The sequence below is a fragment of the Nomascus leucogenys genome, chromosome 4, assembly GCF_006542625.1.
Source record: "Nomascus leucogenys isolate Asia chromosome 4, Asia_NLE_v1, whole genome shotgun sequence".
Lineage (NCBI taxonomy): Eukaryota > Metazoa > Chordata > Mammalia > Primates > Hylobatidae > Nomascus > Nomascus leucogenys.
In genome coordinates this window covers 46,989,835-47,134,013 of record NC_044384.1, presented here as the reverse complement: position 1 = coordinate 47,134,013, position 144,179 = coordinate 46,989,835, and the positions used below count along the sequence as shown (strand labels likewise).

The following is a 144,179-nucleotide window of genomic DNA, read 5'->3' as shown; positions in this document are numbered from 1 at the left end:
TGCCTTGGACAGAGAAACGTACCTCTTTTTGTGGTGGTAGAAAGGAGACCAAGGAGGACTGTGGGGACATTGATAGCTTTTTTTATTACAAAAACATGAATTTGTGTACCTGATTTTTTGTTGTAGACACATTAACAACTAATTTTTCAATAACTTTTTACTACAAAATACATTTTTATAGGAAAAAATACAAATAAGCATTTCTCTGATGGCCAGTGATGATGAGCATTTCTTCATGTGTTTTTTGGCTGCATAAATGTCTTCTTTTGAGAAGTGTCTGTTCATGTCCTTTGCCTACCTTTTGATGGGGTTGTTTGTTTTTTTCTTGTAAATTTGTTTGAGTTCACTGTAGATTCTGGATATTAGCCCTTTGTCAGATGAGTAGGTTGCAAAAATTTTCTCCCATTCTGTAGGTTGCCTGTTCACTCTGATGGTAGTTTCTTTTGCTGTGCAGAAGCTCTTTAGTTTAATTAGATCCCATTTGTCAATTTTGGCTTTTGTTGCCATTGCTTTTGGTGTTTTAGACATGAAGTCCTTGCCCACGCCTATCAGAGAAATGCAAATCAAAACCACAGTGAGATATCATCTCACACCAGTTAGAATGGCCTTCATTAAAAAAACAGGAAACAACAGGTGCTGGAGAGGATGTGGAGAAATAGGAACACTTTTACACTGTTGGTGGGACTGTAAACTAGTTCAACCATTGTGGAAGTCAGTGTGGCCATTCCTCAGGGATCTACAACTAGAAATACCATTTGACCCAGCCATCCCATTACTGGGTATATACCCAAAGGACTATAAATCATGCTGCTATAAAGACACATGCACACGTATGTTTATTGCGGCACTATTCACAATAGCAAAGAGTTGGAACCAACCCAAATGTCCAACACCGATAGACTGGATTAAGAAAATGTGGCACATATACACCATGGAATACTATGCAGCCATAAAAAATGATGAGTTCGTGTCCTTTGTAGGGACATGGATGAAACTGGAAAACATCATTCTCAGTAAACTATCGCAAGGACAAAAAACCAAACACTGCATGTTCTCACTCATAGGTGGGAATTGAACAATGAGAACTCATGGACACAGGAAGGGGAGCATCACATTCCAGGGACTGTTGTGGGGTGGGGGGAGGGGGGAGGGACAGCATTAGGAGATACACCTAATGCTAAATGACGAGTTAATGGGTGCAGGAAATCAACATGGCACATGGATACATATGTAACAAACCTGCACATTGTGCACATGTACCCTAAAACCTAAAGTATAATAAAATAAATAAATAAATAAATAAATAAATAAATAAATAAATTCATTCATCAGATTGGCAAGCAATGTAAGAAAAAAAAATACAAATAAGCACAACTAAAAATTCACTTCCATTTAAAAATACATGGGACTCGATCTGCACTAAAGGATCCACATATTAAGTGTAGTTATCCCTGGAGGAGGGATTACTAGTGCAGTTATTTTATTTTTATGGTTCCTTTGGAGAGAACCAGAGAGCTGCTTTTAAAAAGTGCCGTTGAATTAGACCTGTGTGAGAAATCACTGTAAAATACTTGAAAACGAAACAAAACAAAAAACCCCCCTGAAAAATCTAGGAATGAAACACCCTGATTGTATCCCAAATTCTTTAAACTTTTTGTATTTTCCTTTAAAGAACCAAACTGGAAAAATGGTTGACAGCACAGTCCAGGTGTGTGCGACCACACATAGTTCTAGCAGCAATTGAGAATCAAAGATCAGTCTGTGGCTCTATAGCAACAAATTATCGTCAGATAAATGTACATTTGTATGTTTTAAGTTACAATAAAATGCTTAAGGTCTTTTGTGTCTCTTTAAAAATTTTTTTTTTTTTTTTACTGTAATTGACTGTTTTTGACAACTCATCCTGATCTTTCTTTCCAACTCTCATTTCCTATAGTGGTAGATAACATAATCTAGTCATTTCCAATTAAATTAAATCACTCTGGAACTTTTCTTACACTTTCAGTCTTTTTAAAATTAAATGTTTTCTTGCGAGGTAATGGGAAAGTCACAGAGTTGTAAGAAATAATAGAGGGAGATCTTGTGTACTATATATCTAGTTTCCCACAAGAGTAATATCTTGTACAACTGTAGTTAAATATCACAACCAGGATACTAACAATGATAAAGTTAAGAGATACAGACATTTTCTTCACCACAAGATTGCTCATGCTGCCCTCTTATAATTATATCCACTTTTTCCTGCCTCTATCTCCTCCTGAGCACCTGACAACCACTCATCTGTTCTCCATTCTTTAGTTATGCCATTTAAAAAATGTTCTATAAATGGAATCATATAGCATGTAAACTTTTGAGATTGGCTTCTTTCACTCAGCATAATTCTCTAGAGATTCATCTAGGTTATTTGTTGCTGAGCATCGTGCCATGGTATCGATGTACCAGTATGTTCAACATTCACCTATTGAGAGAAACTTTCACTGTTTCCAGGATGGGGCTATTATGAATAAATCTGCTCTAAACCTTTGTATGCAGGTTTTTCTGCAAACATAAGTTTTTATTTCTCTGGGATAAATGGCCAAGAGTGTAATTACTGTATCATATGGTAGCGGCATAGTTAGAATTTTAGAAACTGTTACACTTTTCCACAGTGGCTGTATAACATTCCCACTAGATTTGTTTGAATAATCCTCATTCTTGCCAGCATTTAGTGATATCACTACTTTTTATTTTAGCCATTCTGATGGGTGTGTAGTGCTATCTCATGGTGATTTAAATTTTCATTTCTCCAACAGCTAGTGATGTTGAGTATCTTTTCATCTGCTTATTGCCATCTGTACATTCTCTTTGGTGAAATATCTGTTTTTGTCTTTTGCCCATTTTCTAATTGGATTGTCTGTGTTTTTACCATTGAGTTTTGAAAGTTATTATTACTTTTTCTAGATACCAGTCCTTTGTCAGATATGGGGTTTGTAAATATTTTCTCTCAGTCTGTGGCTGTCTTGTCATTCCCTTAACAGGGTCTCTCACAAGGCAGAAGTTTTTAACTTTTATGAAGCCCAAATTATCAATATTTTCATTTATGTGTCATGCTTTTGGTGTCAAATTTACAAGCAATTTTCCTAATTCCGTATCCTGAAAATTTTCTCCTTTTTGTTCCTAAAAGTTTTAGTTTTATATTTTACATTTAAGGCCATGATTCAACCTTAGTTAATCTTTACAGAAGCTGTGGGGACTTATGTCAAAATTTCTTCCCCCATCACTTACTGATGTCAGATAGCTCCAGCACCATTTGTTGAAAAGGCTGTCTTTTGTCTATAGAATTGCTTTTGCACTTTGTAAAAAATCAGCTTAGGATATTTGTGTGGGTCTACTTCTGAGTCCTTTATTCTGTTCCACTGGTTTATCTGTTTATTTCTCTGCTAAAGCTTCATAGTCTTTTTTACCATAGCTATTGCCTTGAAATTGGGTAGATTGGTTCCTCCCACTGTATTCCTTTTTTTTTTTTTTTACAAGCTTAATGTTCTATTTATTCAAAATACAAATCCTCAACATAATTTGCCACTAAAATCTCATGTAGTCCCTTCACAGGACACATGATCCACTGGGAGTTAATAAATTAGCAGCTGGCAGGCAGTGACACACAGCAAAAATGAAAACTAAGAGGTGAAATAGTTCTGAAAGAAAGAAGGTTTTACAGCTAAGAGAAATCATTGAATTACTAAGTCATTAGCACTAATTTTGAGCCAACTAACTAATTAATATGAGATGATACAATGTCCTATGCTTTGGTAAATTCAAACTGTGTTTAAACACTCTTCTTTTCAAAATAGTTTAGTTATGCTAGTTTCTTTGCCTTTCGATATAAACTTTGGAATAATCTTGTCTATATCTGTAAACAAGCTAGGATTTTCATAGGAATTGTGATAAATCAGTACATCAATTTGGGGAAATTGATGTTTTTACTATCCTGAGTCTACAGATCCATTAACACAGTGTGTCTTTCCACGTATTTAGATCTTCGATTATTTTCATCAGCATTTTGTAGTTTTCAGCAAAAGTTTTTCAGACCTACACATGTTTCGTCAGATTTACACGAAAGTATTTTATTTTTTGAGTAATTACAAATAGTATTATAATTTTAATTTCATGTGTTCATTGATAGCATGGAGAAAAACAGTTGAATGTTTATCTTGTATCCTGCAACCTTGCTGAACACACTTGTTAGTTCTAGGATTATATTTGGTAGATTTTTGAAATTTCTATACAGGCATTATGCCATGTGCAAATAAGAACAGTTTTGTTTCTTTCCTTCTGATCTACATGCCTTGCATTTTCTTTTCTTGCCTTATTGACCTGGTTAGAACTTTCAGCATTCTGTTGAATAAAATACGAGTAGTGAGAATAGACATTCTTGCATTCTTCCTAATCTTAGCAGGAAACTATTGTGTTTCCTATAATCTTAACTGTAGGTTTTATTTTGTTTTTGTTTTTTTACTCCTAGATGTTCTTTCTTAAATTGAATAAGTTCTGCTATTTCCATTTTTCCAAGAGGTTTCATTATTAAAGGGTATGAAATTTTGTCAGATGCTTTTTCAGTCTCAGTTGATATGATCATGTCATTTATCTTCTTAAGTGGATTACATTGATTAATTTTCAAATACTGAATAAGGCTTGTGTCCCTAGAATAAGCCACATTTGGTTGTGATGAATATTTTTATATATTGCTGAATTCTATTTGCTAATGTTTTAAGGATTTTGTGTCCATACTCATGAGGGATTATTTGCATGAAGTTTTCTTACTTTGTAATTTATTTGTCTGGTTTTGGTATTGGGGCAATACCAGTTTTGGTATCAGGACAATAAAATGACTTGGTAATTGTTCCTTCCTCTTTAATTTTTCTGGAATTGATTGTGTAAAACTGGTGACTCTCTTGTTTAATTATTTGATAAAATTCTTCAGTGAAACTATCTGGGCTTGGAGATTTCTTTTTGGGGAGGTTTTAAATTATGAATTTAATTTTCTTAATAGTTATGGGGCTATTCAATTTATCTATTTCATATTGGCTTATTTTTGGCATTTCACATTTTTTGAATAGCCCATTTTGAATAGTCCATTTCATGTAAGATGTCAAATTTATTTGTACAGAGTTTATAGTATTCCCTTATTATTTTTTGGATGTCTGCAGGTGTATAGTGATATCCCTTGTTTAATTCCTGATATTGGTAAATTGTCTCCTCTCTTTTTCTCTTTGTCAGTATTGCTAGAGGTTTGTCCATTTTATTAATCTTTTTGAAGAAAAAACTTTTTTGTTTAATTGATTTTCTCTATTGTTTTCAATTTTGCTATTTTTTGCATTTTATTTTTTCTTTTCTTATGATTCTATGGGTTTATTTTGTTCTTTTTTTAATCTTTAGATGAGAACTTAAGTTACTGATCTGAGACATTTCCTCTTTTCTGATCTAAGCATTTGGTGCTATAAATTTCCCTTGCCACATTGCTTTAGCTGTATCCTATAAATGTTGTGTTGTATTTTCCTTTTCTTTCAGTTCAATATATTTTTATTTCTCTTGAGACTTCCTCTTTTTTATGCTAAACATTTAAGGTATACATCAATGGACGAATGAGTTAAAAAATCATGAAACATATACAACAGAATATTATTCAGCCTTAAAAAAGGAGATTCTGCCATTTACAGGAAAATGGATGAAACTGGAGGACATCATGTCAAAAGAAGTAAGTCAGACACACACACAAAATAATGCAAGATCTCACTTATACGTGGAATCTAGAAAAATGTCAAGACTTCCTTTTTGATCATGAATTATTTTGGAGTGTTATTTGTTAAATGTTTGTAAATTTTTCTTTTACCTCTGTTATTGATTTCTAGTTTGATTATGTGTGTTGGAGAGTATATTCTGTATGATTTCAAAATATACTCTGTAGGATTTGTTGAGGTTTGTGTTATAGAACAGAATATGTTATATCTTGATATAGGATGTGGGTACTTTAAAAGAATGTGTAAAAGAATGTGCTTTTATGTAGTATGGTGGTGGAGTATTCCGTGCATGTTAATTAGATCCTGCTAGTTGATGGTATTTTTTATTTCTTCTATATATTTGCTGATTTTCCTTCTGATTGTTCTGTCAGTTATTGAGAGAAAGATATTAACATCTCCACTGTAATTGTGGGTTTACCTTTTCCTCCTTTCAGTTTTATCAGTTTTTGCTTCATATATTTTGCAGCTCTGTTTTTAGTTACATACACATTTAGGATTGCCATGTCTTCTTGGTAGATTGACTTTTTGTTATTATAAAATGTCTGTCTCTAGTAATTATCTTTGCTGTGAAGTCTATATTATCAAATATTAATATAGCCTCTCCTGCTTTCTTTTGATTGATGTTTGAAGGGTATATTTTGAAGTCTAGCCTTGTCTCTTGGCCCTTGCTGGTGGGGTTGGGGTGGTATTTGACTGAAGTAGAGCACCTACTGTCCAAGCTTTTTCTGTCTTCCTCTGCTGTGCTTTTCTTGGGCCTTTAGTTACTGAGAGGGAATTTCTGTTGGGGATTGGTGTGTGTGGGTATCTGTGTTCCCATTGGTGTTTTACAGTTGCTGGTTCCTTCAGCTCCAAATCTTGAATGGATGAGGCAAAAAGAAAACCCAAGAAAGTCATCACCATGTTGTTCCTTGGGTCCTGAGGTCCCTAGTGGACCTGCCCTTTCCCCCACATCTTTTAGAGTCTTCTTATGTTTGTTTTACGTATAACATCCAGGGCTTTTAGTTGTATTATGCAGGAGGAATAAGGAAAAGTACTTCTATTCCATCTTCCCTGAGGCAGAAATCAGGATGCCAAGTTCTTTGGGTTTTCCACCTCAGATTTTAATATGTAGTAATTTCAAAGATTTTTTTCTCTAACTCTTCATTCCAAGATGGTGTCTACAGAGCTTCAGAGTATCAGGGTTGAGGGTAGGTATGTGGGCTGTTCTTCACACTCTGCTGCTGAAGAGAGAATTTATTCTTTAGGACAATGATATATATGGCAACTGCCATATTCACTGAAGCCCATGATCCTGCAATAACCTCTGGTCACCAGGTCCATTCAGGTCAGTCTGTCTTTCTTATAGCCCTTGCCATTCAGTTCTACTTGCATTTTTTCCAACTCTGTTTATTTTTTAACCTTTAGGTAATATAGAAAAATTCATACTACTTTTTTTTTTTTGAGATGGAGTCTTGCTCTGTCGCCTAGGCTGGAGTGCGGTGGCATGATCTTGGCTCACTGCAACCTCCACCTCCCGGGTTCAAGCAATTCTCCTGCCTCAGCCTCCCAAGTAGCTGGGATTACAGGCATGAATCACCACACCTGACTAATTTTTGTATTTTTGGTAGAGACAAAGTTTCACCATGTTGGCCAGGCTGGTCTCGAACTCCTGACCTCAAGTGATCCTCCTGCCTCAGCCTCCCAGACTTCTGGGATTACAGGCGTGAGCCACTGCGCCCTGCCCTACTTTTGATAATATAGAAAAATTATACTGTTATGGGGCCAGGAAACTTGGGAATTTAATTGGATAGCATGGTAAGGGTGGAGAAAACAAAATTATATAAAGAAGCCTAAATTTCAGGCCTGCTCATAGTATATGTGGGATATAAAGCCCTACATATTGAATACACTTTCTTTTACTGAGACAATAATAGCAACTGGAATTACCAATCAAGATTTAAAACAACACATCAGGAAATAAACACAAATTTTATCTATCACCTTTAAACACTACAATGGTTTTGCATATGCAGTGTGTCAGTTAGGGGTCCATTAAAAAAGCAAAACCAGCACGAGATCTATCTCTGTGTGTGTGTGTGCGTGTATGTGTGTGTGTTTGTGTGTGTGTATGTATGTACGTATATGGACCTATCTGTATCTCTATCTGTGGATTGGTTTATAAGATTGTGGGGACTGGTTAGGCAAGACTGAAATCCACATAGTAGGCTGTCGAGAAGGGCAGGATGGAACCCTCAGGCACAAGCTGAAGGTGCAGTTCACAGAGAGAATTTCTTCTTCTTTCTCCTTTTCTTCTTTTTCTCCCATTCCCTTCCTGTTCCTTGGCATCCTTCTTCTTCTTTTCCTTCTTTAAAAATTATTTTTATGGATACATAATAGTTGTATGTATTTATAGGGTCCATATGATACTTTGATATAAGAATTCAATGTGTATTGATCAAATCAGGGTAATTGGGATGTTGATCACCTTAAACATTTATCATTTCTTTGTGTTGGGAACATTCCAATTCCATCCTTTTAGTTATTTTGAAATATACAATAAATAAGACCGCTCAACTGATGGAATGAAGCCCACCCTGATATCTAGGATAATTTTTCTTACTGAAAGTAAACTGATGATAAGTCTTAATCACATCAACAAAGTACTTTCATGGCAAAACCCAGATTTGTGTTTGATTGAATAACTGGGGAGTGTAGCCCAGACAACTTCACACATAAAACTGATCATTACATGCAGCAAGTATTAAACATATTTTAATTGAATGACACACAGCACTGTCCCTTATATTGCAATTGTCACCATCTCTCAAAGCAACAGCTAGAGTGTATATTAGGGTAAAGAGTTAGTATAAATTAATGCATGTACTCTTTGTTGTGAGAGCTGTTCTGTGCCTTATAGGATATTTAGCAGCATCCCTGGCCTCTATACAGTAGTTGCTAGTAGCATCCCCCACCAGTTGTGACAACAAAAATGTTGAAAGTTCTTTAAGCGGTAAAATCACTGCTGGTTTATAACCACTGAGCTAGATACACACGTGTGTGTGTGTGTGTATATATATATATATATTTCAAGAATAATACAAGTTGTTTAATGTTGTAAAACATCTCTCTGCCACTAGAAATACCACGAATTGGAACATGAAGAGAAATAAGAAAATGTTCACTTTGCAAAAGCAGGAAGCAATATTTTGTCCTGAAAAATAAATCTATTGCCATTGGTGAAGAAGAGTAAAACAAGATGATTAATCTGCCTTTTTTCCTAAGTGCTTTGCTGCTCAAAGCCTCCTAGCACATAGAAGATTTAAAGCTACCTTTTTTACTTTTGTCTTATAGCATGAACACTGTTTTTATTTATTCAATAGTTTGTTTTCTTGACCTCAATTTAGTAAGCCGATAAATTGAAGATTTTACAGTTATCAAAGAATCACAACAACTACAAAAAATTTGCCTCTTATTTAAATGTGGTACTCAATTGATTTTGTGCAGTCAGGTGTCCTTGATAGTAGAAAAGATTCTGAAATGCTAGCTTTTAGATGGATGTGACATGCCAAAATCACAAATGAACAATGAAGATAGGTTACTGTATTAGTCTGAGTTCTCCAGAAAAACAGATCCAGTAGGATGTGTATATATATATGAAGAGATTTATTTTATGGAATTGTCTCATATGATTATGGAAGCTAGTAAATCCAAAATCTGCAGAGTGGACTGGCAGGCCAAAGACCTGGAAAAGGCCCATGCTGCAGGTCCAGTCTGAAGGCTGCTTGCAGAATTCTGTCTTGCTAGGATAAGGTCAATCTTGTTCTATTCAGGCCTTCAGCTGATTGGATTAAGTCCACCCACATTATGGAGGACAATCTGTTTTACTCAGTCTACCAATTCAATTGTTAATCTCATCCAAAAACACTCTCATAGAAATATCCAGAATAATGTTTTACCACATATCTAGGGACCAAGATCCAATCAAGTTGACACATAACATTATCCATCACAATTGCCCCGTCATTATTTTTATTCTTTGTTAATGTAAAGAACATCGCATTATGGACAAACGTAAACTATGGAGTCAGAGACAGACTTCATTTTGCTCTGCTGCTTTTTAGTTATGGGATATTGAGCAATTTACTTGATCTCTCTGAACCTCAGTTTATTGCTCTGTATAATAATATTCCCTTTTTAGGGTTGTTATGGAGAACTGCATATGATAATGCATATAAAGCATGCACATCCCTGTTGGACTTTGGGACACACACACACACACACACACACACACACATACATACATATATATGTTTTAAAATAATTTTTAATTTTTGTGGATACCTAATTGGTGTATGTATTTATGAAGTACATGTAATGTTTTAATACAAGAATGCAATGTTTAATCCTCACATCATGGAAAATAATGTATCCACCTCATCAAGCATTTATCCTTTGTTTTACAATCCAATTATACTCGTATTTTGCAATGTACAATTAAATTATTATTGACTATAGTCACCCTATTGTGCCATCATATACTAAGTATTATTCATTCATTCTAGTTTTTTAACCCATTAACCATCCTCGCCCCTCCCTATTCTCCCCACTACCCTTCCCAGCCTCTGGTGACCATCCTTCTACTGTCTCCATGGGTCCAATTGTTTCAAATTTTAGATTCCCACCAATAGGTGAGAACTTGTGATTTTTGTCTTTCACTTAAGATACTGATCACCAGTTCTAACCATATTGTTGCAAATGACTGAATCTCATTTTTTTAATGGCTGAATAGTACTCAATTGTGTATATGTACCATATTTTCTTTATCCATTCATCTGTTGGTGGACTCTTAGGTTGCTTCCAAATCTTGGCCATTGTGAACAGAGCTGCAATGAACATGGCAGTGCAAATATCTCGATATATTGATTTCCTTTCTTTTGGGTATACCCTGCTCCGAGATTGCTGGATCATATGGTAGTTCTAATTTTTAGTTTTCTGAGGAACCTCCAAACTGTTGTCCATAGCGGTTTTACTAATTTACATTCTCACCAGCAGTATGTGAGAGTTTTCTTTTCTCCACATCCTCACCAGCGTTTGTTATTGCCTGTCTTTTGGATATAAGCTGTGTTAACTGGGGTGATTTTATATCTCATTGTAGGTTTGATTTGCATTTCTCTGACAATCAGTGATGTTGACCACATTTTCTTGTAACTATTGCCATTTGTATGTCTTCTTTTGAGAAATATCTATTTACATCTTTTGCCCAGTTTTACATTGAATCATTCAATTTTTTTTCATATAGAGTTGTTTGAGCTTGTATATTCTGGTTATTAAATCCTTTTCAGATGAGTAGTTTGCAAATATTTTCTCTCATTCTGTGGGTTGTCTCTTGACTTTGTTGATTGTTCCCTTTGCTGTGCAGAAGCTTTTTAACGTGATGTGTTATCATTTGTCCATTTTCGCTTTTGTTGCCTGTGCTTGTGGGATATTACTCAAGAAATTTTTGCCCAGACCAATGTTCTGGAGAGGTTCCCTGGTGTTTTCTTGTAGTAGTTTCAGAGTTTGAGGTCTTAGATTTCAGTCTTTAATCTATTTTGATTTGATTTTTGTATACAGCAAGAGATAGTGGTCTAGTTTTATTATTTTGCATATGAATATCCAGTTTTTCCAGCATCATTTATTGAAGAAACTGTCTTTTCCTCTATGTAAGTTCTTGGCACCTTTGTTGAAAGTGAGTTTACTATTGATATATGGATTTTTTCCTGGGTTCTCTATTCTGTTCCATTGGTCTATATGTCTGTTTTTATGCCAGTACCATGCTATGTTGGTTACTAAAGCTCTGTAGTATAATTTGAAGTCAGGTAATGTGATTCCACCAGTTTAGTTCTTTTGTTCAGGATTGGCTATTCTAGGTCTTTTGTGGTTCCATATAAATTTTTGCATTTTTTTCTAATTCTGTGAAGAATGTAATTGGTATTTTAATATGGATTGCATTGAATCTATAGATTGCTTTGGGTAGTGTGGACATTTTAACAATATTGATTCTTAAAATTCATAAATGTGAAATATCTTTTCATTTTTTGTCTCCTCTTCAATGTCTTTCATTAATGTCTTATAGTTTTCGAAGTAGAGCTCTCTCACTTTTTGGTTAATTCCTAGATATTTAATTTTATGTGTGGCTATTGTAAATGAGATTACTTTTAAAATTTTTTTCAACTTGTTCATTGTTGGTAAATAGAAATACTACTGATTTTTGTATGTTGATTTTGTATCCTGAAAATTTACTGAATTTGTTTATCAGTTCTAATATTTTTTTTGTTGAGTCTTTAGGTTTTTCCAAATATGAGATTGTATCATCTGCAAACAAAGATAATTTGACTTCTTTTTTTCCAGTTTGGATGCCCTTAATTTCTTTCTCTTGTCTGATTGCTCTAGCTAGGACTTCAGTACTACATTGAATAACCGTGGTGAAAGGGAGCATCCTTGTTGTATTCTAGATCTTAGAGGAAAGGCTTTCATTTTTTCCCCATTCAGTATAGTACTAGCTGTAGGTCTGTTACATATGGCTTTTATTATGTTCCTTCTAAAACTCTTCTTTTTGTTTTTTTGTTTATCATGAAGGGATGTTCAATTTTATGAAATGCTTTTTCAGCCTCAATTGAAATGATCATATGGTGTTTGTCCTTCATTCTGTTGATATGATGCATCATATTGATTGATTCACGTTGAACCATCCTTGCATCCCTGGGATAAATCCTACTTGGTCATGATGAATGATCTTTTTAATGTATTGTTGAATTCAGTTTGCTAGTATTTTGTTAAGGATTTTTGCGTCAATATTTATCAGAAATACTAACCTATAGTTTTTTTTTTTTTTTTTTTTTGCTATGTCTTTTTCTGGTTTTGGTATCAGGGTAATATTGGGCTCATAGAATCAGTTTGGAAGTATTCCCTCCTTTTCTAGTTTTCAAAGAAGTTTGAGTAGGATTGGTATTTAATTCTTTCTTAAATGTTTGTTAGAATTCACCAGTGAAGCCATTGAGTCCTGGGCATTTTTTTGTTTTTTTTAACTGAGAGACTTTTATTACAGTCTCAATCTCTTTACATTATTGGTCTGTTCAGGTTTTGGATTTCTTTCTTGTTCAACCTTGGTAGGTTGTATGTGTTTAGAAATTTGTCCATTTATTCTAGATTTTCCAATTTATTGGCATATAGTTGCTCATAGTAGCCACTAACAATCCTTTGAATTACTGTGGTATCAATTTTATGTTTCCTTTTTCATCTCTGATTTTTCTTATTTGGATCTTCTCCCTTTTTTTCTTTGTCTGGTTAAAGTTTATCAATTTTGATCGGGTGCTCACGCCTGTAATCCCAGCACTTTGAGAGGCTGAGGCAGGTGGATCATGAGGTCAGGAGATTGAGACCATCCTGGTTAACACGGTGAAACCCCATCTCTACTAAAAATACAAAAAAATTAGCCAGGCGTGGTGGCAGGTGCCTGTAGTCCCAGCTACTCAGGAGGCTGAGGCAGGAGAATGGCATGAACCTGGGAGGCAGAGCTTGCACCGAGCCGAGATCGCGCCAATGCACTCCAGCCTGGGTGAGACTCTGTCTCAAAAGAAAAAAAACAAGTTTATCAATTTTGTTTGACTTTTCAAAAAAAACCAACTTTTTGTTTCATTGATTTTTTTGTATTGTTATTTTCATTTCAATTTCATTTATTTCTGCTCTGATCTGTAGTAATTTTTTTAATACTAATTTTTGGTTTGGTTTGCTCTTGCTTTTCTAGTTTTTAAAGGTGCATTGTTAGGTTGTTTATTTGAAATGTTTCTTCTTTTTTGATGTAATCACTTATAGCTATAATCTTCCCTCTGAATACTACTTTTGCTGCATCCCAAAGGTTTTGGTATGTTGTGTTTCCATTATCATTTGTTTTAAGACATTTTTCAATTTCCTTCTTAATTTCTTCATTGACCCACTGGTCATTCAGGAGCTTATTGTTTAATTTCCATGTATTTGTATAGTTTCCAAAATTCCTCTTTTTGATTTTAATTTTTCCTCCATTGTGATCAGTGAACATGCTTGATATTATTTCAAATTTTTAGAATGTTTTAAGACTTGTTTTGTGATTTAACATATGGTCTATACTTGAGAATGATCCACGTGCTGAGGAAAAGAATGTTTATTCTGCAACCTTGGATGAAATGTTCTGTAAACATCTATTATGTCCATTTGGTCTACAGTGCGGATTAAGTCCAATGTTTCTTTGTGGATTTTCTGTAGGGAAGATCTGTCTAATGCTGAAAGTGGGGTGTTGAAGTCTCCAGCTAGTATTGTACTGGGGCTATTTCTCTCTTTAGCTCTAATAACATTTCCTTAATATATCTGGGTGCTGCATTGTTGGGTGTATATATATTTAAATTTTTTTTTTTTTTTCCTGAGACAGAGTCTCGCTCTGTCACCCAGGGTGGAGTGCAGTGTCACGATTCTGGCTCACTGCAACTTCTGCCTCCTGGGTTCAAGTGATTTTCCTGCCTCAGACTCCTGAGTAGCTGGCAATACAGGCGTGTGCCACCACACCCAGCTAATTTTGTATTTTTAGTAGAGATGGGGTTTCGCCATGTTAGCCAGGCTGATCTCAAACTCCCTACCTCAGGTGATCCTCCTGTCTCAGCCTCCCAAAGTGCTGGGATTACAGGCATGAGCCACTGCGCCCAGCCAATTGTTACATCTTCTTGCAGAATTGACCCCTTTATCACTATATAGTGACCTTCTTTGTCTCTTTTTATAGTTTTTGTCTTAAAATATATTTTGTCTGATGTAAGTATAGCCACTCCTGCTGTTTTTTGGTTTCTGTTGGCATGTAATATCTTTTTTATTCCTTTATTTTCAGTCTATGTATATCTTTATAAATATGTGAAGTGTGTTTCTTGTGGGAAACAGATGAACGGGTCTTGTTTTTTTCATCTATTCAGCTACTCTATGTCTTTTGAGTGGCGAGTTTAGTCCATTTACATTCAGTGTTATTATTGATAAGTAAGAACTTAATCCTGCCATTTTGTTATTTGTTTTCTGGTTGTTTTGTGGCGTTTCTTTCTTCTTTCCTTCCTTCCTGTCTTCCTTTTAGTGAAGGTGGTTTTTTCTGGTGATATGATTTAGTTTCTTGCTTTCAATTTTTTGTGTATCTGTTGTATGTTTTTTAGTCTGAGGTTAACACGCTTGCAAATATTATCTTATAACCCATGATTTTAAGCTGATAACAACTTTAAGCTGATAACATAGCACTTTTTACCTAAAGAAACAGACAAATAAGCAAAAAGAAAACAATAAAAACTTGCCTAAACTTTGTCTCTTCACTTTTTAACTTTTTGCTGTTTCTATTTATATCTTATTGTAATGTCTATGGCTTAAAAAGTTGTTGTAGTTATTATTTTTATTGCTTCATCAGTTAATCTTTCTACTTAAGGGTATTTTACACACCACAGTTATAGCATGATTGTATTCTGTGTTTTTCTGTGTACTTACTATTATCAGTGAGTTTTTTTTTTTACCTTCAGATGATTTCTTATTTCTCATTAACATATTTTTTTTCTGATTGAAGTACTCATGTTAACATTTCTTACAGGACAGAACTGATGTTGATGAAATCCCTCAGCTTCTGTTTGTCTAGGAAAGTCTTTGTTTCTCTTTCATGTTTGAAGGCTATTTTCACCAGATATACTATTCTAGGGTAAAAGATTTTTTCCTTCAGCACTTTAAATATGTCATGCCACTGTTTCCTGGTCTATAAGCTTTCCACTGAAAAGTCTGTTGCCAGACGTATTGGAGCTCCATTGTATGTTATTTGTTTCTTTTCTCTTGCTGCTTTTAGAATCCTTTCTTTTTTTTTTTTTTTTTTTTTGAGATGGAGTCTCGCTCTGTCGCCCAGGCTGGAGTGCAGTGGCGCAATCTCGGCTCACTGCAAGCTCCGCCTCCCGGGTTCACGCCATTCTCCTGCCTCAGCCTCTCCGAGTAGCTGGGACTACAGGCGCCCGCCACCACGCCCGGCTAATTTTTTTTTTGTTTGTATTTTTAGTAGAGACGGGGTTTCACCGTGGTCTCGATCTCCTGACCTCGTGATCCGCCCGCCTCGGCCTCCCAAAGTGCTGGGATTACAAGCGTGAGCCACCGCGCCCGGCCTAGAATCCTTTCTTTATCCTTGGCCTTTGGGAGTTTGATTATTAAATGCCTTGAGGTAGCCTTCTTTGGGTTAAATCTGCTTGGTGTTCTACAACCTTCTTGTACTTTGATATTGATATATTTCTCTAGGTTTGGGAAGCTCTGTTATTATCCCTTCGAATAATCTTTCTATCCCATCTCTTTCTCTACCTCCCCTTTAATGCCAATAACTCTTGCATTTGCTATTTTGTGGCTATTTTCTAGATCCTGTAGACAAACTTCGTTATTTTTTATTCTTTTTTCTCCTCTAACTGTGTATTTTCAAGTAGCCTGTCTTCAAATGCACTAATTCTTTCTTCTGCTTGATAAATTCTGCTATTAAAAGACTCTGATGTGTTTTTCAGTATGCCAATTGCATTTATCAGCTCCAGAATTTCTGCTTGATTCTTTTTTAACTTAACAATCTCTTTGTTAAGTTTATCTGATAGGATTCCAAATTCCTTTTCCATGTTATTTTGAATTTCTTTGAGTTTCCTCAAAACAGCTGTTTTTTTTTTTTAATTATACTTTAAGTTCTAGGGCACATGTGTACAACGTGCGGGTTTGTTACATATGTATATGTGCGCCATGTTGGTGTGCTGCACCCATTAACTCGTCATTTACATTAGGTATATCTCCTAATGCTATCCCTCCCAGCAAACTATCGCAAGGACAAAATACCAAACACCGCATGTTCTCACTCATAGGTGGGAATTGAACAATGAGAACACTTGGAAACAGGAAGGGGAAAACAGCTGTTTTGAATTCTCTGTCTGAAATGTCATATATCTGTTTCTCCAGAATGACACCTGGTCACTTATGTATTTCATTTGATGATGTCATGTTTTCCTGAATTGTCTTGATACTTGTAGCATCTGTGTCTGGGCATTGAAGAGTTAGGTGTTTATTGTAGTCTTTGCAGTCTGAGCTTGTTTGTAACCATTCGTTTTGAGACGGCTTTCCAAATATTCAGAAGGACTTGGGTGTTGTGATCTAAGCTGTATCTGCTTTAGGGGGGATTTCAAGCCTGGTAATGCTGTGGTTCTTGCAGACTCATAAAGGTACTGTCTTGATGGTGTTAGACAAGATCTGGAAGAATTCTCTGGATTGCCAGGCAGAGATTCTTGTTTTCTTACCTTATTTTCTCCCAAACAAACAGTCTCTGTCTGTTCTGAGCTACTTGGAGCTGGAGGTGGACTGACACAAACATCTCTGTGGCCACCATCCTAGGACTGCCCTGGGTCAGACCTGAAGCTAGCACAGCATAGGGTCTTGCCCAGGGCCTGCTGTAACTACTCCCTGACTATCTACTGCCTATATTTGCTCAAGGATCTGGGACTCTACAATCAGCAGATGGCAAAGTCAGCCAGGCCTGTGTCCTTCCCTTCAGGGCAGCAAGTTCCCCCAGGCCCTGGGTGGGTTCAGTGTGCCATCCAGAAGCCAGGGACTAGATTCGAAAACTTTAGAAGTCTACCTGGTGTTCTCTTCTACTGCGGCTGAGCTGGGACTCAAACCACAAGACAGTTTTTCCCATCCTTCCTTCCCCTTTCAAAAGGCAAAGAAACCTCACTTGATGGCCACTGATACCTCAGGCCCACAGGGAGTACTCCCAGACTACCAGTAATGTTCCCTTAAGGCCCAAGGGCTCTTCATTCAGCTTGTGGTGATGCTTACTTGCCTGAGACTCACCCTTTGGGTGAGCGGGCTTAGCTGTGGCCCAGGGCAAGTCCAGAAATGCCATCCATGAGCCAAGTCCTGGAATTGGGGACCCAAAGAACCTGCTTGGTACTCTACCCTGCTGTAGCCAAGCTAATACCTAAGGTACAAGACAAAGTCTCCTTTACTTTTCTCTCTGCTTTTCTCAAGCAGGAGTCCTACCCTGCAGCCACCACAGCTGGGAATGTGCTGAGTCTCACCTGAAGCCAGCAAGTCTTAGAGTCTCACTCAAGATCCTTGACGTATTACCTAGGAAGCATTGCTGGTTATTTAGGGCCCAAGGGCTCTTTAGTTAGCAGGTGACAAATGCTGCCAGGACTGGTTCCTTCTCTTCAAGGCAGGGGGTTCTGTTCAGGTTCAGGGTATGCCTAGAAATGTCATCTGGGAGCTAGGACCTGGAAAGGTGCTCTCATGACTCTGATTGGTGCCCTATCTTGCTGTGGCTGAGTTGGTCTCCAAGATGCAAGACAAAATCCTCCCCACTTTTTTGTCTTCTCATGTGGAAGAAAGGGGTCTCTTTTGGAGCTATAAGCTGTGCAGCCTGGGGTTAGGAAAGGGGTAATGCTAGCACTCCTTTAACTGTCCAAACTAATGTCCCAGTAGTCCCAGTAATTTACGTTTCCACCTTCCTCCCAAGTCCACTGGCTCTGGGCCCGGGTCAGACTGATGAACACAAGGACTCATCTAGGTGTTGCAGTCTTTGTGGCCTAGATTGCCTTTCAAGTTTATTTCAGGCCCCAGAGCCCTTTAGCCTGCAGTGACGAGGCTTGCAGGAACTCAAGTTCCCAATGAGATTGGCGCTTTCCATCTAGCTAGAGCTGGTTTAAATGCTTCCTCTGTGGGCAGGAATCAGCTGAGTTCGGTTCAGTTTTGCTTTCTGCTATAACAAAGGCAGCAGTGAGTTCAATGCCTCACAATTGCTGGCTCTCCCTCTCCGCAGTGCATGTAAATGCTGTCCACACTGTGCTGCCACTGCTGAGGGGTAAGGGTAAGAGAGGGGTGGTGTCGGTAATTCAGTATGGTTTTTAATACATCTTCAGTGCCTCTTTCAATGAGGTGAAGTTAAAACCTGATTTTTGGTTCTTATAAAAGTGCTTTTTTTGGTGTGTGTAGATAGTTGTTAAATAGGTGTCCCTGAGGGGTGGGGGATGATCAGCGGAGACTTCTATGTCACCATCTTGCTCTGCCTACCTCTGAGCTATATTTTTTTACGGTTAGTAGTTACCTTTCCTTTCTTGAAGGTTGAGTCAAGTCCCTTCATGCATGCAAGAATCCCCTCAGTTTTAAGTCTCAGAAAATTTACAAGATGTGCTTTCGTTTTAATGCTGGTCATAGGCCCATCGTATGCATGAAGTACAAGCTGGATTTTTGAATGATGGGTAATGTAGAACTGGGTGTCAATGCTCTTTTTTTTGGCTATATCTAAATTGGTCAAATGAAACATTATGGATCTTAATGGTGATCTTTTAAGAATTGCAGATTTACCATATTGATTTGTCATTAGTTTCAATTCATCAAATTCATTTGACTTGTAAAGTTCAATGAAAATGCGTTGAAGAGAAACAGTTTGATAGGACAATTAGACTTGCCTCCAGTTTGTAGGAAGCTCAAGAAATTCAGTAAATTTTGTGAAGAGCCCATTTCAAGACAATATTTCAGCAAGGAAACTGCTTAACAATTTCTGACAATAGGTTTTATCTTTGTTTTTATCGCTGTTATTCCCATCCTTTATGCTTTTTAGAAAGTATGTATATTATATTTACCCTGTAAAGGTTCTATGGAGATGAAAAGGGTGCATTGTATCAAAAAAAATTTTGAGAGTCAATATGATGTCTATTCTCCTATTTACTAGGCTAACCCTGGAGCTCCACTCAGGGTGGATGTACTGAGCCTTATTCACCTTTGTACTCAAAAGCGCAACACAGTCTTGCTAATAAAGGACAGATTAAAATGTCAATAAACTAAAGTAATAATACTAATAGTTAATATTTACTGAATGCCTAAAATATTCTAGGCAATGTTCTAGGAGCTTCACATGCAATTGACTCAATGTTCTGGTTTGCTTTGGACTGAGGGGTTCTCTGAGATGCAACACTTTCCATGGTAAACTCAGGTAAACTCTGACGGTTGGTTATTCTATCACATATCACGTGTGTTGACACCAAGCAATCTGTAGAATAATTAGGGCTACTAAATAATCAAACATATTGTCCTCAAATAATAGGGTGCTGGAAACATTCATTAACTTTCCCCAGTACCACTGAGTCCCCAGGTCTTCAATAAATTACTTACAGCTCAGCAGCACATCTCACTTATTCTAAAATTGACCACATAATTGGAAGTAAAACACTCCTCTGCAAATGCAAAAGAATGGAAACAGAAACAAAGAGCCTCTCCAGCCACAGTGCAATCAAATTAGAACTCAGGATTAAGAAACTCACTCAAAAACACACAACTATGTGGAAACTGAACAACCTGCCCCTGAATGACTACTGGGTAAATAACGAAATTAAGGCAGAAATAAATAAGTTCTTTGAAACCAATGAGAACGAAGACACAACGTACCAGAATCTCTGGGACACATTTAAAGTAGTGTGTAGAGGGAAACTGATAGCACTAAATGCCCACAAGAGAAAGCAGGAAATATCTAAAATTGACACCTTAACATCACAATGAAAAGAACCAGAGAAGCAACAGCAAGCAAATTCAAAAGCTAGCAGAAGACAAGAAATAAGTAATATCAGAGCAGAACTGAAGGAGACAGAGACGTGAAAAACCCTTCAAAAAATCAATGAATCCAGTAGATGGTTTTTTGAAAAGATCAACAAAATAGATAGACCGCTAGCCAGACTAATAAAGACAAGAGAGACGAGTCAAATAGATGCAATAAAAAATGATAAAGGGGATATCACCACTGATCCCACAGAAATACAAACTACCATCAGAGAATACTATAGAGACCTCTATGCAAATAAACTAGTAAATCTAGAAGAAATGGATAAATTCCTGGACACATACACCCTCCCAAGTCGAAACCAGGAAGAAGTCAAATCCCTGAATAGGCCAATAACAAGTTTTGAAATTGAGGCAGTAATTAATAGCCTACCAACCAAAAAAAGTCCAGGACCAGACGGATCCACAGCCGAATTCTACCAGAGGTACAAAGAGGAGCTAGTACCATTTCTTCTGAAACAATTCCAAACAATAGAAAAAGAGGGAATCCTCCCTAAATCATTTTATGAGGCCAGCATCATCCTGATACCAAAAGCTGACAGAGACACAGCAACAACAACAACAACAAAAAAAAACAAAAGAAAAATTCAGGCCAATATCCCTGGTGAACATTGATGCAAAAATCCTCAATAAAATACTGGCAAACTGAATCCAGCAGCACGTCAAAAAGCTTATCCACCACGATCAAGTTGGCTTCATACCTGGGATGTAAGGCTGGTTCAACATACACAAATCAATAAACATAATCCATCACATAAACAGAACCAATGACAAAAACAACATGATCATCTCGATAGATTCAGGAAAGGCCTTCGACAAAATTCAACACCCCTTCATGCTAAAAGTTCTCAATGAACTAGGTATTTGTGGAACGTATCTCAAAATAGTAGGAGCTATTTATGACAAACCCACAGCTAATATCATACTGAATGGGCAAAAACTGGAAGCATTCCGTTTGAAAACTGGCACAAGACGATGATGCCCTCTCTCACCACTCCTGTTCAACATAGTGTTGGAAGTTCTGGCCAGGGCAATCAGGCAAGAAAAAGAAATGAAGGGCATTCAAATAGGAAAAGAGGAAGTCAAATTGTCTCTGTTTGCAGATAACATGATTTTATATTTAGAAAACCCCATCGTCTCAGCCCAAATCTCCTTAAGTTGATAAACAACTTCAGCAAAGTCTCAGGATACAAAATCAATGTGCAAAAATCACAAGCTTTCCTATACACCAATAATAGACAAACAGAGGGCCAAAACATGAGTGAACTCCCATTAACAATTGCTACAAAGAGAATTAAATACCTAGGAATCCAACTTACAAGGGAAGTGAAGGACCTCTTCAAGAAGAACTACAAACCACCGCTCAAGGAAATAAGAGAGGACACAAACAAATGGAAAAACATTCCGTGCTCTTGGATAGGAAGAATCAATATCATGAAAATGGCCATACTTCCCAAAGTAATTTATAGACTCAATGCCGTCCCCATCAAGGTACCATTGACTTTCTTCACAGAATTAGAAAATCTACTTTAAATTTCATATGGAACCAAAAAGAGCCTGCGTAGCCAAGACAATCCTAAGCAAAAAGAAGGAAGCTGGAGGCATCACGCTACTTGACTTCAACCTATACTACAAGGCTACAAGTAACCAAAACAGCATGGTACTGGTACCAAAGCAGATATATAGACCAATGAAACAGAACAGAGGCCTCAGAAATAACACCACACATCTACAACCATCTGATCTTTGACAAACCTGACAAAAACAAGCAATGGAGAAAGGATTCCCTATTTAATAAATGGTGTTGGGAAAACTGGCTACCAATATGCAGAAAACTGAAACCCTTCCTTACACCTTATGCAAAAATTAACTCAAGATGGATTAAAGACTTAAATGTAAGACCTAAAACCATAACCTTGGGAGAAAACCTAGGCAATACCATTCAGGACAGGCATGGGCAAAGACTTCATGACTAAAACACCAAAGCAATGGCAACAAAAGCCAAAACTGACAAATGGGATCTAATTAAACTAAAGAACTTCTGCACAGTGAAAGAAACTATCATCAGAGTGAACAGGCAACCTACAGAATGGGAGAAAATTTTTGTAATCTATCCATCTGACAAAGGGCTGATATCCAGAATCTACAAAGAACTTAAACAAATTTACAAGAAAAAAACAAACAACCCCATCAAAAAGTGGACGAAGGATATGAACAGACACTTCTCAAAAGAAGATATTTATGCAGCCAGCAAACATATGAAAAAAAGCTCATCATCACTGTTCATTAGAGAAATGCAAATCAAAACCATAATGGGATACCATCTCACGCTAGTTAGAATGGTGATTATTAAAATGTCAAGAAACAACAGATGTTGGAGAGGATGTGGAGAAATAGGAACACTTTTACACTGTTGGTGGGAGTGTAAATTAGTTCAACCATTGTGGAAGACAGTGTGGTAATTCCTCAAGGATCTAGAACCAGAAATACCATTTGACCCAGCAATCCCATTACTGGGTATATACCCAAAGGATTATAAATCATTCTACTATAAAGACACATGCTCATGTATGTTTATTGTGGCACTGTTCACAATAGTAGACTTGGAACCAACCTAAATACCCATCAATGATAGACTTGGATAAAGAAAATGTGGCACATATACACCATGAAATACTATGCAGCCATAAAAAAGGATGAGTTCATGTAGTTTGCAGGGACATGGATGAAGCTGGAAACCATCATTCTCAGCAAACTATCACAGGAACATAAAACCAAACACCGCATGTTCTCACTCATAAATGGGAGTTGAACAATGAGAACACATGGACATAGGGAGGGGAATATCACACACTGGGGCCTGTCAGGAGGTGGGGGACTAGGGGAGGCATAACGTTAGGAGAAATGCCTAACATAGATGAAGGGTTGAAGGGTGCAGCAAACCACCATGGCATGTGTATACATATGTAACAAACCTGCATGTTCTGCACATGTACCCCAGAACTTAAAGTATAATAATAAAAAAAAGAAAATAAAAAATTACTCAAAGGCAGCAAATTCTTTAAAAGTGATTTTTAAATTACAAAATTGTCTTGTTTCCTCAAAATATAAATAGGATTACAGAGCACTGAATTTACTTTTTTACTTGGGAATATAGTTACTATTTGTTGAGGTTTCTGAGGTCTTTACATATATTGTTTCATTTAATTCTGAAAACAAGCTTTTGGCGTAGAAGTTACTATTCTCATTTATAGAGGAGTTAATTGTGACTCAGAGAAGTCAAATAATCTACTTCAAGTCACAGATAAGTGGCAAGGCAAAGAACACTGTCATTGCACCACCTTTGGCCTTTGTGGGTTTACACATCTGCCTCCCAAATAACAGTGATGTGAAGAGGGTATGTTTAACATGCACGTACCAGAAGTTCTTCAACCAGAATCCCACTCCCAGGCTTCTCCAGATTAAAGGAAGGCACAGTTCCTTGGTGTTAGGTTCTCCCAAGGATAGTCTTGCTTTCTGCTCTGGAAACAGGACTGGGCATGCTCTGTGTTCTGTATCTTAGCCGGCAAGTAGCTGGGGGTAAGAAGGAGGTGAGGATCTCAGCTTCTACCCAATCAGATGGCTTCAATTTCTGAGTGTTTGGGAGGATGTGAAATGTCTCAGCACTCTTCACTCCCACAGATGCTCTTTGGAGATCTCCCTCTAATTAATTTACAGTCTTTGCTTTTAGAAGTGCTTGAAGGATACAGTCACTGTATCCATTTGCCTACTTCTTAGCAAGTCTTCTGAGTATGTGACTCATATGTGGAAAATGTGGTGTGGTAGCTGTGCGAATGTGCCACTCAAATCTCCTGCAGAAGGCATAATTGACTGACAATCCCAGCTACTTGTTCTGAATCCATCACTGCATTTGTGTCAAAGCCACACTTCCCACAGACTACTCCCAGCCAAGCCAGTGATTGAATGTGTCAGGGATACTAAGACAGGCCTATTTCTACGTTGAGAATTTTTGGAAGCATAACTTTGGTTTAAGGACTTCCCATTGGTCTGCTCCAAAACTTATAGTTTTGCTGTAAGTTGAGTAACTTCTTATCCAACCCTTTCTTCCATTTCTCCTTCACAGGGGTGAGAGCAGAATGGCATTTTCAAGTTTCTCTCTGTTGCCACTGGTGCCCTTCCTTTTTCCCTAGTAGGCATTTCCCCCAATACATCTATTGCACATCTACAGTTTTCTCAGAGAACCCAAAATAACACATTGGTAATTAATGCTCTCTGTCCTTTGTTTTGAAGACTTAGCTAAAATTCTAACTTGAGGCAATAGAAAAAATCCCATTTAATGTCTTGCTATATATGCTGTAGTTTCAAATTTTGGAACATTTGATTTAATGCCAGATGTTTAAAACGAAAACATTTTTGGGTGGTTGAATGGGGGAGTAAACTTGAATCAATAGAACATTTGAGACAAATTATTTTAGTATAGATTCCTGAGATAATTCTCCAGGTTTTTAGTTCAGTTTACTTGTATAAATGGAAACTCAACTATAAAGGAAATGGCACAATAACAGAAGAGGGTTGATTTGGGACTGAGACCAGCCACTTGGCTCCTGGATTTATCTCTTTCCCTTACTAACTATGGTTGTGAGTGCATCCCTCCATCTCTCTGCATTATGCCTTCTTGATCTGGAAAATATGAAATTATTTCATTATACCCAAGAGGAAAGTATTATTACTCCCATTTTGCAGATGACGAAACTAAGGCTGAGAGAGAAGAATTTAACTTGCCCAAGCTAACCTAGCTAGGACACAATAGGATAAAAATTTGGATAGAAGGGTAGGTGGCTATATGGTGTTTGTTCTTTTTGTCTATTTCAAACTGCATCCAGTAATCCTTAAGGTGTTTCCAATTATTAATTTTATGGATTTATACACTTGGAATTAAAAAATAACACTTTGTCTAAATGCATATTTTACCTGTGCATGGATTTTCTGTTATGAAGGGAACCACCTTATTGGACAATTTTAGTTTATTTTTTATTGGCTGCTTTACTGAGCCTCATCAAATGTATTTGCTTTGCAGAGCTACAGTGGATTAATCCTGAATAAGTAATTTGGAAATGTTTTTATTCATTTCTATGGAAACCATCTATTTGGATTTTCATATATCAAGATCATAGAGATTTGTCCCAGTCCAATTGCAATCTTAGTTACAGCAGTGTTGGCTTACATATTAAAGGCATAGTTTTGCTCTGATGGCCCTTCAGAAATCTGTAATTGATGTGGAACACTGACACTAACAGAATGTGTCCTATGAAGTCCTACGAGTTAGACTTCTGCAGATTAGTGGAAGCTTTCTTGATGGAACAAGCCCTTTGGAATTTATTAACATCATTTTCCTCTCCTATTAACTATTCCCTTCTCACACAATCCATTTGATGTGCCTTTGCTGGCATTTTAAAGAATCAAACCTCAATCTGAGAGTCAAACTGATATCTGAGGTCATATATATCAGAAACATAGTTCTTGACTTTTGTATTAGTCCATTCTTGCATTGCTATATAGAAATATCCGAGACTAGGTGACTTAGAAAGAAAAGAGCATGGTTCTGCAGGCTGTACAGGAAGCATGACTGGGGAGGCATCAGGGAGCTTCTATTCATGGCACCAGGCAAAGCCAGAGCAGGCATCTTCACACGGGTGGAGCAGAGAACCCTCTCTTCTCTCCTGGAAGATAGAATGGGGAGGTACCACACACTTTTAAAGAACAAGATCTTGTGAGAACTCACTATCAGGAGAACAGTAGCAAAGGGATGGTGCTAAACCATTCATGAGAAACCCACCCCCATGATCCAATTACCTCCCACCAGGCGCCTCCTCCAACACTGGGGATTACAATTCGATAAGAGATTTGACCGGGTAAACAGATCCAAACCATATCAACTTTTTACTGTCAAATAGAACTTTTCTTTTGAAATTTTGGGATGAACAATATTTCCTTTATATATTTCTTTTCTGCAGAATGAACCCCTATCTTTTGATTCTCAGAGTATGTCATACTGCCTCCAACATGACTTTACACCCCTGCCCCACCAGCTTTAGGGCTCTTCGTGCCAGGGTCTCCTTTGCTGAGGGGGCTGTTTGTGGAAAGGTAGGTGTTGGGCTCATGCCATTCAGACCTCCTGGAGGGTGTGCACTGTGTTTAAAGAAAGCATACTGTAGGGGATGGCCTCGATATCTAAGACTCATGTTAGAAATTTAAGCTGGCCAGGTGCGATGGCTCACGCTTGTAATCCCAGCACTTTGGGAGGCCGAGGTGGGTGGATCATGAGGTCGGGAGTTTGAGACCAGCCTGGCCAATGTGGTGAAACCCCGTCTCTACTCAAAATACAAAAATTAGCTGAGCATGGTGGTGCACGCCTGTAGTCCCAGCTACTTGGGAGGCTAAGGCAGGAGAATCACTTGAACCCAGGAGGTGGAGGTTGCAGTGAGCCGAGATCATGCCAGTGCACTCCAGCCTGGCTGACAGAGCAAGACTCCATCTCAAAAAAAAAAAAAAAAAAAAAAAAAAAAAAAGAAATTTAAGCCTAAATTTTCCAGATATAAATCCTGGAGAGTTTATAATAAATATTCAAGATTATCTATGTGTCCATCTCTCTCTCTCTCTCATCTATCTTTCTTTTCTGGTTTCTTTCAAGTCAAATAATTATACAAAATTATTTCTTAAAACATTGATTACCTACAACTGATTTATCATCCATAAAACAACATCTAATTTGCCAAAATATTACATTACATCTGTATCAATTCAGTGTCATGAGCTATTTAAAAAGTCAACCCAGATATCCTAGGCTTTTAATGTAGGAGAAAGTCAGGCCATTTTGATGAACTTTGTTTAGTCTTCCTTCATGCTATGCCTGATAGTATTATAATTATATAAGCTTTCATTTGGCCTATCTTTGTATTTAAATGCTGTCTTTTATAAGCATCATTCATTTTTAAAACCAATCTGACAAACTTATTCTTTTACTCAGACTATTTAGTTCCTTTTTCTTTAATGAAATTACTGGTATGTTTGGTTTTACATCTCCCATCTTACTATTTGCTTTCTATTTTGGCTGTATTAATATTATCTTTCCTCTACTTTCTTGATTTTTGAATTAAATATTTACATTATTTCTTTTTCATCCTGCTCATTTATTAATTTTACACTTATTCCTCTTTTAATATTTGTCCTAGAGATCACAACATACATCCTTGACTTATTACAAATTATTACTCTTAACTCTTTCCTAATGTTGCTAGAAACCTAGAACCTTTGAACTTTATTTATCTTTCCCTCCTGCCTTTTGAATAATTCATGTTATACATTTTAGGTGCCTATAAACTTAAAATTTCACAAGAATTCACAGTTTTTATACAATCTATATTTATTTACAGTTATTCACATATTTATCCTTTCCTGTGTTCTTAATTTTCTCCTGTTTTTTTCCATGTTTCCACCTGTGATTATTTTCCTTTGCCTGAAAATCTTCCTTTGGCATTTCTTTTATGCAGACCTACTGACAATGAACTCCCTTAGTTTGTTTGTTTGTTTGTTTGTTTTTGCTTGAAATTGTCTTTATTTTCAGTGATGAGAGAATATTTTTACCAGACACTGAATTCTGGAATGGTTTTTGTTTTCTTGCAGCACTTCAAAAATGTCATTCTAATGTCTCTGGCTTCAATCATTTCTGTCCAGAACTAAGTTGAAAGCCATGTTATTGCTCCTTTTAAAATAATCTGGTATTTTTCTCTAGCTATTTTTAAGTATCTCTTTTTTAGGAATTTTACTGTACTTTCATACAGTACGTTTCAGAAATGTACTATGTGGTTTTCTTTGTCTTTATCCTGCTTGGTGTTTGTTGAGCTTCTTAAATCTGTGAGTCAATATCCTTTAATAGTTTTGGAAAGTTCTTGGCCAATATCTCTGAGACTGCTGGTTTTCTATCATCTCTCTTCTTGCTTTCTTGAACCATAATAATACATATGTTAGACATTTTGAGCATGTCCTAGAAGTCTCTTCCACTTCAGTCTCTATATTTCTTCTATTCTTTGTTCTCTCTGTGCTTCATTTTGGAAACTTTCTGTTAATCTCTCTTCCAGTCTACCAATCCTGTGTCTCATTTGCCATTAATGCCAACCATTGAGTTCTTAATTTAAGATACTGCGTTTTTTAGTTCTAGAGTAACTATTTGATTCTTTTTCAAAAAAAATAGACTAATTCTGTGGTTAGAGTCTTCATCGTTTCATTTATATTTTCTACTTTTTTGTATTTAACATATTGATCATAGTTATTTGTTTGCTGATTCAAACATCTGGATCATCAGTGGGTCTATTTCTCTTCATTGTTTTATTCTGTAGATCATGTCACATGATTTTTTTTCATGAGTAATATTGTTTGACTGAATGCAATGCTTTTGTGTATGAAAGAACTGCAGGCTCCATATGGTTTTATCTTCTATCAGAGAAGGAGTCCCCTTTTCTGTTATGCAGATAGAGTGAGGAAGTTATTATCTTAATTCATTCAGGGATCGAGCTTGGTTAGAACTCATTTCAGTAAGATTCAATCTATACTTGGTTTGTCCCTCTTCCTAGGGTAGGCCCTCCCAGGCTTTTGGCTGAGAATCTGGTGTTTCCTCAGCCCTGCAGTTTGCAGGAGATTCAGATTTTCCCTTTAGAGGAGTTCAGCCTAACATTTATTTATTTATTTGTTTATTTATTTATTTATTTAGAGACAGGATCTCACTCTATTTCCCCGGCTAGAGTGCAGTGGTGCTATCTCGGCACACTGCAACCTGTACTTCCCAGGCTCAAGTGATCCTCCTGCCTCACAGTAGCTGAGAATATGGGCACGCACCACCACGCCCAGGCAATTTTTGTATGTTTTGCAGAGACGGGGTCTTGCCACGTTGCCCAGGCTGGTCTCGAACTCCTGGGCTCAAGCAATCTGCCCGCCTCTGTCAGCGTAACTTTTTATCCTCACAAATCATACCGTTTTAATATTGGCAAATGTCTTTAGGGGGTGAGCAGCCATGCATTTGAAATAGTTTTCTTCACCTTGAAAGTCTTTAATTTCTAAGCACTGTGAGATTGTGGGAGCTATTTTCTGCCTTTTGGAAGTTTTTGGCCTAGCTTTTTATCTTCCTGGGCAATACCAGAACTCCAAAATTCCCTTCAAGGAAAACTGGCTATGTGTTTAAGGCTTCTCAAGTTTTCATTTTTGTCAGTCCAGTTTTGTGTGGCAGCTAACACTTTTGCTGGTTTCTCTTTCCAGTAGCATAGCCTCTTTCTGAGCCAAGGTTGATCAACTTTTGGTCAGAACTGGAAAACGTTCCTAGAGAAAAAAATTAGTGGACATAATCAGCTCATCTAGGAACTCTGCTCTCCTCTGGAATTTTAATTAATCTAGTCCTAATTGCTTTCATAGATCTCTCATGCCTTTAACAATATTAAACAAAATACCATTCATCTTTTGCTAGTTGTCTTGTCACAGTGGAAGTCTTGGCCTGCTCTGAACTACTTTATTCTATCTGGACATGAAAGTTCTTGCCCTCACACTTCATTATTCCAACCATCATCCAATACACTAATCTGGAAATGATTATACTACTATTTTTGATCTAGCACTTTTCCATGTGAAAATGGCTTAGTAATTATTTACTGTATTTTCAAGGGCTACCTTACAAACATTAATTGAAAAAATGTCTCTTATTTTCTACCCATTCTTCATGACTGACTTTGTATACAGGCTTTGCCTCAGTCTCCTTTGAGTCCCCTAGTTGGACATAAACTTCTTTCTGGAACTCCCACAACACCTTATTTGTATGATTTTATTGCACATATACCTTACATTATGGTTACTTATGTATATTAAGAGCTTCATCCACACTGGGAGGAATCAATAAATAAAAGACTGACTATAATACTGGGGATACATTTTGCGGATACCAAGAGAGTTATTACATACTAATCCTCATTGTTTGTGAAGAGACCACCTAGGAAGCAATATTTGTGAAAGTTTCCTGAGCTGGAGGCAAGAATCACACCAGTACTATCCATTTGCTTTTTGGAAAAAAGATTTTCATAATAGTAGGGTTAAAATTCTGGTTTTTCACAGCCATTAAATAAGGGAAACATGGTTAATATGACAAAGGCAAGTAGTGGTCACATACTTACAGACCCTTGTATCAAAGGCTATTGTAGGGCTTATTATATTGGTAGCAGTTAGGATCCAGAACATCCATGTACAATTTACATTTTCAAGATTATGCACATAAAATTTCTGAGTCAGAAATGATTCTGCTACTCCAGGAATTCTGATACCCCTAAAATCAACCACCATTTAAGCAACTGAGCACTGCTGTGAGCAAACACGGTGGGGAAACACAACATTCAAACATTGCCTCTTGTACACCAAGGGGCTTAGTTAAAACAAGGCATAAGTATTACACATAAAATACCACCAATATTAGAAAATATGTGACAGAAGCTACGTGAATAATGCAGCTAGTAAATATTCTAAAGATGTAGAGGAAATGATGACTGTTCTAGGGGTGGTCTAGCTAGAGATCAGGATTATATCTTCTCATGGGACCTCATATAGCCTCATGTAACTTATGTTGCCTCAAGGGACTTTGGCTTTAAAATTCCTTTTCTTTTCTTTTTTCTTTCTTTCCTGTGGGTTGGATAAATATGACCAATTGTGTTGGAAGAGAAAAGAATAAACTTAATATGGCTTTCCATCCCAGCTGGCTTTAATAGTCTCAATTGCTTTTAAGAAAAACTTGTAAGACAAGTAAAGAACTTCCTGCCAAACTGTATGAATGCCATCTGGCCTGGTGTGGAAGCTTGGTGGTCTAAGTCCATTCATTAAAAAAGTACAATTTACCACAGCTATTCTGGAAGAGCCTGCAGGTGGAAGGAGCTGCAGTGTTTCTCATCAGAAATGTTAAATGAAAAAAAGGATCAGAGATGAACCAAATAAGCAATGTCCCTGAAGAACCGAAACAGATTTCAAAGTGTTATGTGAAATAATAATAGTAGTTGGGTAGAACATGAACTGTAGAGTGAAACTGGTGAAAGGGAATTAGAAAAAAAACAGACATAACAGTTGTTTCTTCCAGTTTTTAGATTGCCTTTCATAGACAAAGACTTTTTCCTGTAGATGTATCTGTGGTATTAGTTGGGTAGGGCGCTTTAGTTTTGATTCTGGGTATGTGCAGTAGGGTAGTTGTTGTATAATTTCTTTGGCTGACAGCAGTATCAATGGTGTCTGTGATTTCCTCAGTGGCTTAGGCTGAAGTTGTTAGTGGAGGCTATGGTGAGACTTTGCTTAGGAGGCCAGGTGGGCCAGGCCTTGGGCCCCTGTAATGGCAGTGGTGAGTTAAGCATGCCTGTCCTTGGGTCCCCCTGGTGGTGTACATGGGCACTGGTATTAGTGGGTGTAGGAAGACTGATTCTTGGGCCTCCAGGCTACCTGATGGCAGTGACAGCAGTGGGCTGGGTGGCTGGGCAGGCCTCAGGTTGCTGGGCAGTGTGTATGGCATGCATGATGGCAGTAGCAGTAGTAAGATAACCTCATGCTCTTAGATGGCATGAGCTGGTGTCAATGGTGGCTGCTATGGCTGGGTGAGGCAGTCCCCAGGCCCCTGGTGACATGTGTGGGTGGTACCAGTGGTGGTGGTGGCAGCAGGCTGAGTGGGCCTGTTCTCAGGCCTCCAAAAAGAGTGCACAGACATCAGTGGTGGGAGATGAGGTGGGGTGATTCTCAGGTTTTGATGGTATGCTTGGGTGCTGGTGGCAGGTTTTGTGGGACTGTTATTATGGTGCACATGTACACCTGAGGTGACTGATGGATCAAGTGTTCCAGATTTGAGCAATGTGATTGGAAGCAAAGAGCCTGCTATCTCCCTGCAACCAAATGTTCACCTTTCCCCAGCCTACCCCTACAGGCCATTGTGTTGTATATAAGGGATTTGGAAGGCCACAGAATAAGAGTCAGCATAATAAGTAAAGAAGGGAAAGGGAGGTTACAATCACTTTATTACTTTATCTGAAGTGATATAATTCTTCTGTGCTTGAGGAGTAGACAGTCCCACGCATTAATTTACTTCATTGTCTTGTCTTTAGCATCATTAGTGAGCTAAAATACACTAAAATAATACTACTACTGCTAACGTTAAGAATTAACATTTACTGGGTCCTTAATATATGCTAGGCAACAACCTAGAATAGAATAGAATAAGCCACTCAAGCTTCAATTTATAGGAAAATTTTTCTTATTCTAAACTTTTGTGTTGCATTCTTGAAGCACATTTTTACTATGCATATCTAAAAATGCACTTTTTGTTATTGCACCAAGCCTATAGAGTCAACAAATGTAGAATACCTTTGCTATGGCCTGAATGTTTGTCCCCTCCAAAACTCATATTCAAATTTAATTGCCATTCTAACAATGTTAAGAGGTGAGGTCTTTCAGAGGTGTTTAGGTCACAGGGGCTCACCTTCATGGGTGGAATTGGTGCCACATTGGGCCTCTCTTGTCTCTCTCACTTTCTTGGTTTCCACCATGGGATGACACAGTAAGAAGGCCCTGGCCAGATGGCAGAAACTTGGTATTAGACTTTTCAGCCTTCAGAATTGTGAACCAGTAAATTATGCTCATTATAAATTACCCACTTCCAGGTATTCTGTTCTACCAGCACAAAATGGACTAAGATAACCTCCATAAAGACACCCCACCCTATATTTGGTGTATATTTATTCTACAATTCAGAGCAGCACTATATAGCTACAGCGACACAAAGCAAATATACTATGCATTTGAATATTTTATTCCTACATTGACCCTTCTGCTGCTTCTTATTGGCATAATATTTTCCACCAAAGTTTTGATATCCTCAAGGTTAGGTGCTTCTAGAAAGTCAGGCATGATCAGTCATGATCAGTCCTTTCTGTGAGAACTCAGTCTATCAAGGTACTCATCAATGTGTATTAGTTGGCTTTGGTGTGCTTTACTACTCGTTTTAGCTTATTTATTTGTTTTTTAAAACTATTTTGACCTAAAGAATTAAGTTTAATCAGAAGTCTGGCATTTATAATGATGCCGTTTGGGATATATTCAATGAATACTTGATACTTACCATGTTGATAATGATGATAGTTTGTTAAGTGATGTAAGTGTCAAGCAGCTGGGAAAATATGACTTTGGCTGAATAGGGTAGAACAAATGCAGACACTAATTTCAAGCTCACAGACACAGCTTAATTAATTTTAAAAATCTGGTCTGTAAATGCATTCTTCCAGTTTTAGTCAGTTTTAAGATGTATTCTTAGAAAAAATATCTTTTGCCCCCTCAGTATATTTCCACTTTACCCCAAATTCCTTCAAGTATTAACTAAATATAAAACATGAAAGTACAATCTAGCAAGGGACATCAGGTAGGTGGTTTATTGGGATTAGGAAAAAGATAAGCATGCCTTCTTAACATCTCATGATATTTAATCAGCACTGGAGCCTTGGGTATTTCAGGGGATTTGGAGAAGCCCTTCAGCAACTAGCCATTGGCTCAGGAGAAGGGTCTTCTTTCAGTGTGCTACTCTACTATGTGGAGGAGAAGACCAAGTGGAAGGAGAAAGAAACTCCATTACTCTTTCTTGTGGAATACTAGGGAGAATCAAAAGATCCTTTAATTCTGAGTTTAATTATCACTAATGATAGATTTGGCTGGGAAGCATTAAAGTAAATTCCCCCCAGCTTACGGGCTTCTGAACCTAGTTCCTGATCTTACACAGCTCTTTGCCTGGAAGGCTGCCCAACTACCACCCTTAACTACAAGCCTTAGTTCCTCCTATGTCTCCCATAGTCCCTCTAATTGCCCTGTACAACTACTTCATCAGATCTTCAAAAGAGAATAAAATTAAATACTATATATTTGATAATTGATTTAATTAAATGTGTGATTCACTTATTCTTTAAAAAGGGTGCAGGTATTTTTAACACATATGGTGCTTCTAATAATGTGTATAAATATTTAGTTATTTGATCTCAGATAAGTTATGTCTTATTATAACACTCTTGTAGTGAAAACATCAGATTCCACTCATGATTTTTAACTCACAACATTTTCCAGAAGTATTCCATAATTTTAGCACTGTCCATACTGTATACATTTACATATTGTGAGAAAGCCAAATACACTTGTAAATCATAGCTTCAGAACGAAAATATTTAGGCATTTACATATCACAAACCTTCAAACAGTTTAATGTAGAGATTTATACATATGCTACGTAAGTAGGATATGAGAGACAGTTGAATTAGTACATAAAGTTTTTATTTAAAGTTTTCCCCTTCCAAGCAAGCTTCATTTACACATTCTAATACTGTACAAAATTTACATTCTCTGTGACTTATTTATTCACTTTTCACTTTCTAGTAACTTATGTCTTTCTGAAATACAGAAAGCTTTACTTATAGTTCTCATAAATGCTTTTATTTATTTTGGCGAGAAATAAAAAATAAAATGCAGAACAAGTCTAAGGAAAGCAAATGTTCTTGTACAAACTGTGACTTTTGGAAGAAACAGTGACAGTTGACAACAAAAGGTTCTGAAGCAGACCTCATTCTATTCATGATGTCAGCTGAGATTTTCCCACAGAGTACTGTAACTTTTCTTTCTATATACTCACATGTTTTCAAGGAAAAAGAAATGAAAGTTGATTGCACTGGATATACATATATTTATATATATATTTTTACAACGGATCCTTTGGATCTGAACATACAAATAAATACAAAAACAACGAAGATTGCACTTTACTGTAGAAATGGCATTGGATTCTAGTATACCCATTTATCTTGACGTGCTCTGCCATGAAAGCTTATCACCAAGGCATTTTTCATCTGTGGGATTTCCCTAATTACTGTTTTGAATGACACATTTGTTGAAGGATTCAACACCATCTCTGGATGGTTAAAAAATATTTTAGGCTTTTATTTACTCCTAAAGTTGTTCAAGCTCTGAAGCGCTTGAAAATCGAATGTGCATTCCTGTCAGTTTTGTCCTTTTGGTTGGCCACACTGAGACTATCTCATGCTATCCTGACCTTCTGCTCCTGAATTCCTCATGCTCCTCAAGACAACTAGCAATTGCTCGCTTAACTGAGTTCAGGCATCTCTGGTGATAACAAACAAAATATGATGAATTGGGGGAATAACGATCCTAAGTCAAGTGTCTAGAGCCACCCGAAGGTGAGGAAGAGAAGTATTTTGTCAGGTGCTATAATTGGCTCCTGTGGCTCTTGTAAGTTCTGTGTTTTAGAAACAGAAAGATAACTGGAATTCTACTAAATGGAAATTATTCTTTCTTTTCATCTCTGAATTCCTGAAAACAAGCTCCCATTTTTTTATTATGGATTAAATTTGGGTCAGACATATCATCTAACAGAATCTCTAAAATAGTATTGACTGAATTTGTCAATCCTGTCTTTTGAAGTAAATAACATGTGTGTTCACTACTTATATACCACAAAATATGAAAAAGCACAAACCTCCATGAACTGAATAGGACATAATGTATTTTGTTTTAATCTTTCAGATAAAATTTAGGACGCAGAAATGATGACTCTGTCTAGCCTAGAACCTATAGGGTAGAAAGCGTTTATTACAAGAGCCAACATCTTTCTCTTCTGATCCCATGAGGTGCTGTAAGGGCAGAAGGTGTATGAAATGAAGTTGTATAGAAACGAAAATGCCTCTCTTTAATCTTATATGATTTTCAGTAACAGTGTTGCCAATGGAGTCTGTGAAGTAGCCAAAGGTTAAGAATACAGAATCAAGTGGCAATTTCTGTAATGCAGTGTATTTTGGTGGCTCAAATTTGGAATCATTCTTGAACACAATATCCCCGAAATGTCAACATAGATCACATGCAGGTAGACTACAATGCACAATACTGATCTCAGGTCTCTCTGGGGCCAGTCTTCTGTATTTTATCTTTCTCCTTTTGCAAGTTAAGATTCACACGAAGAGTTTTTGTAAAGCTGGGATAAGATAAAACCAGTCTGAAATGGAAGAGTCTGTCACCACAGGAAGTTTGGTGTGATCTGAGTTATAGACACAGCATCTGTTCAAGAACAGGTCTCTTCCTTTGTAGTTACTTATAAATCATCAGAAACCAAGGGTGGGTTTTGGCAGTTGTACCATTAGAATGCATTGTTCCTATTATAATAGTGATGTCACCTGCCATTGCTTCCTAGAATGTGATACTGTTCATTCCAGTTTCCTGGTGTTATTTGTTGTATGGTACACAAGAGGGCAGAATAACTGTCACACAGGCAGGGCCTGCCAACGGTTCTGCTACATCTCCTTCGAGTTCTGTCCAGGTTCCTTTCTCTGGACAATAGCATATTGTAGATGACTTGTAGGCTCCCTGTAATGACAGAGGAGGGAGCATTTAGAGAAGGAAGCTAGAGAAGTGCAATGGCAAAGTTACTGATCACATTTATTAATATATTGAAAAGAAAATATCTGTTCTCCATTCTTGCTAAATAATTCCAAATGAAAACAATGGATTTTAAACTGTTCTATTCCAAAGGAAAAGCTAAGATTGACAAAATTTCAAAAAAAATTTTTTTGTGTGTGTGACTAATAATAAAAGTTAAATAAATACCTAGAGGATCCTAGATGCTCAACAAATCCTACATTGGCTGGGCCCAGTGGCTCACGCCTATAATCACAGAGCTTTGGCAACCAGGGCGAGAGGATCACTTGAGCCCAGGGGTTTGAGACCAGCCTGGGCAACATAGCAAGACCTCATCTTTACACACACACTAAAAAAGATAAAAACAAATTGGGCATGATAGTGCACATCTGTAGTCCCAGCTGCTTGGGAGGCTGGGACAGGAGGATTGTGGTTATAATGAGCTCTGATCATGCCACTGTACTCCAGCCTAGACAACAGAGTAAGATCCTGGCTTAAATAAATAAATACATACATAAAAATAATATACTAAAAATAGAAGGTATCCAGCTGGTTTTAGTTAAAAAAAAAAAGAACAAATTTACCTTAAACATTCAAATAGTTACGACAATTTTATTTCAGATTGTTGTCTCACTTCTCTATTTTTATTTTGCTACTGTGAAGAATCAGAGCTAGGATTGAAACCAGTTCAAAGTAAACTGGAAATGAAAGTTTGTCAACTTTCTCATATATTTATTTATTTATTTTCAAGAGGCCACATGAGAAATAAAATGTCCTTAATCTTGTTTTCTTTGTCAACTTTAGAGGCTAGTGCTTGTGTAACATTTTCCTCCCCAAACCAAGGCAGCTTTGTGTTTATCAGAGGAAACAAACAAAAGAGCCAACCAACCTAATACTTATTTTTCTGAAAATGCCCCAATGTCTGCTTCCAAACAAATATATTCTTGCAGCTAACAATTTGTACAAGCAAACAAGTGCACATACGAATATCTAGTTATGTATGTCAACACATATTTGCCTACATATAACTAATAATGTTTTAAAGCTCCCCAAAACGTTATGTCACAATCTTGTTAGAGGCAAAAGAAATAAAATCAAATAATATTATTAAAACCACCAAAATAATCTTATAAAACTAACACAGGTAATCAGGAAAATATCCAAATGTTCATCATTTTAAAAGTGAATATGTAATCTGCTAGACCCGATGTGTCTCCTGATGTACTGTAATTTGAACTACAAAGCCACCTTCTCAGGTGTTCTTGCTAAAAAAAAAAAAAGTTAACAAAAGAAATAAAAAAAGGAAAACGAAAGAAGCTGAATTTAATTATGCCCTTATCTCTAACTTCCAGTCTCTAGAAAATATGCAGACGGAGGACTATTTCAAATGACTCCACAAGGAAGTCATTAGCCAATTTCAGAATGTAGGGTATTCTGTATAACTGACCCTCTTTTGTCAAGAAGTCAATGGCATGAAACAAAAAGAGTCAGGGTAATGTTTTAGATTGCAAGAGATATATGAGACATAATGATGAAATATAAGAAAGACTTGTTGGATCCTGATTTGGATATGTCAATTTGAAAAATACATCTTTTTTTAAAGTCAATGGCAAATATTTGAATATAAAAATGAATATAAAGGAATTATTGTTAATTTTTTGGAGAGTGAGTGTATTTACGTAAGTTAACGATTTTTAAAAGGTAAATACTGAAGCATTTAGGGTGAAATGATATGACATCTGGGATCTACTTCATATTGCCTGAGCCAAAGATTTTAAAAGAGGGGATAGATGAAGTGTGGCAAGATGCTGATGGATGTTGAAGCTGAATGATGGGTTAATGGGCCCATTCTAATCTCGATTTTTGTGTATGTTTAGAAAATTTCACGATAAAGAGGGAAAATAAGGGGAAAAATCAATGGCAAATCACACATCCTAAATAGATTTCATGAATATTGGAGAATGAATTTCCATTTTTCATGCCTTACCGGTCAGAAACCTTTCAGACTCTCTTATTGAACTGCAGAACATTTGTAAAATCACCTCAGTTTGACTTTTAGTTGGGGAGACAGAATCACAAGATCGCAGAGACAGTAGAGAAAGGAGACCTACCACACCTTGTGATGCTGTTGATCAGCTAGCAAGCCAGTTCAACAGCCACCAGGCTGATCCTATTTTACTACCTAAAGCAACTGCTTGCATGTAAGTATGATACTCTAAAAAGGTACATGTGTGGAGGATAACACATTTGGAAGGATACAGAAAACGTAAGCACAAACGAAATAAAGGAGGATGCAGTAAATGTGGACACATACCATACTCCAGCTGTAGCCTCCCACAAGGTAAATGCTGTCATCAAGCACTGCACAGCCAGGACCACTTCGACCCTCCAAAATGGGAGTTTGGAGTATATTCCACTGGTCACCTTTTGGGTCATAGCATTCCACAAGCATTACATCAAGGTGGGAGAAACCTAAGTGACAGAACAAAGTGGAACAACAAAATAATAAAATCTCCAAGTCCCAATTTAAGGCTAGGCCTTCTTTTAAAAACAGGTCTCAAGCCAAAATAGATAATTATGTTTTTGAAGACACAAATGCATAAATTCACTGAGATTGGGAGAAATGTCAGAAAGACCTAGAAAACCCCAAAGAAACTTTAGTTGTTTTAGATTACTTCAAAGGAAGAATGCCTGAGCAGATGTCATTAGTAAAGGTTGATTATATGTGGATAGATCTTATTAAAATGGTTTATTAAAACCTTATTTAAAAATGTTTAAAATAATAGTTTAAGCAAGCATTGTACAGGGCACTTACAATATGCTAATTTTCTTTTCTAAGGGCTTGATTTAAATGAACTCATTCAATCCCTTCCATCACTCTATGAGATAGTCCCTGTCCTTACTTTCATTTTATAGATACGGGAACTGAGGGACAGAGAAAGCAATTACTCGAGTAAGTCACAAGTCAGTAAGTAGATAGGTTGAGATTTGAATCCAGGAGAGGCTTCAGAACTCAGACTCTTGCAGACTAAATTGTATGCTTTTTCTCAAATGAATATTTAACTCTCTCAGAATGTTTTAATAGATTGAAAATATGTTGTTCAGCATCTTTTACCTTTTTCACAATTTGACTATGTTTATAAACAACTCTGATGATGTAAATGGTTTCTAATATTTACCAAGAATCAAGCTTTAGAGTAGGAGGCTGAGTACCTTTCACTGAAGAGCTTCTCCCACAGTTTCTGATAGGGTTCTTGGTGTCTGGGGCAGTACCTAGGTCACTGAGAACAACTTAAGTTCCTGGACTCTACTGGAGCCCTGCCTTTAATTTAGAGGGTGAGAAACACCCCGTGGGAGCTTCATGCTCACCAAGCAGATCAAACCCTTAATGTTTTCATTTTTTTTTCCTGTAGTTAAATGCAGGCTATGGATATTTGCTAGCTGACAATCTCAGTGTGTATTCTAAAGTAACCAACATACTGGATTCTTTAAAATAATTGAGAAGATGAATAAAAAAGTGGAGAAATTTTTGTTCTTGAAGAAGTAGACAGGTTATTTCGGTTACTAACTTCCTTCAGAAAATAAATCACATAGATGGTGGAACAATAGAACAATATACTCACTGCAACTCCAGAGTATATTCCTTTCCTTTACCATTAAGATTATTGATGATAATTTTTGAAGCATATACACTTAGAATGGGCACTTGGGCAAATTCCAGGTTCTGACCTTAGAGGCATCATTTGAAGATATATATGCCTTCTCTGTGACAATGGAACTGTAATCCTCACAGAAACCATCAAGGCAAGGATAATTATCCTTCCTTTACAGACATGAGGTTAAGTGTCTTGAGTGAGACTACACAACTAGAAAGTGCATAACTAGAATCAAACCTAGGCATAGATACAATGTCTATATCCTCTCCTCACCATGATGCCTCCTTGAGCTAACCCAGTTTTGATGTGTGTGCACTATTTCTCATTTAGATTGTCATTACCTGAGTCTTTCTGTCCAAACCTAACCTTAAATGTTAGAAGATCCTAGAGCATTTAGACAACATCTTGTGCAAAAGAAATGAAATCACATTTTAACATAGAAGGATACAAAGTTAATACAAAACATGTCGACGTAAAGGAATGGTGTGTGGCTTGAAATGAAAGAGCACCATTGAAAGAGATAAAGAATAAAAAGGGAAGAGTCACAGTAGTAAAGAAAATCCATTCTCATTGGGGAGAGCACTTAAGCTGAGCAGCAGACATGCACTAGGCTATTGGCATTTCTGAACGTGAACTTGACGAATGAACATGAACTTGGAAGTATCTACATAAAAATTACACCTGTTCAGGCTTTATTACATCTACAGGTAAATATGTATTAGGAAAATGGAAAAAACATCTAGGTCTAAACCATTTAAAAAGATGTATATACTATTAAAAAATAAACGCACACATGTGCGTTATCTACCATACTTAGATAGCCTGTTTCCCATTTAGCTCAATTTCAGGGATCATGGACTAGGAGAGCTGAAAGAGATTTTAGAGATCATAGAGCAGTTTCTTCATCTTCAGATGAGGAAGCTGAGGCCCAAAGCAGTTCAATAATGTTCTCGATATCATAGGTCTCTCTGTTTTCCTATCACATTCAGTGTTACATGCATGCACATGTTATATATGTGCACATACACTACAAAAAGTTGCAGTCATATACATATCTAGGGAAGGAAAGGTGCCAAAACATGTCTCTAAAAATGCTATGCTTTTTTATTGAAAAAAGCAACAGAATTTGATAATCATAAGTAACTTGCTATTGAATTCTTAAAAAATTCTAAATTTAGACACAAAAATCTGGTAAATACTACCTTTAAAGAAATCACATATTAGCTTTGTGCACTTATGACTAAAGTTCTTTATGATTACTGCAGAAAACAATTTTCTGGAAAAAATTCATTACTACAACTTTGGTGATAAGAAATAATTTATTTCAGTGAATTCATTGTTACGACAAATTGTATTCTTCAGTTATTAATGCTCCTGTTTCTTATTTTCTGTAGACATCATTATTCATTTCTTTTGTGTGTATGGTAACTTAAAAATAATCCTATCTGCAGAAAAGCCAAAATAAATGCTTGCTCAAGGGTACTGCCAATTTACATAGAGTAGATTTTATTAGGTCAACATGTTTTTTACTTGGTTAACTACAATTATCTAAGGAGAAACCCCCTTAGCAAGAAATATGTGGTGCAAATGTTTTTGTGACTAAAAAACAAAACAACAACAACAAAAAGACCTTTCAAATGGTTTCCTCCAATTGCATACAAGCGATCATTCATTACAGCCAAAGTGTGAATTGCGCGTTTTGTGTTCATATCTTGTTTTCGAGCCCAGACATCCATTACTGGGTCATAGCAATATAGCCATGGGACATATTCTCCATTGTGTACACCCCCTGTGAAATAAACATAGACATACAAGTCAAGAGAGTGCTTTGGAACTGAACTTTGTAACAGAAAGTGGAGGAATTACTTGCCTGAAATGTATATTTTCCCATTGTGCACTGCTCCCGCATGAGCCGCCAGAGGCTGTGGCAAAGAGGACACATAGCGCCATTCATTTGTTTCTAGGTTATAGCACTCCACGCTGGACAAGTAGCCAGTTTCATTCCTTCCACCAATAACATATAAATGCTTGTCCAACCGACATGCATAGAAACTGGCTCTTCTACAATGAAAAGAACCCACAGTAAATCACAAGAGGAGCTGTGAAATGTTACCTTTTGAAATAAGATAAGCACCACACAGCTAGTCAGGGAAAGTGGTGCATTGTGCTTCAGAAAGGGTTGCAAATCTTTAAAAATTACACGTATACCTTATAAGTCTGAGACCTTCTACAGTAATCATATGTATTGCCCTTCCTGGTTAATATTCTTGATATTAAAGTAATAATAGAGGAGAAATTTACCAACTCTTTATTTCAGCCCTTTTTATCTTGCTGTTTATACACTGTTAAGTGTTCATTAATATTTGGGATATTCAGTACCCTGTAAGGATATCGTAGCTCTGTAAGACAAAGTGAAAAATGAGGTAGATAATGTAACAATAATAAATTATCTTGACATTCACTTTCTTTATGGTCCTTCAAGGGTCATTGTTCCCAATTTATAAGAGAACTACATCATCAAAATTTTTCTTCAATTATCCCTTTTTTTACCCTTAGTACTACTACTGCAAATAGAATAACTTTTGTGAACTTCATATAATGTTCAAATTTTGCACTTATATAACCAGTTACAGGAATTTCATCTAAATAGCTTTTTGTGTTGGTTCTTAAAAGGCTGTTAAGATATTTTAAGTCCCTCTTTAAGAGAGGCTTTTGACTATATTATCCCATTATTCCATCAAAGCAAAAGATACAAGCTGTGTTGGAAGGATTGTAGGCAGAGAGACCAATCCTAAAATATGCCATAATTTAGGAGTGAGATTTGAAGATACTGAGGACCTGAATTAGAGTTTTAGTAGAAGAAATAGAAAGGGGTGATGCAAAAGATATTTTAAAGGAAGACGATGTAAAACTTGTCAAGTAATAAAATATGAGCTGAGGGAGAATAACATTCAAATAGCAATCAAAAATTGGGAGTTAGGATGACTAGTTTGAAACTTCAAGCAAGGCTTTGACTCTTCGCTTCTTTTTTTCACTGATACTACTGGAATAATATACTTCACAAGGAAAACATATGGTCCAATATTGAATAAGTATAATTGTTAAGTGCCATGCCCCTCAGAAAATACAGTTTATATTTAATGAATTAATGATCTCTATTAAAATAGATGCTAAGATTCTTGTTCAATGTCGATTGCAAGACAAGGAGTGCTATAGGTTTTTATCAAGTAAACATATGTTGCTTGGAGATTTTCCAGGTTGTGTTTATGAAGTACCAAAACATTTAGGAGGTAGTATGTAGCATGGTGATTAACGATTTGGCTTCTTAAGACTGCCTGGCTAGATGATGTACTAGGTGTGTGGCCTTTGACATGTCACCCAACCCCTCTCAGGCTCAGATTGCTCATCTGGAACATGGGGATGATAATGGTCTCTTTCTCACAGGGCTATTGGCAAATACATATAAGTGCTTGTCACAGTGTCCAGCATTTTGTTCATGTTCAGGAACTGTCAATTAATATGATCTGGATAAAAGGTTTTTAAAAATTGACCATCAAGATGTTTGCATGTAAACATTTCCTAATAATGTTTAAGTGGCAACTAAATACTTTAATATTTGTTTAGATAATTTGTTACCATATAGGCATGATATTTGTTATGGATGTTAATGTATTCAACTTTTGATATTCCTAAAATTATCCTAATAGACATCGTTGATAATTTTAGAGCAATATTTTAGCTATGCTTTCTTTTTCTAGATTTTCTTGATATATTTGAAGGAAATATGTACCTTGGAAAATTCAGAAAGATAATGAAGAACAACAATAATGAAAACAGTGGCAGGGAGAAAAGTAGGAATAAAATAAAGAGAAGATGAGTCAGATTTCATAAAGTAAAGACTTAACCAGGTCCATGTCTTCTGTGGGGTCCGTGAGGCTCTGAAATTGTAATAAAATGCTGTAGATAGATGTTTTTGCACATGTGCATTTTTTGGATGAAGCTTTTTAATGTGATCATCAAAGGGATTTCTGATCTTTAAAAAATTGAGATTTTTCTGGTATGGGGGACTAATAACTTATCTAAATATAAAATAAAATTTCAAAGCAGTTGCAAAATTAAGTGCATACAGATAAACTGATTCCTTCTATTTCCTCAACCAGGCTTCAGTTACTTTCTCATTGAATATGATAGGTCAAAGTTATTCTACTAGTAGTACATTTACCTTTTCAAGTTAAAGTGTTTCATCGAAAAGACTGACACATGTCTACAAAAATCCATCCTAAAGTAACACATATTTTTTTTCCACCATTGACACTAATGTAGGTCGGTACACTTCTTCCATGTGATTCTATAGTAGGTCTAGAATGCATTTTCTTATTTCACTAATGGGCCATCTTTAAAGAATTGGGACTATGTGGGTTATAAGCTGGTAATGGTGAGTTCTATGCAGCATTAGTCTAGAAGAAAAGATGCCAGTTAGTCACAACAAGTATGAACACCTTCTATTTAACTGAGTTTAGATTTTGAAGAATAAGAGGAAGATCTCCCTTTGGTGAACTCATTTTCTGGTCTAAAATTCAGTTTTTTTCACTTTTTACGATCTGGTTCGTTCCTCACCGTGACACCTGGTCAGCCTGTCAGAACCTGCTCTCTTTTCTAGCCAAGGTGTTCTTCATGCGACACTTCATGTGTACTCCTAGCTTTATCCACACAGTGTCACTGTTAGGATCTAAATGGGAAAAAAATCAGCAGGTTTCACTTCCTGATGAAAAGTGCATTTTTAGGTAGAAATTCCAATAGTGAAGATTCTGAGTCTTTTGACTTATTCCCTTGCATGACCAAAGTGAGAGTTCCTGAAATGCATTTTAGAAACCTGATTGTTAACGGTCTGCCAGCAACTGTGAACGTTCGCTCTAGGCTAAAATCTTACCATACCAGGTCTCTCTTGACAATGCTCCCTGCCCCTCTTCGCCACGTGAAGAACATACAAGGTTTAGGCTATTTTATTTTTGGGGGAAAGTAAGTTCAATATTATTAAAGATATCTTATTGGGATTACACTGTTTCTATTTCAAATTGTTCATCTCTCCCTCCTTTAGCCTCCCCTGCCCCTAATGCCAGAAGCAATATTCAGTATTTGTGAGATAAGTTTTAAAAAGATTAATAATAATGCATACCAATATACTTTAAACTCTGTTTATTTTACAGATCTTTACAAGTTCTTTCTGGCTCTTGGAGTTGTCAGTTTATATCCTAAAGCATGAGATTGGATTACTATATCCTTACCCAGCTTGAATTTTTGACTTTTGTCATTGGATTAAAAACAATGGATATGTTAAAAAGAATATTGTCTCCCACTGTTTCTTGTAACACAAAATATTACTAGAAACAAAATATTTAAACTTTGACGCATTTTTGACATATGAAGTTCTTGTCTTTTATTTACTCTGTGAAATAGAGGCTTTGTTCTTAACGCTTCCCAAACTGCTTTTTCTATTTTTTTAGATTAGCTAGGAAGTAAGATCTCCATAAGAATAACACTTCGAACATCAATTTTTACTGAAAAAAAAATTAAGTTACCCAAGCATTTCTACTGATCCAAGTTTTTAATTTTTCCTCTCTTTACTGAAGAATTAAATTCTAAATCTGAGAGCAAAACAATTCATTGGCACTACATTTAAATTTATATTTTCATGTGTTCTTTTCTGTCAGTAAATTCATAGCCAGCAGACATGCAATTCATGAGCAGACTCATGGTTTAGTGAGTCTGAAAGCCATGTGCCCATTTCCCTGCTAAACTGGGAAGGTGTTCTGCACTTTTTCTCTATTCTTTTGGAAGGGTTGGCTAGGTAGGCTATCCTGGGACTCAAATCTGTCAGCACTGAGTGGCAAAAGGCAGATCTCACAAATGCCCCATCAATCTTGCAGCTACATCTCTCCTATGGGCTGGTTGACCCAGCCAACAATCTATAACTTCAAATGAAATTTTTCTGTCAATACCAAGCTTGCATTTAAAATAGCAAGTACAACTCTGTAAGGGTAGGTTACCCCAGAGGTGGCTTACAATGTGTTTTCGTTATTCTCAATTGGTTTGGTGATTTCTCAGCATAATTTTTCAGCAGTTTGGTAGCAGCATAATGGAAGGGGGTAGGTGGGGAACTTCCGGTTTCATTCATGATCTATACAATGTAAAATTAATTAAATGTTTTAAGCAACTTTTCTGATCTGAAGAGTGTCTCATATATTTCTAGATTCTTTTCCTCTTTTTTTAAACCACCAATTAATCTACACTAGTAACTGATTGTACTTGCTATTTTGAATGGAAACTTGGCAATGACAGAAAAATTTCATTTTAAGTTATGGATTGTTGCCTGGGTCAACCAGCCCATAGGAGAGATGCAGCTGCAAGATTGACGGCGCATTTGTGAGATCTGCCTTTTCCCACTCAGTGCTGTAAGGAGCTCTTTATTTGGTCTATCGAGTTGATTGTTCTAAATCTAAAAAAAAAACTTCTTTTACTAGGGACCTGACATGATATACCATAATGACTTAGAAAGAACCGTTAAACAGTCCATCCTGTCAACGGTGGCTGCCGGGCGCCGACAGACCATGGCAGGTCTTTTTATCAGGTCAATGAGCTGCTAAAAATTGTCTAAGTAGGACCCTGCCATGATAGGCCATAGTGCCTCAGAGGAAGTCATTACAGACTATCAAGTAAACAATACACATTTTCAAAAAAATTACTAATTAGGTTTTGCAGCAATACTTCCCATCCTTAGGGGCTCTACAGTGGGATAATTGACCGCGACGTGAGTTATGCCTCCCAAGCCGAAGGCATGAAGGTTAATTATCATGGTGTACAGCCCCCAGCAAAGGGGACCACGGTGATGAGATGATGACATTTCAAACATGTATTGATAGTTGTTTTTTAAGTAAAACTTTTTGGAATAGGTTTGATTAAAGGGCAAAGTGATGCAGCTGTAATAACAGCAACCAGGAAATAACCTCCAAAAGAGAGAAACAGGGTGCACTGGAGAAAGATACCAGGAAGCTTCAGATTCATTAAGTTTGTCAAGCTATTAATTGACTTAGAATTATTTCCTCAGGTACCTTTGAACTAGACATTCCTAGAAGTGTCTGTGGTCCTTAATATATCATGCCTCATCATTTTCACTGTATAGCCTTTAGTCTCTAAGGGAGTTTTAATATATTTACCTGTATATAGAGTAGAAAGTTAGATATTGAGTTTCATTAGCACATAGATTCATGCTGTCTTACTGCAATAAGTACATTTTTGAATAAATGGTATTGTATGAAAATTTTCTTTTAGCTTGGAATTTAGGATTAAGGATCCAATTTAATCTCAGGGTAATCTACTTGAATGTTAAAAAAGAGAGATATTCAGGTGAGAGGTCATGTAAGAAATAGAAAAGAGAACGAATACTGCTGCTGATTCCACCTTTTTTTTTTTTTTTTTGAGATGGAGTCTTACTTTGTCACCCAGGCTGGAGTGCAGTGGTGTGATCTAGGCTCACTGCAACCTCTGCCCTCCGAGTTTAAGCGATTCTCCTGCCTCAGCCTCCCAAGTAGCTGGGATTACAGGCACCTGCCACTGTGCCCGGCTATTTTTTTTTTTTTGTATTTTTTAGTAGAGACGGGGTTTCACCATTTTGGCCAGGTTGGTCACGAACTCCTGACTTCATGATCCACCCACCTCGGCCTCCCAAAGTGCATGCTGAAGAGGCAGTAGGTTGCAGCTTACTGTCTATCACACTGGAGAATTTGCTCAAGAGGATGTCTAGATATTATCTGAAAAGAACCAAGTGTTCAAAATCTAGGCTGTGAATTTGCATGTGCAGATAAAGACATGGCGTCATGCCTGAGGAACAGCTAAGAGAGACAAAATATATGTAAATATAGTAGCCATCTTGTCCTTTGGTAGCCAGGAGACTTGGTTGAGATAACTACTCTGTATCCAAAAAATGAGATGACACGTTGCGAGACTAATTTTTTTTTTTAAAGCTAACAAATGACTTGTTCTTGAATGTATGGATTCAAAGACATTTGGGGAGGAAAATGTAAACAAGATAAAGTTTACTATTGAGATGTTAAAGTTCAGTATTTCATATCTAATTATCTAAATGTCTAATATTTAAATATTGAATTTTAATATTGAATATTGAATTTAATATTAAATAATTTAATATTGAGTATTGAAATGTCTGTACCAAAATGCACATCACTGCAAGTATAGTGTTTTATATTTCAATTTTAGAGTTTAAATATATTATCACCAAAAAGAGTGGTATAGCCAGAGAAATTGTAGCTTTGTTTGCAAAATACCAATCAATATAATCAAGAAAGACAAGCCACACATTTTTTTTTCTTCCTGCATTAGGACAAATAATTGACTTATTTTTCTCTATTGAATTAACAAGGGAGGTCATGTAAATTGGCTAGGCCAAGTTTTGTATTTTGCCTCATATGTCTTTCATTGACTCTGTTTAGCATTCCTTCTCACGAAAAACCACCTAGCACCCATGCCGCCTGTAAAGCCGTCACAAACGTTTAAGGTGCAAGAAATAAACACTTACCTTTCTTGCATGGGTGGAAGTTGAATCCAGCTATTAAATCGAGGATCATATCGGCTGACAAAATTTGTACTGTGTTTTCCTGTAAAAATGTATTCAAGACATTTAAAACTTAGATTCTTTTGTTGATTTGCACATATAGTAGTGTTTTATAAGACGTCTCTATTCTCAGGTTTAACAAACAGATGAATTAAGTAGAGGGAATACCTAACACAGCACGGGTGATGAGTCAATAGAAAAATAAATGTGCCACCTCAAGTGTTTTTCCTCTTTCCTTCTCTTTCCTTTTTCTGTTCTTGCAATGAGTTAGGAAAAACTAAATCAACCACAATAATCAAAGCAACTACATTTACCAAACTGGCTTTTATTACAGTGTTAGGATAAAAATATCTTGGGTGCTATTGGTGTTTTAACGTTTTAAACACAGTAAATTATTGTCTGTAAATTATCAGTTCCAAAGACTGCCTTGTATGATGGTATCTCTGGTTAGAGCCATTAAAAAACTACAACAACAACAACATCAAAACTTCTTACATCTTCTTTCTTTTCAGAAAAAATTATTTTAAAAGACAATATTTTTAGAGAAGTTTTAGGTTCACAGCCAAATGGAAAGAAAGGTATAGAGATTTCCCACGTGTCCCCAGCCCTCACATGTGCATGGCCTCTCTATCGGTGGGAGAGTCTGCTCTCTCTGTTCAAATAATAGCAGCCACTACAAAAAGAGCCTGATTGGGAAAGTTAGTTTTGTTCTACGCATACCATGTAAGTTCCGTGTGTGTATTTGGGGGGAGCACAGTTGCTGTGACATATACACAGGTGTATTTGCTGAAATGGGAAACGTGAATCCTCCGAGCTGCTTAACCAGCTTATCCTCTCTGTTGAGCTGAGAAGCACGGTAATGCCTCCAAGGTATTAAAATGAATCTTATTTTATATGCATGTTGACATTAAAACAAGAAATGGAAGCAAAATAATATATTACATTCACTGTGTAGCACCTGAGATGATAATCATCTAGAGGACTCAAAGCCTTAACTCTAAAAGTCTACCTTTATTTATATACGTGTAACGAAACATTGAGAGATGGGTACCAAATTCACTACAGGACTGAACAGATAGGGGCGTGTGAGTGTGTGTGCATGTGCTCACACAGACATGTCCACCCAACACAATTATTAACCGTACAAATATATATCAAGCACCTAGCACCTACTGTGTGTTTTATGTATTCTAGACTCTGGAAATATATTGGTATGCAAGAAAGACATAGTCCATATCCTTATAAATGAACAAACAGACATATAATATCAAGTAGTGATGAATGCTATTAAAAAATAAAGCCAAGAATGATAAAGGGGAGGCCAGTTTCAGTAGCATAGTCACCTGCTAACAGATGTCTTCTGCAAGCCATGCAAATATCTGCAGAATGAGCCTCTCAGGCAAGGGGGCAGGAAAGAATTAAGTCCCTGGGCTGGCAGTGAGTTCAAAAACAGCAAGAATGCTAGGGTAACTGCACAGAGGTCAGAAAGGGGTCAAGGGCCAGAACATAGTGTGCCTTGTGGGCTGATGCAGGATTTTATATTTTGTTATAAGGACAATAGCAAGTCACTGGAGAGTTTTGAGCAAGTGAAAAACAGTCCAATCTATCATGCTGGCTGCTGTGTAAAGAGTAGACTATGGGGGGCCACTGTGGAAGAGGGGAACTGTCAGGAGGCCACTACAATCATCAAGGTAAGAGCTGTGGTGGCTTGAATGAAGGTGGAGGTGGTGAGAAATGGTTGAGTTTTAAATCTATTGTGCAGGCATAGCCAAGTAAAATTTCCCGAGGGCTTGAATATTGGTATGAGAAAAAATGAGTCATTAGGGATGGCTGCTAGGTTTTGAGCCTGAATAATTGAATGCAAGGTTATGCAATTTGCTGAGGTGGGGAAGACCAAGGAGGAATAGGTGGGGAGTTGGGAAGAGAAGTTATGAGCTCTGTTTTGGAATCAACCTTGAGAGACCTATAGGATCTCAAACAGGAAGTGTCTGGTAGGCCACTGGCTAAATGCGGCTATGGGTGCAAAGTTTGGAGTCATTAGTCCAGAGTTATTATTTAAGAGCATAGGATTGAGTGAAATCATGTATGGAGAGTGTATGAAAATGAAAGACAATGGGTCCTCAGAGTGAGCCCTGGAAAAGAAGAAGTAAAACCAACAAAGGAAAAGAATGCTCAGAGATAGGGGGAAAGGTGTGGTATTTTGGAAGCAAATAGTGTTTCAAAAGGAAGGGAGGTAGGCAAATAAGAAGTGACTATGGGATTTGGCAGCATGAAGGTTGCTGGTGGCCTTGACAAGCATTGCTTCAGTGAACTGGAGGGGATGAAAGCCTGAGTGCAGACTGCTCAGGGGAGACTAAGATGTAAGAAAGCGGACGTAAGAGGATAGGCACTGCTTCTTAGGACTTTTGCAATAGAAAGAAGATTCTAGCTGGAGGATGCAGCATTGAAGGAAGGTTTGTTTGGTTGTTTTTAAAGTTTGGACACACTGGAAAGTCCTTAAGCAGGCAAGAAGGAATGAGGAATAGACTTTAGGATTGGGGCAGAAACAATAATAGGGGGAAGACAGAATATATAAGTTGCAGTGGAAATAAGTGAATAGATTGGAGGTAGCAAAATGAAGAGTTTATCTTCTGAGTGCTTCTATTGAACTAAAAAGGAAGGCCATCACCTGAGAGTGAGGATGGTGACTTTGAAGAAGGAGGCATTTGAAAAGACTGAGGAATGAAATTGTTACCTTGGAGGGTAGAAAGGCGCATTGACCACAGAAATTTAGTGGAGCTGAATAGTAGCCAGCTTGGCTGTGTGGTTTTCTCTGTCCACATTTAGTTGCTCAGGGGCAGGGGAGAGAGGGAAGAGAGTTAAGTTTAACCAGGACTAGTATTGCCAGGCAAATACAGAGGAAGGAGAGAGAGAACAAAAAGGCGGCAGGTTTATGAGGAGAGTGGTTATAGGGATGGGCCATAGAAGCTAAGCTCAGTAAAATGGGAAGTAAGGACACGAGGGGATGATGGACAGTGAAAAGGTGGCGTTACCGGCAAAACAGTGGATCACTGCCACATAAAGAGGCAGCAAATGGTATCATCTGCAGATATCCTTTAAAGTGCTTGGGGTTTTAAGGGATTGAGAATGGCAATAAAGAGAAAACAGAAAAGCTGCTTGCCTCCAATAATATAAAGTATGTGGGGGAAGGTGATATACACTGGCTCCCATTAGAAAGAGTGGCTGGGAAAGCAGTACTCTCAGAAGGTAGCCAGGTTTTGGCTGGGCATGGTGGCTCATGCCTGTAATCCTAGCACTTTAGGAGGGCGAGGAGGGCAGATCTTTGAAGTCAGGAGTTCGAGACCAGCCTGGCCAACATGGTGAAACCCCGTCTCTACTAAAAATACAAAAATTACCCGGGCATGGTGGTGAGCTCCTGTAATCCCAGCTACTTGGGAGGCTGAGGCAGGAGAATCACTTGAACCCAGAAGGCAGAGGTTGCAGTGAGCCAAGATCGCACCACTGCACTCCAGCCTGGGCAACAGAGTGAGACTCCATAAAAACAAAACAAAACAAAACAGCGCTAGGTTTTGATTAGAAAAGAAGTTGAAGGAACCATTCAGAGGAGAATTTAAGGATTATAGATATTTTGCTGATGTGAGATCATGAGTTACAGGAATCACGTGGGAAAGTTTGGATGGTTAGGTTGAGTGGTAAATTGAGTTTTATTTGGGGACATACAGGAAGAGATAAGAGTACGAGGGGGAAAGGAAGACTCAGAAGACTTGGATTTCACATAAGGAGACTCCAACTCAAGAAAGAATTATGTCTAGAGCTGGTTAATAAGTGAGTTTTGTGAAATCTGCAATCATTTCCGCGTAGAAAAAATATCATCATTCTTAGTCAAGTTCCAAGGTTAACTCCCAAATTCAGCTGAAGATTAATGATATTCACAGGAAAGTAGAACCTACCCACCATGTATAGTAATGTTTCTCTAGATGTTTGGTTAGAATTTCCATTTGGAAGATGATGTCTGCCTCCTCCTGGCAATGGGGCTGAGAGTGCCTTCACGTGCTGAGCAGTGGTGGTAGAAACTAGCAATGTTCACTTCTGGTTGTAATGGTAATGGCCTTGATTCAGAGAAGAGGCTAAGCAGAAACTGGTGTAACATGGATGTGTGATGAGAAAATGGTTTACAGAGGCAGGCCAATGATGCAAAAGAGTCTGGGTGTGGTGGCTCATGCCTGTAGTCCCAGCTACTCAGGAGGCTAAGGTGACAGGATTGCTCAAGGCCGGGAGTTCAAGGCAGCAGTAAGCTATGATTGCACCACTCCAGCCTGGATAACAGAGAGAGACCCTGTTCCCAGACCCCCCAAAGAAGATGCAAAAGTAGGGCAAGAATGGAGGACTGGGAAGACGAAAAGAAGGAAGGCGTTCTGGAGGTGGCAAAGGAGGTGCAGAGAGGATAATGAACCTCAGGAGGAATGAGTGTGGTAGAGTGAGGAAGGTGAGATGAAATGGGGTTATTCTCCTTCCTTGTGGCTACTATTGAGGTGCTACCAGCAGCTTGAGAGTGGCAGCCATATGCTATGAAATTTTGGATTATCCTTCACACATTCTGTTTTTTCTCATCCTTTTCATTTTTTTTTTCTGATTTTCCTCCACTTTTCTTTTTTGTGCTGGTGCCCTGTCACCAGACACCATTGTTGCTTAGCACTTGGCTGATGTGATATATGGGGCAAAGGGTGGCGGTTTCCAACCAATAGGTAGAGGAGAAGGAGGTGAGAAGAAAAGAAGTTCCCTATGAGCAGTTGTTTTGGGAGCCAGTTATCAGGAAGTGACAAATGTAAACTGGGTTTGCATAAGCTGGGGCACTGAGAGTCTGCATATTTATTAGAATATGATCATGCATTCCTATCATTAATGACATGAAGAGAGTTGATAGGAGTTAATAATTATATCTGAGTAGAAAACCTTATGTGTGTATTTTGATTATATTTCTAGTAACTAATATATTTGCTGACTTCAAATTGTGGTCATCAATAGATCATCAATAGATATAATTATATTTATTTCAATGAGTACATGTTTGTGTTTTATGAGCATGTCTTGAAATTTGCAATTTTGTACTTCAAGGGCACACATCTCAGATACCATTTTCATAAGAAATAATGCTTAACTTAAGATTTCATCTTTGGGACTGACATACATAACATCTGAACCCATGTATTTAAAAGCTTTCTCCCTGCCAGCAATGATATTAAAGCATGTTATATATTATCATAGGATTGCTATCCTTTATATGTTTTGGTATTAATTGCATGAGGTATTATAATACAAGACCCTCATATTTTAGAGATGGTTGAGTCTCTTCACAGTTTTTAAAATGAGGAATGATGAAGAGTTCCTTGTGAGTGAGTGGGAGCCACTTTCCATGTGATCCAATATTGATTTAATTTCACAGGATCAAAAGCAAAAGCATGACTGTGACACATCTAACCAAATACATATGTTTATGTGAAACACAGTGTATTACAGTGGCTAAAGATGACGGCTCTGAAATCAGATAGACCTAGGTTGAAATCAGCTCAGCTTCTTGTAAGCTATGTTTACTGGCAAGTCATTTAAGCTCTTCAGGCTTAGTCTTCTCATAGTAAAACTAGAGCTATCATGGAATGATTTGCAGGATGCTTGTGAGGACTAAGTGAAATTATGCAGGTGAGTGCTTAGCAAAGTTCCTGGCAATAAGGAGTACTCAATAAGTACTACTACTAATACTAATGAAGTCAACTATGGTTGACCAGATGGATGGTGTATGGAAACCATTCACGGGATTGTGGCGGATGCTCTTGTTCCTTAGCCCAGATTCCTTTATCAGACTGGTGCACCCATTCCCTGGCTGCTGAATGCTGGCTGCTCATAGTCACGGCGGCTCCTCCTGCTGAACAGGCCACCTCATTGCCTTCCCTCATCCCCCACCTGGGGGAAGGCTTTAGCCAATAACTGACATGAAGTGCAAAAGGCTGGCCTGCTTGCCGCAAGGTGTAACCAGTTCTCCTCTATTTAGGTGAGCCCAGCCCATGGTCCAGCCTCCTTTGCCCAAATCTATGCTAAATGACTTCACGTGCCAAATGAGTCAGGGACGCAATGACTCAGCCTTTCATGTGGAAGCTTCCAAAATTCTAAAAAAGGATCTTACACACACACACACACACACACACACACACACACACACAGAGAGAGAGAGAGAGAGAGAGAGAGAGACAGCACTCCCAGGCCTGTATTAAGGCTAAAGGTAAAATTAAAATATAGTAATTAAAGTTATACTAAAATTTAATTCTGTGCATCCTTACTGGTTAAAGCAAAGCAAAGAGATGAATAGTCACATGGTTAGCATTAGTAGTAATTTTCAAAAGCACACAATGCCTCAGTACTTTGGTCTAAAGAATTTATCCTCTGGGGCTTCATAGGGAGCTCATGAGTGGCCATGGTGAGAACCATCCCTATAGTAAATGCAGTTGTGTGCTGTTTCTAGTCATTTCTCACAGCATATTCACTGATGGCTTTAAACCCAACTGCTGTTCCTCTCAGGGCTGGGAAAGAGAAAATCAGTGTAATCCAACAGCATGATTTTATGGGAGTCTGAATTAGTTCAAAGATAAAATCTTGATTCTCTAGACTAGAGGAAGGAATATGTCCTTTCAACTCTCCCCTGTTCCCCCCACCCAGTTCTCTCAGATGTGCCTTTGATTAGAAATTGAACAGCAAGTAGTTACAGGTTTTTGTTTGTTTGTTTTTTGTTTTGTTTTGTTTTTTGCATATGCCTGTGGAACAGGTTTTCTGTGTTGCTACTTAAGGTCTGACTTAAGACCTTAAGTCAAGGAGATTCACAGTGTTTTGTGAGAATGAATTGTGGCACCAAGACTGCTATTTTAACAGAGGCCTATTCTACCTGCAAAGTGCAGTAGGCTGAAGACGTTCCTGTTTTCTCTTGTCATGTTTTAGTTTTAACCTGGCCTTCAAAAAGAATGTTCTGCAGATTATTTGCTTAGATAAACCCAGTGGCTGCACACTGTGTGTTTGCTTACAAATGCTCCTTACAGTTCAAATCACTTCTAAAGAAGGATAAGTTAAATAGTAAATGAGGAGTTTACAATGCATTGTGCGCACGTCAGGGTTTTCTGGTAACATATCGAATCCATCATTACAAAGGTAAGTTAGGGGAGAGATATGAAATATCATCCTTGCTCCTGTTCCAAATCTTTTTCTCACAAAGCCCAGGAACCATCTTCTTTCCAACACTAGAAAATGTGGCACAACAAAGCTGCAGGTCTTGAGAAAGAATGTCCCCCTCTCTTAAAAGAAATGTTCTTGGAGGGTGGCCTGGATTGTTTGCCTTGAAGATTTTCTAGAGTGAACAGATGTAACAATTTTCTATAATTTGCCTTGGTGCAGATGCTGAAAGAGAGCATTCACAATAAAATATATGCAGTATATGTAATTTCAGCTGGATGTTCTGGGGTTTTAAAGTAAAAATGTGTACCTGCAAGCTGTTTTATGGTTTCTCAGTCATAATTATCTCTGTTACACAGAAGGCTACAACTGCAACTCCTCCTTCATGTGCAAGCTTTCCAAAAATATCTTGATAATTTTGTATATTCTGCAAGCCACAGCGTTCTTGTGTTCGATTTGGGAAGTGCGTTAAAATGTTTAATTTCTCTTTGCAATAAGTTTATGACGTAATCACATCAACGGGGAGGATGGTGGATAATCTACGGAAGAAGCACTTGCAAAAGGTACAGCAACTGGAATGGATGTTGAGTAATACCTGCTGCAAAATAACTTCAGCTAAAATTATGTGCGGCATGACTGGACATAATGCTTATGTATTGCAACCCACATTATTATATTGATAAAATAAGAGAAAGGTGGTAGAGAAGATGGTGAGGATTCTTAACAGCTGCAGCTTGCTTCCTTCCTCTGGGGAGTTTGTGCTCATGCTTGTGGCATTCCTCAGGGGATGGATAAGGAGCGGGGCTGGGGTATCACTGTGAAGCCAAATCCCCAGACAGTTGATGAGTGATCGCTCTGCTACACATGTCCCCAGTTAGCTCAATGATTGACCCTCTCTCCAATTGTCAGCCCCATTTCCTTACTACTTCATTTGTCCCCGTTGCACAGAAATGTATTTTCCACACTAATTACAAAATGGACTGCTACTGATGCCCTTCATTGCACACATACTTGTTGAGCACCTCCAATTAAGTTGTTCAATAGTTACCATTCGGATTCCACTGGTCCTCTCCACCCAACACGAACAAGAAGTTTTCCACCTCCACAACGCAGTGGTGGGCACTGTTGTATGGCATAACTGAAATTAAGAAAAAAAAAGACATATGAAATTTTCCATCTCAGGATTTGCTACCTTGGCTCACTGGCTATTTGTTTCACTGAAGTGCATAAAATGTGAGACTGAGTCAGAGGAAGAAGAATGCACAGGTAAGCCAAGCCGCTACTCACCAATCCAGGGATCCCTACGCAGTGACTCAGCGGTGTGCTCCCAGCGGTTTCAAACCCAACCCCTTTTGACTAATTTTACATAATGTTATTCCAGAAATTAGTCAAGAACAACCTGCCATGCCGCTTTCGATTCCTAGGTTCTTCTAGCCTGCCTGATGATGTGGACAGTGATCTGAACGAGTGACACTCCTAAATGGTCAGGGCTGGGGTTACTTCTTGGAAGAAGTAACCCTGAATACACTTGGAGCCATTAAGATGCTCTGCCCAACTTGGTTTGCTGGCAATCTTTCCATAAACAGACTCAGGGTGCTTGGTCGCTTTCTATTCCACAGCAATGAACAAGCTGAATTTCCATACAGTTTTAAGTTTTTAAATTAAGGTCCTGCTGATTTAATGCCTCCTCCAAATGTATATGCTTAATTTCCTGTACAATGTCATTAGCAGCACAATCACACATTCTCTATCTATCTGCTTAGGAGCTCTTCTGTAACAAAGATGAAAACTGTCAGGAATATCACAAATATCTATTCTCCTTGCCTCTCCCTTCTCTCTGCCCAAATGTGGTGGATGTGAGGAGGGGGCATTATTCAGAAACCCACTAATGCCAGCTTTCTCTGTATTTGTTCTGATTTACATTTCCTTTGGGGAGACACAAAGTACCAGAATAGGATGCTCCTGTCTCCTTTTGTGCTGTGCAGTGTTAGTGTCTGCTACAATAATATCCTATGGTAAATGTAAACGTATACAGCATTAGTTATCATATCTCCTACAGTGCTTTGGGCCCAGTAGGAAAAATGATGTCCTTGTTCAGCTCATCATATGGGCACCTTAAATCTAGGTGAGGACAAATGGGGAGGTGATGTGCATGTTCAGGCAGGGAACTTATTCCTTGACACGGATCAACAGAGCACTTAAGAAACCAGTGCAGTGGGAAATCAATATGAGTCAGGGCCAACTCTTACTTTGTGCTCCTTTGCCAATGCAGACAGAGAGAAAGTGAGGAGACCTATCTCACGCCTGACTTATTTTGGGTGCTATATAGCTCTCATTTCATTTTGTTTTTATTATCTTTTATTTTTCTCAGAAAGCACTTACGCTGGCTAAGATATGTAAATAAAAAATAAGAAACAGGCACAGATTTGAGACTTACAACACAGCCTCTGAAAGAGCAAATCAGATCATTTAAGCTTCTTACCAAGGGATTTTAGGAGTTTTGTTTTGTTTATTTACCTACTGACTTATTTATTTGTACTGTAAATATGCATTGTTTTTGAACTTATATCCACAGGGCGGAAGGCGTTGGTACGTAAACCTCCAATCTGGGGGATAATGTAGAAATTGGGTGGGCAGTGGTTTGTGCGGTCCATGAATTAGGTCAATTGACTTCGAGAGTCATCTCAAGAATGTCCTTTAGCCCATCAATCCTCAGTTTATCTCTGTGAAAAACGCTTTTACCTGTGTAGATGCTACAGGCTTCACTACTCAGAATTCACTGTGGCAGAGTATACGTGAGGCTCATTGAGCAACGGAGGTGGAATATGTTTGAAAGGTTTTCTTCCTTTTAATTAGTTCATCATTGTTTGGATCAAAATGCTGGTTCCAAAATACCAAAAACAAAACAAAGCTTCCCTTGTCATATTGCGAACAACCTGGTGCTACTCCAGTTGACGGTAATGTCCTCTGGCCAGTGGTAAACTTACTCAGCATTAATTGTCAGCTGTATGCATCAATTCACGTGAGATACAGTGCAGTCATAGAGGCCATCAGCTACAACGAACTTATTCTATGACCACAGCTCTTCAAATATTTCTTTTAAACTTTTGGTCAGATCAACATTTTGCCCAAATCTTATAAATAATGAAAAATGGTATTATCTTTTTTTTTAAAACCAGACGTCCAGCTTCATAATAAAGTACAGTCTCTGAAAATAAAATGACACTTGTGTTTTGTTCTTGCCATTCATTTGCTCTCATTCAGGCAAGCAAAAATTAAGTGAAGGAAATAATACATGATTTATTTTTAAGCCTCTTTTTCATTTGATTACCCCTATTGTTATGCTTTATGCAAACAAATGAAACTATTGCACTAAGCTAACTATTGAACTCTTCAAAATAAGAGAAAAGAAGGTCTTTGAAGTCCTAATTTAAAGGCTACTTGAAGGAATTCTCATCTATTTACACATTTTTACCCTTGTTTTAAAACCTGTCTGCTGTATTTCTTGGCTGAGCATTTCAGTATTCTCATTCCTGAATTATTGTCTTTTCTGAATTATTACTGTGAATTGAGAGGCTATAAATATACCCAAATGCTCTTTGAAATTATTCTGAAAGTAAAACTCTCCCAAATTTATTTTAAAAAATCTATATTCAATCAATGTTTGAATTTTGCAAAAGACCTAATTTCTTTGACTTCTGATTAAGCCCAAAGAAAAGCAAAATAAATAAGAGCAAACAATTGTTTAAAATGGCCTTGGGTACTGCACTTATTGATTTCCTTTTAAATAACCACAGATACATGCCTGCTCCTTTCCGGATTTCTCCAGAGGTGGACAAGTGCCTCGCCTTCGCAAGCAGATAGTGGGGGAGGTTTGTACTCCAGGTTCACATACAGCCCAGTGTGAGTTTTAGCGTGTCAGTCAGTGAGTTAGAGGGAAAGGGGAAAGAGAAGCTAATCAGGATGAAATGAGATTAAAGGCTGTCTAATTTTACAGCAACTGTGATCCATCAGCCACTGTGAAAGTGACAGTGGAAATGAATGATGGAGACAGACAGGTGGGGCTGTACATTTCACTGATTTATCCTCAAATGCACTGGGCCTTATTTTATTGAGTGAACATGACCGCATTTATCATGACTGTCATCTAAACCCACTTCCCTCCATTTAAAAAGGTCACTTTACTCAGAGGGAGTAGGAGAGAGGCACTTTCAAATCAGATTTAAAATATAATAACACGTGTTTATAAGGCCCTTTGTGAGACTTCTCAACTTTATTAAACAAACATGTAGTGCTAGGAGAAAGAAAAGGCCAGAAAATTGGAGAAGAAAAAACTTTTCATCATCTGAAAGAGCACTTCATTTCATCTCTAAATTTCAAGCAATTTGTACCATTTTTGCCCGTTCCACTCCAAACACCCAAAATTCTATTCTAGTCTTGGGAAATTAAATAAAACGTTTACATTTAATATTTTTAATTAAGAAAGTAGGAATCAGGTAATACTGTAAAATAAACTTGGAGAGGATATTGACACAGTATTTACTCTGCAGAATGACTAATCATCACACAGGAAATAGATGTTAGCAATCGTAACAAGCTGAATCTCTGCCACAATTAACTTATGTACCTGTTAATTGTTTTCCCGTAATTTTAAGGCCATAAAAATCTCAGTTACACAGTCTTTTACCCCTGCTTCTACCAGAGCAATAAAATGTCCAGAGATCTTTTGCACAAAATTGGTCTTTGTGGATGGGAAAAAGGAGTCAAACTCTCCGGGAATTCTCTGTTACTTTTTGCAATAATAACCAGCATTGACCAAACATTTACTATGTGCCACATATATGTATATTAAATATATAATTATATTAATCTATATTATAGATTTGAAAATACAACAACACTTGCGTTCTTGCTATTCATTTGTTCACATTCAGGCAAGCAGAAATTAAGCGAAGGAAATAATAAATGATAAAATATATTTATAGTATAGTTACCTAAATTGTCTCACATCTTTCATTTAATACAACTAATCACAAAGGAGGCATTACTCATTCGTTTTATTTTTTTAGAAACACTAAAAGGACTTGAGAGGGTAAGTCACTTGTTGAAGGTCAGACTCAACCGAACGGCAGAGATAGAATCCAAACATGGGGATATCTGGACCCCAACTCACGCTCTTATCCATTTCACTCTACTGATTTTCAATAGGTATGTTCATCCATCCAGCAAGTAATTACTGAGTTCCTGAGTGTTCAGTGATGGTGTTTCTGAAATTTGTGTATAATTTTTTATATTGAATAGTATTTTAAATGTGTTTATTACTATGATATTTGAATAAATCCTTAAAGCAAGAAGACATTCCTTTAAATGATTTCCTGTAAATCTGGATATTCGAATAGCTGGTTTTCTTAAAGCAGAGTACATTTGTTTGATGGAGCCAGAAAAAACAGTGAGAAAATCAGCCAGTTAAGGGTGGGTAGAATCCGTCGGCAGATTTTTTTCTTTTTTAAACAGTAAGGCCATAGTTCAACCTTGCAAGCAGATTCAAAATATCTTGGTTACAGAGGCTGTTTTCCTGGCCTATAAAATGTTCAGGGGTCTTGTTTGTGTTCATGAAGGCCTTACTGTACTAGAGATCCACACTACCGTGTCTCCTCCCACATTTTACATCTAAGGAATGTAAACCTCTTCCAGCAGAAAGTATACGTATCCTCTGCAACCCCCAAATTTTCATGAATATCCAAACAAGAGATTGCACAGGGCTGTGCCAAGAATATAGACTTGCTAAATAGATGGTTATTGAATGCTTATCAATTAGATGTGACATTTGTGAAGGCCTTGATATTTTTGGTCTCAAATACATAAGCTTGCAAAACTGTCAGATATAACAAAAGTTCTCAATTGTTTTGAAAAAATAATTAATGCCCATGGTAAAAATACAGTCTTAAAAAAAAAGGACATACAGAACAAATTAAGTCTTCCTCTTACCCTCAGCCCGCCCTCAGCCTTTCAGTTCTCTACCACAGAGGCAATCTCTGCTACTATGTTCTTGGGTTTTATTTCCAGAGACATTATATATATCGGTCATTTTTGTTAACACAAATGGCAGCAGCATACTATAGACATACTGTTTCATGTCTTGCTTTTTCGCACTTAATAATACATTCATTCTTTCTTTCTCCATTAATCAAGTATTTGTTTTTGTGCTACTCCATGCCAGGCAATGTTGTACCTGCTGGGGAGGTCATGGTAAGCAGCAAACCAGGTACATACTAGTCAGGGGAAGCACATAATAAACACAGACACAAGTAAATAAGCTCTATTGTTTCAAATAATAAGTGCAAGAAGAAAAATAAATCTGGGTCGGGGAGAGGGAGCAGCAAGGGTAGTGAGTTTTGACAGTGCTCAGGGAAGGCCTTTCTGAGTAGATGACTTGTGAGGAGAGAATTGGCTGAAGTGAGTAAGGGAGCTGTGCAGGGTGTAGGTGCAAGAATAGCAAGTGCAAAGACCTTAAGGCATAGGTTTGAAATGTGTGAAGGACATCAAGAAGACCAGAACACACGGATCTGAGATGAGGTTGAGGAGAGAGGCCAGGGCAGACCAGTGCAGTGTGGAAGGACATGGTCAGAAGACAACGCTGGCATTATCATCCACTGCATTATTTTAAGTGGCTGCACAGTGTTCCATTTGATGGGCATTCTATAATGGATTCCATTTCCTTCTGATGGTTAATTCATTCAACAAACATTCACTAAACACTCACTAGGTGCAGACACCTTTCTGGTTGCTGATAATACACAACTGAACGAGGCAGACAATATCCCTGCTCTCCTAGACCTTATATGATAGAGAGAAAGAACAACACAGATAAATAAATAACAAATAGGAGCACAGCCAGGTGATGACAGATGACATAAAGAGAAATACAATGGGACGATGTGCTACAGAGTGAGTGCCTGTCTATTACTTTAGTTGAAGCAGTTGGTGCAGAAGTGGGAATGAGTTGGTCGTGCCTGAGAAGCAGAGAGAAAGCCTGTGTGTTGTGAGCACCTTGGGTGAGGGCCCAACAGGCATGGGATGAAGTCAGCAGGCAGACACAGGCTGAAATGCAGGTCTCCATGAGCCAGAATAAGCATGGTGGATTTTATGCTAAGCATGATAAAAAGGCGTGGGAGGGGTTTAAGTGGCAGAATGACATAATCTGATTTATGTTTTAAAAATACCAGTCTGGCTACTATTGAGGTTGTAGGAAGGAAAGAACGAAAAGAGGAGGATCAGGCAGAGGTTCCTTCTGTGATCCAGATGAAAGAAGATGGCAGCTTGGCCAGGAGGGGACAGTAGAGATGGACAGAAAGGCTGTGCTTTGAAGGTTGCTGCTGTTACAAGCAGTGCTGTGTTGAGTGTCCTTGCAGATACATAACACACGTGGATAATTTATCTGTAGGGTTGATTCTTCTAAGCGAAATTTCTGGGCCAAAGAATAGGTACATTTTACATTTTGATGGATATCATCATATTGTACCCATTTTTACATTTGTATCTTTGCCAGTATGGTGAGTGAACAATTGATGTCTAGTTAAAATCTAAATCTTCATTTATTTGTGGTACTGGTGTAGCATGTTTTTATACATTTAAAATCCATTTGTATTTTATACATTTTTGTTGGGTTTGAGTTTTTGATATAATTTATGTTACTTATAATTACATAATTTCTGTTTTAAGGTATTCTTTTCTAGGAACAGACAAAATAAATGGTATCTTGGAAGCATCATACTGCCAGAATATATATTTGTGAAATATTTACTCATTGAAGCAAATTCAAATAGCAATTACATGCTGCTGAAAACAAATAACCTGAAAGAAAGATGCTTCCCTTTAATAATATTGAATATTCCTTGCCATGGGCTCTTAGAGGTCTTTTTTTTTTTTTTTTTTTTTTTTTAAAAAAAAAAAAAACAACAACTTCAATTTTATAGTAAATGCAACTGAGAAACATAAATGTTTTAAAATTTGCTAGTTAGTTTAATCCTACCATTCAGTCTTTCAGCAAAGATCTAGCAACCTGGCTAACGCATTTCTGGAGATAGAAACAGACACACAGTAAAACATTTTACATATTTACACATTTTACACATTAGGAAGGGCTTGATAGATATTATTGAATAAATAATTTAAGATATTATTAAATAAATAGAAAAAAGCTCTGCTACTTTTTTTCTGTTATATTTGGGCTCTACTATAGTTTCAAACTACAAGTAAATGGAAACATTTTGTGTATTTGGGGATGATTTTATCATTACGGACAGTTAGTCTGGAAAGTTTGACCCTGTAAGAGTTTTTAAGATCAGAATCCAGTTATGAGTTGGCAAATGTTCTGAATTAACCCAAAGGTGGCCAGCACTTTCTCCCTTACCTCCTACTTGTTCTGCACATACCAAGCCAGATTTTCATAATCCCTGGAGATGAAGTTATTTAAGTGAGTTTAAGGTGTATAAATCTAAAAAAAAGTGCACATTTAGGAGGCTGTGCAAGAACCAAGAGAGCTTGTCTCTTGTCGTTCAAAATTGTATCTAGGGGTCAGTTTTCTTGACTATGAAATTCGTTTCATCATTCCCTCATCTTTGCAATGATTGGACTAAATGCATACTTTTACTGTATCACTTGCCAAGTGATGAAACAGTGTATTAAAATGGCTTGTCTTTGGCTTGTCACCCCCAAAAGATCTATGAGCCCCTGAAGGCCAGATGCTATCATCTACGTAGCTTCATGCCTAGCACAGAACCCAGCACGTAGTACTGGGCCAGACTCTGGCATCCCTATAGCATTTAGGCATAACATAGTAATCAGAAATATTAATGAATCAGTAAATTTTGATTTATTGATCAACGAATAGCACGAATGACTGAATGCTAGCTAAGAGACTATGGAATTTATTTTTTTGGAAGGTGGAAAAAATTGTGATGGATGCCAGAAGATGTGAAGGAGGGAGGAAGTTAAAGAAGGAAAAAAGAAGAAAGGGTGCCTTTGGTAAGGATTCTATGGCTTCTAGGATAGATCTCACCCATGCAACACATATGTCAGTTTTAAGCAAAGGAGGTTTGTAAGCTTTTCAAAGGCTGGCCATATATTATTTCTTTCCAGAACTATGATAACACCTAATTGTGCCAAGGGCAAAGGTTTTCAATAAAACCTTGTTGATTTACAGTTTTAGTTCTGAACACTTAACTTGGGGAAGTGCTAATAAGCAGTCAGATTAATGTGATTTCACATTGGACTTCTATTACCTGTTTAAGCAAAACTGACCTTCAAAGTCTTATTTTTATCTTAGTTCAAATATTTTCACTAATATATTCCTAAATTATGATCGGGTTATTTTAATATCAACGGTTTTACTTTGAATACTTCCTGGCATGCTAGTAGGAACTTAAATGTAGTTTTATTTTTACTTTTGGAGAGTAAAAAATCTTTGGGAATGAAAGCTGCCATCTCTTTCAAAGGTTAGTTTTTTCCTGTTTTACAAAGTGTTGTGTATTTCAGAGACATGTCAATGAAACACTCTAGAGCTTTGATGATTGCCCTTTTCCAAGTGTCAACACAATGTCTTCCTGATCATATTTTTCTGGGAGAAAGTATCACTCTGATACTTTTTATTGTTCCACACCCCAAGAGGCTCGTGTCAAAAATAGTAAGCCCTCTAAATGAATTAAAGTAGCAGAGCAACATATATTATTTAAGCATTTGATAATAAAATCTTTGACAAAGGTTAAGGGAGTCAGGGCTATTTATAAGGTGGATGATATGGCAACAGGCTAGCAAAAATGATTGTTATGTAGTTTAAATTATCTTAGATGATGGCCCCATAGTTGCCCCAAGTTATTGAGGGCAGAAGGAAGGAAATGGGTGTGGCCTACATAATGAGGATTTATAAGAGGTGTTTTCTGATGCAAAACCCACATACTCAAATATGGGAAAGTGAACTCTAGTGGTTCACTTGAAAACCTACAAGGTATCAGAAGATCTAATTGAGAATCACATTTTGGGCCAGGCACAGTGGCTCACACCTGTAATCCCAGCACTTTGGGGGGCTGAGGCAGGCAGATCACCAGAGGTCAGGAGTTTGAGACCAGCCTGACTAACATGGTGAAACCCCGTCTCTACTAAAAATACAAAATTGGCTGGGCGTGGTGGCATGTGCCTCTAATCCCAGGTACTTGGGGGGCTGGGGCAGGACAATTGCTTGTCCTCTGCCCAGAAGGCAGAGGTTGCGGTGAGCTGAGATCGCGCCATTGCACTCCAGCCTGGGCAACAGAGCCTGACTCTGTCTCAAAAAAAAAAAAAAAAAAAAATCATATTTCAAGCAGCTAATTCATTTCATTCAAAAATATGTACTGTGTACCTACTGGTTATTATGCTAACCTCTGAGCATATGAAGATGAATTGTATGCCATTCCTTCATCCCAGAGCTCACCGTGTAGACAGAGACAGAGAGAGAGAGAGAGAGGACATGAGAACAGATAAATAGAATACAGAGTACTCCAGGTAGAAGAGCAATAGATGCTCCAGGGAGGAAATGACTAAAACTTCAGTGAGAAAGTGAGGCCTAAGCTTAATCATGAGGCTGAAAAGAGATTTTTCTAGGCTGTTGCAGCAGTAAATGTCATTATCAGGAAAAGGCACAGAGATTCCACAAACATTTACTGAGCACCTACTAAGTGCCAGGCCTTGGGCGAGGCCCTGTGATATAATTTTTAAATATTAGCTTAATTTAAAAAAATCAGTTATTAGAATTAGATCAATGTCTGAAATCTTCTTATAAGTTCTAGTGTTCTATATCACTGTAGCATGACTACAGTTAGCAATAACATATTATATAGCTTCAAATCGCTAGAAGGAGAATGTTGAATGTTCCCAACACAAAGAAATGATAAATGTTTGAGATGATGAATGTGACAATTACCCTAATATGATTACTATACATTATATGTAGCAAAACATCACAGTGTACCCTATACATTATTATTTATCAATTACAAAATAAAATCAAATTTTTAAAAAGATTGTATTATGACTGGGTGTGGTGGCTCATACCTGCAATCCCAGCACTTTGGGAGGCCTAGGCAGGTGGATCACTTAAGGCCAGGAGTTTGAGACCAGCCTGGCCAACATGTTGAAATTCCATCTCTACTAAAAATAGAAAAATTAGCTGGACGTGGTGGCACATGCCTGTAATCCCAGCTACTCGGGAGGCTGAGGCAGGAGAATCACTTGAACCTGTGAGGTGGAGGTTATAATGAGCCGAGATCACACCACAGCACTCTAGCCTGGGTGACAGAGCAAGACTGTCTCTAAATAAATAGATGTATGTTATATTATTACAATATCAACTTTTTAATTGAGGCCTGAGAAAATGTGTTGGGACACAATGGTGCAAATAAGAGGAACGTGCTTTTATCTACACTGTCCTTTTGGACAGCGGGCCTGCTCTACCTACTCAAGTTCCCTTCTGGACCACTCTCTTCTTAGACAATCAGGTGATCATAGCCTCTGCTCTAATGAAATCTTTCCTGACATGTGGAGCCACCTAATCATTCTGGAAGCAATTGGTAGCATTATCAGAACTGTGAGCAATACCTTTGTTCCTTTTAGATAGTCCATCATTGCATTTGTTCTAGCTAACTCAGTGTGTTATTGGTGCCATTGCACTTATTTGACTTTAAAGCCTATTTCACTGCAAAGATTCAGAAGAATCTGTCATACAGTCTTCCAATGGCCATTTCATGGCGTGTGCATGTGTATGTGTTATGTCCAGTAAGTACTAGAGCAGCTGGGCCAGGACATCAGGATTATATTGAGTCAACAGCTTGTCACACATAAGGGAAATTAAGGTGCAGTCCGTGATCTTAGGAGATGCACCCAAGGTGGATGGTCAGGGCCATGATGAGGCCTAGAGCCATCTTTCCAGGAGGTTCTGCAATCTTGATTGCTGGGAAAAGGTGAAGAACCGAAGCAGTGCATGTCAGAGTATGTAGAACAATATGATGAATCCCTTTACCCCTTTTTTGGCACTGTTTCTTAACTGGCAAAACTAGATATTCACTGAATACTAAGTAATATTTATTTGTGAATATATTTATGAATGATATGAATATTTGCCACTTCTCCAGTCTTAGAATATAGGCTGAGACCCTAGTGCTAAGGCAATCTAAAGATACATACCGGGTTATCTATGCAGGACTTGATAACTTGGCCCCTAAACTGGTTTGAACTGGTTGTCTGTGTGTACACACACACGTATTCAGTCTATATATACAAAGACGTGGAAGACAATTGGTGAGTAGGTTTTTTTTTTTTTTTTTAAGTAGTTGTGGGAATACTGTGCATTTTCCATCAACAAGAGAAAATAATGGTCCTCTCACCCTCCACCCTAAAGACGAGGCAGAGAGTGGGACAATTCTTGGATCAGATGTGTGCATGTCTCCTGGAGCTTGATAGGCACAGGGAGATGTCTGAAGGCAAGAGGCTGGGGGGAAGCTGTCTGTCACTAGAGTGTGAAGGAGAGCTGGGGGAGAAGTCATCTGCACTTCTGGGTTTGGTGGGGTGATGGTACCTGGTACCTTCCTGTGGGCTAAGCTGGCGCAGTGGAGGCTTGCTTGGCCAGAGCTGTTTTGAAAGGACACCCCCTCCCACTACAAGAAGATTAATTGCCAGTTGAAGGTGACCCTAATAAAAGCTATGAGGTGGGTATAGCCCATGGGGCAGTAGGATGTCTTCAGAAAGAGACTCACAACAGAACTCATAAAGACAGCTCATCACCAGAGAAACTCAGCTCTATATCAGTTGCCTCCTGAGGAGCAGGAAGCCAGGTCCTGGAAACCAGGCAAGTAAGAGCTTTTCTCGCTTTGCCCCACACCCTCCTCTAGCTGTATCCCTGGTGAAACCAGAATACACAGCATGGCTGATTTCCTTCAGGGCAGGCCAGCCTGGCTCATTCTCATGTTAACACAGGTGTGCAGGAAAGAGTTTACATAGCAGGCCTGAGGCTGCTTCCTCAGAAAGGGCTGCCTGCAAAGCTAGCCTTTGGCTGGCATCTGAGAACTTAGATTTCAGGAGCATTCCCACTACTTTAGCTGATAAGGGTAGCTCTCTGTACCCAAATTGTTGGTATAAACAATGTGATTTATGCTGAATACTTCCTTTTCTTCTGGTAGTCTGGAATTTTGGTGTGTTCTAGAAGATACCTACCTGACCAGCCCCCAATAAAACCCCTGGGCTGGAGTCTCTAACCAAGCTTCCCTGGTAGATAGCATTTCAAGCGTGTTGTCACAATTTGATGCTGGAAATGAATGTGTCGCCTGTGACTCCACAGGAGCAGCACTCTTGGAAGTTTGAGCTGGGTTTCCTTGGGACTTTGCCCTGTGTGCCTTTAACCTTTGGTGGTTTTGCTTTGTATCCTTTTGCTGTAATAAATCATAGCTGTTAAGTATGGCTATTCCATAATCCTGTTAGTTCTCCCAGTGAGTCACTGAACCTGGGGGTGGTCTTGAGGATTCCTGATACAGTAGGAGATGGAGAAACTTTAAATGTATTTACTGGATGATTTAATGATCCAAAGTGGCTGGGTCCACTTTAGAACTTTTCAAGGTACAACCCACAGGGAGAGATAAATCATCCAACAGAGAGGGTTTGAAAATCGGTGGCTGAAAAAAATCAAGTTGTTTTTGGCTGGCCTTGTATGTGAAGCTCATTCAATTAACTGATTATGGATGGATGGATGTATTTCTGACAAACTGCTTCTGGGCTCCCAAGGAACACTTTTTAAGAAAGCATGGCTCCAATTTCCTTTGGTTGGAGCCAATGTGTGTATCTTTCCAGAGAATCCACTAGTGCCCAACACCATCCCACCAGAGGTGCTAGAGGATTTGCCAGTGAAATTGGCATTATCGCCCTTTTTATTCCATAGGGACATTTGCAATGTATTTGAAACACTGATACAGATCCATATGAGGCCATTTGAAAGGAACAGAGCAGTGGTGTAGAAGATTTGTGTCAAAAAAATCTAGAGATAGGAGAAATCACTGGAGTTTGGCTTAGTTAGGTAGCAGTGTGCCCTATTCAATCTCTCCCCAGACACTACATTCTTTTGCTGTCTTCACAGGGTGCCCTGCTATATCCTTAAAAAATAAAGAAAATGCAAACTTCTTTCATCCTGCTCTCCCTTCTAGCTGCCCCTTCTAGAGCACCCCATTACCTGACCCACCAAGCCAGGCTTGTACACACAGCAGTAGAATGTGAGTGGTCTAGAGAGGGTTGCATGATCCAGCCAGGTCCTTGCGAGGGGTTTTCACACTGGAGCTGAAAGGAGAACCCATTCTTTTCTGATCACAAATCCTGGAGTTGCTTACAGCAATAGAGAAGCAGGTCTGAGCAAAGAAGGAGCTCGTGTTGTGAGAAATGAGACCTTCAGAGAAGCCATCCTGATGGGATTTTGAAATTTTGTTTCTTAGTCATTCTTAGGCCAGTACTGCCCTGCCCTCCTGGTCATGTGGCCCAGTAAGCCCCCTATATTCCATAGACCTTTGCAACAGCCTCTTCACGGGTCTCCTTGTTTTCATTCTTGTCTCCTTTTGGCTTATTTTTCACAATTTACTGAGAAAGTCCTTCTAAAACCAGAGTCAGGTGATGACATTCACTTCTATTCAGTCATTTCCTTACTTCTCGTTGGAATACATTTTCAAGTTTCCAGAATGGTCTGCAAAGATCACACGGCCTGTCCCTGGCTACCTTTCCAAGCTCCTTTTCCACACTCTGCCTCACTTACAGTGTTCCAACCATACCGGCTGCTTTGCTTCTGCAACACTCCAAACACGTTCCTGTGTCAGGCCTTTGCACTTGCTCTTCTCTCTGCCTCTGACATGTTTTTCCTTTGAATATTCTCATGGTTCACTCCATCATTTAATTCAGGTGTCTGCTGGAAGAGAGACCTTTCCTGACAGTGCCATTTAGAAAGCCCTTCCCTATCATTCTCTGCTCCCTTACTCTTCTTTTGTGATAACACTTGATAATGCCTACCTTTAGAATTTTTTTTTTTTTAAAGACAGGGTCTCATTTTATCACCCGAGCTAGAGTGCAGTGATGTGATCATATCTTTCAGCAGCCTCCAACTCCTGGGCACGAGGGATCCTCCCATCTCAGCCTTCCCAAGTTGCTAGGACTATAGGTGTGTGCCACCATATCTGGGTAATTTTTAAATATTTTGTAGAGATGGAGTCTTGCTATGTTGCCCAGGCTGGTCTTGAACTCCTGGCCTCAAGTGATTTATTTCTATGCTAGTGTACTAACTGCATAGGTAAGACAAGGATTGTCTTGCTCACCACTGAAATTCTAATGCGTAGAAAAATGCTTTGCACGTAGTGGATGCCCGATAAGTGTTTGTTAAATTAAAGACAAAATAGTTTAAAGTGATATAGAATTGGAGTTCTGTTATTTGCAAATAATACTTTATAATTTTAAATAGAGAAAGTAAAACAATTTGGTTAAGGTGGAAAGGTAATTAAAGAAGTATGTAGGTTTAGCTACTTGGTTCAGTATTACAGATTTATGTACAATTTGCTTTTTAAAATGGAAGACAGTATATTGACATACAAACCAGGTTTGATATCATTTAACTGTGTCAGTTTAGGAGCCTTGATTTTCTTCATCAGTAAAATGTTGATTATAATATCTACTTCACAGAGCTATTGTGAGAATTCAATTGAACTGGATAACTTACGTAAAGTATAAGGCTCATTACAAACTGTAAAAGTTGTTCTTTCGTTGTCCCCTTTCTCTAGTTTCTTCACAAATATTCTCCAAGCAAAACATCTCCAAATAAACAAAGTTTCTTTGAGATGCTAACGACTTAACAAAAGTTTGCAATTGTTGAAGCATGGATTTACTACAGAACTGAATCAAAATACCATTTTGAGTTATAGGGAGGCAGGAATGTGTGGTTTCCAGAATATGATGATATCTGGACGTGTGGATAGGATGAAGTGAAACGAGTACCCATATTTTTAAGAGTTACATTGGTTTACACTTACTAGCTAACAACTCACATTTGCATGAGAAGGATAAGGGATTTCATTTAATTTTTAACTAACATATATCAGACACCTACTATGTGCTGTATATGAAACAGAAAAGAATGTAAGCATCTCTACCAGGAGCTCATGTCCCAGAGAGAGATAATTTATATGCACATGTAAATGTAACATAAAACTGACTGCAGTTAATGATGTAATAGAGGTCCAGAGTACAGAAAAAGATGAGGCATAAGAAGAGTAATTGCTTTTTTCAGTTGTCTTGGAAAATAACTACAGGTGGATCTGTGTTGGGCCACTGAAGGAAGGGTGAGAAATGGACAGATGGAGAGGGGTTCAGGGAGGTCCCATCAATGCCATCTGTGTCACAAAGGCATGGTGGCTGGTGAACTGTTAGGCACCTGTGAGTGCCTAACATTTGGCTGGCGTGTAGGGGAGGTGTAAGGAGCAATGGGATGTAAAGTGGAAGAATAACAAGAGCCAAGATGGTGGAGGTCCCTGAATACCACAAACTCTACTGCTCTCAGTAGAAAGGCCTGGAAGAGTTTAAGGAGGGGAGTAAAGCCTGAACTGTGTGAACAGCAAATAGGCCCCCTCCTTAGATCTTGGTAACATTTATCGCCAGTGCAGAATCTGCCAAAATAAAAAAGCCATCATCTCAAAGTGTGGAAATCCAACAAAAGAAAGGTCTCTAGGGAAAAAATAGGAAGAGTATAAACCTCTTCAAGTCACAGCCCAGAAAAAGTAAAGCACAGCTACATGTAAAAGCTAAGAGGAAAAGAAAATGGGGGACAGCAAAAGAAAAAGACCATTAATTGGCAAGTGACAGTGGGTATATGCAGCATTTGGGGAGAAGGAGTAGGCAAGAACATTTTTATGTAATAAAAAGAGGAAGAAAAAGAGTAATTTTAATAACTGAGAAACTAGATATTATAAACAAGACTGTTTACAATACAATCTATTCAATACAAATCTATTCAATTGTATTGTGTTTACAGTACGAATCTATTCAAACACTACTTCTGAATAGATTTGGATTCTCTTTTTCCTGGTGACAAAATGGGGAGTAACATCACTCTTACCTGCAAAACGTTGGCTGCTCTATGCAGTCACTCAACAAGTTTGAGTCACAATTTATCTCTTACTCTTTAATAAAGTAGTTAATGAACTGTCCTCTTCCCTCAGGAAGAGTATCTGAGCATCAAGGGCTAGTAGCAAGGCCTAAATCCATTAAGCCTGACTCTTTTTCACTGTTCCTCATACATCATACTATCATATCTTTATTCCCTCCTGACTCAGCTTAGTTTTCATAGCTCATCTTTGCAGTAATTTCCTGGCATATACACTCAACTCTCTTGCCTCTTGCTTTATTCTTCATAGTTGTATAGCTGAACCAAATCTTGCCTATATTTAGCCCGATGTGAACACCCACCGAGCTGAACGTGACTAGATAAATTTACATCACTATGTGAATAAGCCTCATTTTACATTCATGTTACTGTTGCCCGAAATTCCTATTATGTTTTCTTAGACCATTAATTATCCTATTCTCTCAAATCGAGGGGCTAATGGGCCAAAACTGGCCCACTATTTGTTTTTGTTAATAAAGTTTTATTGGAACACACCCACTTCCAACAATTTATGTATTGTTTCTGGCTGCTTTTGTGCCACAACCACAGAGCTGAATATTTGCAGCATAGACCTAATGATCTGCAAAGTCTAAAATATTTACTATCTTGCCCCTTACAGAAAAAGTTTGCCCACCTTTGTCCTAAATGACTATTTCACATTTATTCTCTCTCCTCAACTCTCTAACATCTGCTCCCTGATTTACTTTTAGCTGATAACCTTGTTTTCTATTTCACTAAGAAAATATAAACATTTAGAAAAGAATTCCCACAGCCTCCCTGCCTCATACCTACCAAATTACCTGCATCAGTAGACCGGTACTCTGCCTTCCTTTTGTTAGCACGGATGGACCTTCCATGCTCATTTCTAAAGTCAAGCCCTCTATTTGTGTACTAGGTCCTCTCAAATACTCAAGGATATTTTTTCCAGCAATTTTATCATGTCTTGCGTCATTAATTTTCCCCTCTTTATCAGATCTCTCCTATCAGCAGGGAAACATGCTGCTATATTGGTCACTTTTTAAAAAGACATCTCTTGAATCAATATCCTCTTCTTTCTACCTATCCCATGTCTCTTTTTCCTTTATATAAACAGTCCTCAAACAAGTTGTCTTCGCTCAAGATTTCTAGGGTTTCTCTTCCCATTTTCACTTCAACCTGTTCCAATTAGGTTTTTAGTTTCATAATTCCATGGACACAATGTTGTTAAATTAACCTTCATGTTGCTAAATCTAATGTCACTTCTCGATGCTCATCTCATATCATCTACCTGAAACATTTGACCTGGTAGATCACGCCTTCAAATGTGTCCTTCCAGGAGATCATTTTCTCTGGATCCTCCTTTTACCTGATTGACTGCTCCCTGCTCATACTCCTTGCTGGTTGCTCTTCATCTCCTCAATCTGTAAACCAGCATGCTCCAAGAGCTTGCTTTTAAATCTTTCTCACCTCCATCCACACTTAATACATTGTTTTTGTTAATAAAGTTTTATTGGAACATGGCCACTCCCAACAGTTTATGCTGCTTTTGTGCCACAACTGCAGAGTTGAATAGTTGGAGCAGAGACCTACTGACATGCAAAGCCTAAAATATCTGCTATCCTCCTCCTTACAGAAAAAGTTAATAAAGTTAACCCCAGAGTATGACTTTAAAAACCTCAATCTAACCCCACTTGGGTATCATATAGGCTCTTCAACTTACCAATGCCCCCAAACAAACCCCTGGCTTTTCTCTCCAAATATTCCCCTTCCCACCTAAGCCACTGTCAACTCTATCCTACTTGCTCAGGACAAAAGCCTTGGGCTCATCCTGACTCCTCTCTTTCTATTACGCTTTGTAAAATAAATGACTTATTTCTCTTGGGATAAAAAATATCTTTTAGGTGGTCATGGTGGCTCACGCCCATAATCCCAGCACTTTGGGAGGCTGAGGTGGGAGAATCCCTTGAGCCCAGGAGTTTGAGACCAGCCTGGGCAACATAGGGAGACCCCATCTGTATTATAAAGAAAATAACAACCTTTGGACATTTTTCTTTGCTCACTCACTAATATGTAAACATGAATTATGGTGTATATGCTTTCGTAATATGCTGTTTTCACCTAAATATATGGTAAGCTATTTTCATTTTAATAAATGTAGATGTTCATTAATAGTTTTTAATAGTAGTATGATATTTCTTTTGGTATGGCTAAACTAATATTTATTCAATGATCTCTAATTGTAAAACACTTAATTTTGGTTCTTTGTTTTTGCTGTTATAAACAACACTGAAATGAATATCTTGGAACATGTGAATACTTATTTTCTAAGAGTAAATTCCTAGAAGTGGAACTGCAGAAATCAACACCATTAAATTTCTTTTAAAAATCTACCTTTGATAAAATTTACATATAAATAAACATATTTTTGCATGTTCCTGCATGAGAGTGATATACTAATATTTGTTGACGAAAATTATGTAACAAGTAAATTATTGATAATTTAGTAATGCTTTTTTACTAATTGCATTTGAACTGCAGTGGTGAACCCAGTGTATATAGAAGACATTATGCATTCAATTTATAGAGAATGTGCCTCTGATTGTGGATTCAGGAACTCCCTGTGTGTTAGCTCCATGGCTCTCTATGAGTTTATAGGCTGGTGACCACAGCTTTGGTGATTATTTAAAGAAGCAGTTCATTTAGCATATGATCACAAATGGAACCCATTTCCTCTTTCATCCAAGTTGCCCACTTCCTGATAGAACAAAGTGTTACAGTAGTAATATTAATTCTGGTATAAGAAAGCAAGTAAAAAGTTCTCATTAAAGCAGAGTAATTATAGATACATAGTTGAAATAAAGTAGGATTTTAACTGTGGACTATTTAAATTAACTTCCTAGATCGAATCTTTTTATGTACTGTGAGAGCTTCTCTCTGGAATTCATGGCAACTACTTCAGCGTTTCTCAGCCTCTTGGAGAAATGTTGAAGGAAGAATGAAGTCTGTTAATTGCCATGGTTGCAAACACCCGTTGCTGCTTCCTGTTCAAACTCGCCTTTCGTTAACTGCAGCAATTTTGAACTGAGCCACTAGATGGTGTACACTGTTCTTTGCTTACCCTCCAGAAAAAACATCAAGAACTATGCTCAGGTACAGGACTCCAAGGCCAACAAAAACAAAGAGGAAAACTTACAACACTGAGGCCAAAATTAAGGGCCTCTCTTTTAAAATTCTGGTGGTCTTTTTTTTTTTTTTTTTTTTTTGATGCAGATTACACTGAGTTGGAGAATGTCAATATTATTTTCTTGACTTTACTCTTCTTTAGTATACCAAACATTTGAGCTGGACCAAAATCTATTTCAACCTTTCAAAGCAACCTATTTTTGAATTTCATACATGAGTCCTAAAGGCACTATAAAATAGTTTCTCCTTTAGAAACTCATATGTACAGACACCTAGCAGGCATGCCCTATGCTAATATTGTTAAAGACAGATTTTTAAAAATAGGTCAGATTTCTCAATATCTTGAAAAATCTGCAGATAAGTCCCATGATGTTAACATAGCAGAGATGTAATGAGCTAGAATTTAGCTCTTCCCTTTAGTCTATAAGCAACTTTGATCCATGTTTCAATATAAACTTACATTTCTATATAGGGTGTATATGTGTTTGGAAAAATGATATGGTTTTCTTTGAGTTTCAGGGAATAATTTCACAAAAGAGATAAACATATTAAATTCACTTTTCCAAGTGGGTAAATTGCTTTAAGAGACAAACATTTTAGAGAAGTTAAAAGAAAAAGTCTTCCTCCTTACCTTAAAGAGGTGTCTCAGGTTTTTATAAATGCATGGGTATTTACCAATGGATGATTCTTTTTTAGTAGCTTCAACCTATCCTTTACTTTATTGAATTCACTTTTTTATATAATAAATTGTTTTAAGTTAGGGGCAAACATTTTAATGACAAAGTTGAAAAGACAAAAAGTCTTTACCTTATCTTAAAGTGCCCTCTCAGATTTTTACAAATACACATATATTTAAATACGGGTGATCTTTTTTGATTAAGTAGTTTCAACATTATCTTCTAATCTTTCTTGTCATCTTAACCCAGATCCTTTATGAATTATAGCTCCTCACCTCAAGTAGCAGTTGACTTTCTAATTCTTAGTAGTCAAAGATGACTGTAGCAAATCTGTATAATCATCCTTTGTGGGGAAAATAGTTTTCAAAATCATCAGGGCCCTTGAGCTGAGAAGAGCTGCCCAAAGTTTATTTCTACTACACAGTAATGAGTTGAAAGAAATGTCTATAGGTGGATCTTCAATTGGAAAATCTAAAAAGTCAGTGAAATTACTAAAAGGCCTTAATGGTGCTTCTGAAAACAGACACTAATTTTATGTTCTCATTCTTTGAATTACATTCATCTGACATTTAGAAGTCATTTTATGGGAAAAATTTTTATTAACTGAGAAGCAAGATTTCTTGGATTATAATGATAAACGATGACTATTTTAAAATATAGTCAACTCATGATTATTCAATGACCAGTGCTCTGGTTTATATATTATTCCAAGATTATTATTTCTTCAGTTACCTCCTTTCAACCTGTCTTTTTGTTATTTAATTCTTCAGAGAGTCGGCAAAGCCAAAGGGCAGTGGTAAAAACAAATTATCAATCATGTATCAGCTGTAAAAAAAAACACTGGCTTTTTTGGTGAGAGAACAGAATGATGAAAGTTAAAATTATTATTAATTGTGAAGCTTTTAGCTTGCTTGACTTTTTTTTTTTTTTTTTTTTGAGGCAGAATTTCACCCTTGTCGCCCAGGCTGGAGTGCAATGGCACGACCTCGGCTCACTGCAACCTCTGCCTCCCAGGTTCAAGTGATTCTGCTTCAGCCTCCTGAGTAGCTGGGATTGTAGGCACACACCACTACGCCCAGCTAATTTTTTTTGCATGTTTGAGTAGAGATGGGGTTTTGCCATGTTGGCCAGGCTGGTCTCAAACTCCTGACCTCAGGTGATCCGCCCACCTTGGCCTCTCAAAGTGTTGGGATTACAGGCATGGGCCTCTGCATCCAGCCCTAGCTTGCTTCACTTTTAGCAATCAATTTTGTACCTTCACTTCATATAGTTGATATTTAAAAATTGATTGTTTTCCTTTTCATTGTTTTATACCTAGTTTATATTTTTATTTTTTCAAATATGACTTTTGTAGATATAAGCCTTTTACATTATGACTCCTAAAAGTTTTAGTTTAATTTTAATTTTCTATTATTTACATATCCTTATTTGTCCCAATATCCTCATCTGCTAGACAGATGTCTAGACTGGGCCTATAAGAGAAAGGCCAACTTGGAATGAGATTGAAATATCCTCTCTCTCCAAATTGGAGGGCTTTACCAAATAATGGGCAAGATGTTGAACTAATAGCTCCAAAACCTCTGATCAACCTGGTTGTACCATAGTAAATGAGGTGAATGGAATGAATATTTTTATTCTATTTGGCTCACTTTTGGTTACATGAGAAAACATTGTAAATTCCTGTCATTGATGCAGTATGTGAAATCTTAAGGAAAGAATAATCTGTTGCAACTGCAACTGGATGATAGATTTAAGTAAACGAGTCAAACCAAAAGTAAAGCATGTCGAAGTGAGAAAGACAAGGGGAAGAAATTCCTCACGGTTGCTTGAAATTTAGACTATGTCACTCACATATCCTCATGGGAGCCAGATGTTGAACTGTAGAATTAGTCTATGATTCATATGAAATGCCTCAGAAAACACCAAGGGCTACTATGAGACTCCCAGCTGCTCTTTCTTCATCTACCCCTGAAAAATTGGTATTCATGCATTTCTTCGTTCATGTAGTCAATGAATGATTATTATTGAACCCTATTCTATGCCAAGGACTGGGCATATGTAATCCTATTTTCTTGGAGTTGGGTATTTTGTCCTCTTTGCTCTCTATCTCTTCCCCCTTCCAGATCTCAATGATGCTACTTGCTTAAATGCTGACTTCTGAATTGGTATTTCTACTCTTTTCTCCTCTGTCATACAGACCAACATTTTCTAGTTCTTTCTGTAGAACTTCCCTTGAATCTCTCTCAGTCTTTAATTCTTCCTTCCTTCATCAATACACTCACTAAATATTTATTGAACACCTATCATGTGCCAGGCACAAGTCTTGAGTATGATGAATATAGATATTTTGACTTGACATACTGAAGACTAACCGCATTCCATCCTCCTCTAAACATTCATTTTCTTGGTTTCATCTTTTGACCAAAGACATCAGATCAATTTGGCCAACAAAGCCAGGCTGTCTCTTACTTCTACAGCCCAGCAGTTACCAAGTGATGTCTAACTTTATTTATAAAATGAGTTTTACATTTGCTAGTGTCTCATCGTTTTCATAGCTATTGCCGTAAATCAGACCTTTATTGTCCCTATTCTGGGTTATGCAATAAATGATTACCCTGCCTCCAGTCTCTCCTTTTCCATTTCATCTTAAATTAGCTTTTTAAACACAGATTTAATTATGTTATTTCTCTGCTCAAAGATTTTTGGTGACTCCCCACTGACTATAGAATAGGATCCAGATGCTTTTCACATAATCTTTTACACCTGATCTCAACCCACCTTTCAGGAGTTCCCCAACTCTGAGCAATTTCCTGAATTTAAAATGCAATGTCATATTCTGCCCTGTTCACATTATTCTCTTTCTCCTGGCACAATAAGAATCCATCACATTTGTATGTTGTTTTCCAGTTTACAGTGAAATTTCCCATGCACCTTCTGTGAGGTAGGCAGAGATATTTCCCCCCAGACTTAAAGCTGGAAAAGTCAAGGTTCTGAATGTGTAGGTGACATACTGAGCAAGCTAATCTTGCTTATGATTAGCAAGAGAGCCCAGATACTAAACATCAATGGGCAGTAGCACCAAAAACCAGATTAGGATGAAGTGTAGTATTTTACCGCCAAAATGAATTCAGAATACAGATTTCCATTAATATTTGGTGTCATATATTGTAATCTAAGCGTTTCTTTTACACAGAAAGCAAAGCCCATTTTAAAATTCCATATATCTTTTGATTTATGACACTAATCAGAGTTCAAAAAATAGTTTCAACATTTTATAGCTATTATGATAAACTCTACCTTCTTTTTAAACTTTGTGTATCTTTACAGTGATACAGATATACTCACAATATTGACACAGTCTAGCTTCCATAAACATTTTGTAAAAATGGTACCTGCTACTTTCATCAAAATTTTCACTATATCATGGTATAATTTGATGGAAACATACACTTTCTTTCTTTTTTGAGATGGAGTTTCACTCTTGTTGCACAGACTGGAGTACAATGGCACAGTCTCGGCTCACCACAACCTCCGCCTCCTGGTTTCAAGTGATTCTCCTGCCTCAGCTTCCCGAGTAGCTGGGATTGCAGGTATGCGCCACCACACCCAGCTAATTTTGTATTTTTAGTAGAGACAGGGTTTCTCCATGTTGGTCGGGCTGGTCTCAAACTCCTGACCTCAGGTCATCCGCTCACCTCGGCCTCCCAAAGCGCTGGGATTACAGGCGTGAGCCACTGCGCCAAGCTGGAAACCTGCACTTTCAACTAATGTTAAGCTAATGCCTGTTTTGTGCACCAATGGCAGGCACTTAATAAAACTGGCAATAGGAAATACATTTTAAAAACTCAAAATTTTTGAACTTGAAGTATACTGTGTCTGTATCTTGTAAGTCCACGAATGAGTCAAAGATGAGGATGAATGTATGAATGGATACTTCTCTCATTATTAACAACTATGAGCATTTTGAGGCCTCACTATATAACATTTTATATATGTCAAACAAGTTGATGTAATGCATCTGAATTGACCCCGGTATAAATAAGACGTGAAGGTAAACTGACTTTGATGTCATCAGTTTAATGATAGGTAGGGTTGCTTAAGCTGCTCTTGTCGTTTAGGCATTATTCATTCATTTATTCAGTAATTACTACATGTGCTTGACACAGTGGCTAAAAGATTTTCAAAAGGCACGATATCCTTGCTTTCAGTGTAGGCAGGCAGACATTTAAACAACTATGTCACAAAACAACAAGCTTTCTAAGGTACCTATGAGCAGGGAGCTGTGACAACACAGGAGATAGCAAGCATTTGTCAGAGGTGGGTCAGGAGTTACCCTGGTGCTTGTTCAGAAGGACGTGCATAGCCAGGTGGGTGTAATGGGATGTGCTCCCTTCGCAGCCTGTACCTACTTCAATCTCAGCCAATGGTAGTATATGTAACTGACTAATTTATGCTTTCTGCAAAAATTGTGGAGACCTTAATAATGTGGGCCATGTCGTATTTGTATCCAACATTCTGCACAAAGCATAATTGTGTGTAGAATTAAACAGGACTGAAAAACATTCCATACCGAAGAAGAGGCATAAGCATTGGCCTGGGTGTCAGCAGGACATTTTAGAGGTTTGCATGTATTCAGCAAACACTGGAGGAAGATGTGTGGGATAGGAGAGACAGCAGAAAGTGAATCTGAGAAGGCAGGTTTTAGGAACCCTGCTAAAGAGTTGGATTTCATCTTGTACATTCTGAAGATTCATTGAAAGATTATATGCTAAGACTTGACAATGAGAATGGGATGAGGAAATGGATGAGAATGGAAACAAGATTATAGCGACAGCGCTTATGATCATTTGAGGAAGGGATTGGAGGAGAAAGAGGGGTCAGGGATGACACTTAGGATTTCAGGTTGGAGAGATGAAGATGCTATTTCTCCCAACAAAGAACAACAGAGACAGAATGAGTTCAAAGGCAAGGTAATTTTAAGGCCAAGTGGAGATGTTTGGGTTTCTATTTGCAGTCAGAAATACAGTAGTCTGCCTCAAGAAAGAAGTCTGGGAAGGAAACTCAGACTAGTGGTCACCCAACAATTCTTATGGCTGCTGTCACAAGGATGAATGTTCAGGATGAGAAGGGGGCTTGGGATGACATGCGGCCAAACACTAATGCTTCAAGAGTAACTAGAATAAAAAAGGCATCCAGGAAGTTACATGAGGAAGCACATTTTTCACAAAGCTGTGCTTTCCAAGTAGATGACTTAGCCAAAGAGATGTGACCTTCACTGAGATGAAGGCCATCTCACCAGTCCTACAAGTACAAAATGAATAGTCTCTGGACCAGAAGTCATTGACAAAGAAAACACTCTACATTCTTCATGATTTCAATGCCAGGCCCATCAGGCTTCTTCACATGTTTATAATGGCCATTATTCTCCTCTTCCCCAAGTTCTTCCTCTTCTCCCTTGGTAGCACATGTATTTTAAGGTCATCCTTTTCACATTGGTTTCATCAAATGGAAATACGGGAGGATAATGAGAGGGCAAAATGGCATGATGAAAGCTCAATTGCCAACAAAGTGTGTTTTCTGCAGAGAAGGCTCTTGACTCCCACATGGGCCAGGAGCGTTGGCAGTGCTCTGAGGCTGGCCGTTTTTGAGCACTCCAATAATCATGCCCTCAATTCCATGCCTCTGGACACTTAGATAATGATAGCAGCAGGAGACAAAAAAGGGGCAAAACCCACATTTGACATCCTACTGAGAGAAAACCCAGGCTTCTATTTGTAGTCTGCAGAGAAACCTTCACCTTTGTGCAGTGTTAGAGAGGCTGGGCATGCAGCAGTTGTCTGCCACTCTGATACCCCTGTGCCATTTGTCATAAGAATGTGTAGAGCTAAGAGATAAGACATAAGCTCTTCCTAATGGGAGCTATTTCAGGGATACAAGAAAGGAAAAGAGTGACTTTCAAATGGGAATTTTTTTAAGTTAATAGTACTAAAAAATGATTCATTATTGATATCTACACTCACTGAGCATTTGTTCAGGCTTTATTCATATGAAATTTATATTTCTACCTATTTTCTGTTCACTCGAGAGAAGGGATCTTCTCTCCCAACCTTGGTACATTATTTTTCAATGGATAATTAATCAAACTCTTCTTCCAACTCTTCTTTTTCGCGTGACTGGCTTTCCTCAGGTACCAATCTGAAACTCTTCATGTGGTGAAAAAGGTTATATTTAATTCTCCAGTGTGAACAAAGTTGGGAAAAATTTTACCAATCATCTCTCTTCAAATCACAACGATAGTGAACCCGCCTACCTGACTCACCCATTTAAATGCATGAATACCCACGTGACCTAAAAATTGTGACACTTCTCTAGAACCCTCCTGGCCATGGTTTTCTGATATGGTTTGGCTCTGTGTCTTCACCAAAATCTCACCTTAAATTGTAATAATCCCTCATTTATGGGAGGGATCCGGTGGGAAGTAATCGGATCATGGGGGGCAGGTCTTTCCCATGCTATTCTTGTGATAGTGAATAAGTCTCATGAGATCTGATGGTTTTATAAAAGGGAAGTTTCCCTGCACACGCCCTCTTGCCTGTTGCCATATAAAACGTGACTTGCTCCTCCTTGCCTTCTACCATGTTGTTAGGCCTCACAAGCAATGTGAAACTGTGAATTAATTAAACCTCTTTCCCTTATGATTACCCAGTCTCAGGTATGTCTTTATTAGCAGCGTAAGAACAGACTAATACATTTTCCTTCAGCATTTTGTGACCATCAGGAGGCCCCAGCTCAAACCTGTGCCATCCCTCAAATATGCAATGACTTTACCAGAAACAGCCTCAAGCCCAATATGCTGTGAGCAACAACAACCAAAAAACGAGAGAAGCTTAACCAGAAGGAACCTGGGAAAATGGAGAGGAGCTGTCCACAGCAGAGCTGAGCTCTTCAAATAAAAACTCATGGAGCCCAGCAGGGAGCCACAGTACTGAAGACACCATGGTCTCAGTTCTCACCACGAATGCCACTTGTACGTTCTGAGAAAGGTGAATCAAACCGTGAATTTTCACTCCATAACCGTGAATGTGTGCACAACACAACACTGTACCATGAACACTACCTTCAGCTGGCAAAGAAAATCATGGGAGAGGAAAAAAAAACAGTAATCCATCTTAAAAATCAGGCCAGGTACAGTGGTTCACACATGTAATCTCAGAACTTTTGGAGGCTGAGACAAGATTTGCTTGAGCCTGGATTTTGAGACCAGCCTGGGCTACATAGTGAGACCCTGTCTCACAATTAAGAAATTAGCCAGGCATGATGGCACATACCTGTAGTCTCAGCTGTTTGGGAGGCTGAGGTGGGAGGATCACTTGAGCCCAGGAGTTGGAGGCTATAGGGAGCCATGACCACACAACTGCACTCCAGTTTAGGTGACAGGGTGACACCAGGTCTTTAAAAATCAACAACAACAAAAACAAAAACTTAACAGACGTGGTCATTTTCACTGTAGGGAATGGGCCTAGGATAACACCGGTTTGCTCCTCCTTCAATGGAGGACAGACTTGTGCAGTGGAATCATGTCACTCCCCTTTGCTTGCACTTCAATTTGTTTATTTGCTATTGGGTCAGTTAGACACAATAGAAAACATAAAGCAGCTAAGGTTTTAAGGAGCTTGGTTAAGCCAAACTAGATATTACACTTCCAAAGAACCAAAAATGTATTTGTAGTTTGACATTTTAAATAGTTGGTTTTGATCTCTAATAAAAGGTAGTATTCATAGATAGTGAATCCATGGATGCTGGCATCTTTTGATTTTGACCCTACACAGACGCACTCTCCACCCTAGGTCCTTGCTGTATTCTTCCACTCCAGTGGTACTGACCAAATTAGGGGCTCCCTTGCCTCTGGCTTCTGGATGGATTTGCTTTCAGGAGACTGAGGGAGGTAGGAGAGGAAGGTCAGGGTATTTACTCTTCACTTTCTTTTTCTGGGTCAGTGCAAGCTGCCTTTCTCATCTTAATGAAGGTCCTTAGTTGGCCGTTTCCACAGAGCCCTCTCTGTGTCGGATTCTGGTAATCCTCTCTTCCCGTGTGGACATGTATTGAGGGCTTAAATTACATACTCAGAGTAACAATGTGAGGTCTATAGCATTACTATCCCCATTGCGTTGATGAGAAAACCAAGGTCAAGGATGTGTCCAAGCTACTTTGTGCTAGGGCCAAATTATGAGCCCAACTGAACAGTGCCCCTCTTACTAGCACCAGGGGTTGGGGAGGGGGGTACACTAGTTCTAAGATATTCTTGCCTTTTGCCCACAGCTCTCAAAGTAGCTCTCTTATTATTAAACAGTGTCATCTGTTTTCCTGTTGGAACCCTATGTTACATACCAAGCGTGCTCAATTTTAATATGGCAGTTTGTGGGTTCTCCTCTCTGCATTATTTGCAAACAAGGAGTTAATTATTTTCATTTCAAAGTGGCCATAATGATTTAAAAGCTTCTGATATATAAATACTTTTCTGAATAAATCCAGTTGGAAAAAAAATATCATGTTAGAAAGAGATCCAATAATGTCAGTTACAGGTCAAAGAACTCCTAATAAGGTTTCATAGAACATGGCTTAATAGAAAGAACACTGAACTAAAGTAGGTCAGAAGCCAAGGGTTTAAGTCACAAATTCATCAATTATTGTGTGACCTTGACAGGTCACTTAACCGTTCTGATCTTAAGTTTCCTCATATGTCAAATAGTGATAATAAACAGTGACCTGTTTATCTCCTGGGGTTATTATGGGTGAACCAATAAATGATAGATTTGAAAGTGATTTCCAACTGCAAAGATTACACAGGGATATTACCCAGAGTGGTGATGAGGATAACATTTATCCAATAAATAAATGTGTAAACCTCCATTACCCTAGACAGCCCTCAATACATGTCCTTACTCTTATCCTTAAAATCATAGCAACCAGATAAAAGCAGTGCAGTGTTGGGTTTCAGAGGCAGGCTCTGAAGCCAGTTGCTTGGGCTCTGGAACAAAGTGGCTTGGACACATCCTTGACCTTGGTTTTCTGACCAACACAATGGGGATAGTAATGCTATTGACCTCACATTGTTACTCTGAGTATTTAATGGGATAATTTATGTTAGGCACAGAGCACAATGTCTTGTATGTAGAAGTTCTTCCTCTATGTTAGCCTCAAGCCATTAGAGGTGCAGAGAGAGCACTTCAGTGCAGAGTGTCATACAGTGGTTAGGCATCCAGATTTCAAAGTAAAAATTTCATACCTTGGAATATTAACTGACGTATTTACTAACTGTTTAAGTTTGGACAAATTATTAATCTTTCTAAGTTTTCATTTTGTCCATCCTCATCAAGCTAGTTACATCTGCCTTATGAACACAAAATAAAACCATGTTTGTAATGTGTTTGACACAATGCTGGACACATAAGTGCTCAATTAAAATGTTCATTACCGTGTTTAGCATGGTGTTGCTAAAATAAAAATTCCCCTCTCTTCTCTTTTTTTTTTTAGAGACAGGATCTTACCCTGTTGCCCAGGCTGGAGTGCACTGGCACAATCAGAGATCAGAGCTCACTGTAGCCTCAACTTCCTGGGCTCAAGGAATCTTCCTGATGCAGCCTCCCAAGTAGCTGGGATGGGACTACAGGCATACACCGACACACCTGACTACTTATTGTTTAATTTTTGGTAGAGACAGGGTCTTGCTTTGTTGCCCAGGCTGGTCTCAAACTCCTGGGCTCAAGCAATCTTCCCACCTTCGTTTCCCAAAGTGCTGGAATTATAGGTGTAAGCCACCACACCTGGCCTTCCTTGCGTTTTTATTCCTTACTTCTTTTGCATATGGAGTAATCAAATAGGCTCATTTTATGTAACAGATATTTGCAGTTCAAAGAGAGTTTTAAGCAGAAAAATCTCACTACACACATTTAAGAGCTGGACATATCTTTGAAAGGCTGTTGTTGTCTCATTACAACCAGCAGATGCTCCACTGGAGGAACCCGTGGCTAATGAGCCAACGTCTGGCCCCCTTTGGTGCTTGCCCATGGCCCTGACACAGCATGAGAGTTAATTCCCTGATTCAGTATTGTCCAGTGTCTGCGGAATGTGTCCTGTGAGCTAGGCATGGGGGAGCTGTCAGTCATGGAGGTGGACATAATATCTGCCCTCATGTTGCTGACAGAGAAAGTGTTTCTTTTATATTCAGAATAGCGTCTGCCTCTCAAGTTAAAGATGAAGGTCACAAAATATCCCCTGAGAGTCAGTACAGCTTGTGACTTAAGGTGTGATTTCTGGAGTTAGACTATTTGAGTTTAATTCTTGGCTTTGCTTCTTATTTTACCTCTTTATGCCTTGGTTTCCTCCTCTATGAATGGAAGTTCTGGTAGAACTTGCATCATACGGTTGATGTGAAGATTAAATGAATTAATACATGTAAGTGGCTCAGTCAGTCTAATAAATAAGAGTTACTACTATCAGTATTGTCTCATTACCAAGTGGTGTGATTTGTGAGTGAAGTAGTCATGACCTTATAGTGCAAGGGTTAGCAAATATGGCCGGTTGGCCAAATCCAGCCCTCTGCCTATTTTTATAAATAAAGTCATACTGGAACACAGCTATACTTATTTACTTAGGTATAGTTTATGGCTGCTTTTGTGCTATAATGGGAGAGCTGAGTAGTTGTGACAGAGACCTTCCGGCCACAAAGCCCAAAATATTTACTACTTAGCCCTTCACAGAAAAAGTTTGCTGACTGACCCCTGGATAGACAACTACTATTAACATATTTTTCTCGGCCAGGTGCGGTGGCTCACGCCTGTAATCCCAGCACTTTGGGAGGCTGAGGCGGGCGGATCACTTAAGGCCAGGAGTTCAAACCCAGCCTAGCCAACATGTTGAAACCCCGTCTCTACTAAAAATACAAAAATTAGCCAGGCGTGGTGGTGAGCACCTGTAATCCCAGCTACTTGGGAGACTGAGGTAGGAGAATCACTTGAACCCGGGAGGCGGAGGTTGCAGTGAGCCAAGATTGTGCCACTGCACTCCAGCCTGGGTGACAGAGCAAGACTTTGTCTCAAAATAAATAAATAAAAATTAAAATAAAATAAAAACATATTTTCTCAAAAGAAAAAATTGGCATAGCAATTATTTATTCTGGGAAATATTTTTATATTCATGCTTCTGCATTCTTTCAAGGGACATATTACACACTGCAGATAAGTGCAACCGAGAAGACCTCAGATGGGGCTGCCGTGTGCTCTCTTCACCCTCATCAGTTCTGCTTAAAGAAGCATCATGCATGAGGATGATGCTACTAACCCACTTTCAGCAGAATAAATGTCCTGTTATTTTCCAGTAGTGTTCCTGGATTTGCATTCTTCCATCCTCTCTTTCAGTGGACTTCCGTTATCCACAGTCACATATGCTTATAAGGGGCAAGCTGGTTGGGGTGCAGCCTTTGGAGAAAGAATTTCCCTATATGGGAAGGCAGCTGAGCTATTAAGGGGAGTGAACTTCCAACCTTAGCTTTATGCAGCCCATGATAGAATCAGGTGTTGGCTACCATATTTGTGAATGACTAAATTTTATTTGATAAAAGGAACAAAAGCTGCTTCTTAAAAAGGTATGTATTTTATAATTCTGTTCTTTTTTAAACAAAGTATGGGAAACTTAACAATTTTTCAATGGTCAAGAAAGGTTACTCTGCCTAGCAAAAGTACTCAGTAGTGCCTGCCTCCTGGTTTTACATTGTATCCATATCTATTCAGGCTTTTCAGTTTAGGGCTGAAATCAGATGGAGTAAGACATAGAAGATGAAGCCCGATGCCGAGATTAGCAAACGAACTGGGCATTAAAAATACATATAAATTATGAGAACCATCATGGATTATCTTTGGAATTACATCTAGAAACTTATTTACATGTATTTGTGACAAAAACCATATAGCATATTGAATCTTTGCAAATTTAATGATAGATTGACACCAAACAACAATTACGCATCCCCTTATCTGCACATATGTCCTTTCATTATTGTGGAGGTAAGGGAAATGACTTGGGTTTTGACAAGAATAAGGACAAAAAAAGGATACTTCATCATTTTTTAAAATGAAAGCTCTAAAGTAGAAGGAGTAATTTAATCCCATGAAATGTTTATGTACACACAAGAGCAGCTACTGATATTTGATAAAGTTAATGATTATGGTAATGAAAAACTTCAAAGAAATTTATGAATGAACACAAAACAAAGATCTGAGATTTACCAATATGTTGTAGACAGAGGAGTACCCCCAGGTCAATAGTACTCAGAGGACCAAGAGCACAAATACAGTTTTTCTCTCTTTAGAAAGTTACATCTTGGCACACAGACCTTACCACTGTGATTTTTGCAAGTGAGGAAGTATACACAGAAAGCAGTGGTAGAAGCTGCAACTCCCCTGGAAGTGATCGCCTCATTCTAAAATAATTTTCATCTAGAAAATAATCCAATATTATATTCTTTCTTCGATCTTCAATTAATAACAAAGAGGATAGTAGAAGTTTCAACAAATATACATGTATATTTAGGATACTGGTATATTCTATTTGTGCAGAGTATGTTCAATTTTATTCTGCATAAAATGCTGAAGAAGCCTGTCTCGTCTTGCTTCACCTTTGACTCTTTTTACAACATGCACTCTGTTGTTAACTACAGTAATGAGAAATAGCAAAGACTGAAGGCTCTGAAGCTTTATTTGGGTACACATTTTGGCTCTGCCATTTACCATCTGTGTGACCTTGAGCAAATTACTTAATGTCTCTGTGCCTCCATTTCTGCATCTTAAGTAGAAAAATAATAGTGCCTACCATGATAGAGGGCTGATGTCTGAATTAAATTAACAAATGCAAGTGAAGTGCTTAGAATTTTGTTATATCTTTTTCTTATGTGTGTCATTCTCTAGGTGTAATGAGTTGAATTGTGTCTCCATGAAAAGTTATGTCAAGTCCTTACTCCCAGTACCTGTGAACATGATATTATTTGGAAAGAGTCTTTGCAGATAAAATCATTAAGATGAGGTCATACTGGATTAGGGTAGGCCCTAACACCAATGCTTTTGTCTTGTTGTAATGGTAGGGATGTATTTTTGCCTGGTCAAAAAAAGGATGCATTTTTGCCCATCATCCTTACCATTACAAGACAAAAGCATTAAAGTCTTTATAAGAGAAAGGAGGGGAAGATTTAGATACAGAGCAGTGACACGGGGAAGAAGCCCATGTGAAGACAGAGACAGAGATTGAAGTGATGAAGCTGTCATCAAGAAACACCAAGGAGGGCTGGAAGCCACCAGAAGTTAGGAAGGAGGAAGGAAGTCTTCTCCCCTAGAGTCTTTGGAGGGAGCACGGCCCTGCTGACACCTTCATTTCAGCTAGTTTGCAGAACTCTGAGAGAATGAATTTCTATTGTTTTTTGTTTGTTTGTTTGTTTGTTTTTTTGAGACGGAGTCTCGCTCTGTCACTCAGGCTGGAGTGCAGTGGCGCGATCTCGGCTCACTGCAAGCTCCGCCTCCTGGGTTCACGCCATTCTCCTGCCTCAGCCTCTCCAAGTAGCTGGGACTACAGGCGCCCGCCACCGCGCCGGGCTAATTTTTTGTATTTTTAGTAGAGACGGGGTTTCACCGTGGTCTCGATCTCCTGACCTCGTGATCCACCCGCCTCGGCCTCCCAAAGTGCTGGTATTACAGGCGTGAGCCACCACGCCCGGCAAATTTCCATTGTTTTTTTTTGTTTTTTTTTTTTTGCATTTTTTTTTTATTATAATTTAGGTTTTAGGGTACATGTGCACAATGTGCAGGTTTGTTACATATGTATCCATGTGCCACATTGATTTCCTGCACCCATTAACTTATCATTTAGCATTAGGTATATCTCCTAATGCTGTCCCTTCCCCCTCCCCCAACCCCACAACAGTCCCCGGAGTGTGATGTTCCCCTTCCTGTGTCCATGAGTTCTCAGTGTTCAATTCCCACCTATGAGTGAGACCATGCGGTGTTTGGTTTTTTGTCCTTGCGATAGTTTACTGAGAATGATGTTTTCCAGTTTCATCCATGTCCCTACAAAGGATATGAACTCATCATTTTTTATGGCTGCATAGTATTCCATGGTGTATATGTGCCACATTTTCTTAATCCAGTCTATCGTTGTTGGACATTTGGGTTGGTTCCAACTCTTTGCTATTGTGAATAGTGCCGCAATAAACATACGTGTGCATGTGTCTTTATAGCAGCATGATTTATAGTCCTTTGGGTATATACCCAGTAATGGGATGGCTGGGATGATGCCGCATATCTACAACTATCTGATCTTTGACAAACCTGACAAAAACAAGAAATGGGGAAAGGATTCCCTATTTAATAAATGGTGCTGGGAAAACTGGCTAGCCATATGTAGAAAGCTGAAACTGGATCCCTTCCTTACACCTTATACAAAAATTAATTCAAGATGGATTAAAGACTTAAATGTTAGACCTAAAACCATTAAAATCCTACAAGAAAACCTAGGCAATACCATTCAGGACATAGGCATGGGCAAGGACTTCATGTCTAAAACACCAAAAGCAATGGCAACAAAAGCCAAAATTGACAAATGGGATCTAATTAAACTAAAGAGCTTCTGCACAGCAAAAGAAACTACCATCAGAGTGAACAGGGAACCTACAGAATGGGAGAAAATTTTTGCAACCTACTCATCTGACAAAGGGCTAATATCCAGAATCTACAATGAACTCAAACATATTTACAAGAAAAAAACAAACAACCCCATCAAAAAGTGGGCAAAGGACATGAACAGACACTTCTCAAAAGAAGACATTTATGCAGCCAAAAAACACATGAAGAAATGCTCATCATCACTGGCCATCAGAGAAATGCAAATCAAAACCACAGTGAGATACCATCTCACACCAGTTAGAATGGCCATCATTAAAAAATCAGGAAACAACAGGTGCTGGAGAGGATGTGGAGAAATAGGAACACTTTTACACTGTTGGTGGGACTGTAAACTAGTTCAACCATTGTGGAAGTCAGTGTGGCGATTCCTCAGGGATCTAGAACTAGAATTTCCATTGTTTTAAGCCACCCAATATGTGGTCCTTTGTTATGGCAGCCCTGGGAAATGAATCCTACAGGTAACCTAGATTAAAAAGTTGGGGGTTGTGGAAGGAGAGAATGAGAAGCCAAAAGATGAAATCTCAGTACCTAGAACGAGGCTCACACATGGTTCATTGTGTGTTCTTTGACGTTCCTTATTTCATGGGGGTCACCTATTTGTTTCCTTGTCCATAGGGAGACCGGCAGGGTGAGGATGGCAGGCAGTGCCTCTGTGGGAATATGAACTCTCTACTACCTAGAGCTGTGCTGTTCATACAGAAGCCACTTGCCACAGGGGGTTACTTAAATTTAAATTCATTACGAAAAATACAATTAGAAATTGAGTTTCTCAGTTATACTAGCTGTATTTAACACATACAATAGTCACATGGGGCTAGTGACTTCCATGTTAGACTGCAAAGATACAGGACATTTCCATCACTGTGTGAAGTGCTATTGGCCTGCGCTAGATGATATTTACATTGTAATAGGATTTGTTTAGGAGACAAGGAAAGTAAGCAGACAGGTTGGGTAGAAAATAGAAATATGTCATTGTCATAATATCATTGGTTTTAGGACCCACCCTAATCCAATATGATTCATCTTGACTTGATTTTGTCTGCAAAAAAGCCTATTTCTAAATAAGGCCACAAAATAGAAATATGTCATTGTCATAATATCATTGGTTTTAGGACCCACCCTAATCCAATATGATTCGTGTTGACTTGATTTTGTCTGCAAAAAAACTTTTTCTAAATAAGGTCACATTCACCGGTACTGGGAGTAAGGACTTATATCATTTCATGGGGACACAATTCAACTCACTACACCTAGAAAATGCCAACAAATAGAACTAGAAATAGAAAAATCTGTATTACAAGGAGCTATGCTCTTGTAATACAGACAAGCAACTCCATAATTCATTAAGGAGAAAGGAAGAGAGAATATGGTAGAATTGATACTTCAACAGCTGCACACGAGGCAGGTCTCACTTGTTGAATGGTCTGTTGTTTTTCATCTTAAAGTCATGTATATCACTGCTTTTTTGTAGTTTGAACAAAAGGTATTTACTATATTCAATTCTTTTAGACTAAAAATCAGTATAGCCAGAAACTGGCTTATATCTAATGACAGAGATCAGCAAGGAGAAGTACAGCCTGCCTCACCTTGATCTGCTGGAGATAGACCTCATAGAGAAATGGTTAACGTTTTGATCCCTTAACTCTGTGAAGGAGGTAAATGCTGCAAAGCAACAAATGAGATCAAGAAATCCGTGAGCTACGATCTCTCTCCTCCTCTTCAGATCTAATCATACAGATGAATAAATTGCTATGAAAATACCAAAAATAAAACTAAAAACAATGACTGAATCATTAAAACAAAAATCTCATGTACTCTGTGTTCAGGTAGCAAGAAATTTAATTCCAGTCAGACCAGTCTCCTGTGATTTTTTTTCCCCTTTCATCGGAGATATTTTTAATGCTCAGAGGCATTATAATAGAAAAGCATGTATTTTTGTCTGGTTTATACCCATCATCCTTACCATTACAACAAGACAAAAGCATTAAAGTAAAATTAATCATGTCAAAAGATTTTAGCAAAAACAAGTGAGACCATGCATAAAGCATCGCTTTGTCTAGTGTGAAGTCACGCTCCGATTAAAAACATATAATGAAAGTGAAAGTGATACATCATTGCCTTAGCAGTAGGGTTTTCTGAAAGTGCTTTGCGGTTCTCAACATAAAAATATGGGAACATTTTGGTCTTTGAAACTCACAAAGATTATTGTTCTAGCTAAATAACTAGAATTCAATCTCAATTTTTTAAAAAATAAATTAAGACTTAATGACCAAACAAGGCAGGTCGGTAGGATTAATAATTAGAACATGCTGTGAGGAGCGGTCGTCTGCCTTGACAACCACACACAGAGGTATGAAAGTGTCTGCTCCGCACTCCCCTTTCACAAAACCATCCTTAATCCCAGCTAAGTGTGGCCAGGTCCTTAAGGTATCAGCGCAGCTCTTTGCTCCATTGGAAACACTTAATGAATAGAAAGGTTTGATTGTAGAGTAATCATACACTCCCCAGCAATGGAGTCAATTTTTATATGATCCACAAAACCAAAAATTCTTAGTGGCTGGCTATTCCTAAAATGTAGGTTTAGTTGAAGATGTCACCATAGAGTCATCTTACGGATTTGAAAAGAAACAGTTTACTTATTTGTACTTTGCCTTCATTACGTCTTTATTTTGATGGGGATATGTACACATAATAATTGCTGGCCAAAATTATCTTTCTATTTGTTTTGTTGTTGTTGTCATGTTGAAAGTCATTTCAGGCTATTGTCCTTAGCAAACTAATGCAGGAGCAGAAAACCAAATACTACATGTTCTCTCTTATAAGTGGGAGCTAAATGATAAAAACTTAAGAACACAAGGAAGGAAACAACAGACACTGGGGTCTACTTGAGTGGGAGGGTGGCAGGAGGGAGAGGAGCAGAAAAGATAGCTATTGGGTACTGAGCTTAATACCTGAGTGATGTAATAATATGTACCGTGACATGTGTTTATGTATGTAACAAACCTTCACATGTATCCCCAAACCTAAAACAAAAAATGAAAAAAAAAAGAAAGTCGTTTCAGCTGTTTTTTTTAATGAGGTCTCTCTAAATGTTGAAAACCATCCTGTTCTATGAGATCTATGTGTACATATCTATATAAATAATTTATATGTAAAAATATTTGCATAACTATATTTTAGATGTACAATAGTTTACATACAGTAAATACTAGAAACAGTGACAACTGTATAAACTCAGACATATTAAAACTATCTGAGGGAAATCAGACTTTTAAAAATTCACTCCAAATGCATCATAATAATATTTACAGTGTTTTTCTAAACTTCCTTTTAATAGAAATGATTTTGGCTGGGCGTGGTGGCTTACACCTGTAATCCCAGCACATTGGGAGGCCGAGGCGGGTGGATCACCTGAGGTCAGGAGTTCAAGACCAGCTTGGCCAACATGGCAAAACCCCGTCTCCACTAAAAATACAAAAATTAGCTGGGCATGGTGGCACATGCCTGTAGTCCCAGCTACTGGGGAGGCTGAGGCAGGAGAACTGCTTGAACGCAGGAGGTGGAGGTTGCAGTGAGCTGAGATTGTGCCACTGCATTCCTGCCTGAGAGACAGAACAAGACTCCATTTCAAAAAAATAAAAAGAAAAAAGAAATGGTTTTATATCCTGGTAATGAATATCATTCCTGACAATAAAGTCCTATGTAGGAAGTGGTAGAAAGATACATAGAACAATTGTATTCTGACAAATAACTTCCCCTCACAGGAGAAGTGAGAATATGTTGCATGTGACTAGAAGAGTGAAACAAGTATTTGGGAACATAAGGGTGCACTGTTGTAAATATTAGGGGCTAGTAAATATTTTGATTATCCACCTTCTGAGATCTTGGGAGGATTGCACTTTTCCAGCCACTTTGAAATTAGATGTGGCTGAGCAATTTGTTTTTGCTGATACACCATGTTATTCAGGGCAGAAATTTCAAGAGTCAGTGTGACATTTCCTCTTCTCTGCCATGAAAATGGTGATATGTCAAATAGTGGAGTCTATCAACCTGAGGACTAGAATGAGAAGATGTGGAACAGGCTCCCAGTTAACCTGCCATAGACAAGTGACATGAAAAGAAATAACTATTTACTTACATAAACCACTAAGATTTGGGGATTGTTGTCACCACCTGAGTGGTGCTGGTACCAAGAAGGTCCAGTGGCTGATAAGGAAACTGAGAAGGAAGAGTGGAAAGATAGAAATGGATATCATAGTGAGAAAAATCACTGGGTACAACTGTTATTTGCTCTCACTTGGAAGGCTAATCAGTTATTTGATGAACTTCCACCTCCAAGGGAAGAGGTTGAAAACAGAATGCTGATTGTATGTGTTGGTTGCTGTTGGCTGGACTTCGCAAGATTTACAAAAAAGAGATGATCTCAGAAAAAGCTGGCCCATTTATGAGCAGTATTGAAAGGAAACAGAGTCCAGAAATCTAGGGTGTGTAGCCTTCGAAGACGGATGTTTTTCAATTTCATCTGGTAAGGTAAGTTAAAACTCAGCTTAGTGGAGAGAAAAAATTAAAGGTGTGACTTTCATAGTACTTTCACTGAGCTGGGATGTCTTAGAAGAAAGTTCCAATTAAGGCTGAGACAACCACCAGTAAATTCTAAAAATTCAGGGAAGAGTAAAAAGGAAATTTTCTCACTGAAGTCTGATAGGTACAGAAATATAAAGAGTATTAGATGGTGATGGTGTGTGTGTGAGAGAGACAGAGAGAGAGAAAGAGAGAGAAAGACAAGAGAGAGAGAGAGAAGAGCACAAGAAAACAAAGGAAAAGGCAATCTGAGAAGTTTATCAGAAAAGAAATGTAGCATGGTCACCAGCCTTGGAGTAGCTGGAAACATAAGAAAACAGCTAAGTTTTCTTGAGAGTTAATTGCTGAAAGAACTGCCAGCCTTGAGTAAAAGAAGCTGTTGACAATTTGATACCTAAAACCACTATGGTCCTCTAAGTGTTTATAGACATGGAATGTACTTAGAAAACTCTCCCACTCCCAGGAAGAGCATATTCATCAGGGTCACTTCAGACTTGGCCAATGAAGATAACAGGAAAAGAAGTATCTCCCAAAAGGAGAAGCAGGGGGCATGGGAGAACAAAAAAAATAATGAACAGAATTGGGCAGGACCCTAATCAAGGAGCACAACCCACCTCTTGGATAGGTGCCCTTCAAAATGTCTGTTTGGTAGAATTGCTAAATTGCTACGGTCTTTCCAAATGAATGTGTTTACTGGGGTGCTCCTGTCCCTGTTCCATCACGGTGCATTATGTGTGAGGGACCAGATAATTTGTCTCTTTAGTTTATTCATTCTGGGTCAAGAGGAGTCTCAAATCAGCTTGATGTTGGGATGACTATTCTTCTCACCCAGAGATCCTCCACAGTGAGCTTGATGATTTTGGGTAATCTCCCCTTGGAGGAGAGGTGAGAGCGCTTTGAGCACAGCAGAAGAGTACACTGAATATTTGATGTCTAGTAGTATAATTATGATAGTCACATTGCATTGTTTGAAAATTCTCTGGTTTTCCTCCCTCTGAACCCTGGTGAGCTTGCACTTTCCTGCTTCCCTGAAATGGAGTGTGGTCCTGTGACTGAGAAGAAATGATATATGTCACTTTTAATCACCAGTGAAAGACACTGCAGCTCTTTCTTCTCCCTGCAGCATCCATGATGGAAATGCATGTCAAGATGGAGCCCCCACATGCCTGGATCCCTGCATGACTCTGAGGAGCAGATGCCCTCTATCAGCCTGTGTTGGACATGTAGAATAAGCAAGAAATCATTTTCTCTTGTCAGTTTAAGCTCCTGAGACTTTTGGAGTTATTACCGCAGCATAATCTAGCTCATCCTGACTGATACACATAAACTTCATGCTAAACATAGAGATTTCATTCTGAATCAAAGTGTGTCTTCTTTCTCAAACTTTAGATGAGCAGAGGATAAGATTCAATATTTTGGTTTTCTTTATTTTGTTAAAAAATAATGCAAAGTGGCTGGGTGCGGTGGCTCACGCTTGTAATCCCAGCACTTTGGGAGGCTGAGGCGGGCGGATCACGAGGTCGGGAGATCGAGACCACGGTGAAACCCCGTCTCTACTAAAAATACAAAAAATTAGCCGGGCGTGGTGGTGGGCGCCTGTAGTCCCAGCTACTCGGAGAGGCTGAGGCAGGAGAATGGCGTGAACCCAGGAGGCGGAGCTTGCAGTGAGCCGAGATTGCGCCACTGCACTCCAGCCTGGGTGACACAGCGAGACTCCATCTCAAAAAAAAAAAAAAAAAAAAAAGCAAAGTTAGCAAAAATAGAATAAAAATGTATTGAGGAACAACTCTATTCCAGATCCTGAGCCTGGACATTTATGTGTATTATCTTATCTAATTCTCACAATAACCCTGTGAGGTGAGTATAATTATCCTTAATTTGCAGATAAGATTAAAAGATCAGAGAGTAAGCAGTTTCCCAAAGTCACACGGTCAACACATATCTTGTGTGTATTTCAATTCAGGTCTATCTGTCTCTAAAGATGTTACTCTCTTTGTGTGTGTGTGTGTGTGTGTGTGCATGCACACGCACACATGCTGTTTCATCTTTGATGCTATGTTGCTTCCAAGACACTGTTAAAACGTCAAAAAGTTGCATTGAATTGTGGCCTGTCCATAATCTTAAATGCAAATTTTGTCACACATGATAATTTGCAGTTTAGTCCATAAACCAAGATTATATTATTGACCTCTAAGAGTAGGTTATTATTTCAATTAGCCTATTCTAGCTCTATTCTATGAACATGGTACTACCTCAAGTACATTGGATCCATTTAGATTTTCATGGGTGAAATGGGTCAGCACAGATTAAATTCCATTCATCTGCTTGGACTTTTTGACTAACGGCACTTTTTGGCGAGATGAATTGGTGTGGGATCTGGAGCAGCACAATTTGATGGAAATACAGATACCAGTGTTGTATTCCTTACCCTGCCATTAAATCACTGTGTGACCCTAGGTATATAGCACCTCCTCTCTTTGCATAACCTAAAGTAAAAGCCAAAATGAAAAAATTGTGAGCCTGCCATTGAAGTTCCTGTATGGCCTGGTCTCTGCCAGTGTCTTTAGCCGCAACTCCTATCTGTTTCCCCCTCACTCTTGGAGTTCAGCCATGCACCTTCTTTTTGCAGCATCTTTGCCTTTACTGTTAACTAACCTGGAGCAATCTTATCTCACATCTTCACCTGGGCACTGCCTAACTCCCTCTTATCCTTCAGTTGTCAGTGCAAATGCCATTTCTTTAGTAATATTCCCCACGACTCCTTGATTAGATCAGGACTCTCCACTGCCAAATCTTATATATTTTATACCCTTCTCTCAGAGCACTATCACATTTTCTTATTATATATTGCTACCTGGGATTATTTATTAATACTGGTTTCCCTCTCTAAACTGTTAACATGGTGATAACTGTTTTGGATCAGCGTGGTATCCTCTGTGCTTAGCACAATCTCTGTTACATAGAAGATACCAATTATATTTGTTAAATGAATGAAATGAGTGTGTAAAATGAGAGGGTTGGGCATGGAGATCATTTAATCTTTCAGTACTTATATTCAATGGTTTGCCAGACTTAGTCTGTAATTTGCCCAGGAATGACACACAGCAAGTTCAAACAGCCCGCATGACTCATACCTCCTTCATTTCAGATTCAGTAGCATATACCACAGCTTCTGTCTAAAGAAGGTATCAGAATTATTTGTACACATGCTGTTCTCTGGAGAAAAAACAATTGCTATATTCAAGAGAGGTATAAGCCAGAAATAAATGAGAGATGGCCAAAGAAGGTCAATCAGTTTTTCTAGGTACCCAGCTTCCTTGAAATACAGTATTTGGAGTGACCACCACACATATTTTCTTAAAAATCTATGAAAAATCCACTAATGCACTGGTGCATGAATACACAGTAGCAAATAATTCAAGATATATAGCAATGTGCAGCCATGTATCTCAAATTAGAATTGAGCTCATTGAAGGTAAAATTAGATGCTAACATATTTAAAAAGTCCAAACACAATTGTCTCTCCTTCTTTGTCCAAAGCCATGGAAATGATTGCTCCAAACAAAAAATTCCAAGCTAAGAGAGACCAACTGCTATGATATTGTATATAATATTTAGATCACTGTTTTTTCAGTAACACTGAAAACAAAAATTAGAGGGGTATCCCTACTTGCAATTCTTAATTCTTGAACCTGTCTTGATAATTCCTTGAAATAGTCTCCATGTGATATGGTTCTTGGTCAATTCTGCAGCCCCACTGCTTACTTGTCCAACTTCAGATTTTCCTATAGATACACAAATTTATTTCAGTTGCCAAAAGACACTATACTCCCTCTTGTCTTTTGGCATTCTCAATACTGGGTGGTCTTACTAAAATACTTCCCCATCTACCTTTTGCCTAGGTAATTCCTATCCATTTTTTCAGAGTTACAGATGGTCACTTCTAGGAAAGCTTTCCTAACCTCTCATGTTTACTTTAGGGGCTCATTTTTGTGTTCCCATAGCACCCTAGAATTTCTCTATTTGTCTCTTAGCACCCTGTATTATAATTACTTCCTTAGGTTATTGAGAGGAGAGATTATCTTATGCACGTTCTATCCTACCATCCAACACAGAGTGGGTATTCAATAATTGCTTATTACATAAAGGAATGAGGTCTATAAATAAGTCTAAATTCTTCCTAGGCATTTTCAGAGTCATTCAAAAGTAACTCACTGTTTTCTGAAGTTCTCCTGCAATGAGAAACGCACTATCTATGAACCCTACCTACCTGTTTAGAAATAACATTAAATTAAATGGTTTGTGGGTTTTAGTTCTTGGTAATAAAGATAATGTGAATAAAGGAAACCCACAGGTACAAAGCCCTTAATTTAACTTACATTTTATTTTCTTCAAAACAAATAATGATAAATGATTATTAGGTTTTGACTAATTTTATTTTCCTCCCAGTGTTCATATCCTTAGGGAACAGAAATGAACTGAAATCAAGAAACAGAAGGGCCAAGGAAAGAAGTCCATTTGAATGTATCAACATGCAGGTTTATTAATTATTCCCTGAATAATCAACAACTAAACCATTCAGCATTGCTTGGCTATTGAATATGATCAAACCTATATTTATCATTTGGAACTGAAGTTCAATGTCTTATACAAGCTTTGTTTGCTCATGACTATTCCGTCACCATTTATAGAAAGTATATTTTTTCAAAAGCGTGAAGAATCCACCAGCTTTCTGATCTTTGTGACTCCTCTTAAAGAAATAAACAACAACCAGACACAGGACCCCTCCTATCTGGATGGGATCAAGTTAAATGTCATCCGTGGGCCAGAGGAGACAACCTAAGAAACCACCACCCGACAGTTTCCTTTATTTTCCATGACTGAACACTAGAAAATTCCCAAATCCTTCCACTACAAAGAGAGAAGAGTTGTAAATCAACAGAACAGAAGAGAAACAAAAGGCATTTCCTCTACCTTTAACAAAGGGAACTTAGAGTTATCAAGAGAAGGAACACGCCTTTCTACTTAGCTCCATAATTTTCATTCGAATGTTATTAAAAAGAAGTCATCATTGGTACATGGAAGGATAAATCTATATTTTAAAGTCCCTCTTTTCTGTTGTTGGTCATAAAAGGCAACAAAGAAGCATCTAATAAATAGAATCTCTTATTTGAAACATTGGAAAAAGGATGCCAGCTCCTGGAAAATACCTTGCCCATCAGTAAAGAAATTGGTCCACAGGGAATAAAAATGGAATGGAGAGCTCTTCAATGCTGCCCTATGGGGAGAAATAAAAGGGGTCTCCACATGTGGACTTCATAAAAACTTTGATATATGAGAAGTCTGTTATCAAAAGTACACGGTAACCCCAGAAATTTTTCTGTTTAATCTTTGCACAGAGGATTTAGGGCCTGCAAAGTGCAAGAGGCATGATTTTCACATTGGCCGTTTTAGTATTCATGTCTCCTGTACTGCTTTCTAATAAGTTAAGATGAAACGGGAGACTGCGTGCAGGAGTGAGAGATGCAAGAAAAGCAGTGCTGAGAAATAAAGATGAACAAAAGTGCATCTTGACTTCCCTTTTATTATTAACAGGTGAGAGAACAACAATGCCAAACTTATAATATTATTACTTAACACTTCACATTTACAAAAAGACATTGCAGTCATTTTTACATGTTATTTCTCAATATTTTTCTGATAGAGGCTTTTCTTATAATCAGTTTTTATAATGATATATGAAATGATTTTTCCAAAAAGGAAGATAAACACGCAGTCTGTGCCAGCATGTTACCAAAACAATCTGTTTGGTGAGAATAATTGTTTCCTTTACTGTTTGGGTAAGCCAAACAACTGGTTGGCCAACTATTTGAATGTTGTTTTCTTTGTGTTATATAGACCCACTTTTTCACTCCTACTCCCCTCCACTCCATTCAACTCACTATTACTTAAGTGTACCCCTTACATCGTATTTCTGAAATATAAATAACATAACAGGATAAGATCTAAAGGAAAGTAGCCTTCCTCTTAATTCTTTCTGTGATATAAGGTGTGTAAATGGAGCGGCTCCCATGGGTATCTGTGCACCTGCCTCTAGGCTGTGGCCTGTTTCTAAGAGGAGCATGTCTGTAAGGCACATTGAGAAATGTTTGCTCAACGTAAGTGGGCAAAGTATGCTGAGATTCAGAAACTCCAGCTACCTCATGTTTTAGGTATCTTTAGTTAATTTGTTAGTTTGCATGGAGAAAGTCATTTAATAAATAAGTAGACCCCAAACCAGGGGACTGTCTCCTACCTTTAACTGTCATCCTCACCTCCCAGACAAATTAGTTTGGTATTTCTTCTGGGGCAAAAGAATGGCAGTGGAAAGTTCTCCAATCCCTTAGGCTTTATTAGATTTGGGAAGAATCTGGGATTCTGATGAGAAAGATTTCTTCATTTATTATTAGACGGCCCAAAGCATAGCAATCTGTTAGTTGCCTTTTTCTGTTTTGCAGAATAAGATATCTTAACGAAAAAAACCAGCAGAAATTATCTAGGTAAACTTTCTACATTTCTTCAACAAATGTAAAAAATATGCCTTTACTTGGGGCCATATAGTCGTAGTCTAGCAGGTAATAAACTATATATTTTTAAGTACAAGTCCCAGTGAAATGAACATTGTTAAGTAGAGTAAACATTTATTTCAAAGCCATAAGTATGTCTGAGATAGAAAAAGGGTTCAAGATCTTTAAATATGTTCCCATTATAAGAATTTAAACACACACACACACACACACACACACACACACACTTATTTCCTTCCATTTCAAATCTAATAAATAGAGTCAATAGATACCCTTTTCTCTTTACTTCTTAATCTATAGATTATTAACTCTAACATATGAAAACTATGGAGAATATGCTTCCTACTCCAGGGCAGTGGGTTTAAGTGGTATGTCTGTTGCAGTGTTACTTGTCTGCATGGAGAGCTTGCATTGATTGACTGATGCCTCTAGGTATAAAGGTACAATCCTTATGCTAATGTTGATAGTGATGTTACAGTAATAGCAATAGTACCTGCAATTTTTTTGAGCGCATTCTATGTGCTAGATGATTTATAAACACAATTTTTATTTTAAAAATACTACAGTGACTTTCACAAAATTAAGAAACCATGACTCCAAATATTTATATGATTTTCTCAAGGTCCTGGATCTGGGTTTGCAACCAAGTCTGTCTGATTCAAAGTTCATGTTTTCTTCCTACATCCCTCCAAGCAGAGAGTTAATTCAGGCAATGTGAAAACTTGAAGTAAGGTGACCACATGTTCCAGTCTATATCTGTTGTCCTGGCATAATTAATAGATTCCCCTTTCATGCTCGAAAATGCCCCAGTGTGGACAATGTTTAACAATCAACCTATCTTTGAGCAAGGTTTAAAACCCACATAAGACTTTTCTAAGGTATTGTTCACAATGCTTTAATTAATCTTTCTGTCTTTACTGAAGGGTGTCAAACAAGAAACAAATTGGACCTAGCTTGGTGTATTTGGGAAAACAAATGGATTTATGAATGAATATCATTTACTGGTTGGGTGTATTATCACTCTGTCATCTTTCTTTAAGAATCTTTTGTCCTTCCTCTTTTCTCTCTCCTCCTCCTAGTCTCCATGTTTCTTTCTATGCAGGCTTTCACTATTGGTCAAGTATTAAAAAATAAATTCCTTGGTTTTGCTTTAGCTTTTGTTTCTGACGAACCTTTAAAATTCAGCTTGGCCACTCACTCAGATGTTTAAACCACTATTAATGGTATTTTTGTCAAAAGAGAAATAAAAATCATTTTAAGACATCACTAACTTATTTTTCTTTCTTCCTTCTCCTTAATCTCGCTGCTACTATTCCACTACTTCTTTACTACAACCGTAGCGCATTGGTGTCCAGGGAGCTTTCTCGTTGCAGTTCCTGGACAATGCTACTGCAGGTTTCGCTGGGGGACGCCAGCTCCAAAATGTATTATTTCAAGCACCACCACACATGTCTCTGCTCGTCTTCTGCTTTTATGGGTAAACTGTTGTCCAGTTTCTATTATTTTAAAGGGCTTTCAGGAAGAGGAAAGGAAACGATTTTTGAAAAATAAACATGATAAAATATATAACTGTTAAGACACATGCAATAAGAAAATCTAACATTCACTTTTGTTGGTTTTAAATGTATGGCTTTGATTTATGGATTAAAATTGCTCATTTATTATTTTATCTATACAGCTCTGGGCAATTTTGACAGTTAAAATTTAGTTTTATTGACCAGTGCAGCCACTGTGCCCACGAGGGGACTGGTGCACACAGCCTGCTGCACTCAAGAAACGATGATTTTTGATTCCATGAGTGAGTCCGATTGGGAATCATAACCGATATAACAATAAGTTCCAAATCTCAGTGCCCAAGGCAAGAGGTCTGCTGTAAAACACAATTGCCCTTTAAGAAGGGGAGGAGAAGAATCCTGGGTAGAAGTTTGCAAGCACAATTTCATGTAGCTGGACTAGGCCACAAATATATGTTCATTCAAACTATGCAGCAGTATAAGGGGACATTTCTTTAAAGACCCAGTTCCACAGATTAAATATTAATAAGCAAAAATGCCTAAAAAGCAAAATAAATGTTAGTTACAGAGACAATGAACTAAACAACCATTTTGATGTGAGAAAATTTACTAGTGAGTGCCATAAACCAATTTTTGCTTTCCAATGAACAATAACAAAACGAACAGAAGAATTTTGTGGGGAAGATCTTTGCTCCTCCCCTGCACCCTCCATTGCAGCACATGCAGAAATGTAAACCAGTACAGTGATTTTAGGCTAGGCCTACTCGACTACCAAATTGGCCACCTCTGCAATGTTAATTTAGTCTTTTACTCTAAATCCCCTGTGATACATAAACAAACCTCCAAAGGGGAACAAATCAATAAAATGTCTAATTTGATTAACCGTGTTTTCAAATTCATCAAGACAGCTCTAACCTGAAATAAATAGGTGAGTGAATAAATAAATAATGCACTCACTTGTGAGTATTTTCCACGTCTTCTTTTCATCGTCGTAATACTGAACCAAATTGCTGGGGAGCCGGTCCGGTCCAGGAGGCAGCCCTCCAACCAATAACAGCATTTTCTTGTTAGAGCGAATTCTTCACCCAAAACAAAAGAGGAGATGAATAACCACATTACTGTAGAGTCTTTTTAGTGGCAACGAAATCATAACCATCAAAGAATGTTCCTTTCTTGCAGATATCTATTTCATTTTTTCCTGTTTCTTCTCCCATTCATGTCTCAACAATTTTTTTGAACCAAGCAGAAAAATGATCAGAAGAGCTGCACATCCCCATACTCATAGAATAATAAGCTCCCTTTATGCAATTTGTTAGAGGTTCATTCTAGAACGACCTTTTTCTTATATTATCCCTTTAAATCATCACTCTTTACAGCCGAGTACACATGAAATGCTCTGGAGTTGTACTAAGGTTAAGCATTAAAGTTGCATGTCAAAAATCGTATTAGTCAAAATCATTATTATAAGCCATTCTCCACTCAAAGAACCTTGAAAAAATTAAGGTTATGCAGGGAGTTTGTGAGCCAACTCTTTAATCACCCAGGGAACTTCAAACACCAGTTTGGTACAATTAGTAGCACAGGGCTAACTGGGGTGGGTTAACCAGTTTGAACATGAATTTTTTTTGTTTGTTTAATTTAGCTTAGACTTCTGCCTTCTTCCCCTTCCCCCACTCCCAGCTCACCCTCCCCTCTGCTCTCCCCCTGTGCACCACTGGCGATATAGCAGCACCAATTGGTAAAAACGAGACTGTGATGTTGTTGTGAGCCTCCCCAGAGTGGAGCCCTGCCAATGCTTGCCACTGATCCAGCGGCATGAACCTGCTCAACTGTGCAAAGTCACTCTAATTCCCTCCCTCTGTTTTTCTACCTTCTCCCCCAGGGGGCAACCACTGAAAGGAGTGACTACCCACCCATCAAGAGCTGGCAATTCGCTGCTATTAACCGTGACTGTGATTCCCAGTCCGCCTGGCAGTTCCTGAGAAAGGCCTGCAATGTCTCATATGCAGTAAAAGCTGTAAGATGCACCCTGGCCAGCACACTCGACCTGATGGATGTACAATCCTCAGGAACAGTAATGGATTGAGCACACTTGCGATTGAAGCAGGGAGAGGAGGCCCAGACCCCTACAAAGGACCTGCTGATTTAACAGTCGCTTTACATGTAATTGAACTTTTCATGTACCTGAAAGGCTCAAGGTGGTGGTGGAAGAAACGGAACAACGATGATTGAAGGAAAAAAGTCAATAAATACAAAAGGATTCCTCTTAGTGATGATAACAAGCCCACGGCATGGCTCTGAATCTATGATTACATATTCAGCTCGTTCTGAATCAAGAATGCTTGGCGAAGTACGCCCTTGTGGAGAAGCATTGTTTGTTGGTTAAGAACCTAACATTCGGAGAGTTAACTTAATACAGTTAATGACATCTCCATGTGAAGGAAGGGAACAAGAGAATTCCTTTGATGAAACTCTGGTGCCATTGAATGCATTATTATGCCTCAGTGGGAAAAATACCTTCTGGAGAATTGCCCATAGTAGACACTCATCGATAGAGGGAGCTGTACTTACAGAGGAATGAGTAATGTGATGGCAGCTTGCGGTGTCAATTTTACCACTCTGTGGATATAGTTGAGCCAAAAGGAAAACAAACAAACCCAAACTCTGAATTTGAAGTACCTTCGAACTGTACCCATATGCCTTATAGACTAGTAGTTGGCAAATAGAATACAACAGCAAAGAGCCCCCATACTTGGAGGATTTCAGTGATTGGGGTGTTTTTGCAAGAGGGGTTAAGAAAAATCAGTGCAGTCAGTACCTCTCTTTCATTTGGAAAACATACATACATAATTCACATGCTATATAGTCTCCTAAATGCATGGCCACAGAGCTGATATATGACCATTTTTTTCTTATTGTAGTTTTTAGCCCAAATAATCAACCACTCTGTGTGTGTAAGAGAAGTCAAGATGAAAACAAATACTCTTTTTAGGTTGCTGCAAATGACCATGTGTAGACAGACCTGTTCAACTGGAAGTCACGATTCTGTGACTGTCCTAACATCACTCGTCCACATGCCCCCAGACTGCAGTTGGGGGTAGATCAGTATCAACAGGATAGACACAGAGGAAAGAACTCATTGAAGTGGCAGTTGTGACAAAAGCAACATAATTAAATATGTTTTAGTATATAAATAAATTAACTGCTTAAAACATGTGTTTAATGGGGCCCGGCATGGTGGCTCATGCCTGTAATCCCAGCACTTTGGGAGGCCAAAGCAGGCGGATCACTTGAGGTCAGGAGTTCGAGACCAGCTTGACCAACATGGTGAAACCCTGTCTCTACTAAAAATACAAAAAATTAGCCGGGTGTGGTGGCGGGCACCTGTAATCCCAGCTACGTGGGAGGCTGAGACAAGAGAATCTCTTGAACCCAGGAGGCAGAGGTTGCAGTGGCCTGAGATTGTGTCATTGCACTCCAGCCTGGACAAAAAGAGCGAAACTCCATGTCAAAAACAACAACAAAAAATTAGCTAGGTGTGGTGGCACATGCTTGTAATCCCAGCTACTTGGGAGGCTGAGGCAGGAGAATCGCTTGAACTCGGGAGGCAGAGGTTGCAGTGAGCTGAGATCACGCTATTGCACTCCAGCCTGGGCAACAAGAATAAAACTCCATCTCAAAAAAAAAATGTGTTTAATGGATGGCAAAGGGAGATGAATGCATGGCTCACACATGTTTGTAAGGTCATTTCATTCATTGATAAGAGGAACTTCCCTAGATAAGTTACACTGGTGATTCTCCACCCTGATTTAGATGGACCATCTCTGCTGATAAGGGGAGGATCTAGTGTCTTTGTTCTCTCTGCCCAAATTGCCAGCCATTGCCATCTGTCCTCTAAGAGCTGAACTGACTACCAATACAAAAGCCAGTGAACAGTGGGCCAATGGTAACACCCTCCACCCCTGCCAACAGTGACATGATTCAAGGGCTAGCTAGCAAAGAGCAATGAAAGATTCACATAACTAAGGTAAATCTCTAAGCGACTCAGGCCTCTGCAGAGACTGTAATAAAGAATTATGTGGAGGAAAAGGAAATCCTACTTACCCTCAATGGCTGTGTGTTTTCTACAAAGGGACAGTGCTTTGAAGCCATTATGTATGGCTTTCTTAGTGAATCAAGATGCCTTCCAAATCTTTTGCATTGTTATATTTACATCATCATTCATTCAATTTGTCATGACATTTTACTTAGAGTATTTTTTCTCTAAATCTTATGTCATTCAATTTTCCAAGCCAGTATCAATATTATTTAATTCTAAATGAAACTTGAAGCTCTACTTTGTGAAGATGAACCAAATTGAAACCCAAAATAGAATAAAACATGTAAGAAGTTGGATCATACAGAGGAAAGAACACATCAAGTGACAAAACATATTTGAGTGGTTTTCTCACTATTTTCTCCACTGATTCTCAAAACAGCTCAACGTGGTAGGTATAACTCTCCATTTCACAGAGAGGAGAGAAAGTTCCCATAGCTGTTATAAGAAGGTACACATTTGGACATTACAGAAAACTATGAAGACTTCTGAATCCAAATAAAGAAACCTAATAGAGATTACATTTCTTATTGCTTAAGAATAATACAAATGAGAATAACCATCACATATTTTACTTTGATATAAATGCAATGTCAACTATTCAATTACTCCTAGAAAGCAATACACGTGAATAATTCCTGTGGAAAAGCTTCCATTCTTTTTACAATGTGCAATTATAATAGTGACAATGACAATAACGACAGTTAATAATGAATGCGTATTGAATACTGAACTTCTGATTATCATACTATTTATTTGATGTGTGTGAACTTCAATTTGAAAACACCATAAAAAAAGGTACCTGTGAACTAGAAAAGTAAAATTAAGAGAAGCTGAACTAACTGTGCTGAAGGGGGTTTTAATTATTCTTTTTCAAATAATTCCAGCAGAGCTTTACAGGTTTAATTTTAGATTAGTCAAAATTTATAAATGTAGCCTCATTGCAATCTCTAGAGCTTCTTCTCATGGCAACACAAGAGCTTTTTAGAAGCTCTTTACATAGGGAACCAATTTAGCCCAAATTAATACATTCTCTTCATACTTTTTATTATTTTCAAATACTCCTTTCACTCTTCATTTTGCCCATTTTACCCAACCCAGACCAAAGTACGTATTGAAAGACAAGGAATAAAAGAAATGTAAACAAAAAGCTGAGTATATCGTGGTTAATAATATTTGAATGTCTTTGATCTGAGTTCCTTGATTCTTGCATAGAAAAATGTAAGGTTGCAAAGGCGATGGAATCTGAAGGTCTCCTTTGTTCCATCTCAGTAACTGCCCAACATTTACCATGTGTCACATTTGGGCGTGTGTGTGCGCCTGTATGCGTGAGTGCTGGCGTGCATACATACTTTGGTTTCCGGGATGAATGATTGAAGGATGACCTAAATCTCCTGGTGTAAACAAATTTTTCATCATACTGGTGTTCTAAGTACTGTAAAATCTCATTTATTTATATTTCAGTGATTTGGAACTTCAATAATTGGGAAACAGGCCAGTTAAAGTTTTCCTTTCCATGATACATGAGAAAAGTTTTCATGAACTAGATTGCAAAAAAACTTTTAACCTATTTAGAAATCAGCTGATATGCTGGCACTTTATAATCACCAATGCACATTTAGGCAAAATTCATTTTACAGATAACAAATAATTCTCATTTATGAAAGAAGATATTCTGCAATGTTCTAAGAATCATTAATTCATAGAGTTAGAAGAAAACTTTGAGGTAATCTAGTCCAGTGATTCCCAGGCCCTAGCAAGTTACCAGGATCAACTGAAGGCATTAGAAATTTTGGATTCTTAGTATAGATTTTCAGTTCTCGACTCTCAGAGATTATGATTCAATAGGATGAGTCTTAAAAAATCAATGCTGTTTCACAGCCTTCCAGCTGATGCTAATACACAGCCAGACTTGAGGCCACTGACTTGGTCTAGTCCCCTACATAATGTAGAAATCCTTCTAATAGTTTTTTAAACAAGTAGTTATTCTTATCTATTTGGAAATTTGAAATGAATCTTAGGTTTTCAGATACGCTCTGTTGTTAAAAGTTGCTGTACAGTTGTGTTAGATATATTTTTTCCTCTTATGCTGAGCTGAAAAACCTACCTAGGTTTTCTAGAGCAGTGGTCCTCAACCTTTTTGGTACCAGGGTCCGGTTTCATGGAATACAGTTTTTCCATGGACCAGGGGGATGGTTTCAGGATGATTCCAATGCAGTACATTTATTGTGCACTTTATTTCTATTATTATATTTCTATTATTACATTGTAATATATAATAAAACAATTATACAACTCACCATAATGTAGAATCAGTGGGAGCCCTGAGCTTGTTTTCCTGCAACTAGACAGTCCCATCTGGGGGTGATAGGAGACAGTGACACATCATCAGGTATTAGATTCTCATAAGGAGCACACAAGCTAGTTCCTTCACATGTGCAATTCACGTAGGGTTTGTGCTCAGATGAGAATCTGATACTGCCACTAATCTGACAGGAGGCAGAGCTCAGGTGGCTAATGCAAGTGATAGGGAGCAGCTGTAAATACAAACGAAGCTTCACTCACTCGCCCACCACTCACCTCCTGCTGTACGGCCCAGTTCCTAACAGGCCACGGACCAAAGAAAACTAAAATACTAGTTTTCTTTTAAGGCTTTCAAAAATCACAGTAGTGTTTTAGCAGTCACAGTGCAGTGTGTCCCTGTTCGGCTGAATATCAGTATCAATCTTTTTTTTAAAAAAACAAGTGTTTTCAAGCCAAGTTTTTCCTATCCTGTATTTCTTCTAATTAAAATATTTTAAACAGCTGTGCATGACTATTTTTTAACATTTTTTGTTCTCTGCTGATTTAGACACTTTGCTTCAATTCGTTTACAGTTAGCAATTGTTAACTGAGTTCCTACTATGTTCCAGGTGGTGTTCTAAGGATTGGAGATAATAATGGAAACAAGAGGAGTAAATTCCCTGTTCACTGTGGTACTTAATTCCACTCTAGTGGGGACGTCAATGGAAGCCATCACGATCTTTGAGGCAGAATAGCCTAGTTGTTAAGGGTGTAGACCTCTTAGTTAAGGTGGGATGCCTGGTTTCAGCTGTTCTAAGCGAACGTAGGCTGGCCTTTTTGTCACTCTTATTTTTATTTATTTTATTTTTTTGAGATGGAGTCTTGCTCAGTTGCCCAGGCTTCTGGAGTGCAGTGGCGTGATCTCGGCTCACTGCAACCTCTGCCTCCCGGGTTCAAGCAATTTCCGGCTAATTTTTGTATTTTGTATTTTTTTATTTTGTATTTTTTAATTTTTTTTTTGAGATGGAGTATTGCTCTGTCACCCAGGCCGGAGTGCAGTGGCGCCATCTCTGCTCACTGCAAGCTCCCCCTCCCGGGTTCATGCCATTCTCCTGCCTCAGCCTCCCCAGTAGCTGGGACTACAGGTGCCCGCCACCACACCTGGCTAATTTTTTGCATGTTTAATAGAGACGGGGTTTCACCATCTCCATCTCCTGGCCTGGTGATCCACCTGCCTTGGCCTCCCAAAGTGCTGGGATTACAGGTGTGAGCCACTGCACCAGGCTTTTTTATTTTTATTTTTTCTTTTTAAGTATGGACAGGGTTTCACCATGTTGACCAGGCTGGTCTCTAACTCCTGACCTCAAGTGATCCCCCGACCTTGGCCTCCCAAAGTGCTAGGATTACAGGCGTGGGCCACTGGGCCTGGCCTCTTTGCCTCTCTTTAACCTTATTTATAAAATAGGGATAACCCGAACAAGACCTAAGGCACAGGCATCTTTAATTTTCAGAATTAAAAGACATAATATATGTAAAGCATTTAAAACAGTGCTAAACAAATGCTAATTATCATTACCACGATCATCATCAACAACTTCATAGTTATTCACATCATCATTATCCTCCTCATCCTCATTATCATCAATATTATCTGTTCCTTTATGTAATTTGCAGGTTTGACAAGCAGGTGGCTTATGCCCCATCCAAGTTTTATTACTTAAAGATAATAAAGAATTGTACTTCAGTTGTTTGGTATTTTAATTATGCTAACTCATTCTTCCTGAAATGATGGGATTTTTACTTTAATTCTCTACATAGGGTCTTTGGGAGTGTATGACCATTTTTTGAAACATGGAGATTTGATTGAAAACAACAACAACAACAAGCAGTTTTGAAGTAGCAAAGCGATCCAGAGTAGATAATCATTATCCCGTCTTTCAGAAGCCAGGTTAATTACAAGTTAAGGGTCATCAGACCTGGATTTAAATCTTCTACCTTTTCTTATGTTTATCTCCTTGGGCTGACTCTAAGCCTCAGTTGCTTCATCTGTAAAGTGGGAATAATAGTATCCTCTAACAAAAATGTTGTAAGGGTTAAATAAAGTCATTGAGGTGTAATAGCAAAATAAATGCCTTCTACTTGTAACCAAAGCCGCCTTGTAGAGCCAGTCCCTCCAGCAAATGAAAGCCCCTTTGTGCTGCTGACACCTTGAAAGATGAATGTCTCTGCATACTGAAGGGGGAAAATATTGATACTTTCAACATAATCCAGTAGGAAGGGGCTGTGGAAAATGCAAAGAAGTTTTGACTCTTTCCCATGTCCTCCCAATTTCAGTGGACTTTACTAAACTCATGATAGCTTAGTAGTGCATAAAAGCAGTAAATGGGCATTTTCACATCTGGTGGTACAGCAGTAATGTATAGGAGTGATTTGGGAGGTAGAAAAGGTCAGGAAAACACAAGCTCCAGGGACTCACAGACATGAGGATGGGGGTGTGAATCAGTTCAGGCTGCAATAACAAAAATACCATAGACTGTGTGGCTTGAACAACAGAAAATTATTTCTCATAGTTTTGGAGGCTGAAAAGTGCAAGATCAGAGTGCTGGTAGATTCTGTTCCTAGTGAGGGCCCACTTCCCGTTTCTGTTCTCATATGGTGAGGGGGGCAATGAGAGAGAGAGAGAGAGAGAGAGCACATGTGTGTGCTCTCCTCTCTCTTCTTATAAAGCCACTAATTCCATCATGAGGGTTCCACCATCACGACCTAATTACCTCCCAAAGGTCTCATATCCAAATACTATCTTACTGGTGATTAGGGCTTCAAGGTATGAATTTTTAAGGGGCAGAACCAAACATTTAGACCATAGTAAAATAGTTTTGGTTTTCCATAGGCCATAGGATTATAGGGGTTCATAGTAATTTCTTTACCGATCTGTTATGCCTCCAGCTGAAATCTGGGTTACATAGGAATAAAATATTTATATAGTTCAAAATTGATAAATGATAGCTATTATTATTATGTGTAATTATTAACTTTAGAAAGTACTCATTTGAAAATTCATCTTTGGAATTCTGGAGTTTTTATTGCTTAGAAGCCTTGCAGATACCATATGTTACACTGTATATAAATAGCCAGAACTTTGATTGCATAAGCAAGTTTAACAAAAATATAAAACCACTGGACTTCCTACAATGGTATTGACTCAGATCTCATTCATAAAATATAATCTACTTACTCTCTTCGCTGCCAGCTGCCTCTGTTAGGGTAGTCACCAAATCTTATGATATTCAACTCACCGAATTTCATGGTATCCTTGACTCTTCCATTTTCTTGCTATATTCTATAGTTTCTAGAGCTGTAATATTTCTTAAATCTTTCTCTTCATTCCAGCCGAGCTGCCATCAGCTGGATTCAGCTGGGTTGGTTCTCCCTTGTGCTGTTGTAAAGTGGTAACCCTGCTTTCTGACCCCCCATCCCCATCTGCACTACATATTTTGTCAAATTGAATTTTAGCAAAGCCAAACATTAATAATCAATTACATCAGTCCTCTTCTTAAAAACCATTGAATTCACAATTACCTATCTTATTATAACCTCTCTTTCCTTTCTCTCTTTTTTTCTCCTATTAGTAAATGTCTTCCTGGAATTTCATTTGGGGGATAAAAGAGTTTGTAAGTCCAGATCTGGAAAAATGTGAAAGGGGAATTTCAGATGGAAACTGCTCAGATCGTGGGGAGGAAGTAAACAGAGGTAGATCCCTCTATTCCAAGTAATTGGCCTGGCCAGAAGGAGGCTTTGAAAGGCAGCTAGCCTTCCCTAAACTTCCAGCCAGAATGGTACCCAAAACTCCCCCAAGGAGAGCTGCTACCCTTCTCTTAAAATTTTCCAGCGAAGTAAATTCCTTTGAGAGTTTGTTCCAGCTGATTTGCTGTTGTATTTAGGTTTCTTTATCATAGCTGTTCCTGGTAATTACACAGTAGCTTTCATCGGAAGAGCCTTTAAATAGACCTGATAATGCCTCTGGGAAGTAGGCAAACACAAAGTAACACTATCCCCATTTAACAGATGAAAGACTAGAGGAAAAGGGGCTTAGGCAGCTTTTCCAGTGCTGCAGGATGGGTTTTATTTTCCTCCATTTCACACAGGAAACATCTCCAGGGTTTTCTCATACAACTCTTCTGTGGCTCTCAGGTGTGGCTGAAAATGCCTTACTTCCCAGAGTCTGACTTTGGGCTCCCCCTCTTCCTCACACAAGGAGTCTGGCTATGTGGTGACTGGAGAATGGTCAGTCACGTGCCTATTATTTAGTTTTCCTAAGATGGAAGTAACTTTAAGATTTGTTTGATCATATCATAAAGATAATACATGCTCACTGAAAAAAATTCTGACTATACTTAAAAGCAAGAAGAACTTACTACATAGTAGGTGCTCAATAAATGCTTGTTGTATAAATGAAGATATGACAAACAAAAGAAGGAATAGAGTCTGACATAGTGTCTCATGCCTGTAATCCCAGCACTTTGGGAGGCCAAGGTGGGTGGATCACTTGAGGTCAGCTGCTCGAGATCAGCCTGGCCAACATGGTGAAACCCCGTCTCTACTAAAAACACAAAAATTAGCTCGGGGTTGTGGCGTGTGCCTGTAATCCCAGCTACTCAGGAGCCTGAGGCAGGAGAATCACTTGAACTTGGGAGATGGAGGTTGCCGTGAGCTGAGGACATGTCACTGCACTCCAGCCTGGGCGACAGAGTGAGACTCCATCTCAAAAAAACAAAACAAACAAACAACAACAACAAAGAAGGAATAGGTGGGCAGACTAAAAGTCACTTGTAATCCCACTATCCAGGAAGATGTTATAGATTCTTTATATCCTCTTTTTTCCTTACTTGTTTCAAGGTTCAGTCAGTGGGGTGGAGGTGTCAAAAGGCAATGGGGAAAAAGGAAAAAGCGTATTTCTGAACCACAGGGTAGAAGACTCAGAGAGCCATATATTGGGAAAAGGACATGCATATCAACCAACTCCCAAATCTAAGCTGCTATTTTTACTATGTAATGCCCTAGACCCTCCATCTTTTATCCCTGTCTGAGCATGTCCAAATAATGAGTCTTTCTCTTGTTACGTTATCACATTCATCATTTTTCTTTGGATGTCTCTGCTTATCTTTGTTCTTTAGGTCTAGTGTTGTCTTATAGAATAGGAGGCTACCATGATAGAGTACAGTGTTTACCAAACTTCAGTTATCAGTACAACAGAGGACTTCCATTATTTTTTCCATAGCCACACACTTTGAAATTATTTACTAAATATTTTATTTAAAACCGCTCACGTAAAAAAATGCTTCCTTAAAAATCCCAGGCTATTGTAGTGGTTCCCAATGTGGGAACTTTTATAAGCTATCAGAACTCTTCGGGGATTCTGATTCAATGATCTGGGATGGGACCCAGCATGGTGTCTGTGTGTGTGTGTGTGTGTGTGTGTGTGTGTGTGTGTGTGTGTGTGTGTCTTTTAAGCTTTCTCAGTGATTCTATTAATAATATGCAACCAGTATTGAGAACCATGGTTCTAGGCAATTATATTTACTAAATCATGGGCTTCATGGGTTAATTATTTTATCTCTAACATACATTAAAACATAACAATACCTAACTTATTATAAATGTTAAAATGATTTCTTGTGTACCATCTGAAATTGTCTCACATTCTACCAGTGGTAGATAAATCCTACTTGGGGATGCACGATAAGAAATGGAAGAAACCAGGACTTTAATATCTGAAGCTCTGAAAAGCTGTTACATTCCAACTCTGCCACTTCCTGTCTGTGTGACCATGTGAAGATCAACATCTTTGTTGGCTGTTGCTTTACACATTGCAATTTTGATCAGCCATCTTCCCACCCCTTCACTTCTCATCCCACCCCTGTGGCTCCCATGGGTCCTCCACAATTCTTCCAGAATGTTATTGTGTCCTCTAGCATGCAGTTGGGGTAGTTGGCTTATGCTTTTGCCACATTCCTCTAGGCACCAAACTTGTAGACTGGCTGGTGATGGCAGAGGCAGATATAACAAAAAAGTCTTAAGACCTTTATCTGAATCCATGAAATGTAGCCCACCCCCACCACCCAAGGCTTACTTAGCTCATAAGCCCCAAGGATCAGGATGAGTTTATCTTTATATTATACATAGCACTTGACACTTCATTCTTGGTCCTTTGCTTCATGAGGGACAATGGCTGCCAGCCAAGTTTATACTCACTGCATTTCCCCCTCCATCCCCACCTCCCAGATTAAAGCTTCCTTTAGTAACTAGAAGCAGTTGAATATCTTCTTTGCTTGATTACCTATATAATCCCTAATTCTAATACCTAGTACTTAGCACCTTTCTTCTGAAGAGCATAAATTGCAATGGAAATAGCATCTCATTAATCCTCCCCACATCCCTATGAGGAAGTTGCGTGGCAAGCATTAGCTCTCAGACTAATCCTCCTGCCTGCAAGTGGGATGCAGGGTCCTGCTGCTCTCTAGCACAGATGCTTGCTACTGAGCAAGCTGGTGGGGACAACCAATGCATGTGTGACAGGAGAAAGCTCTTCTCTTTGTTCAAGAGAGATGTGGTTCTGTGCAGCCTGTCACAGTGGAGCCATTCAAGCTCGGTATAGCCTAGTGACGAAAGGAGATAAAGCATCACCTTCAGGCTAGTGATGGACTCGTAAGTAATGCCTGCATTTAAACTCCTAATAAAGCCAATTATTAGACTATGCTGCCTCCTGAGAGCCAATCTCATTACTGAGACTTCGTCCTGTCTTTTTCTTTCTCCCTCCCATCTGGCTGGCTTTTGGAAGAGATAAGAGTGACTTTTTGACCTAAGGAAACTTTGGCACCTGCTGCAGAAGAAAAAATGCAGAAAGACACCAAGGTAGCAAAATAATAATGAAAATTCAAGTTCAGAAGGATGCAACATCTTTCCACTAAAATTGTATCTCTGAGAGAGTGAGACATAATGGTAGAAATGAATATTTTGACAGCAACTTGACATTCTGAAGAAAGAAGTTCAGCCATTCAAGATGATGCTGAGAGGGACAACAGCATCATTGGATCTAAAGTCCAATTTCATTCATTACTCTAATTCCAGGCAGAGGTTCCTTGTGGGGAAACTGTGAGGCTCTTTTGGAGGAACTGGAGCCAGCCTCCTGCCAACCAGGCTGTTTCCAGTTGGAGAGTCACTGCAGGAGTGGCCATGCAGGGGGATAGTGAGAAAAGTTAGTAACAGGATAGATTTCTCCAGGCTTCTCCCGGAATATTCATGGCAACAAATAAGTGTCCATTTTCAAGAAGGGAGTTTCAGTGGATTCCTTCTAAAAAGACTCAACATTTATTTTTAGGGTAAGAAAAATGCTATGAAATCATCCCGGGGTAAAGATGAAAGAAGAAGGTTATCCTTAGTTTTGGGTAGATCTGCAGCAAGGGAGGGAGGCAGGCCCTGGCGGGTGTGTGTGATGAGGAGACAATGAGGTGTGGCTTGTGGAATCCTGCTTAGGGACACCCCGCTGCTGTGGGTGAAATGGAATCTCTTATCTTCCTCTGCTTTTCCTCTCCCTCCTTGTAGGGAGCCAGTTCTTTCTGTTCTTTGCTGTATCACCAACTCTCGAGGGACTATGGTGCCACAGTGAACCCTAGGTGGAGGGCTCCGTGGTGTCTAGGAAGCCCTCCAAGGTCATCTGCCACTGGAAAGGGCATTCACAGAAGCCTCTGAGACCCACCCAATCAGCTAATCTGGAGCAATATTCTTTTCATTATCAGATCTTTGACATGTAGCAACAAATTATTCTGAAAAGTTTACCATATTCTCTGAAGCTGAATTGTGGATGCTATACTGTGTGGCTTGAATTATTCTCTAGTGCAAATTCTCTAGTGCTGTAGGGACCCAAATTTCATCTCTAGGAAATAAATCCCCTAGAATTTGGTAATTCTGGGAACTTTCCCTATGACTCATTTCCCTTTTTCTCATATCAATTAATCAAATTTCTTTTAATTTTGCAAAAATTTTCCCCTATCTTTTAAGAAATCACTATCAGTATTTTCTCCTATCTTTTATAGACATGTAGCAAATTCAAAAAACAGAAGCGATTATTTGTTTAGTTCCATGATTTTCAAAATGTGGTCCAAAATCTACTGGTAGCAAAACTACCTATGATGCTTGCTAAACATGCAGATTCTTGGGACCTCCTTTCAGATCAATTTATTTAGAATCTCTGGGGTGGAGCTAGGGGAGATATATTTTGTTAAAAAGCTCTATGGTTGATTCTTTAAAAAAGCTACTGGTCTAGGTAAGATCTTCTGGAATTGAGGAAAAAGGATCTGAATTTTTTTTTCTTTACTAGCTTTACATTACTGGAAGAGCTATTTATACACTGCTGACTTGGATAACTGTTCAACTGCCTAGATAACTTTGCGTGTATGGATCTAGTTGAAAAGTAATATTTCAGTTAATTTCCCTGTTTTCTAACTTTGTGTCTTAGACTTGGCTTTGTTATGGACTAAACCGTGTTCCCTCCAAATTCGTGTGTTGAAGCCCTAACCCCCAAAGTGACTATATTTGGAGATAGAGCTTTTAAGGAGGTAATTAAGGTTAAATGAGGTCATAAGGGTGAGGCCCTGATCCAATATGACTGGTGTCCTTATAAGAAGAGGAAGAAACACCAGATCTTTCTCTGCATGTAAGCACAGAGAAAAGGCCATATGGGGTTACAGTAGGAAGGCAGCTGTCTACAAACCAGGAAGAGAGGCTCTGCAGAAATCAACCCTGCTGGCACCTTGGTCTTGAACTTCCAACCACCAGAAATTGGAGACAATAAATTTTTGTTAAGCCACTTGGAGACTTTAGGGTTTAGAGTTTCCTTCACACACAAACACACATGCAAATGTGAAACACTTTCCAAAAAAACCTTTCTAAGGTGAGATTATTCCTTCTCTTAATAGGTCAAAAGAATGACTCTTTCCTGGAAGTTGGACTGTCAGTTTGATTAAACTGATGGAAGGCTTGGCGTGGCTTTTTCCTGCACAAGAGTGTCCCTTTTCCTGGGATAGATTTTTACCTAGACTACTTGCTGTTGGTTTCATTTGCTGCTCCTTAACCCTGGAAAAATCGCAAATCTTGAATTTATTTGAGTGCCTCAAGAATGGTGTTTAAATATTTCAGTTTTGCATTGCATGTCTATTTTCTCTTTTCAATTTTGAATACGAGAATGCCAATTGAAGTTTGTCAGGATTCTAGGTGTTCTGAAGTGACTGTCTAGAATTAGATACCTTCTCTACATGACTAGAACTTCTGCCAAGGGAAGAAGATGTCTTCTAAAGACAAAAACATGTGACTAATTTCTAGAGGTTTTCTGCATTCTTGGGATTTGTTGAAAATGCATTCTAAAACCTGTAAAATTTTCACATACTTTTGATAATACCTTGTCTCCTTGAAATATAAAGAAATCCACACTACAATCCCTACTATCTTGCACTCAGAGCTGTCATGGTGGCTCAGTCTTCTTTCTTATGTATCAAAGATGTAACTCTTCTCAGAGAAAGCAAGAATTTGATTGCTCATGAAGATACGTAATCAAAATAGAAATTGTTCTATCCAGCAGCATAAACACTAAGCCCAAGAAATGATTTGTTGGCCAATATTCCATATCCACACATTAGAAGCGACAATGAAGTAACAGTACCCAACTTACTAAGAGTAGTAAAAGTAATTTCTCTTCAAGAGCAGCAGTAGCAGCAGTTTTTGTCCCTAAGGAAAACTGCCAGGAGACTGTAGCAAAGGAAAGATGAAACCGGATAAGTTATTCTCTTGATAAATTTAGCTTTTCCGTGTCGGAATCTGCTTGGTGATATGTGTGGTGAAGCCCTCCATTGAATCTCAGCCTTGACTGAAAATCCCGTGCTTTGTTGTTTCCTGCTGATGCCCACAAGGAATGTTTTAAACTGAGGGCTGCTGTTTTTTTGTTTTCTTTTCTTTTGACATGCAGTACTTCTTCTATAGGGCTTCTTATCAGTTATCATGTCTTGGAAGTCAAAACAATTTCACTTTATTTCCTAAAGTAATTATTGTATTAACATTGCTTGAAAAAATATTTCTTATGTGTCTTTAAGAAAATTTAAGTAAATAAGTCGAGTAATGAAAATGTTTTCCTTGAAATGAAAGATTTGCTTATCCAAGTCCAGAATATCATTTAAGAAATATGATGCCCAAGTCAACAAAGCTAAAATGATCACACGAAGAGGAAAACAAACAATACCAAAGTCAATCACAGATATTTTTCTCTGCCACATCAAATGCCAAGATTTTTAATAATAGTCATAAGTGTCATATAAAAGCATCTAGAGAATTTTGCACTGTACATCTGCATGTATTTTCTTTTCATTTTTGCAAATAGTGTAACCTATTCCTGCAGAAGGTAGCCCCAGCTGTGATCTAGGTACCATAAGAAGTCCTACAATGCTTACAGGATATTTATAACTTAATCATAAACAGACACATAGCACAACTAAAAAAAATGGCCAAAGAATTTGAATAGACATCTCTCTCTCTCTCTCGTATTTTTTTGTTTGTTTGTTTTTAGAGATGGTGTCTCGCTCTATTGCCCAGGCTGGAGTGCAGTGGACCGATCATAGCTCACTGTAGACTCAAACTCCTGGGTTCAAGCAGTTTTCCTGCCTCAGCCTCTGAGTATCTGGAACTATAAGCATGCACCACCAGGCCCAGAGACATTTTTCAAAATAGATATGCAAGTGGCCAATAAGCACATGAAAAGATGCTCAACGTGATTAGTCATTCGGGGAATGCAAACCACCATGAGATACTACTTCACATCTATTAAGATGGTTATAATGAAAAAGACAGATGAGTATTGGTGAAGATGTGGAGCAATTGGAACTTCATAAACTGCTGGTGTGAATGTAAAATGGTGCAGCTGCTTTGAAAAGCCATCTGGCAGTTCCTCAAAAGGTTAAATATTTGTTTAATGTTAACTGAATTAACATATGAGGTAGCATTCCCATTCCTAGGTATATGCATACCCAAGAGAAATGAAAACATATGTCCATACAAAAACTTGTATAGGAATGCTCAGGGCAGCATTATTCATAATAGCAAAGAGTGGAAACAACCCACACATCCATGGATAAACAACAAAATGTAGTTTATCTGTACAATGGAATATTATTCAGCCATAAAAATAAATGAATTAGTATTACCTGTGGCAACATAGATGAACCTTGGAAATACACTACATGAAAGAAGCCATTCAAAAAAACCCACATATTGTATGATTCTATTTACATGAAATGTCCAGAATAGGCAAATCTCTGGTGACAGAAAGTACATTAGTGGTTACCTAGGGCCGAAAGTGGGGCGGATGATGGTGGTGGTGAGGGAATGATTGGTGATTGCTAACAGATACGGGTTTTTGGGGGAGGAAATGATTAAAATGTTCTAAAATTGTGGTGATGGCCACACAACTCTGTGAATATACTGAAAACCACTGAATTATATTCTTTAAGTGGGTGAATTGTATAGTATATTAATTACATCTTAATAAAGCTGCTCAATGTGAATCTACCGTGGGTTTTCTAAATTTTCCAATTGCATGAATAGATCAAAAGGATGGAATAAAATTCCAGGATTGGCTTGGGATCTATATATCACTCAAAGGTGGATAAAATGAACATGAACTTAAAATGATGACTAAAATGGATAATGCTTCAGCAGAAGCATAATCATTATCAGAACTGCATCAGTACTCACGTTGTGGAAATCCAACTCTAAACATTTTGTATGGAAGTGGAAGTCCTAACAAGTGAGCAGAAAGGCAAGTATATATAAATGGAACAATTCCTATAAAAATCCAAGCTATCAATCATTGAATATTTATAGCCAGGCACTATACTAAGTGATGTACATACATTATTTTAACATTTAGAATTGCCCTAATGAAGTGGGTATTATGATGTGCATTTTATAGGTAAGGAATCTGAAAATAGGTTAAGTAAATTACCCAAGGAGAAGCAGCTTGTAAGTGGTAAAGGTGAGAGTTAAACTAGCATTTGTCTAACTTTCAGGTCTTAATTACTACACAATACAGCTGTTTAAGATATCTGCATTATAACCTTGTCTCACTCTCTCTCTCTTTCTCTCTCTCTCTCTCGTCATTTTGGAGTGAATACTTGTGAAACCTTAGGAGAGGGAGATTACAGGAATTGCCACTGACAATGTGGCACAGTTGCTATAGTAACCAATCCACCAAATTCATCTGTGTTACTGGGCACACACTTCTGCCTCTGTAATACACCCATACTGACTGGGATCTTTCACTGTATCACTGAACTCCTGTTAATGCATATGAAATAGAAAGTGGTGAGGGCCTAGTGTACACCTGATAGCATTAAAGTGTTTCCTTCAAAGTTTTCCTCTCTGACTCACAGGTTTACATGCCCTTTTTAAATCCCATCGTTTTGCACAGGATGCTCTGATGTGGTTGGTTTTGAGGGGTGCTCAAAATCAGAGCCACACAGCCCTCTGTTGTTTTGTTCTAAGAAGGATTTACAAATACGACTATTTTTTTTTTTGGTGACAAATTGACCCTCCAGCCTAATAATTCCTCACTCAGCGCCAGATTGTGAATTGTGGACCATCTCACCCTGACCCTGACATTCAAAATAGACCTTTATCTGATAAAAAACACATTTCAGAAATCACTCTATAGAAAATTTGAAGCTAGCACCCAATAATATATGATTGGACTATATACACACACACAGACACACACACACACACAAACATGCACATCCATCTTTCCATATTTTTCAACAATGCCTGTACATTTTCAAGGACTTTTCTCAGATATTGCTGCTTTCTCTCTTCTTCCTCCTCTCCATTTCACTGGCCTCGCCTGTCTTCAGAGGCACCTGAAGGCACATAAGGCAGGGAAGTGAAACCGACTGTAATTCTTCAGTTCACTTCTCTGCAGCCTCCAGTGAGCCAGTCTCCATACGGTGGCCCAGCTGAGCTCTGAGGAAGTTCAGAGTCCCCGCACAGGTGCAATTTACCAACCCCCTCACAGGCGCTCTGGGAGCAAAGAAGCCAGACATAGGCATGTGAAAGGCTTTGGGAGCAGCAGAAAAGAAAGTCTCTAAGCTTAAGTTTATGAGATTAAAAAGAAGAGGAACTCTCTTCTATGAAAGGAAGAAATGAAAGACATTTATAACTCAACCAGCCATTTTCCTTTTGAAGAATGAAATATAAATTGCTGAGAGCTGTCGAAAATTCTAATGTTCCCACTTCTTTCTGATGCCCTTGGTTTCACCTTTGGTTGCCTCCAACTTCATTCCTCTGGTGTTAACAGTCTCTGACTATTTCTGTGCTATCAGTGGTATCATGAATATGTCCTAGTGATTTTTTGATAGGCAAAAGTGCATTCAGGTAAATTTTGCTAAATATGTCTTTTAAAATTAATAATACACAAACTTAAAACAGCATTTTATGTTTAGTTTTTCTACAATCTCAGCTGATCTTTCTACAAACGCTGGTATTTAGAACTATAATTATTAACCCATTTTACTGCTGCAGGACTCGGCTTACGTGGAGCCAGGCCACTCATTTAGGTTTATGATTTCAAAGGCAGCAGTGTTTCCACAATAGTATTACTTCTTTTTTCAGTTCAACTGAAAAACATGCTGATTTTCCCATTTTAAAATGTATCTATGTAGTAAATAATCCTTAGCAGGGCCTGCAACTTCCTGTATGATTTGGACAACTCCTCTTGCCACAAATGTAGCCACGCACCCTTTTTTTTTTTTTTCAGTTCCTGGAAGGTGCCAAGCTCTTTTCTGCCCAGGAGTTTTGCAGGTGGTCTTCTCTCAGCTTTGCCTCTCCAATTGCATATTTTGCCTTCTCCCCAGGCTCATTACTTAGAATGGCTCATCTTTCAAGCCTCATCTTATACCTTTGCTGCAGAGAAAGTCTTCTCCATTCACTCTGATAAGGTTACAGCTGTCTGTTATAGGGTGTCCCAGCCCATGACACTTTTCTCTTGTAGGTTATGTATTGCCAGTGTGATTATTTTGTGTTATTATTTACTCTTTCTCTTTTTACTGTAAATTGCATGCAGTCAGAAATGTGTCTGTCTTGTTCAACTCTGTATCTCAGAACTTAGCTCAGAGCTTGATGTACCATATATGTTCAATACAAATGTGGGGGATATTCCATAGCACAACTTCTGGTTAGTAGTAAATTGCAATGCATCACTCCAAGTTTCCACTAACAGTGTGACACAGTCATGGGCCTGCGTTTAGAAAGCTGTCAGAGGTCCTGAAGTTCTCCTTGCTTCTCAGGTCTTTTGCCAGGTCAAATTACATAGGAATTAAGATGATTTTGCAACGAATGCAGTTATATATTTATCTCCTTATATTCACATAACGGGTTGTCCCCTTTGAACTCTGACACTTTTGAAACTACTGCATTACCTAGCACAACAATGGGTTTAAAAAAAAACAAAAAAAAATCTTATTAACTCAGATTACGTATACATAGTTATTGAACAGAATGGAATTATAGGCGGTAAGGTACCATGATTGACATTTTTTTCTTGTGAAAATATTTTCTTTCTTTTGAGGACTGACTTTTTTTTTTCTTTTTAATGGAACTCTGTCTATAACTCTAAATTATATAAGGTTGGGTATGCCATGATTTAAGTGTTTCTTGATTTGTACTTATCTTGATTTGTAAATGTTGAACACCTAATTTCCAGTCTTTAGAACTTTCTTGCCCGTCTTCTTTTTCTTCCTTTTTCAGATGGTTCACATTCTTAATAACTTGTTTGATACCCCTTATTTCCTTGCATTTTTCTTACTTCTTGTTTTTCTTCTTTTTCTCATTACCCTATAATTTATTTTCTCTTTTTATGGTAGGCATTCCATAGTACCTTTCTGCTTTACTTCTAATGTTGCAAATAGTTCTAATCCTATTTGCAGTAATATTATTTGTGAATAGATAAACCTCTCTGGTATTTATAGTAAAATGAACACACTCATTGTATCATCTGTATTACAAAAGATAGCCTTTCTCTGGTTAAGTCATCCTCCTACCCATATCAAAATAGTGTTTTCGTTTTGTTTTAATTTAAAGAAATCATCAGTAGTAAAGCATGTATTGTGAATTATCTTGGAAATCAATGGCAAGGACATGGAAAATGAACATATTTTCTGAATTCTAAATGAATGAGAGAAGACAAACATTTATGATCTAATAATTGTTAAAATGATTTTCTTGAAACAAAATATAAACAGAATAAATTTTCAGTTATAGAGGTCTTATTTTATGTTATTAAAATATACAGGTATTTTTATAATTCCAACTTCTACCTGGTTATTTAATCACCTGAAATTATCACCAACATGAATAGTGTTTTACTGTCACAAAAACAAATCTGACACCCCTCTAGTACTTCAGTGCACAGAAATCCAGGGAAAACAACTTTTGGTTCAAATTCAAGCTTCAAGGTTTTGGTTTTTTTTTCATAGTTATTTTTCATAGTTAAACAGAAAGTTCTTATTTTTCTCTCTTTTCTTTATTTAAAGTGCATTGGCTCATTCTGTTTTTAGTAAGTCAATATTATAGTGCCAAATCTCAGCAACTTCATTATTTAGCCCCTTAATTCAGAACTAATAATTAAGCACTGTAGACCAGAAGGATAGAATTCCGGCTTTCTAATGTCTTCCCCTCATTCTTCATTGGTTGAGTGGCCTGAAGAAGAGTTAGATGGCAGGAACTTTTAATGACTTTTGTGGTGTGGTAAAACAAGTGGAAGGTGTAGATAAGAGTTTGTCTTTTGTAAATGCCACATCTCCAATATACACTCATAATGGCAGGGTATTTCCCTGGTGATAAGGACCTCTGACTCAAAACTATTCAGATAATTGGGTAAATTACTTATCTTCTCTGAGTCCCAGTTTTCTCATCTTTAAAAAGGCTGAAAGGGTGCTGTAAAGATTGGAAACGTTGTAAGTGATAAGTCAGGCTTGTTGTAGTTGCTCAGTAAGTGATAGCTACTATTAGTATTGGCAAACAACAGGTTGTGTGTATGTTTGCGTGTGTGTAATCATCTTTAAAATTACCTACATTTTTATTGCACATTAGCTTTGTTGATTCACACTATACTGCGCCAACCTTAAGTGTCTATCTCAATTATATTTAAGACCAATAGCAATTTATAACGGACTCACAGTTTTGGATCCAGGTCAGGCACTGAGTTTGGTTACAAACATTCAGAGAAGTCACTGTCTGTTGGGGTCTGAGACAGACACATAAGACAAACCTACAATGGGGTACGTATTCCTGCAGAGGTTGTTCACTTTGCAGAAGGCAGGCAGGATCTATACTCAATCCAGTTGATCCACTCATAAGTCAGGAACCCTGATAACGCATGCCCTTTGACCAAAGCAGCTGGAGATACAGATTGACACTTAGAAAAATAATTGCTCACATGTTCATTTAGTTTAGATTAGTTTGCCTAGATTAGTTTGCTGAATATGTGCCCGTTAATCTCAGAAAAATAGTGTGTTAAATATACTCGCCTACTTTGATTTCCTACTTGAAATGATTAAAATATCATATAAACAATATTTAAGCCTCTTCTGAATAATGATGACCATTCTACATTAGGAGGTTTTATATCCAGTATGCTTGAAAAAATGAGAAACTCATCCATTGTTTTAATTAATCGCTATTTAGCTTCCGAGGATCACTATCCAAATCCTTAAGTCATATTCTGGAAAAATTAACTTCTAACTTAGCACGGTAGAATTATTTAGACTTGAGTTCTTTCCAAATGGAAGGATGAAGACTAATGGGGATTTTTTCCACTAGAATAAGGGCAAATTGTTTTTGTCCATTTTCTTCACTGATATATCCCAAGTGCCTAGTACATGGGTTGGCAAACTGGCTCACAGTATAAATCCAGTCCACCTCCTATTTTTATATTTTTGTATAGCCTGAAAACTAAGAATGTCTTTTATGTTTTTAAGTGGTTGAAAAAATTAAAAGAATAATATTTCATGATGTGAAAATTACATGAAATTTCAGTGCCCACAAATGCAGTTTTACTGTAACACAGCAATGCCCATTCATTAATGTACTGTCAGTTGCGTTTTTGCACTACAGGTGAAGAGTAGCCAAAAATAAACACTGTGTTGCTTTTTATAGAAAAAAAGTTGCTGACCCCTGGCCTGGAAAAACAACCTCCTAATTTTTTTTTAAAGTCAGATACATTAATATTTAACCCTCACAAGTTTCTTTTTAAAAGAAAAATCTTAAGTCTACATATAACTCTTCAGTCAATTACCAGATTTCAGCCTGGCTAGCATTTGGGGAGTGACAGTAAAAAACAGCATACTGTGAATGACAACACAGACTTGCCACACTGCCTGGGTTCAGCTGTGCGATCATGGAGCAATGCCTAACTTCTCTGTGCATCAGTTTTTTATCTATATGAAGCTAATGATAGTACGCATACCTTGGGCTGTTATGAGAATTCAATTAAGTAATGTTTATGAAGTGCATCAACATCACCTGTTACGCAGTAGCAGTTGTAAATAAGGTAACACATTTTTTACTGTTTTATAAGTTAAGAAAATTGGGATACTTAGAATTAGCTAAGGTAATGAGTGAACCTCATGTTCATAAAAATGGTAAAAATACAAGCATGAATTAAAACTGGAAAACGTCCACTTTTAACAGTAAGTCCTCTATTTCAATACCATGCTTACTATCCTTTTTAATTGCCTTCTGATTGTAGGATGTAACTGTTTGACTTCCATACCGGTTGATGTAATTTTGTAATCAATGGTCCTGTTTCAGATAATAAACAAATTGTATTCTGAATGGTTGAATAATTTCTGATACAAAATTTAACTACCTAACAATTTTTAATCTGAGGGTATCAAATTGATATAAAGGGAAGTAACAATTTAGAGAATGCATGGATACAAGATTAGTTTGCTTTGTTAAGGTTATTACTCAGTTCTTCGAAAGGGAACCAACAGAAAATATTGTCCTACATTTAATGAAACACTTTCTAAGCACCAAAGCCAGGAATCAAAACTGTATATTAGGAAATGTAATGACATTTTAATTATTGCAAGTCATTTTAGCAGATAGATAATTAGTACCATTGATGTTTAAATAGATTTTTACATTAATTTATGAGAAATCTATAAATAGACTATGTTTTGTAGTAAATGAAATCTTAGATAGTCTCCTGTTGTTTATAAAATATAATTTCTTTAAAACTACACTTTGATATGGAACCCTACACGGGACGTAATAGCTAGTTGTTAAATGTTTAAAAAATATGATTACTTTCATGAATGTATTCTATTACAGGTGTTTTCTTGGAGAAGGTTCAGTAAACTTTTGTTATGTGCAATAGTAATGTAGATTAATGTATTGATGAAGTACAACATTGAGCCTTTCTTATTTCATAATCTTAATTCATTCAACTTTTAATAAGCATTTATTTGTTATATTGTGTGGGGTGCAATGAAAATGTAAAACGTTAGTTAATTTTATCCAGTAATTAATATCTAGTCCAATTTGATTTATTTGGGATAATTGCTAAGTTATACATTAAAATTTCAAACAGCAAATAAAAAGAAACTATTTGGGTTACTTAAGCTAAATTTAGACTATGTCTTCTGTTATTTACATTTAATATACTAAACACTGCATATCATGTCACTTTAGGAAACTAAATTTTCATGCTTTAGATGATGTTAATATTGACTTGTAGAAAGATTGAATCAAGCCAATTTAATCTATCCATCACTTCACCTCTTTATCATTTTTTTGTGTTGAGAATGTTTCAAATCTACTATTTTAGCAATTTTGAAATATATAATATTTTTTACTAACTGTGGTCACGTTGCTGGTGCAATAGATCACTAAAACTTATTCTTCCTGTCTAACTGAAACTTTATCTCCTTCGTCAAGTCCTGTCATCCTAAATTACTTATGTGTGTATTTGAATACGGAGTGACAAGTTTCTTATTTTACTTATTGTCCTTGTGTTAAGTTTGGTAAAATGGAATATGAATTTGAGTGCAGCTGGTATACTTAGAAAAACCAAGCAACAAGAGGAGCATTTTATATTAATTTGAGTATTTGTATAAAGAGTTTATACTTGGGTTCCTTTACTTTTCTAGACTTAATAAAAACTCAAAATTAATAATCTTTAAAATGCTTAAATGATTATTATATTAACATCTCTACTTTCTATAGATAATATACTCTTAAACAAGTAAATTCTCTTTTGAAGTTATTCTATTTGCTTATACTTTGTACTTATTCCAAAAGACTGGTCAATTTTACATTTTCATCTCCCTCTCTGAATTTAAGAAACTCTTTTACATTTAGAGTTTAAAAACTACAGGTGGATAAAAAGTAATAAATACAAGTTCCTTCTATTCAATTGTCTTCAATGAAAGTGATGTAATCTCAAAAACAATTGGTTAACACATTTATCCCCCTGTTAAATGACACATAAGGCTAAGGGAACATTTTTATATTACACTGATGCTATAATAAATGGGCTGATTTAATACTGTTGGTTGCAACTTACAGCATTTCTGTCTGCTTTAAAGTTAGGAACTTCATGGTTATTTTGGCATTCTTCCTATGAATTAAAATTAAAATAATATAATTAGTCTGTAAAATTCAAAATGCAACATTTACTAATAAAGGACTAAAACCTAAATTACATTATTTTGAGGTCAATGATAGGTTTGCATGAACCATTTGCTTTTCTATATCTTTCTCTTTTAAAAGAAAATACAGTTTTCTTCCTACTGCAGAAGTATCAGATTCTTGCAGTATCCATGACACTTGTAAGCATTCATTGGTCAGACACCACTACATATCCTTCAAATGATGTGGCCCAATGAAGCTGGAAGGTGTCGTCACGGAGCCAGGCAGCCTGGTATCTCAGCCATCCACCAGGACAGAGCCAGCAGGCACTAGCTGGTGTGCTGAATCTTGACTAAAGTGGGAAATGGATTTTGCATTTTGAAAGTCAACTCTTCTAACATTGAATCTTAGGACATACCTGTTAGATAAAAGTGCACTGAGGGCTTCAGAAATTATTTACTGGATCAAATTTATAAAGCTCCTCTGCCAAAATTTCTCTTAGAATAAGTTAAATCTTAATTTTATTATTCCTCTGGGTTTCTGAATTTATACCGTGTTATACATATTTTTAAAAGTATGAGTAAATGTATCTTCAGAACTGTAACTGTGTTGTCTGAATTATCGACTATGTATGATATATGCTAAATGAAGTACACTTGTAGGTCATTTAAAAGTGATAAAAATTTAAATGACAGAATATTAATCACCGAGGCCCATCACCCATCACACTGAGTTTGCCATTTGGATCTTTAGACAAACGAAAAATTCCAATACAATAAAAATACGTTTCATGTATTTTTCCTCATTGGCTCCTTGTGCTGACTGTTAAAAGCACATGGGGATTTGGATTCTTGTTTCTTCTATTGTCCTATTATCATCTTTTGACAACACGATTCATTAACTCATCTCCCACAGATGTTAGAAAAATCAACTTACAGGGTTTTGTTACAAGTTCAAGATTTCTCATGCCTCCTGTTGGCCTCTCCTTAACACTAGAGCTGCCTAAAAAAGTGTAGAGAATATCTTCCATTTCTTTAAACTTTAGTTACCTAGGTCTGGTGGAAACATAATGAAACACATACACACACGCGCACACACACACACACACACACACCATTTAATTCTATAAGGTTGCACAAGGTAGGCCCCATCCTTTAGACATCATTCTGATTGGGAAAATGCCCTGCTAGATTTTCAAACCATGTACTTTGCTACACTTTATAACACTTTGGTGGTTAGGCTGGAGTAGCCTGGCATCTGGAATCATGATGTTTTATCATGAGAAACTGAGAGAATACTGTTTCTCTTTTCTAAAAAGAGAAAGAAACCCTTTGCTAGGGCTCATTAAAAATGGTTTTAAATTTGGAGCCAATAAAACACGATTGTCAATTCCTACAGCCTTTTCACCTCAGCAGCATTTTAAAAAGGCATCATTTCTCTCTCCCCTGAAATCCTACTTGCAACACACACAACCACATTTTTAACTAGCGACAACAGAAGCAGCAACAACTCTCCAACTTCTTTGTCACTGGTGAGCAGGCACACAGACCAACTGGAGCTAGAAGCCTCTCCACTCCCCCATCCCAATTTTCAACTGCACTCTTCTCAGAAATGGGAGTTGCTAGGCAAGATTCATCCCATCACCCTGAAATCTCTTGCTTTACTCTCCTTTAAAAGCGAAAAGGAAAGGCTTTCCACAACATAGAGAAGTTTGCCTGGGCACATGATACCAGCATTTCCAATAGTGACCCTAATAGACAAAGCATTTTGGAGCTCTGACATCGACAGGGAGCAGATCCCAGTAATGAAGAAACAACTTGAGTGTGTGACAGCAAGACCATGAAAGCCTGCCTTTGCAAGCATCGCCTGGGCTCTTCTGCTCACCGAAGGCAGAACTGAGGAGGGGTGGGGTGGGCATTCCTCACCACAGCATCCTTTTTCTTGAGCAAGCCCATCTTAAGATTTGTAGGGAGAGCTGGCTTAGAGAGACTTCCAAAGCCTCACTTCTAACCGTCCTGGCCTTTGGCCCCACCTGCCTGTCAATTTCAGTCTGAGTCCACAATTCCCTTGTTGATGGCTCTGGGGATATCTAGAACCTGGGCTTTGGAGCGCTCAGGGATGCTGTTAGGCCAGTTCCCTATTGACCTTTCAGGGACTCTGAAATCAACTTTCCCCACACACTCTGAATTGTTTGCGTTAGTTTTCATCCTGCCAGAGCCACCCGCCCAGCCCATACATCTCTCCCCTCCTCCCTGCCCCCTCCCCTCCCTCCGGCCTCTCTGGCTCTACCCGCTCCCCCCTCCCCGCCCTCCTCTTTGCTGTCTCCTACCTGCTGGCCAGGCTCTGCCTGCAGTGCTGCCTGAAGGGCATCAGGTGGTAGTTCATGGCGTCCAGCAGCAGCTTCTGGCAGACTGGGTCGGTTCGCATGAAATCCACTGACTGGACCCGCTCCACCAGCTCCGGGGCCGGGATGAGGGCGAAGCGGAGGCGCTTCATGAGGTCAGGCGCATACTGCATGCGGGTCTCGCGGTCGTGCTCCAGCCACAGCACGGACATCTGGAAGAGCGCCAGCTCCGACTCCACGGGGGGCGGCAGCGAGTCCAGCAGGGCGCGCATCTCCTCGAAGTTGAGCAGCAGCACATCCTCCACCAGGTACTTGTTGGCCAGCTTCTTGGTCTCCTCCAGGCCGTGCAGCGCGGCGATCTTGCACACCTGCTTGTAGTTCTGCACCGAGATCTGGTCGTTGAGGAACTGCACGCAGAGCTTGGTGACCTGGGGGATGTGCAGGATCTTGCTGACCGACAGCACCTCCTCCACCGTGTCCAGGGACAGGGTCACGTTGGCCGTGTAGAGGTACTCGAGCACCAGGCGCAGCCCGATGGACGAGCAGCCCTGCAGCACCAGGTTGTTGATGGCCCGGGGGCTGGTCAGCAGCTTGTCGTCGGGGGAGGAAGAAGGAGTCCCGGGCTCCTCCTGCGGCGGCGGCTGCTGCTGCTGTGACGGCTGCTGCTGCTGCTGCGGCGGCTGCTGCTGGTCCTTGGGGGCCCCCAGGCCGTCCTGGCCGCCGACCCCTCCCCCGAGAGGGGGGTGGCTGGAGAAGAGCGATCGGAAGTACTGCGAGCAGGAGGCCAGCACGGCCTTGTGGCAGTGGAACTGCTGGCCCTGGGCCGTCAGGGTCACGTCGCAAAACAGCTGCTTCCTCCACAGCAGGTTGAGGCCGTGCAGCAGGTTGTCGCTGTGGCTGGGGTCGAAGGTGGAGGTCCTGTCCCCGGATCTGGACATGGCGAGCTGACTCGGTGCACCTGGCTTTAAACCCTCCTCCAACCTGGCAGACAGGGGTGGGGGATGGGAGGGAGGGGAGCTGGGTGGTGGAGGGGGTGGGGTGTGGTCGGGGTGGGGAAGGGTGTGGAGGGGAGGGGAGGGCGAAGAACAAGAATCAAGGCTCAGCTTGGCTCCCTCCTGGCGCGCTCCGGACCCCGACCTTAGGAGGAAAGTCCGAAGACGCTGGATCCGTGAGCGCCACCAGAAGGGCCCTGTCTGGGGTCCCGGCGCCGGTTCTGCTCCCCGCGGCTCCTCTCGCCACCTCCCACACACTTCGTCCCTCACTTTCCTAAAACCACCTCAGCTCGGCTGTTGGCAGCAACAGCGGTGGCAGCAGCGACGGCAGAGTGGCGGCTGAGGCCGAGGCACCTCGTGGGCTCGTGTCCATGCCGGGCCGGATGAAGGGAAAGGCCGGGGAGTGGGGAGCCGGGGGTGCCCTGAAAGCTCAGAGGCGACCGACGGCGAAGGTCCCAGGTCAACTTGTGCCCGAAGCTTTGCTTTTCGCAGTTGGCCCAGTTTGGGGGAGGGGGTAGGAACAGGGGCCCGACAAGCGTGCGGGGTGGGCGAATCTTAGCTCTCCAAAAGCTGGGACCCCCTTCGATTATCCATGCTGCCCCGAGAAACTCCTAGGCTAATAGTCTGAAGGAGGAGATAAAGCCCTTTCTTCTCCCGGGAAAGTGCAGCGGAGCGCGGTGAGGACCCGCTCAGTGGACTCGGCAGAGGCGGGAGCGGTCCTTATCAATTCGAGCTCATTTCCCTCACCCTGGCCCTGCCCGCTTCCCTGCTTCGCAAACTGTTGGCTTCCCCGTCACCACTCAGTTTGGCTAATTTTCCAGAGATGCCTTTAAACCTGGCAGGAGAATCCTTCCACCACCGCCACCCCCACCCGGTGGCCCCCTCTCCCCCGTCTCGCTCATTTCAAAGCGCGGAAGTTCAGGCATCTATCTCCCCTTCCAGCGCGGGGCGGCACCGAGGACCCAGGGGGAGGAAGTGGGGCTGCGAGGACGCGTTTGGAGCGGGAGCCGGGAGGCCTGGAGGCCGGGAGGGATTCGTGTGCACGGTTTTCCCTCCCGGGCACCAGGCGCAGTCGCTTTAACTCCAGTAACTATGAGAAGTTCAAGTTAGAAGGCAGGTGTTGGGGGAGGGGTGGGGGCTGTCGAACGAGTGGGGGGGCGGGGGAGCAGTGGGGTGCGGGGTCTCTGCGCCCCACCCAGCATCGTCTCCGGCAGCCGCAGCTCCCTTCTGACCCCCTCGGTAAAGCCCCCAGCGCCCCCCACTCGGGCACCCCCACTTCCCCGGCCCTGGAACTACTTCTGTAAAAAGTCTGAGCCGCCCGCATCTAGGCAGAGGAGGGAAGGGTGGGGGAGGCGAGGCGAAATCGATACGCCAGGTCCTTAACCTGTAATTGCACCTTCCAGGGCTGAGCAGAAAGGGACCCTCTGCTCGCATCCCGCCCGCGCGCCCGCCTGCCCGCCAGGGAGAGCCGCCGCCGCCGCCGCCCGGCTCAGAGGGATCCCGCCGGACCTGCCCCTTCCACTGCGGCTCACTCTGCCCTGCCTGGCGCCGGTCCTGGATCGCCGGCTTCCTATTTATACCGGACTGGGCTCCTTTCGACTCACTTTACCATCCCGTTCCAGGTGGACCCTACCCTCCCTCGCGCTCCCTCCCCCGGCAGCACCCCCACGCCGGCCCCCAAAGCTCTGGCTTGCCTGAAACATCTTACAGAGTCTCTCTCCCTTTAAGAGGACCCGGTCATACCTCTCTCTAGCTCTCTCCGCTTCGTTGTCTCCCCCTCCCCATCTTTTCCTATTCCCCTTCCTTCTTGTTCTCCTCCCTTGCCTTTCCTCCTCATCTGCTTATTTCTTGCAATAGGAGTTTTTCCTTTATGAGCGTTTGCCATACAACTACCCCCCCAACCCCTCTGAAAGACTCCCTTCCCGGCCCTTCCCCCTCCAACAACCCAAAAGACAGAACAAAATACACACAAGGCAGACACAAGGCCAGAAACTTACCTGCTCTCAACCAGCTGCAAAGTCAAGGCTCACTTAAGCTCCCCCCAAAAATCAATTGTCCTTCCTTTTTAAAGGTTTGCTCTCTGCTTGGGAGGGGGAAAACACCTTCTGGTTCCCAACTCCAGGCAGTCACTCTTTACAATTTATTTTGTCGTACATCATTTGATCACCATGAATTAGCAACAGCGAGAAAATGTAGGAGAGGGAGAAAAGAGAGAAAGAGAGAGGGAGAGAGAGGGAGAGAGAGAGGGAGCAGAGCTTTCTGCAAGAGAAGAAGAAGAAAAAATGTACGTGTGACAAATTATGCTACCAAGAAACAACACATCATTATCCTTGGGCCTGGGGCTCAGTGAGTCGTAACGAGAGTAATAGGAAATCCACGGTTGGGGAGAGAAACGGTCGTGCTTGGCCAGTAGAGAGAGACCATACAGGGGGATGGATGCTGGAGAGACTCGCAAAATTATGGCTCAAGGCTATTGTAAAAATTGTCGAGCGTAAATGACTGCGATTTCAAACATCTTTGGAAGAAAGAAGGGGAAAAAGCGAGCCCCCCCTCCCTCCCTCTCCCTCCCTCTCCCTCTCTCTCCCTCTCTCTTCTCTCTCTCTATAAAGAACCGTCAAGTTTTAGTGCGCATTGCTAATTAGTCAATTTCTCTCTGCCTTCACAGGCTGGCGACTTCGCTGCTGAGCTGAAACTGCTAATTTCTGTGACCAGCTTTTTTCTTAGCTGTGATCTGGATGAATGAGTAGCTGTCTCACAGAGATGACAAAAATAAACTCTAATCCCCCCCAAAATTTCCACTACATCTTTCTCATGCATAGATTTATGATCTTCAAGCGCTCTGTGCAATATGCAAACTTTTTTTGTGTCTGTATATATGCTGTTGTTTCCAGATTTCACTACATTGGTATGCTGCTTTTCCCTTCCCCCCACACCTCCCCCCCACCCCCAGCACTATGAAATGCAGAAACAGTCTGATCTCAAAGTATGCTAAGATACCACTTTATTCTGTTTTGGTATTTGGGGTTTGGGTCTGTCCTGGAAGACACTAGCCCTTGCCTACAAGGTGAATGGCTGAGGATACACAGCGGGGTGAGGGGAGTAGCGCTGGTAGACAGAATAGAGGACAGCCCTTTGCTTTACATTTGCTTCCCATAAAGCACTATTCAAGGTTTATGATCTTATTTGAAAACATATTTTCTCTATCATTTTGTCTGGTTAAACAACTGCCTCCGAACTTCTCTGTCAGCTCTTCAACAGATAAGGGTGCAGAAGTCACATTTTTTTTTTTTTTTTTTTTTTTTTACTGATAGATTATCATATTGTTGGATTTGTATTTCAATTAGGAGTCTTTGATTTGCAGGAGCTAGAATCAAGTGCTAGGAAACCCAGCTGCGATTTCACAAATGTAACCTTTCAACTTTGGAGCTCATCTGATATATAAGGGCAACCACATAGTGCTCACATTTTTGACCCTGCTTAGCATGCAAAAGGAACCCCAGCATGTTTCTGGAATTTTAGCTGTACCAGAGATTCATGTGCATTTTGGTAGAGGACATGTTCTCCAGACTTATCTCATGATGTATTGCACCCTTACATTTATAGCCCTGCATTTCGGTTGTCAATGGGGGTTGGAGGTGTCCAAGAAAGAAAGAAAAAAAGAAGCAGAAAAAGGAAGGGATGCCCTTGAGTAAAATGAACACAAAGAAAGCTGGACATGAACTAAATTGAGCTTTGCTTGCTATTAACTATATCAATATGATTCATTCTAATTTATATGTGCTCCGATTAGTAAACTTATTAAAATACGTATCAGGGCACCACTGCAAGACATCTGTTCACACTCCCCATCATCCTCTTTGATTTGTGAGAGATGGAAAGACACCTGCTTAGGAAAGGGAGGAAAAATAAAAATTCTGAGGTTCAGAAATAGGGATTCCCCATTTACAATGATAACGTTAACATGCACATGGGATATTCAGTCTTAAATAAATTAAGAAGGATCAAGCTGAAGCATTTAACCCTCAGAAAAGCCCCCCCCGTTTTTTGTCAAGGTCCTAGATTATCTGAGAGTAAGACTTCTTTATTCAGATCCTGTTGAGATGCTGCCTTCTCATATTTATGTTTATAATGGAAATGCCCCAATACATGATTAAATCATAGAAAAGAATTTTGCTGTTGTTGTTGTTTAGGGCAGAGGAAAGAAAGAGAACAGATTATCCAATTCTCCCGGCCCTATTATTGTTTTGATTTTTGTTTAAATTTCCCGTATTTGGGTGTTGAACAGGAAGATCATGTGACTCTAAGACAGAACATTTTTGAAGTTCTGTGTCACTAGCAATTAAAGCTATCAAGTATGTGGAGTGTCACAAAACTCTCATACATGTAAAGTGCAATTTTTATATTATGCTTTTGATGTTGATCTTTTGTGAATTTCTCGTGAAGTATTTGGAACTAAGCCCAAAGGCAATAATAGTATTGATCACTTAAATTATGGCCACCTTCCTGTTTTATCATAAAAGAATTAAAGTATGTTTGTAGGCCTCAAAATAACTTAGTTTCAAATTTCTATTTTTTTATGGATAGGATATATTGATCACTAATTATTATTGCCAGGCTCTTTATTGCTTCCAAACAATATAAAAGCCACATTTCAAAAAATTTAGCTACCTATAATTTTAATGCTTATTTAACAACTAGGGTGGAAGGGGAAGAGAGTGGGATTGGGAGCTGGCAATTCTAAAATGGCTGTTGAAGTGGATAAAAACATTTTCTTCTGCATTCTAAAGTTATCTGATAATGTTTAAATTTCAGAAAAAAATACGGTTCTGGTTATTTTATAAGCAATTAAAAAAGAATATTGATAAAAAGTCCTTTCATAATCTGTGCATAAACTAGCATATATGTCATGTAAATCTCAAACCACCTCCAGTATCTTATACTGGCTTTGACTGAAATTATTGCAGAACTCACAAATGAGATGACACTATTTACAATAAATCTCGTTATGAAAGATTCAATTTGCAGCAATCAGATGCTAGCTACTAAGCGATTGTAAGTATTTGAATTTTATCCTACTTCAGTGTTCAACATACAGCAATTGCATCTGTGTGTTTGATCTGTCCTGCTGAGCACTATCAGCAGCTTGCATCTCTGCCACTATTGTTTTTAAAATGGCAGGAAGGACGTGACTAGTCAGGAGCACTCAGCAGGATGGATTTCATGTGGCATAAGAGGAGCCAGAATTGTCTTTTTTTAAAAAAAAATTAAATGTGATTGTGTAGTCATCTAATGCAAGCCGTCTTCATACTTCGATAGAATTATCAAAATTATTCATTAGTGAATTAGCATTTAAACCATGCACAATGGAAAGATTCTGAAACTATGGCCACTGAGCAGTCTACTAGAGCTGCCATTAGTTTCTAGTGGTCTTGTCAGCCTTCAAGGTGGCAGAGATCCAGGCCTATCAGTGGCTCCAGTTGCTCAGGATCATCTCACTGGACTGGAGGAACTGAAGATTATCTTTAGAGCAGTTCTAGAAATGTTTTGCTGCTTAACATATAGCGGCAGCCACACTGAAACTTTATTTTCCTTATTCTTGACTTTTCTGCTTAGGATTTATGAGTTATCACCAAATTGCAGAAACATCAGAGCCTGGTCTCCCCTGTGTCTTTTGGATAGTAAACACTACTTCAATGTGATCTGACCTTCAAGATTACCATCATTGTGGAATGGATGTATAAAGAAAGAAATTATTCCATTTTACACGTGGAATAAAATTGAGTAAAGAGGGATCACATAGCTCCTTCACAGTTAGGGAGTGGCAAAACCCAGGCACAACTCAAGATTTCTAGTTCTTTTTTTTTTTTTTTAATCTTGAGTAGATGGGTCAAAGATATCACAGAACCATCAGCACTGAGGAGCTTATTAAAGAACACAAAATCTGAAATAACAATAAGAAATGGTGCTATTGGCTAACATTTAGGCAAAAGCCAATGGTTTGCTATTGCTCTGCTGTCAAGCCCAACTCTGTGGCTCGCATTCAGGGTTCCCAGTATTTAGCTCTAGCTCCTCTGGGCAGCCTGTTCTGGACATGCTCCACTGTTAAACTGCAGCACCTGTTGTTAGGCTGTGTCCTTTTGAGAGGCCTTCATTCTCTACAAATAGAAATTCCACTTACCTCTCAAGAGTAAACTCAGATTTCTTTCCACTATAAAACTTTTCCTGGCAACCTCTAACAGAATAATAATGGCTACTACTTATTGAGTTTATTACTGCATGGTGGACACTGTTCTAAATCCTTCAGATGTTTTATTTTCTTAATCCTCTTGCTAATCCTATGAAAGAGTATGGCAGATTGCAAAAATAGCTCCATGTCTCCACCCTTCCTGGTATACACACCACATTATAATATGGCTTTGCTGCTCCTCTCATCAAGAGTGGAATCGACTTACCCAACCCTTGAATGTGAGCTGGCCTTGTAACTTGCTTTGACCAATGGAATGTGCCAGAAGCGACCTTGTGCCAATCAAGAGGCCTTGTGTGTTTCAACTCTCCCTCTTAGAGCCCTGCCAGATGCCATGTGATGAAGCCCGGGCTAGCCTGGTAGAAGATGACACATCACATGGACAAAACATTCCCCAGATTGCCCAGTAGCTGAACTCAGATGCATGAATGAGCCCAGCTGAGACAGGAGAACCAACATGCTCCAAATGACTGATCCACAGAACCCTGAGCTACATCAATGGCTGCTATTTCAAGTCATTAGCTTTTGGGGTGATTTGTTCCATAGCCAAATTAGCTGCTGAAGAAAGGTACAATTATTATCATTTTACTAATGAGCAAAATGAAATGCAGAGAAATCAGGTAAATTTTTCAGAATCACACAACTTTTCAAAAGTAGTGCTTAGGTTCAAACCAACACAGCCTGACTCCAGGGATTTACCATTCTACTGTACCGGCCACGAAAGAAATGCCTGCCTCTAGGAAACATTTATTTATTTATTCATGCATTCATTCATTCATCAAGTATATATTAAGTATCTATTGAACACCAAACACTGTGCTAAACATCAAGGAAACAATGATGAATAAAACTGCATTCTTGTCCTCAAGAGGCTTACATTCTAGCAGAAGAGACAAGCTGGTAAATTAGCTTCAGCAAGTGAATAATTATACTTGATAATTGCTCTGATAAGGGTATGTATAAGGAATTACTAAAGCAGAAAGAAGCACGCCTCTAACTTCCTCAGAGTACTTATTGTCTGTAACACTCTTTCAACGTTTATTATTTACTGCTTTGTTAATTGCTTATTCAGGGAAATCTGTTACCATCTTAACTAGATTATAAGCATCCAGGGGAGAAAAAGCTCTCTGTCTGGTAAAAATCTCCCATAGTACATAGCTTTGTGCTTTGCCCATAGTAGTTATTCAATAAATACATTGATGGACTATTAAAGGTGAATTTTCAAATGTATCAGAGAAAGAGCAGAGAGAACAAGGGAAGAATTTAACAATCAGAGACTGTCAGGTATTTGACTAAACTGGTATTAGTCAATCTCCAGATTATACTGATCTACTGTCTTAAAATTAATAAAATATTTATTCGATTGTGAAATTATTGCTCGCAGCACATAGCTAAGAGTTTGATGGGACCTTAGCAAGTGCTTCCTCCAAATTTTTTACCTACAGCCACAATCACCCAGCAAAGCTCTCCAAAACTTTGAAGAGAGTAGTTGCTTTAATAGTAATTAAACTACTCAACAAAGGTAGCACAGAGCTGCAATTCTGTGCATGATTTCTGGACGCAGATTCCCTGGAATTGAATCTTTGTTCTGCCACTTTCTATCGGTGTGACCTTGGGCAAGTAACCTCCCTGTGCCTGCTTTCTTCATTTGAGAATGGGATAATTACAGAACCTATCTCAACAGATCTTATGGTGTTTAAATTTTTGTAAATATTTGTAAGTCCTTAAAACAGTACCAGACACATAGTGAATGCTTTGTGAACATTTGTTAAATAAAAAGTAGACAGATGTAGCTAGAGAATTCTCTTCCTAGTTTTCCTTTTTTTTCTTTTCTACAGATCATGCCTAGTGCTCAACAAATATTGGATGATGAAAAGAATACATCTACTTTTCTTAGGGTTGTAAGGATTCATGATGCTACTCAAGAGGCAACTGGTCACTTTAACGAAAGTACCACTATTTTTGGCTTTGCTCTCTAGATATTGTATGTCTATATATGTTGTTTACCTGTAGTTTTAAAAACCACCACCCTTTTCCCTCTGGGGACATTGGTGTTTCACGCATGTCTTGAGTAATTAAGATGTTTAAAAATTAAGGATATTTCGCCTTTCTGGCAGTGATGATCTCCCCATGAGAATGTGCCTCTTGTAAAGGAAATTCTTCATCCTTCTTCAAAAAAGGAGGAGAGGAAACACAAGAAGTGCCTGATGCAGAGCTCCAGTTCCTACTTTGTGGTTGTGAAATGTTCAAGATGCTGTAAAATCACCATGGTCTTTAGCCATGCACCAATGGTGGTTGTGTGTGTTGGCTGCTGCACTGTCCTCTGCCAGCCTACAGGCGAAAAAGCAGGACGTACAGATTTTCCTGCAGGAGGAAGCAGCACTAAAAGCATTCTGAATCAAGATGGATGGAGAACCATCCCAGTAAACACAATTGGATATTAAAAACTAAGGATATTTATTACTAATGATGGTTTAATAACAGGTTGCTGAATAGATTCAGGACTCTGAAAAGTAGCTTTTTGGTACTAGGCCTTCATGACAGTGACTGAGATGAGAGAGAATGTTGTGATTGGCTTCTGTCTCTGACACTACCTGGGCCTCTAGACAAATCACTTTTCTTTTTTCAGGTCTCAGTTTTCCCATATGTGAAGAGAGAGAGCATTTCCATCATTTAACTACTGTATAGGCTTGCATTAAGGAGAAGTGAACTGAATGTTCTCTAAAGTATAATTGGGAGGTCTCCTAGTGATTTGCGGGATAAATTGGGTGTTAAACAGGAGAATAAGGAGGAACATATTTTTCTCCCCTTGAAAACTTCCCAGAGGCTGGAGGTCAGAAGAATTTACTCAGTCATCTTTGTGGAAGTCATCAGATACGAACAACAAGTAAAACATGTCAATGTATTTTGAGTGCATTGGCAGAAATTGTATTACTTATATTCACAAATTATTTTATATGCATCAAAAGTTTTCAAAGGATCGGAGTTTATTGGAAAGTATTTTTTGTATTCTGAATGCTTATTTTAGAAGGGTATGAAACTCTCTATAAGCAAGACAATGCATCTTCATCATAAAGAGTTATCATCCAAATTTGCAAATTATTAAAATCACCTTCTCCATCTCAAATTTTTCTTTCATTTGTGGCAATAATTTTGTTCTTTCTCTTACCAGTTCTTAAAAATGAATATATGTATTGCTATATTGGAATATTCAACAGCCTATTGAAAGTTTTATAGTTAATGGAAAGAAATGATCTAAATTTCTTAGTCAAATATCTATATGCCCAGATAGTAATCAAATATTATTGTATCTTTGCAAGGATCTATTACCTTGACTGCAGTGCTAGATTCCCTACAGGTGACCTGTTTATATCTTGAGGTATTTATTTATTATTGCTCTTTGCTTCTTTGATACTAGTGCAAATCTCTCCAACTTTCCATTAAAAAAATATTTCTCTGTTGTTTTGTTTATCTTTATCCTCCTTATTCCTCCACTCCACCCCAGTACACCCAATCCTATTTCCATTTCTATTGTTTATTTTATATACCATATTTCAAGTTGTTCAAATTCTGAGTTAATATAGTAATTATTGAAGTATTGTCTGAAAGTCTGGATAAATTTGGGGAGTCGATTCTCTAAGGT

At 38.6% G+C, this 144,179-nt stretch overlaps 1 protein-coding gene across 1 annotated transcript; it reads right to left on the bottom strand.

Moving 5' to 3' along the window:
* Positions 1-34,747: 34,747 nt before the first annotated feature.
* On the bottom strand, positions 34,748-136,656 carry KLHL14 (kelch like family member 14). Its single transcript, XM_003261953.4, has 9 exons — positions 136,290-136,656; positions 133,286-134,281; positions 105,807-105,928; positions 57,463-57,552; positions 49,167-49,245; positions 42,444-42,634; positions 42,204-42,362; positions 39,232-39,389; positions 34,748-36,866 (listed from the first exon to the last, which is right to left on the bottom strand). The coding sequence occupies exons 2-9, from the start codon at positions 134,236-134,238 to the stop codon at positions 36,726-36,728; spliced, it is 1,893 nt and encodes a 630-aa protein (XP_003262001.1). The 5' UTR covers positions 134,239-134,281; positions 136,290-136,656; the 3' UTR covers positions 34,748-36,725.
* Positions 136,657-144,179: the final 7,523 nt, after the last annotated feature.

Coding starts and splice junctions, on each gene's coding strand:
- KLHL14 (XM_003261953.4), bottom strand. CDS start 134,238: ATGTCCAGATCCGGGGACAGGACCTCCACCTTCGACCCCAGCCACAGC. Junction 42,635..49,166: donor CTTCCACCCATGCAAGAAAG/GTAAGTGTTTAT, acceptor TTTTCATTGTAG/AAGAGCCAGTTTCTATGCAT. Junction 42,363..42,443: donor TGGGAAAATATACATTTCAG/GCAAGTAATTCC, acceptor TTTATTTCACAG/GGGGTGTACACAATGGAGAA.